This window comes from Muntiacus reevesi, chromosome 1 (genome assembly GCF_963930625.1).
Source record: "Muntiacus reevesi chromosome 1, mMunRee1.1, whole genome shotgun sequence".
Lineage (NCBI taxonomy): Eukaryota > Metazoa > Chordata > Mammalia > Artiodactyla > Cervidae > Muntiacus > Muntiacus reevesi.
In genome coordinates, this window is record NC_089249.1 from 64687422 (window position 1) to 64803122 (window position 115701).

At 42.2% G+C, this 115701-nt stretch overlaps 1 protein-coding gene, 2 non-coding genes and 2 pseudogenes across 3 annotated transcripts; 2 read left to right on the forward strand and 3 right to left on the reverse strand.

Annotated features, from left to right (window-relative positions):
* The first annotated feature begins 5486 nt into the window (after nucleotides 1-5486).
* Nucleotides 5487-5558, forward strand: TRNAP-CGG (transfer RNA proline (anticodon CGG)). Its single transcript has one exon. It is a non-coding gene; the product is annotated as a tRNA-Pro (tRNA).
* Nucleotides 5559-6217: 659 nt separating this feature from the next.
* On the reverse strand, nucleotides 6218-6289 carry TRNAP-AGG (transfer RNA proline (anticodon AGG)). Its single transcript has one exon. It is a non-coding gene; the product is annotated as a tRNA-Pro (tRNA).
* Nucleotides 6290-9430: 3141 nt separating this feature from the next.
* LOC136171132 (induced myeloid leukemia cell differentiation protein Mcl-1 homolog pseudogene) lies at nucleotides 9431-10558 on the reverse strand (annotated as a pseudogene).
* A 150-nt stretch (nucleotides 10559-10708) lies between these two features.
* LOC136160716 (putative ribosomal protein eL39-like 5) lies at nucleotides 10709-10858 on the reverse strand (annotated as a pseudogene).
* Nucleotides 10859-14986: 4128 nt separating this feature from the next.
* MPZL1 (myelin protein zero like 1) lies at nucleotides 14987-94587 on the forward strand. Its single transcript, XM_065946323.1, has 6 exons — nucleotides 14987-15285; nucleotides 67254-67420; nucleotides 74734-74947; nucleotides 75866-75998; nucleotides 78453-78555; nucleotides 92068-94587. Exons 1-6 carry the CDS (start codon nucleotides 15195-15197, stop codon nucleotides 92167-92169), a joined length of 810 nt encoding a protein of 269 aa, XP_065802395.1. The 5' UTR covers nucleotides 14987-15194; the 3' UTR covers nucleotides 92170-94587.
* Nucleotides 94588-115701: the final 21114 nt, after the last annotated feature.

Below are 115701 nucleotides of genomic sequence, written 5' to 3' on the forward strand. Positions count from 1 at the left end.
TTATTGTTTCCTAATAACTGTAGGGAAAATCCTACAAAGGTTTTCTGTAGGCTCCTTGGGCATCACACATCCACGTCATGAACAAGGAGATGCAACGATCAGATCAGCCAGTCCCTGGTCACATGCTCTCTCCTGCAGTTAGGGGCTAGCTGAGTTAGTTCTGTCATCTTCAAGGACTGTGAATGGAAGTAACAGGGTGCCTCGAGGTTAAACCAGAGTGCTGTTACTAAAAGAAATGATGCTGGGTAGGCAAAAACGAAAAACAAAACAGAGTCTGAGCAAAATTTAAGTGTCACTCAAATAAAACAGAATTGGTTTTCAGAAGCCACCAAAGAAAATCAGTCTCACTTTTTATGTGATGTTTGCTGTGTCCAAAGCCAGTCCGGAGTTCCAATGGGTTAAGTCAGTGTCTATGTTGTTCATTGTGCCAGTGCCTCATGTATTATAGGTGCTCAGTAAATACTTATTAAGTAAGGAATGATTGAGCTGATTTCAGACTGGAATAGGATTATCCTCAACATTTATCACTGCCCGACGCCCACGCTGGTACCAGATGCCTGAAATGATTTAATTAGCAACTGATTCCACTGCCGCTAGTCTTCCCAGTCAAAATGCATATCCTGAGAAAGAGAATATTTTAGACCTTTGTCATCACATCTTGAATTGAGTTTGTTCTAGAAAATCTTCTAGAAGGGATTGAAAAAGAACAGCAGAGTACATGAACGTCTAGGAGCAGTTTCCACGCTTTCCTGACTTCCCAGCCCTGCTTAGAGTAAGGCAGGCCCAGTGATGTCATGGTCAGAGTGGCTGTGGAGGCTGAGAAAACCGTTACTCCAGCTCTGCCCTCAGAGTCAAGGAGAGCTGTGGGAATTCTGAAGAAGCCACAACTGCAGTCAAATGGGGCAGGAAACTGTGGTTCTTTGATCCTCCTTAGAGAAAGGGGAGATGATGAATTTGTTAAATGCCTCCCATTATAAAGGGAGCCACCCACTTCAAAAACAGAAACAAAGAGAATTCTTGACTCCTCCTCCTGGAAAGTTCTGGGCTCTCCATGGGATCCGCAACACCCTGGCACAGTCAAGGAGATGCTATGAGGGAAGCAAGATGTAGAAGGAAGAGGTTGAAATGGGCTAGGATTCCTCACGGGGACTCTTGTCAGTAATGACTCTGGCTCTTGATGGTGTAGTTGTATGTGAAGTTTTGAAAAAATTACATGTATTTAGAGAAACCTATAATGTCAGTTGCTTCCCTGCCTGCAAAGCAGGAGACCCGGGTTCAATCATTGGGTTGGGAAGATCTCCTGGAGAAGGGCATGGCAACCCACTCAAGTGTTCTTGGCTGGAGAATTCCATGGCCAGAGGAGCCTCGCAGTCTACATCCATGGCGTCTCAGACTGGGACAGGACTGAGCAACTAACACTTTCACTTTCATAATGTCAGTTGGGTTTCCTTAGTGGCTCAGTCAGTTCAGTTGCTCAGTCGTGTGCCACTCTTTGCAACCCCATGGACTGCAGCATGCCAGGCTTCCCTGCCCATCACCAACTCCTGGAGCTTGCTTAAACTCATGTCCATCGAGTAGATGATGCCATCCAATCATTTCATCCTCTGTTGTTCCCTTCTCTTCCTGCTTTCAATCTTTCTCAGCATCAGGGTCTTTTGCAATGTGTCAGTTCTTCGAATCAGGTGGCCAAAGTATTGGAGTTTCAGCTTCAACATCAGTCCTTCCAATGAATATTCAGGACTGATTTCCTTTAGGATGAACTGGTTGGATCTCCTTGCAGTTCAAGGGACTCTCAAGAGTCTTCAACACCACAGTTCAAAAGCATCAATTCTTCGGTGCTCAGCTTTCTTTATGGTCCAACTCTCACATCCATACATGACTACTGGAAAAACCTAGATGGACCTTTGTTGGCAAAGTAATGTCTCTGTTTTTTAATACCCTATCTAGGTTTGTCATTGCTTTTCTTCCAAGGAGCAAGCATCTTTTAATTTCATGCTGCAGTCACCATCTGCAGTGATTTTGGAGCCCAAGAAAATAAAGTGTCATTGTTTCCCCATCTATTTGCCATGAAGTGATAGGACTGGGTGACATGATCTTTGTTTTTAGAATGCTGAGTTTTAAGTCAGGTTTTTCACTCTCCTCTTTCACTTTCATCAAGAGACTTTTTAGTTCTTCTTCCCTTTCTGCCATAAGGGTGGTATCATCTGCATATCTGAGGCTTTTGATATTTCTCCCTCCAGTCTTGATTCCAGCTTGTGCTTCATCCAGCCCAGCATTTCACATGATATACTCTGCAGATGAGTTAAATAAGCAGGGTGACAATATACAGCCTTGACATACTCCTTTCCCAATTTGGAACCAGTCTGTTGTTCTAACTGTTGCTAGAGTCTGTCTGGTTCTAACTGTTGCTTCTTGACCTGCATACAGGTTTCACAGGAGGCAGGTAGGGTGATCTGGTATTCCCATCTCTTTAAGAATTTTCCACAGTTTGTTGTGATCTACACAGTCAAAGGCTTTAGTGTAGTCAATGAAGCAGAAGTAGATGCTTTTTTGGAATTCTCTTGCTTTTTCTATGATCCAACAGATGTTGGCAATTGGATCTCTGGCTCTTCTGCCTTTTCTAAATCTAGCTTGAACATTTGGAAGTTCTCGGTTCACATACTGTTGAAGTCTAGCTTGAAGGAGTTTGAGTATTACCTTGCTAGTGTGTGAAATGATTGCAATTGTGCAGTAATTTGAACATACTTTGGCATTGCCCTTCTTTGGGATTGGAATGAAAACTGACCTTTTCCAGTCCTGTGGCCACTGATGGGTTTTCCAAATTTGCTGGCATATTGAATGCAGCACTTTCACAGCATCATCTTTCAGGATTTGAAATAGCTCACCTGGAATTCCATCACCTTCACCAGCTCAGTTCGTAGTCATGCTTCCTAAGGTCCACTTGACTTCAGACTCCAGGATGTTTGGCTCTAGGTAAGTGATCACACCATTGTGGTTATCTGGGTCATGAAGATCTTTTTTGTACAGTTCTTCTGTGCATTCTTTCCACTTCTTCTTAATATCTGCTTCCATTAGGTACACACTGTTTCTGTCCTTTATTGTGCCGATCTTTGCATGAAATTTTCCCTTGGTATCTCTAATTTTCTTGAAAAGATTTCTAGTCTTTCCCATTCTATTGTTTTCCTCTATTTTTTCATATTGATCACTGAGGAAGGTTTTCTTATCTCTCCTTGCTATTCTTTGGAAATCTGCTTTCAGATGGGTATATCTTTCCTTTTCTCCTTTGCCTTTTGCTTCTCTTCTTTTCTCAGCTATTTGTAAGGCCTCCTCAGGCAACTATTTTGCCTTTTTGCATTTCTGTTTTCTTGGGGATGGTTTTGATCACTGCATCCTGTACAATGTTACAAGCCTCTGTCCATAGTTCTTCAAGCACTCTACCAGATCTAATCCCTTGAATCTATTTGTCACTTCCACTGCATAATTATAAGGGATTTGATTTAGGTCATACCTGAATGGCTTAGTGGTTTTCCCTATGTTCTTCAAGTCTGAATTTTACAATAAGGAGTTCATGTTCTGAACCACAGTCAGCTCCCAGTCTTATTTTTGCTGACTGTATAGAGCTTCTCCATCTTCATCTGGAAAGAATATAATCAATCTGATCTCAGTATTGACCATCTGGTGATGTCCATGTGTAGAGTCTTCTCTTGTATTGTTGGAAGAGGGTGTTTGCTATGACCAGCACATTCTCTTGGCCAAACTGTTAATCTTTATCCTGCTTCATTTTGCACTCCAAGGCCAAACTTGCCTGTTACTCCAGGTATCGCTTGACTTCCAACTTTTGCATTCCAGTCCCCTATGATGAAAAGAACATCTTTTTTTGGTGTTAGTTCTAGAAGGTCTTTAGGTCTTCCTAGAACCGTTCAACTTCAGATTCTTCGGCATTAGTGGTTGGGGATAGACATGGATTACTATGATATTGAATGGTTTGCCTTGGAAACCAAGATCATTCTGTCATTTTTGAGACTGCATCCAAGTACTGTATTTCAGAGTCTTGTTGGATATGATGGCTACTCCATTTTTTCTAAGGGATTCTTGCCCACAGCAGTAGATAAAATGGCCATCTAAATTAAATTTGCCCATTCCTGCCCAGTTTAGTTCACTGATGCCTAAAATGTTGATGTTCACTCTTGCCATCTCTTGTTTGACCACTTTCCATTTACCTCCATTCATGGACCTAACATTCCAGGTTCCTATGCAATATTGTCTTTTATAGCATCAGACTTTACTTCCACCACTAGACACATCCACACCCCGATGCTGTTTTCACTTTGGTTCAGCCTCTTCATTCCTTCTGGAGCTATTACTCCGCTCTTCCTAGTAGCATATTGGGCACCTACCCAACTGGGAGGTTCATCTCTCAGTGTCATATCTTTTTGCCTTTTCATACTGTTCTCGGGGCTCTCCAGGCAAGAATGCTGAAGTGGTAATTACCTTGTAGGAAAATCAATACAACACACAGGTTAGAGTAAAAAACAAAACAAACAAAAACAGATACAATATGGAATCAGATTTGTTCTTCCCTATTACAGAAGGGGATGAAGGGGAGGTGGTGCTAGGTCAAAGGTTCTGCCCACTGCCACGGCCTTCTCTATTCCTCCAAGCTAAGAAGGCACCAAACCCTGTCTCCCTTCCTGCCCCTTTCATGATCCTCCCCATCCACCACACCTCCTCGCCATGTCGCCTGAAATACCTAACTGCGAAATGAGGTTAGTACGTTAGAGACAGACTGTTACAAATACGCGGTGAGTTCAGTACATGCAAGGTGCGTGATCTCAAAATGAACGTTGGAAAAAAAGTTATCTGTCAATACTCTCCCCTTTGAGAATTCTTTGCCCCAACACTCCCTTGCAGGGATAAGGTGCACCCTTTCCCATTTCTCGCCAGCTCCTCGAGGCTTTTCCCGCTCCACCCACCCAGGAGCGTCGTTTGCAGCCGAGCGTCTTCTGGCGGCCAAGCAGAGGCTGGGAACGCGGGTGAGGCGCGCTGCACACAGCCAAGTGCTCTGAGGCTGGTCTGAGCTGAGAGCGGCGGGACCTATCCGCAAGTAGCGAAACAGGCGTATGGAGACCCTGGGCTGCGAGCGCCTGGCGAAGTCCGCGGGGCCCTGCCTGCGCCCTCCAAACCCGGGCTTCCACCTCCCTGCCGCCCCCGCCTTCCAGGGGCTGTCCTGGCTCGTGGAAGGCGGCTTCCTGGATCTTGTGCTGATGGCCGCAGGCGGCGGCGCAGAGCCCAGGCGCCGGGAGATAAGGCCGACCCCGCTGGGGAAAAATGCACGTCCCTTCCTGGGGCTCCTTGGGGTGGCGAAAAGCGTTTTGACCCGAGACCTGGGGAAGGAGAGGCGATTCTCCAGCTGGGATCAGTCAGGTGGTGCAGCCGCCGGTCGGATAAGGCTGAAGGAAGGCTCTAGGACGACTTTTGCCGAGAGCGGCTCGTTGGTCTAGGGGTATGATTCTCGCTTCGGGTGCGAGAGGTCCCGGGTTCAAATCCCGGACGAGCCCAGGCTTTTTCTTGCATAAGCCGTAAAATTTAAAACTTTTTTCCCCCACATGGCTCGTTTAAAGGCTGAAATGAAACTATTCAAGCTCAAACCTTGAATATGCTCAAACCTTGATCAAGACGATCAAGAAGTAAAAGATCAAATGAGATCAATTCATACAATATGTGGTCATTTTCGTCTGAGGGCAAGATATGCAAATACTTGTACCATTTTGAAACACACGTGCCGGGAAAAGAGACATGCCTCGTGCGGACCCCGGGGCAGCCCCGGAACACTCCGAGCGTGTGTTCACGCTCCGAGCACGGAGGATCGGCGGGCCTGGGTGAGCGGGCGCGCAGTCCGCCTCCCACGGTCGCCGTGCAGGCGGACGAGCGCGGTTGTGAGCAGATTTAGGTCGCACTTGTAGGCACCGGAGATGCCCAACAAACGTGCTCGACTCTGGAACTGGCAGAAAGGGGGATGAGTCTTTTCAGAGCATCACATTGCTCTCAAACTTGCTACGTTTTCATGTTATGTCTTTTAATGGTATTTGACCTTAAAGTGTGCTATAAGTTCAAAAGGTCTCAATTTTGTATTTTTCGCCAACATGTATTTATTACATTTATAGATCTAAAGTTAATTTCTTTAGAAATGGATTTAATTCAAAGGGAAAAAAAAGGAGGGCTCGTCCGGGATTTGAACCCGGGACCTCTCGCACCCTAAGCGAGAATCATACCCCTAGACCAACGAGCCGCCGTTCTTGTACTCTTCCTGCCACCGTAAAGGCAGGGAGAATTGCTGACTTCCGCGTCTCTAAGTGGTTGTTTACTGTTATGTGTTTATATTCTTCAGCTGTTTTGCGCTTCAGTGTAAACGGATTTTCTTTTTCTCTTGATCTTTGAAAATCAATGACACAGAAGAAAACAACGGTGTCACTATCAGTGGAATATTTATAATTTTATTTATATTTATGGCTGATAAATTGCAGTGAGTGTGTGGCAATTTCCCTGTGGCAGGTAGATTCCAGATTCTCTTCCCTACTGAGTTCTGGATGTTGCACTTTCCAATAGTAGTAAAATCGTCAGTTTCTTGCGTACACCTTTTATCCTAGTGTTCAAAGCACCAACTTTCCAGCCTTGAGTATTGCCCTCTATGTGGGTGTTTTGTTTTTTGTGGGTTTTTTTTTTTTGCATTTGAATAAAATATTTACTTTCTTCTTCTCAGGAAAAACAGGAAGTTAGGGAAACACACTACATTTTATAGCCCACATTAGTTTGTTGGTCCTAACTCTTCTTGGCACAGCTGTCAACAGCATTTAGCTGTTTTAACCAGAACCAAGGTGTTCACCCCCAACAGAATGTACATAGACAACACTAAAGGACTGCAGGATTTTCCCTGAGAGAAGCACCAGGCGGAACTTGTTGAGAGCCATCTTTCCAAGCAGCCCCTCCCTTTCCGTGGTGGAGGATTTACCAGCACTAGGGCAGCTGGTCAACACTTACAATATATGCCTCTTCTCCCTCCAGAGGCACTCACCTTGCCCCAAAGCACTTGGGCTCCCTAAACCCTTATCACAAGCTGCTGACCAAAATATCAATTTTAGATCCTCCTTTACATTTCAGCACTCACACCTAGTAAAGTGAAGACGGAGCCCCTAAATTTCATCAATTTACATCTCTGTGCTTATTTCCACACCTGGCTATGGGGAGACAGGCCTTTCAGTCGCCTTAACTAAATCTTAAGATTAATTAACTACATAAGGTGCTTTTAGGTCCTTAGAGATAGGCATGATATAAATAAGTGGTTTCTGATCAACAATGATAAATACCCAGATAAAAAAATAGCTCTAGCTAGATGACCTTAAGGCTTAGAGATGGGCAGGCCGAGCAATTGTTCCCTTATTACATTCTTAGTCATTTTATTCATGTCTATTTTTGTCTGGAGTCCACAAACTAAAGGTCACATTCAGAGGCTGAAGTTTTCAAATGATCCTGGTTCCACTATAGTTTTCTTCGGTTTACTAGTAACTTTTATATAACTTTGAGGTTTAACAGAACGCATCCATTTTAAGTGAGCATATTCAAATGCAAAGGTACCTAGAGAAAAATCACCTAAGAGTTGTCCCCTTCTCTGAAATCCCCTAAGGGGACTTTTGAAAATTTCTCCCCAGAGTTAAGCAACAACCAATAAGATACTAGTACAAGAAGGGACTCTTCTCACCTCATGACTGTTACTGTCAACATCCACTGCACTGCCATCTCCTAAGATAAAATTCAAAAATGAGGAAGGTTGGTGGACTCCATGGGCGGTCACTTAGGTTCCTAAGGCCAAAAAATAAAAGGGCTAGTAAGAGTTCAGGAATGGCAAGGTAAATTTGTAGGGACTAATAATAAATATGTGTAGAGGGAGCAGAATAAGCAGCAAATATTTTAAGGAAGGATAGGAAATAAACAGTAAGTTAGATAAAACATCAAGTCTGAAACCTATAGAGATGCCAATGTAAAAATCTGAACAAAGTTCAAGAATCATTAATAAAAATGAAATAAGTATTTGTTTTATTCACAGGCCAGGCTTAGACCTGTGTTTAACAAGCAAGCCTAATAACAGCACCATGGATAGACTATACCTTGCTTTGCCAAGTCGCTATTGTACAATTTATTAAGCAAATAGGGGTCAAGTGTCTCTCATCCACCTGATGAGATTCTTGAGGCCATGAGCAGAGTCTTGTCTGATAACAAGTCCCATTTGGAACAGCTGAAAATCTTTTAGCAAAAGCTTTGAAGATGAGCTCATGAACTCAGTTTAAATTGCACCAGTTAAATTAGGTCAAATGGAAGGAACTCAAAATAAGTAGTTGCCCAATCAGAGCCCATCATCTGAAAGTCATCAGCCAGTGTGTTTCGCCCCCCAAAATAAATCTTAAAACCTTGACTTAATTATTGAAAACCCAGGTGTAACAAAGTGAAAGGATTAACTTCCATTAATTTCTCAGTCCCAGGTTAAAAAAAAAAAAAAAAAATCCCAAACAGCATTTTAAGAAATACTTACCCAAATCAAGATAGGAAAATTAAAGCCTGCATAGTTATCAGAATTGTACTACACCAGGTTGCATACAATCACATCAGCTGGTTCTGTATACAATCTAGTATTGACTAGAACAAAGATTAGAATAGAAAAGCTGTAAGAAACAGGTTCCTAACTATAGAAGCTGTAAATTTAAGTGTATGAAAAAATGAAATAAAATTTTGTTTTATCTCCTTTTTGATTAATACTACTCTGCAAAAATATAAACAATTTTTATAGACCAATGCAACTTTTTCAAAACTCAACGTTCCAAATTTGTGATTCTATTCCAACTTTCAGTATTCTTGGCCATGACATTAGGCAAATAAGAATCGCTCAAACCCAGCCAAAGCAGAACAGGTATAAACATCCTGAGCATTTGGTCTATTGAAGAATCACACCTGGGAAAGCTAACTACAGAGGAAAAAGCTTCCCTTCACACTCTGCGGTACAATACTGAGGCTTCTTGTCATAGTTCTATTACTTGTGGCTTAAAATCAATTTTACATATGACACTGGCATTGTTAGTGCTTCTATTTTAACACTATAGAGAAGTTTATGAATTCAGTGGGCGTATCTATGACTAGTCTGTCCACTGGCCAATTTCCTGTTCTAGGTAAAGTCTCTCCACTCTAACATCTTCACTAAAACTAAAATGTCCATCTCCATAGCTTCCCAAAGTTTGCCTGTTGCTGAAACGGAACTCAGCTTCTTTCAGAGACTGACTCTTCAAGGGAGATTACTTTGCTCATGTATTTATTCCTGTTAGCCACAATCTTCCTGTCACTTGGTTTTATCCACTGTTAGATGATGGACTGCACAGCGTGACGTCCAACTTCATAGATACCTGTGAGTTCACAGCGGTGATTTTGGTGACTGTTTTGGTGGCTGAAGAGTCAATTATTGCACTTAAAAAGCTATCTTATTAGATATGCCAAACCAGCTCCTACTCCGGCAACACCTGCAAAAGCCAGCAGCACATTTCTGATGCCGCCTTCTAGGTCCTCTACATGGAAGAACTCCACAAACCCATCCCAGCCTCTTTGTTTGACTATCCAGTCTCCTTTTGACCTTAGGAGAACATCTGTGATGCTTTCTGCTAGTGGTTCGATGCAGCTTTCTTGATTTATACTCTTCAAGTGTTTGGCCACAAAGGCACCAAAAGAAATAAGAGTCACAATCCTGCCCCAGTTTGTTACTCCGTCACTGAAAACATGAACCATCACTCGAGACAAAGATCTGACATCGTCTTCGTTTTTGATGTCCAGTTTCCGAAGCATGCCTTGGAAAGTCGTCTTGTGGTTGCACTGCACCCCATCCCCGACTCGTCGCAGGGTCTCCAACGCCCTCCGGCTGGTGGCCCCAGACCCACCCGGGGGCTTCGCGTCCTTGGCTCCGGTTACCTGCTCCCGGAGGTTCTGAGAGAGAATCTCCAGGGGCTGCCGATATAACTCGCCCTCCTCCTTCTCAGCTGGAGCCTGGACTGTTGTTACTGGCTCCTCCGACCAACAAAGGTAAAGGCCGGACGGCAGGCCGCTCTCCGAGAGGGTCTGACTCGCACCCGTCCAGCTCCTCTTCGGCGACAGGACGGCGCGGAGATCGGGGATTCCATCTCTTCAGGCCCATCTATGTGCTTTTACTCGATTTCTTTTCTTTAGCTGGGAAATCTGTTTCTCATTCTCTCCTTTGACCTTCTCAGAAAGAAATCCTTTAATAAATTAAAAACCAATTGTGTGTGGTATATAACTGGGTTGCAGTCTTATCTCTTCTAATCATTACTTGTTAGAGGACATCAACATGAACAGCAATACTGAATTCTACTGTATAACTGGCAAGCAATTGTTATAATTGGTGTCCACTAGTCCCAGTATCTTGAACACATGGATTCTTAACTATATTTTATTTATTTTTATTTTTTTTCCCCAAACAATGTTTCACATATTTATTACTGAGCCACATGGACCTCTCCTGAGTAAACACCAAGAGTCAAACATTCCCTTTCTCCCATGAGCTGTTCAGACAGCAGTGAGTTCTCACTACTGTGATTCAAGCAAGGTGCAAGTGACCTTGGCGTAGCATAAATGAGTGCCAATTGGTATATGAGGCTCCTTAGAGACCCAACTTGGGTCTTCTCCAGTGTCTTTTCTTGGAGTTATACCTGATACCAGTTTTCATTCGAATCCATTGGGGAATGGAACGATTCTACTTTTGTTTCTTGGTCAGAAATTGCTTGATCTTCAAATTCTTATGGAAAGACATGGGGAGGAGTAAATTCAACCACACAGAGGAAAATGGAGAAGAGAAAAGAGCGTCTTTACTATATTTTAAATTCTTAAATACTTAGTGTTCAGGTTTATGCTGGCAAAGCTGGTGCTCAATGACTAATTGTTGAATGAATGCAATATGCTCCAAATCCCTTAAAACTACAAATTTTGGTACTTGGACAATCAGTATTTGTGAATTGCAACTCTAACAAATAACGAACCAGTTAGAAAACTACAAGTAGACAGAGTGACTATCCTAAATAGGCCTATTTATTTTATTTCATGTACCATTCATTCAGTTTATTCATTCGATCGCTCATTCATTCAAACATTTAGAGACACTATGTGTTGTTAACGACACTCTTAAGTTGTTAACTTTCTACTTTTGGTTTGATGTGAGTAAATTATAGTTCTGGGGTTCTAACATTCAGATTCCACCCTTTGTTTTATTTGAAAATGTCCTAACTTGAGTCTTCAGTTCTTCTTAGGTCCCAAGACAAGGAGGATAAGAATACCCTTTAAAAATATTCATTAGTTCTAGATGCCTGCAGAGTTTATTCATTAGAACCTAACTGGAGAAAAAAATATGCCCTGGACACTTAAGAAGTTTCTATTTCTCCTGGGAATGAGGAAACTACAAAATATAACTCATTAGGTAAAATAATGTAATCACTTCCGTTTTCTGGGAACCTCCATCTCCACAGTTACCAAGAGGTCTGTTTTTATGTTCACCTTTCCCACTTGAACTTATTATTAAGTTATTATCATTTTAGGGCTTTTATTTTTCCTATTTCTTCTTCTCTAGTGATTGCAAGGGTTAGTCTTTTATTCTGCAAGTGCCACTAGACTATCACATTTCCCTCCCAACAATGATATAGGAAGACTGACAGTAACAAAACTCAGGATATCAGTTGCCCAACTCACAGTAAGAAATGTTTCTATCCCAGCGAGAGGAATGCCTGTGATATCTCTCCAGAGCACATCTTTCCCTCATAGGTGAAGCACCCTCATAGGTGAAGCCCAGGTTGTACTGGGGTACAGGGAGACAGAGAGTCTTCAGGAACATTTTTCCTGGCCACAGTGAATGAAGAAGCCTGGTGACACATCCCTCTCCTACACAGTAGACCCTAAAGACCCCGTTACCGTGTTTTCCTAACTTGTGCCTCTGTGCCCAGGGGCACCAGGAGCACCAGAGGCACTAGAACTCGGATTTTCAGATTTTCAAACCTTTCCTAGGAAAATGCAAGCCCTTTCCTGGATTGAGACGTCTCTGTAGAAATGTTAATGAAACTGATTTAGCTCCAGATAAATCTTTCTCAGTGTGGCCTGGATTCATCTTTGACTCTATCTGATATCCATCAAATCTCAGTGCTCCTGGAATAGCTTGTTATCACACCCACAGATCACAGCATTCCAATCTTCCTCTGGCAACAGATTTTAAAATACAAGAAGGAAGAGAATACCACTGAGAGTACAGGAATTGGAAGAGAACTCTACTACAATCACAAAGATGTTGGAAATTTTGGTGCCTGACCCTGTCTTTTCTATTTCTCCCATTAATTCCTGCTCTAGAAAATTCTGCCCCTATATATTTGCTAGCACTAGCTGCTCCTGAGTGCCTCTTATCTGATCTCTATTAAGAGAAGACTTAAAGCCCTGAGATGTTTCCAAGGCCAACCCTCCTTATTGCACTTACTATATACTACATGGAGCAGGAAGTCTCAGAGGCCAGTGGATCTGTACATAGATAACTATTATCAGACAAGACTCTGCTCATGGTTTTCCTTCTTATTGACTCTGTAGGCAAAATTCTCTCCAAGAAGTCCATTCCTTTCAGAGGTAACACAGTTCATTAAAAAGACTTTTCTCATCTGATGGAAAGTCTTCAATTGATTCTGACGGTTTGCCTGGACTGCCTGAGCTGAGAAGAGGGGTTTCCAGGAGGAAGAAGCAGGTATCTAAGAAGGAGGGGGTTTGTTAAGTGAGACTCTCAAGTGCACAATAGTGATTGAAAATCCAAAGGTTGGTTTCTTTTCCATTTACTATCTCTACAGAAGGATCCGAAACTAGAATGCAAGGACTATGGCTAAAACAACCTCACATGACTTTTTGTTTGTAACTTCTCTCGATTAATTTAATAAACATTCATTCATCTATTCACTCAGCAAATATTTATAATCTACTTATGATCTGATATTGGTTTTTTTGTGGAAACACTTTGCCACCCTTGCAAGTTCTGATTTCATGGTAGCCTCTCCTGTTGCTTCCTTGGGCTCCAGACCTACATACCTAACTGCCTTCTAATTGACCATCTGGGTTTTCTCAGAAGTTTCCGCTGTGTTTAAAGCCCAGTTTATTAGCTTTCCTCACAGACCAGGTTCTCTATCTGGTTTTTTTTTTTTTTTTTTTTGGTGGGATTTTTTTTTTCCTTTATATATAGTGTGTATATATATATATATATATATTTTTTTTTTTTTTAATTGAGGTATAGTTGACTTCAACTATACTTTGAAATATAATTCTGTCTTTCCCCTCTTTCCCTCACTTCCCTGAAGTTCCAAACCACAAAGGATTAACCCACTGATCCTTGCACTTGCTTTCTTATTTCTGAGTTCGCTTTTCCTGTTTCTTTCTGGTAAAAATTTATCCAGCCTATAAAATCCACTTCAAATGCTATTTCCTCAATGCATCTTTTCTGGACACCTCGTGGGCCAGTGGTTCTCAGAAGAGGAAATTATCTGTATTGAAGTACCTCACGGGCAGCAGAGAAGCTTTTAACATGACATGTATCTTTGAGGATCACTGTCCCTGTTGGCCTTATATTTCTTCTTGATTCGACCTTCTTTTTAAGCACTGAAGAAAAAATTTAGTTCAGTACTTGCTTGCTACACTGACTGGTAAACTGTGCTTCTTGAGAGTAAAGCCTGGGTATTCTACATCTACAGCACACAGCAGGTGCTCACCTAATGCATTGTAGTCTTTCCATCATACGGCATTCCAAAAACACTTCATGAGGATCTTGCTGACAGAGAAATAAGGTGAAATGGTGTTTTCTTGTTTGTTTAGTTTTCTCTCACTGGGACTAAGGTAATTGCTATCAGTCTGCCATTCGACAAGGCTAGCAGGCTAAAACAGCAAAAATATCAGGAAGGCTGTTCATAAGACTGACTTGAGACAAAATCCTGAAATGAGGGGCTGCAGGGGAGTGCTCCTACCCTGCTCTTCTCCCCCTCTCATCCTAATTGTCTAATACTTGTTTCTTTCTCTCACACTACAGGCTTCCCACCTGGATTCTTCCTTTTCTTCCTACACCCTCATTTTTCTTGCGCTCCTGCCCTTCCGTTTTCTCCCTTTTGTAGGGTGTTCTCATAAGGACCCTTCCACTTTCCAGAATTTTGGGGCAACCAGTAAGTGGCAGACACTGCTTTGGACCAAGCTAACCAACTGGAACCGGCTCAGGCATGGCACTTCAGTCAGGAGGGGGAACTTGCCAATTTTTGATAAATCGAGGGACATTTACAAGGGCAAAACCCCATCCACACGTGCTCCAGGTAGTAGGAGAGAATTCCCAGTTCCCAACGCTTCTTAGCCAAAAGTGGGGGAGGGAGGGTTCCTTAGAGGAGAGTCAGACAAGATGGAGACTTCTTTTTAAGTTATTAGATTTCTCAATTTGCACATAAATCATCTGAATCCAGGCAAAATAAACCTGGGATACAGGGCAAGGGGGGAAATGTGTTCTATCTGGACGACTGAATCATAACTCTCTCCCCATCTCATTCCTTTTTTTTTTTTTTAATTGTGTAAACCAACTGCTTCTTTTTCTCTAGGTGAGGCTCAGAGAAACCGAGAAGAGCAGAAACGGAGGCGAAGACAATGAAGAGATCCGCGGGGCTGGGCGCTCAGAGACGCAGGGGAGACGCGCGCTGGCCAGAGAAGACGGGCGAACAGCCACGCAGGCAGGCAGGCACGCACGGGGCTCGGCGGCGGCCGCCTCGGACGGCCAGGGACCTCCACCGCTGGCAGAAGGAGCCCTGGGTGGGACCGCGATGGCGGGGCCCCGCCTGGAGAGAGGGAATGATGGACAGTCGGTGCCTTCCAATCGCGTCCTTCAAAGTGTGCGGGGCAGGCCAATGAGCTGACGGCTGCGGCCGGCGCGGGGCCCAGGCTCTGGCACAGTGCTGGCAGGCTGTGGCTGGGGCCGCGAGCGGGGACCGCGGCGTGGAGGTGCTCGCTGATACCGGCGACGACGAGTCCGGAGCCCTCGGCCAGGAGCCTAGCTAACTGCAGTGGGGACCCGGGCCCAGGGCCGCGGCGGCTGCGGCGGGAGGACGATGGCAGCGCCCGCCGGGGCCGGAGCACTGATTGCATCCCCAGACCGCCGGCGCTGTCTGTGGTCGGTGCTGGCGGCGGCGCTCGGGCTCTGTGAGTGATGCCGGGGCAGAGCGGGGGCGGCGGGACCTGGTGGCCGGCCCGGCGCTTGCGGGGCACAGGGGTGGGGAGGGGGCGCGGCCTGCTTGCCCTGGGGCCCGGAGAACTGAGCTGGCGGGCGGGGAGCGCGGGCCCGCACCCGGCTGGAGAGGCGCGGAGCCTCTTTCTTCTTCCTGGATGCCTGCGTGTAGAGGAGGCGGGGGGAATTCCCTACTTTGATCTTTCTGGGGGCCGTCTGGGCAGCGGGCCCGGCGGGCGGCTGCCTTGTGCCTTCGCTGAGTCGCCCCCCTTCTCCGCTTGGTGACTCTGGGTCGCCCAGGCCTGGTTGGGATTCCGGTTCAGGAACCCGGGCTTCTGGCATTCTCCACCTTTGGGAGCCGGCGGAAGGTTGCAGGGTTTTCTTCTGTGGGGCCTTTGTTGGTTTGTTTCCCTGTTGAACGACTGTTGTTTCGCCTTGTTGGTTCCATTTCCAGTGCTCTCCAACCCATTTTTAAGTCTCGGAGATGAAAGGGCCCCAGAGTTTCGTATGTCTTAATCTCTGTAACCTGCAGAGCACCAAGAAGAAATTAGCATTACTTCTGGGTTAGGGTGCAAGGAGCTGAAATACCACTGGAATGACCTGGCTTAACAGTTTCATGAAATCCATAATAATTCCAGACATAGTCACCATAGTTTGACAAGACATAGGATATTAAAAGGCACATCTGTCTTTATTTAAAAAAAAAATCCACATTTTTTCCTTTGCCAGATATCATAAGTGAGATATAAGGTTAAAAACCTCAGGCTGGATTTACTGAATTGGATGAATTGTTTTATGGACATCTGCAGTGGTGTCTGCCATAGAACGTTTTTGTGTATTGCTGCTCAAAGCAGTGAACTTGTTGCTGTCTCAGAATGTGGTTAAGTTATGGTAATAAAGAGAGGCAGCTCCTAAGAAACTGTGGAGATTTGTTCATTTCTTTGTTTTGCAAAAATATGAGTTGCATCACAGTATCTGAACATGAAAAACTCAATAATAACTTTCACAGAAAAGCCCTGTAATGTAATTTTTGGAGCCAGGAAAAATATTTAATGAATGACTTCAGGAGCTATAAAGTATAAATGTAAAAGTCCCTTCACTCTCCGTGGTTGGTAGGTGAAGATATACTTTGTATATATAAGACAATCCATTCTGTATAAATGTCTCTTCTGAAGGGGGGGGGGAAGGTTAGGAGCATGTGTTTTTTGTTGGTGGTGGTGGTGATGGTAATATTCGTGTTTTAGTGAACAAGTAGAAAATAGCTTAAAACTAATGTGTATCAGAAATCTTGTTTATTCAGACAAAAATTATTATGCGTGAGAGGCTGACCTCTGTCTTTATTGAAGACAAAAACAGTCAGAGAAATCTTATTTAAACTCAGAGTACTAAAATGTAGCTGAACTGAAGAAATAAAAATTAATGGATACTAATACAAAAAGATAATCAGAATTACATCAGTACTACGTTGGACATTACTCTTCAGTAATGGAAGATGAATGCTGATGTCTGAAAGTCAGCAGCTGTTGTTATTGGTTAATTTTAGAAAACTATTGAATGTCTCTTTTCAGGCTACCTTTTCTTGTCATGAATACTATATATAGCAGTTCATGTTTTACAGAAAGCCTTCTTAAGTTTGATCTAGATACAGTTATTCCACAAACATTTACTAATCATTTTTTAAGTACTAAGCACCAAAAATATTCTAGGAAAGATAGTCCCTGGCCTCACATAATTTGCAATTCAGTGGAGGAAACAAAGTGTGATAGGCAATAAAAGTCTTTCATTAATGGTTTGCTGTAAAAACACAGAGGGGAGTCACCATCTCAGACTGAATTTCAGGCTGCTAAAAGAAAAGGATGCTTGAACTAAGTAGGTATTGGGAGAAAACAGTATAGGCAGAGTCATGAATGAACCCATTGGTCAGTCGGCATGGTGAGAGGTTGGCGTGTATAGGAGAGATGGTGGGAGTTGAGGCAGGAAACCCAGCCAGAGGCTCTAACTCCCAGCGGACCTTGTCTGCCGTTCGTAAGGCTGAATCTTATCCTAAGGGTATAGAGGACCCGTGAAGGATTTCCCTGACTGTTGAGATGTGAAGGGTGGGTTTGAATGATGTGAGGCTGAAGAAACCAGAATGTTATGTAAGAAACAAGAGCAGGAGGATTGAAGACCTGAATTAAAATGGTGGGTTATGAAGAGAGGACATATCCACAAACTTGTTAGAAAGTAAATTTGATGGGGCTTGGAAATTGATTTGATGTGGACTTAGAAGAGAGTAAAATGATCCTAAGTTTTGCGCTTAAGAAGCTGGGCATAGTTCTGCAAAGTTATGCTTTTCACAGATGAAGAATATGGGATGAGGGAAAAGGAGTGTTGGAGGAAGAGGATGATGAAGTTACTTTTGGATATGTTGAGTTTAAGATGCTCTTGAAATATCTCAATAGAATTGGGACAGTTGGGTAGATGGTTCAGTTGGGTAGGTGAGGAGGAAGTTCTGGAAGGAGATATTGATCTGGGAGGCTTTATGTGGGTAGTAGTTAAAGCTATGGATTGCTTGGATGAGGTCAGCAAGGGAGAGAGTCCTGGAAGGAAATAGTAGAAGGCCAAGAACAGAGTTCTGGGGTTATGGAACCTGAGAAGGAGACTCATTGAGTAAGAGAAGAACCAGAAGAGTGCTGTCTTGGAAACGGAGAGTGTGAAGTTTTAAGGGAGTTTTAACTGTGTCAGATGAAGAGTGTGAACACTTCAAGGATTCACTGAATTTGGCAATTGGAATGTCTTTAGTAAGCCTTAGATAGGCTTGAATACACAGAACATGAAGAAGAAATCTCAGTAATTTGCACTACCCATTTCAATAAATGGGACGATCATCCATCTAATTGCTCAACCCAGAAATCCACCCTAGTTAACTTCCTATCCTTCAGTCCCCACATGCATTCAGTTCTCCCATCTCCAAAATACCTCTAGGACTCACCCCCTTTTTTTTTCCCTCACCCACTTTTTTCCTATTGGTCTCCTCCTAGATTTTTGGTCGAGATCACTGTCATTTCTTGGCTATGTTACTGTGGTAATAGTAGCTTCCCAGCTGGTCTCCCCATTTCCCCCTTGCGTCTTTTTAGTTCCTTCTTTACAAAACCGCAAGAATGATTTTATAAAAATGCAAATCAGTTCATGTAGCTCTCTTGTTTAAAACTCTTAATGGCTTCCCATTGCATTCTGAATGACATTCCAACTTCTCCCCGTGGCATACAGTTGATCTGGCTTCTGCCTGCCACTCTGACTTCAACTTTTGCCCCTTGCTCACTATATTCAAGCCATGCTGGCTTCTTTCTTGGAGAAGGAAATGGCAGCCCACTTCAGTGTTCTTGCCTGGAGACTCCCGTGGACAGAGGAGCCTGGTGGGCTGCTCTCTCTCCATGGGGTCACAAAGAGTCGGACACGACTGGAGCGACTTAGCATGCATGCATGCATTGGAGAAGGCAATGGCAACCCATTCCAGTGTTCTTGCCTGGAGAATCCCAGGGATGGGGGAGCCTGGTGGGCTGCTGTCTCTGGGGTCGCACAGAGTCGGACACGACTGAAGCGACTTAGCAGCAGCAACCACCTTTCTGCTCTCCGACACTCATTCCCGTCTCAGGCCCTTTGCCCTGGATACCTGATGTGCTCTTTCCTCAGAACTGCCAGAGCTGTCTCATTCTCATCCGTGAGGCCTTAGCCTAAGTGTCACGTCCTCAGAGAGGCCTTTTCCAATCACCCTATCCAGTGGGCTTTCCTGTTTTTATCTCTTGGCCCTTTGTTTATGTCCTTATTGTAATTTCTCACTGTTTGGTGGTTCTCTTTTCTCTTTCACTAGAATCCAGGACAGAGATTGTGTTGATCTTGTTTATAGAAGTATCCCGAGGGCTTAGTGTAGTGTATATGATAGATACTAATAAATATTTATTAACTGGCAAGGAGGCTTAGGCAAGCCTTGATAACAGTTTATTAGTAATTTGCTGCATGTGTTAGGATTTGGCCTGGCACATAGGAGGTATCCAAGAAATGTTTGTTGAAAGAAGGAATATTTTTTCCAAGTTGATTTTTATGCATTATCTGATAGTTTTCCTTCTAAAGAATGTTCTAAAGTACTAGTTCATATTCCTCAGATATATATGGAATAAGTTAACATTCTTCCATCACTTTAAGCACTATAGTTCTGGAATTGCTACTTATTATGTACTATAATTGTTTTATCATGTTTGTTGTAGTATCTAAGTGTTTTATCAATAAAACTTTTCTGTTTTTTGGTGCTTGTTGCTGTCTCAAATGCAGACTTGAGACACTTCTGCTGTAGTTCAAAGGCCACTAATCTCATTACCAATTCCCTCACCCTTTTAGTTCTTATTTACTAGTTGGGATAACAAAATAAAAATTTAGTCTTTTTTTTTTTTTTTTTTAGTGTTCTACCACACATTTTTGTCTGAACTCCAGGGTATTCAGTGGGCTCAAGAAGCTGCCAAAAAAAGAAAGACAGTATTAAATGAAAGATATATGTATAAAGTACATAAAATGCAAATTTGTGTTTTTACAAAGTCTTTATTCACTTATTCAACCAAATAAACACCTTCTGGGTGCCAGGCACTGTTCAGGTACCTTGGATGCAGCAGGGAGCCTAGATTCTGGTGGGAGGTGACAGACTATTCAAAGAAATAATGAATACCAAAGGGCAATTGGTCCTTTGGCGATCACAATTTAAGATATTCACCAATTGTGAAAGTTTGCAGTAAAAAAAAGAGACTTTTCTATTGTGCCTGCAGTGCTCCCGATGAAGGGGGCATGGGTTCCATCCCTGGTCAAGGAACTAAGATCCCACATGCCATGCAGTGTGGCCAAGAAAAAAGAAAAAAAAAGGAGAGAGAGAGAATACTATTGGCATTACAAAATAGATGTTTTCTCAACTTACGAAGGATCCACTGTGGGATTTCATTAATGGTTGCTCTTTCCTACTGAGTTTAAAATGTGATTTAACTGAGGGAAACATGATATAGAGTTTTTCAGAAATATTGCTGCCTCCTCTCTACCTGGTAAATGCTGGCCTACCTACTAAGTATTTCTCACATTCCTTTCTATTGCAACTAAGGCTGATTTAGCGTAGCCTTACTCACATTTCTCCTGGATGAGAATAATCTTCTAATTGGAATCCAGTTGTGTTTTTACTGAAGTTGTATCTTTTACCTGAGAATTTGGATTCTCTGTTGTAGGATATGCATCTCACATGAACCTAAACCTTGCAAAGATTATTTTTAAAAATATTTTTTGACATATACACACTACTATATTTATTATTTATTTTTATTTATTTTTGGCTGCACTGAGTCTTCAATGCTGCATGCAGGCTTTCTCTAGTTGCCAAGAGTGGGAGCTACTCTTTAGTTGCGATGCACAGGCTTCTCATTGCCATAGATCCTTTTGTTGCAGATCACAGGCTCTAGGCACGTGGACTTCAGTAGTTGTGCCTTGCAGGCTCTAGGGCACGCGGGCTTCAGTGGTTGCAGCACAGAGGCTCACTACTTGTGGCTTGTGGGCCCCAAAGTGTAGTTGTGGCGCACGGGCTCTAGAGGGTGGGTTCAGTGGTTGTGGCACCTACCCAGACCAGAGATCAAACTCGTGTCCCCTGCATCAGCAGGCAGAGTCTTACCCGCTGCACCACCAGGGAGGTCCCACAAAGATTTTAATCTTGCTCTCCAAGACTATCGGTGTCATTTTTTGAAAAAGAGAATAAATAGTTTGCTTTGACATGGAATTCATTATAGATTAGTTTGGTCTTTCTAGCTTCCATTTAAGGAAATTTAATTATTAAAAAAACTAGAAGCATTGTCTGAAGTCTCAAGTATCTTGAGGCTCTTGGTCTTGCTCCCTAAGGCTGGTGAGATATGAAGCCTTTGCATATCTTGAATGATAGTCCTTTCTTCCTTTTCTATTTTTATTTTGCCAAATATTTGACATTAGCAATGCCCAAAGTCATTGGAATTTTGGCTGCTTAGAAGGTGGAGGTCAGATGACTTTGTGATCATTCAGTTCAGTTCAGTTGCTCAGTCATGTCCGACTGTATGTGACCCCATGGACTGCAGCATGCCAGGCTTCCCTGTCCATCACCAACTCCCGGAGCTTATTCAAACTCATGTTCATTGAGTCAGCAATGCCATCCAGTCATCTCATCCTCTGCTGTCCTCTTCTCCTCCTGCCCTTAGTCTTCAAATGAATCAGTTCTTCACATCAGGTGACCAAAGTATTGGAGTTTCAGCTTCAGCATCAATCCTTCCTATGAATATTCAGGACTGATTTCCTTTAGGATTGACTGGTTGGATCTCCTTGCAGTCCAAGGGACTCTCAAGAGTCTTCTCCAACACCACAGTTCAAAAGCATCACTTCTTAACCGCTCAGCTTTCTTTATGGTCCAACTCTCACATCCATACCTGACTACTGGAAAAATCATAGCTTTGACTAGACGGACCTTTATTAGCAAAATAATGTCTCTGCTTTTTAATATACTGTCTAGGTTGGTCATAACTTTTCTTCCAAGGAGCAAGTGTCTTTTAATTTCATGGCTGCAGTCACCATCTGCAGTGATTTTGAAGCCCAGGAATGTAAAGTCAGCCACTTTTCCACTGTATCCCCATCTATTTGCCATGAAGTGATTGGACCGGATGCCATGATCTTAGTTTTTGAATGTTGAGTTTTAAGCTAACTTTTCACTCTCCTCTTTCACTTTCATCAAGAGGCTCTTTAGTTCTTCTTTGCTTTCTGCTATAAGGGTGGTGTCATCTGCACATCTGAGGTTATTGATATCTCTCCCAGCAATCTTGATTCCAGCTTGTGCTTCTTCCAGCCCAGCATTTCTCATGATGTACTCTGCATATAAGTTAAATAAGCAGGATGACAATATACAGCCTTGACATACTCCTTTTCCTATTTGGAACCAGTCTGTTGTTCCATGTCCAGTTCTAACTTGCTTTCTGACCTGCATACAGATTTCTCAAGAGGCAGGTCAGGTGGTCTGGTATGCCCATCTCTTTCAGAATTTTCCACTGTTTGTTGTGGTCCACACAGTCAAAGGTTTTGGCATAGTCAATATAGCAGAAGTAGATGTTCTTCTGAAACTCTCTTGCTTTTTTGATGATCCAGCGGATGTTAGCAATTTGATCTCTGGTTTCTCTGCCTTTGTGACCATTTGTAGTGTCTAAATTGAGAAATTGTCATCTTCTCCTGGGACCTTTGTATCTTTGCCATTAAGCCTCTATTTATAATCTTTTTGAATGCATGTGGGCTGCTATATAAGGGCTTCCCTGGTGGCTCAGATGATAACATGTCTGTCTGCAATTCAGGAGACCCAGGTTTGATCCCTGGGTTGGGAAGATCCCCTGGAGAAGGAAATGGCAACCTACTCCAGTATTCTTGCCTGGAGAATTCCATGGGCAGAGAAGCCTGGTAGGCTACTGTCCATGGGGTCACAGAGTTGGACACGACTGAGCGACTTCACTTGACTTGAGCTGCTATAATTTTTTATTCATTTATATCTTTACCTTGGTTCCATTAGGCCTTTATCCAAGAAGAGAAAGATGATTTCACTGATAATTCTCTTTCAGTGAATTCTTTTTTTTTTCTTCCCATCCAAACTCAGAGTCTGCTAAGAAATTAGGATCTTTTGTAATACCTCTGATCTGCTGTCAGAGCCTGTGGCTTCAATAGATTTCCAACAGCTGTGATACATTGTACCTAGTACTTAGGTTTAACTAATTGGGGTTAGAGATACAATATGTCTTTGCTGAGCCTGGGTTATTTTTTTCTTGTAGATGAGATTGACCCATAGAATGAAATCCATGACTTAAGCTTGTTAGTACTATGCTGTAATCAACTGAACAAATGTTGATGAATTTGCAGTGAGCATGGTCTGTACTGAGACTGTGATAGTCTATAATACTTTGGGGTCTGGTGAGTTTGTTATGTGGAATTTAAAGCCATTTTTTAAATGCTTTTTATCAAAGTTAAGAAATGTATTCTTTTCTCTCCAAACATTGAAGGTCACAGTGTGCAGTTATGTAAATTTAACATAACCCTGTGCTTCTTCCAGATAACACTTGAAAAGATAAAGGTGCTTTATTGTAGGCTAAGCTTCAGTGAGAACTTGGATGACCCTATACTGGCCTGTTTCCTACAGTTATTCACATCCAGGTCATAATTGCTATATTACCCTCCTCTGAAGGATATTGCTACAAAATATAAGTAAAGAACTCAGCTTCCTAAGAGAAAACTATGTTAAAATGCAAATATTTGTGATCTCCTAAATGGTTAAGAAGGGTAGAGAGAAAGTGAGTAGTAAGTAGTTAGGAGGAAATTTTGAATTAATTAACCCTATGAATCGCAGCACTCCAGGCCTCCCTGTCCATCACCAACTCCCAGAGTTTACCCAAACCCATGTCCATCCAGTTGGTGATGCCATCCAACCATCTCATTCTCTGTTGTTCCCTTCTCCTCCAGGCCTCAATCCTTCCCAGCATTAGGGTCTTTTCCAATGAGTCAGCTCTCCGCATGAGGTGGCCAAAGTATTGGAGTTTCAGTTTCAACATCAGTCCTTCCAGGACTGATCTCATTTAGGATGGACTGGTTGGATTTTCTTGCAGTCCAAGGGACTCTCAAGAGTCTTCTCCAACACCACAGTTCAAAAGCATCACTTCTTCACCGCTCAGCTTTCTTTATAGTCTAACTCTCACATCCATACCTGACTACTGGAAAAATCATAGCCTTGACTAGACGGACCTTTGTTGGCAAAGTAATGTCTCTGCTTTTAAATATGCTATCTAGATTGGTCATAACTTTCCTTCCAAGGAATAAGCGTCTTGTAATTTCATGGCTGCAGTCACCATCTGCAGTGATTTTGCAGCCCAGAGAAATAAAGTCTGACAGTTTCCACTGTTTCCCCATCTATTTGCCATGAAGTGATGGGACCAAATGCCATGATCTTAGTTTTCTGAATGCTGAGCTTTAAGCCTCCTCCTTCACTTTCATCAAGAGGCTTTTTAGTTTCTCTTCACTTTCTGCCATAAGGGTGGTGTCATCTGCATATCTGAGGTTATTGATATTTCTTCCAGTAATCTTGATTCCAGCTTGTGCTTCTTCCAGCCCAGCGTTTCTCATGATGTACTCTGCATAGAAGTTAAATAAGCAGGGTGACAGTATATAGCCTTGACGTACTGCTTTTCCTACTTGGAACCAGTCTGTTGTTCCATGTCCAGTTCTGAGCGACTGAACTGAACTGATCTTATCTTTCTAGATATAGCTAGAGGTGTATATATCTTTTTCTTTTCAACCAAGTATAACTTAGAAGTTTGAATATAAAACTAGGTTCACGTTATTTCTTTTGTTCTGCTCTCATTTATTGAGTCTGTACCATGTGCCAGGCCTTTACTAACCGATTTATATGCATTATTTTATCTCCTTACAATTCTGTCTGATAATTATTATTTTTATTAATTTTACAGATGAAACTAAGAATCAGGTTGTGTAATGTGCAAAATCACTTAGCTAATATGTAATAGAGCTGGGACTCAGAACTGCAAAGCATGTATTTACAACCACTCTGCATTCTTATGGGTTTCCCTGGTGGCTCAGATGGTAAAGAATCTGCCTGCAGTGCAGGAGACCCAGGCTCAGTTCCTGCATCAGGACGATCCCCTGGAGAAGGGAATGGCAACCAACTCCAGTGTTCTTGCCTGGAGAATTCCATGGACAGAGGAGCCTGGTGGGCTGTAGTCCGTGGGGTCACACAGAGTTGGACATGACTGAATGACTAACAGTTTCACTTTCTGCATTATTATAGAATTTCTCCTTCAAAGTCTCTAACCACTTTTTCAGAGGTTTCCAGGATGTCTTAAATGTTTGCAAAGAACCCTGTATATCCCAGGGCATCCACCAGTGTCCTGTGTCTGTGGTCCCATGCCTTGATGCTGCTGACTCCAACCTAGAGGACCAAGCTGCCATGCTGAAGCCTTCCTCACTGCTGACGCAGAACTGCGCCCTGCTGCTCCCTGGGAATTGTGAATGGTGTGATTCTTGTAGTTTCTCACTCTGGTATTGCTCCCTCTGGCTAGGACACAGCATGAATCCATTTACCCAAGTGTCTGATACCGTATGAGGCTCAGAAATGTTCCTTGCCCCTCATGTGGACCAAGCCACTGAGCTTTCCCTCTTCACTTGGGCTGAGTTTCTCCCTAGAAGCTGTACCGATCCTTCTGCAGTTAGACTCCTGGCAGGCTTGCCTTACAGGATGTCCAAACATCTCAGAATGTTCAAACCAAAAGCTCCTCACTGGCACCTTTCCTGGCCCTTCCACCCCACTGGCAGAGCTTCTGTAGCCCCACTGCCTTTCTGCCTGCCTCGAGCAGGAGTTCCAGCTCTTATCTCTTAACTCATAGGGACTTTTGGCCTGGATCACTTTCATCTGTTTGGAATTTACTCCAAGCCCCCACCCCCAGTGAATGCAAATATAGAAGAACCCTGGTAAGGCTTGATGAACTTTATATACTAGAGAATTTAGAGAATATTTTAATAATAAGCAGAGATGATGCTGATTCGTATATGGATTGCAGAACAGAAAATGCTGAGGGGCAATTTCTCATTTCAAATTATAGGTTCACAGTTTTATCAACAATTCTGAAATTCCCAAAAGCTCTGAAACCTGAAAGTTTTTTCCTAAGTTTGATACATACTCTTTTAGCTGCAAAATTTGACCTGAACTAGTAATAGACTATTTCAATTGTGACCCACTTGGAAAACTAATCATATGTTTCACCACAGAAATACTTACATGTTTGATTGTGGGATGCTGTCTTACACCTGACTGGGGCTATTGTATAATATATAGTATATGCATTGTGTTAATTTTGTGAAATCTGAAAAACTCTACCTCCTGAGACACATCTAATACATAAAGCTAATGGCTTGCTACTTAAAACACCTTCATTCAAACTCGTTTCTTAACTTGTGCTAGTTTGGACCCTGTGGCCTTGTCTTTGTTCAACTGATTTAAGTCTGAGAATTGATGGAGATGTCACTTTCTATTTTTATGATTCAAGTTAGACTTTAATTCATGTGACCTAGAACTTTTCTGCTTATACAGATCAAATAAGAATTTAGTGGGCTGCCCACCTGTATCATTTCCAGGAACACTATGATCACCTAGCCAGTGCTGCCGGTCTATGAGTCAGACTATTCTGCCTACTGCTTGCCCTCTGCTGTTGCTATGGAAACGCACTTGCCTTTGGCAGCTGAGTGCTGCCACTTGGATCCAGTTCCTTCCCTTGCCGTTAGGGAACATCACATCAGTGTTAGCAATTCCCGCTGTAAGTTCTGGCCTACTGAGAGTGGTCCCAGGACTCTCCTCACAAATTCTTTTCTCATAGTTATGCAGAAAGGCATGTCTTTTCGACCTGGGCATGGATGATTTGTCTTAAATGAGAATCCAGATTGGGAGATGGGAATCAATGTATGGGCACTACTGATACTACGTATAAAATAGGTGACTAAGGAGAACCTCCTGCGAAGCACAGGGAACTCTGCTCAGTGCTCTGTGGTGGCCTCAATGGGGAGGAAATCCAGAAAAGTGGGGGGGTGTGTAAACACATAGCTGATTTACTCTGTGCTATAGCAGAAACCAACACAACATTGTAAAGCAACTACAATAAAGTTCATTAAAAAGAAGACAAATTCCCTCTAACTTTCTGGTTTCTCTGGGCCTTTGAACCCCTTCCTCTTCATTAAACCAAGGCAGATCTGGCATTTCAAGCTCATTTTCTGTGGGCCACTTTTGGCCCATGTTTTAGCCAAGGGACCAATAGAAACTGTTAGCACTGTTCTAATGCTCTTGAGTTGCATTGCAACATTAAATGTAGAATATCTGTTTAATGAGCTTTTATCGACCAATTTGGCCTGATTCAGCTTTATGTTCCTACCACCACTGTTCTGCATACTTAGTGTCCATTCTACACATATTCCTTGGATTTCTGTCTGTTGTTATTCAGTCACTCAGCTGTGTCCAAACTCTTTGGGACACCATGGACTGCAGCACACCAGGCCTCCCTGTCCATTACCATCTCTTGGAGCCTGCTCAAAATCGTGTCCATTGAGTTGGTGATGCCATCCAGCCATCTCGTCCTCTGTCATCACCTTCTCCTCCTATCTTCAGTCTTTCCCAGCATCAGGGTCTTTTCCAATGAGTCGGCTCTTTGCATCAGGTGACCACAGTATTGGAGCTTCAGCTTCAGCATCAGTCCTTCCAATGAATATTCAGGACTGATTTTCTTTAAGATTGACTGGTTTGATCTTCTTGCAGTCCAAGGGACTCTCAAGAGTCTTTTCTAACATATCGGTTCGAAAGCATCAATACTTCTATCTGTGTGAATTGGAAAAATCAAGTAGTTCTTTTGGAGTGTAATGCATCTCCTCCTGGGTCATACTCTACCTGTAGGAACCTTCTGTGCCTTGAGGCTAGTGATAAGCCTAGAAACCAAGAGGAGTGGTTGGGCTGGGTCCTGAGGACACTTTTCAGTGTCTTTCAAGGCAGCTGCCTCAGGGGAGTCCATTAATGTTTCTGGGCAAAGCAGGGTTAATCCCAGGCTGCGGTATGCTTATACTGGTAGAGAAAACTCAGTCATAGGGGCTTCACATGCCCAGCTTCATCAGGGTCTTCCTACATGGTGCTCATTACTTCTCAGTGCTATCCCTACTATCCCTTTGATAGTAGGTACCTTGTGAAGTTGGAGATTCAAATTGCTTTGTAGTTCAGCCAGTCTCAGGATGAGATTTTTGGGTTTGGTTTTTGCAGTCTCAGCTCTATGGCTGTGGGAGATAAGTACCCCTTTCAGGGAAGTTTTCTGGTCACATATGAGCTCCTGAGTTGGGAATTTGAATCCCTGAGCTCATCCCATTCTTTCTGACTTTGTCTAGTGACTATAGGAGCAAATTAACCAACATTATTATCCTCATTAGTTTGAAAAAAGATGTTCAAAAGTGTTATATACATGGTCATCCCAAACTCCTCCTTTTATAATTGTTCAATTAGGAGTATTCATTGGTGATGTTTGTATGTCTCTGTTGCCACATTTTGCCAGGGACTATCAGTGCTCTCTTTACTAAATGGTCATTAGTGCTTTAAATCTAATCAGAGTGGAGAGCCAATTCCCAAAATTCCAGAAACAATTGAGAAAATTCATCCTTAAGATTCTGTTCTAGAAAGAACCACTCTTGGTACCAAAACCTGTTTTAGGCAGAATTGTCCAGAGACACAGGACCAGCAGGATAAGTGGATGGGTTCATGGATGTTTTAAGGAAATGAATCACACAGTGGTCTCCACCACTTTGTTCTTGTTGTTCAGTCATTAAGTCATGTCCATTTCCTTGCAACGCCATGGACTGCAGCACGCCAGGCTTCCCTGTCCTTCACTATCTCCCAGAGTTTGCTCAAATTCATGTCCATTGAGTTGGTGGTGCTATGTAACCATCTCATCCTCTGCTGCCCCCTTCTCCTTTTGCCTTCAGTCTTTCCCAATATGAGGATCTTTTCTAGTGAGTTGACTCTATATCTGATGGCCAAAGTATTGGAGCTTCAGCTTCAGCATCAGTCCTTCCAATGAGTATTCAGCATTGATTTCCATTACAATTGACTGGTTTGATCTCCATGCTGTCCAAGGGACTCTCAAGAGTCTTCTCCAGCACCACAGTTCAAAAGCATCAATTCTTTGGTCCAACTCTCGCATCTGTACATGACTAATGGAAAAAACACAGCTTTCACTCTACGGACCTTTGTCCACAAAGTGATGTCTTTGCCTTTTAATACTCTGTCTAGCTTTGTACAAAAAAGGTCTTAATGACCCAGATAACCATGATGGTGTGGTCACTCACCTAGAGCCAGACATCCTGGAGTGTCAAGTGGGTCTTAGGAAGCATTACTAAGAACAAAGCTAGTGTAGATGATGGAATTCCAGCTGAACTATTTCAAATCCTAGAAGATGATGATGTTAAAGTACTGCACTCAATATACCAACAAATTTGGAAAACTCAGCAATGGCCACATGACTGGAAAATGTCAGTTTTCATCCCAATCCCAAAGAAGGGCAATGCTAAAGAATGTTCAAACTACTGTACAATTGCACTCACTTCACATCCTAGCAAGGTAATGCTCAAAATCCTTCAAGCTAGGCTTCAACAGTACATTAACCAAGAACTTCCAAATATATGAACTGGATTTAGAAAAGGCAGAGGAACCAGAGATTAAATTGCCAACATCCGTTGGATCATAGAAAAAGCAAGAGAATTCCAGAAAAAATCTGCTTTTGCTTCATTGACTACGCTAAAGCCTTTGAGTCTCTGGATCACAACAAACTGTGGAAAATTTTTAAAGAGTTGGGAATACCAGACCACCTTACCTGCCTCCTGTGAAACTGTATGCAGGTCAAGAAGAAACAGAACAGGACATGGAACAACAGATTGGTTCAAAATTGGGAAAGGAGTACATCAAGACTATATGTTATCACCCTGCTTATTTAACTTATATGCAGAGTCTGTGCATATGTGCTAAATCGCTTCAGTCATATTCAACTCTTTGCGACCCTGTGAACTGTAGCCCACCAGGCTTCTCTGTGGGATTCTCTAGGGAAGAATATTGGAGTGGGTTGCCATGCCCTCCTCCAGGGGATCCTCCTGATCCAGGGATCGAACCACCATCTCTTATGCATTGGCAGGCAGGTTCTTTACTGCTAGCACCACCTGCGAATCCCATCTGTAGAGTACATCATGTGAAATGCAGATGATACTACCTTGATGGCAGAAAGCAAAGAGGAACTAAAGAGCCTCTTGATGAAGGTTAAAGAGGAGAGTGAAAAGCTAACTTAAAACTCAACATTCAGAAAACAAAGATCATGGCATCTGGTCCCATCACTTCATGGCAAATAGATGGGGAAAAAATGAAAACAGTGACAAACTTTATTTTCTTGGGCTCCAAAATCACTGCATACAGTGACCACAGCCAAGAAATTAAAAGATGCTTGCTCCTTGGAAGAAAAACTATGACAAACCTAGGCAACGTATTAAAAAACAAAGACATCACTTTGCTGACAAAGATCTGTATAGTCAAAGCTATATTTTTTCCAGTAGTCATGTATGGATGTGAGAGTTGGTCCATAAAGAAAACAGCACTGTAGAATTGATGCTTTTGAATTGTGGTGCTGAAGAAGACTCTTGAGAGTCCCTTGGACACCAAGGAGATCAAATCAGTCAATATAAAGAAAATCAACTCTGAATATTCATTGAAAGTACTGATACTAAAACTGAAGCTCCAGTACTTTGGCTACCTGATGCAAAGAGCTGACTCATTGGAAAAGACCCTGATGCTGGGAAATATTTAAGGCAGAGCAGAGAGGGGTGACAGAGGATGAGATGGTTGGGTGGCATCACTGACTCAATGGACATGAGTTTGAGCAAACTCCCAGAGTTAGTAAAGGATGGGGAAGCCTGGCGTGCTGCAGTCCATGGGGTCACACAACTCTTGTGTCGGACACACAAGAGCCTGACACAACTTAGTGACTGAATTCAGCTTTACTTAGACTCTGCCAGTTTCATTGGCAATCTCATCCAAAAACACACCTTTATAAAAACATTCACAATAGTCTTTCAACAAAGATTATTGGCCCAGTTGGTGGCTCAGCCAAGTTGACACATAAAATTAACCACCACATCAGTAATGAATTATAAAAGATAAGCTGTAAGAGGAGATCTTAAATAGTTGATTTCCCTTCACTGTAAACAGTTCTCTTCCTTGCTCTATTTTAGCACTTCTTACATCTCAAGTCAGTGTGATCTGACTTCTGCCTCCTGTTACCTATTTGACACTTTAATAAATGCTCAGACAATAAAGAATCCACCTACAATGCTGGAGACTTGGGTTTGATTCCTGGGTTGGGAAGGTCCCCTGGAGAAGGGCATGGCAACCCACGCCAGTATTCCTGCCTAGAGAATCCCATGGAGAGAGAAGCCTGGTGGGCTACAGTCCACGGGGTTGCAAAGAGTTGGACACGACTGAGTGACTTTCACACACACACACCTGAGGTTGCCAAATTAACTGACCTATTTCATGTCTTTTCTTTCTGAACTTCTTTGCTTCCTTGACATTGTTGACCACTCTAATCTTATTTCCGTTTTCTTTGTGACATTACTTCTGATTCTCATCTCTCTTCACTGTCTGTTCTTAAGTATTCCCCCAGCACCAGCCTATGCCCTAATATTGATTTTTCTTTTGGTAAGGCTCTCAGCCATCTGCTAGTCTCATCATGCTCATCTTTAGTGATCACATCTAGTTTTGTTCTTTTTTTTTTTTATTGCAATTCATATCTGGCAGATAAAGCATTTGATAAAGATTTATTAAATAAATAGTGGCTCCCAAATATATCTCCAGTTCTTTGAACTGCAGACTCTTACCCACTGAATGTCCAGAAGCAAGTTAGACTTCCTATTTTTAAAATTTAACTCCATATGTCTCCTTTCCAAACTGTGCCTCTGCTTCAGTCCACTGGCCATTGTTCTCAGAGTTTTTCACTGTCCCGTTTGCCTTTCTCTCAGACTCCTAAGACTAAAACTTGAACATCATCTTAGAATCCTTCATTCTCCTCACCCCACTTCCGTGGATTTAACTAGAGTCCTCCCAATGTGCACCTTCTTTTTCTGAATCCATCTCTTCTTTCCATTGTATTAGCTGTCAATCTCTTTAAGTCCAGATGACTGCAAGAGCCTGTAATTGATCTCCCTAATGCTAGTCATGTTCCCCTCTGGACTACCCTCCCAGGTGTTGCCAGAGGGATCTCTTGTGGACAGACTTGATTGTTCTGCCCTTCAGCTAAGACCCTCCATCCCTCTCCATTATCTTCAGGATAAGCTTAAGTCCTTAGCTCCTGCTATTAGCTTTCTTGCACTTTGTTTACATTTCTGCATGATTCACTATTTTGTCTCCTTGATTTTCTGTATGGTATATTCACTCTGCCCATTGATTGCCCTTCTCCCTATTTACCTGGCTACCTCTATGTAGCCTTCCCATCTCAAGTGCAAACTCATCTGGCAGACAGTCTGCAGTAAGGCCAAGTGCCCTGCCTCTATCATTTTATCTAACATAATCTTTTTACATGATTGTTTCACTAAATGCAGAATTGTGCCTTATCGTCTTTAGGTTTTCATTGCTTAACACACCACCTGGAATGTAGTGGTGAGTGTTTAGTGGATAGTAGGTTAACTGTTGAACTGAATCCCATGTAGGAACTATAAACATTAGAGCAGAGAGTGAGTAAAAATAGGAAGGTAGGTCCTCCCAGAACTTGGAATCTCAAGATCTAGGGAACAGTCATTTGACAGTGATATGGCTCAGAGGGGAAGCTAATCAAACTCTCAAGAGCATTGTATCCAATAAGGGTATCATGTCAGCTTATTGAGTTTCAGTGAGTATATAAATGCTGGGGTGTTAGAATATTTAAGTGGATTGAGTTGTTAATGTGTTTTTCTGCCTGTCCTAAGACAGATTATCCTCACACGGTTGCCCAGGGATTATAGGATCAACTCAGTGGATGTTTGACCATGATGGCTTTAGTCATTGAGCTGAAACACCCCTCCCTCCATGATTAGGCATATAAGTGACAGACACATTGGATTGGTTGAATCACTCTCTTCACTGGAGAGTGGTGTCACTGCTAACAGTGATACTTTAGACATGAGGGGACAGCCTTGAAACCTTAATTGAAAACCTTGAGAGTTTCCTGCATCTTCAAAGTTTTCCTAGACAGAGAGCCTGTGATATAGAGTGTATATCTCTACAGACGACCAACGTTATTCATTGAGTGTGGATACTTATTCTTTTTTTAAAAAATATATTAGTTTATTTTTATTTTTGACTGCATCGGGTCTTGGTTGAGGCACACATTGAGACTCTGGGGCTTCTCTCTAATTGTGGCGCGGGAACTCCAGAGCGCATGTGGTCTATAATTGTGGCTTGTAGGCTTAGTGGCCCGACCAGGGATGGAAGCCTCATCCCCTGCATTGGAGGGCAGATTCTTGACCACTGAACTACCAGGGAAGTCCTGATACTTTTTCTTTCAAATTCATTGACCTTCCTTTTTCTTTTTTTTTTTTAAATAATCAGTTCTGGGGCTTTCCTGATGGCTCAGTGGTAAAGAATCCACCTGCCAATGTAGGAAACACGGGTTCAGTACCTGATCTGGGAAGATCCCACATGTCTTGGAACAGCTAAACCCATGCACCACAACTACTGACCCTGTGCTGTAAAGCCAGGGTTCTGCAACAAGAGAATCCGTGGCAGTGAGAAGCCGGCACACTGGCAGGTAGAGAGTAGCCCCCACCCACTGCCACTGGAGAAAAGCCTGAGCAGCAGTGAAGACCCAGCACAGCCAAAGATGAAATAATCAGTTCTATACAAGATTTCAAGGTACTTGTATTTTATTTTTATTTTTTGGCTGCACTGTGTGGTATGTGGGTTCTAAGTTCTCCAACCAGGGATCGAACCCACACTCCCTGCATTGGAAGCGTGGAGTCTTAACCACTGAACTGCCAGGAAAGTCCCCCTGAAGGTATTTAGTGTACTAATGTTGAATGGAAAGAATGATGTTCTTAGAAGTCAGAGTACACAAAAATGAACACAAACACAGTGAACGCCCATGTCAACCAACTTTGTAATGGCACAAAATAAAATGAGCATGCAACCACTAACGCCATTATTTTCTGATCTCCATTGCTCTAGTTTTTATTCTCCCTACTGTTTGTAGCTGAAAATATATTATTTCTTCCCTGTATGTTCATTCTTTCCTGGTCCTCCCACTAAAGTATAAATCTTCCCTAAGCTCTAGAAAGCACCTGGAACATAGTGGGAACCCAGTAAGTATTGGTTGAATATACTCATTGAGAGTTGGTAGAATGTTGCTACACTTTGTTAAAGTTCATTAGTTAAAAGTTTTGAAACAAGGGGGCTTTTAAAATTCTTACAATAAAAATGAAAGCTTTCTAAAGCTCTAAGGTATAGTTTACCTAATACAAATGTAGAAATTGAGCTCTGAAATTCTCAGTAGGTGCTGCCTTCCCATAAGCATTGCTGTGACACCCTACGAAGCTCCAGGGAACCCATTAAGTAGCTGTATCCCTGGGGAATGCAGCCAGAGAACTTGTTTGTCCTTTACTCTTGAAGAGTATCTGGATTTACCCTTTCATTCTTCACATCCCTGTTGACCACAGTCACCTTTAGGAGGTCCCTAGGTGCATGCCATCTCTTGAGGAGCTGTTTCTTACTACTCTGAGCATCTCCTACTCTGGCCATTTCTCTTACCCTTTTGTCTTCTCTGAGCCACGTCATCACCAGAAAGTGCACCAACTCCAAACCTCATCCTGTTCTTCAAGATGCCCTCCTCCTGACAGTCTCACTGCGATGCCGTCTGGAACTCATTAAGGTTTCTGATTCTTTCCCACTCTGGTTTACATTAGTCACTTCCTGGCTGTTCCTCTCTTTGTTTCCAGCTTGGACTCCTTGGTCCATTGTAACAATCATTCCCTTTCAAATACTCCTACCTCTCTTGCTCTTCTGTCCCTTTGTTGTAACCAACTGACCAACCTCCAACCCTATCATCTCTTCATCTCTTCAAGGATCTGTTGCTTTAGTCATTGCCTCTTTTTGGATCATTTTTATTACAATATAAACAAGCTCTAGAATTTCTAATCTTTAAAAATTCTTTCGCGGTCCCACAGTCTCTCTAGCTACACTTTGAGACACCAGCTCTCAACAAAGTTTCTGAAAAGTTGTCTGTACTCTCTCCTGTCTTTGTACGGATCTCTGCCCTTCCCACCTGCTCTCCCAGCTGCCTCCCCAACACCGCTGAAGCTTCTCACATCAGGATTACCAGCACACTGCAAGTTGCCAAACTCTCTTGATCCTTTTCATTATCCAAGACCCCCTCTCACTCCTCTTTTCGCTTTCCCGACACCCCATCCTCCAGTTTTCTTCCCTTCTCACAATCTGCTCCCTTTCACCCACTTTTGACACCCACTTTTTCCCCTCTCTGCACAGCTGATCTTATGTGATGGTGTTCCTCAAGACTTAGGCCTGAGCCTCATATTTTACTACATTACTTTATGAGATGATGGCATTTTTCTTCTGTGGTTTTAAATGCCACCTGTATGCTCATAACTTCAGAAATTTATACTCAACCCAGACCTCTGAGTTTCAGACCTGCGTATTCCGTTCCCTACTTGACTCCATTTGGAGGTTTCATAGACTTCACAAACTTAACATTTCCAAAAATGGAGGTTGATTTCTGTTCCTTGTCCCCAGTTAAATCTCTAGCTCTGTAAGCACCTTGATTTATCCAGGTGTTCCAACCAGAAACTCACGCATTACTCTTGGTTTATTCTTTTTCTTCATTCTCATATTCAGTTGTTAGCAAGAAGTTCTGTTGATTGTCCATTTCTCTTTCCATCTTCTCTTCGCCAGTCCAGGTTGCCATTGCTCTATCACAGAACTGTTGCAGTAACTTCTTAACTAATTTACCTGTTTCTGCTTGTATTCCTCTTAGTTCTGTTTTCTACGGAGGCAAGAACTATTTTATTTTATTATTGTTTTTTGGCCACACCATGCACCTTTTGGGATCTTAGTTCCCTGACCAGGGATTGAACTCAGGCTCTTGGCATTGAAAGCAAGGAGTCATAACCACTTGACCACCAGGGAATTTTCAGGAACTATTATAAATCGCATATCATTTTCCTGAAAAGTTTTAAAACCTAGTAGTCTGGGGCTTCCCTGGTTAAAAAATAGGATTTAGGTGGTAAAGAATCTGCCTGCCAATGCAGGAAACATGGGTTCAATTACTGGTCCAGGAAAATCCCACATGCCACGGAGCAACTAAGCCCGTGTACTGCAAATAGCCAGTGATCTAGAGCCCAGGAGCTGCAACTACTGAAACCCAAGTGCATTAGAGCCCGTGCTCTGCAACAGGAAAAGCCATTGCAATGAGAAGCCCATGTGTAGCAACTAGAGAATAGCCCTCAGTCTCTGAAACTAGAGAAAAGCCCGTGCAGCAGTAAAGATCCAGCACAGCTGAAAATAAATAAAATTTTTAAAAACATTTTAGTCTGATCAAATTACTCTTATTTTCCATAATGTCAAAAGCCTAGAATATAAACATAAAGAGTACATTAATTGTTATATTATGGGCTGATAGATTGATGTGTGTTGTGTGTTAATCGCTCAGTCGTGCCCGGCTCTTTGCAACCCCATGGACTGCAGCCCATCAGGCTCCTCTGTCCATGAGATTTTCCAGGCAAGGATACTGGAGTGGGTCACCATTTCCTTCTCCAGGGGATCTTCCCAAGCCAGGAATCAAACTCGGGTCTCCTGAACTGCAGGCAGATTCTTTACCAACTGAGCTACAAGGGAAGCCCAATAGTAGCTTTCAAATGAAAAGGGTACTTTCCAACTTTTAAAATAAATATACATGGATTGCTTAAAGGAATCTTGGTAAGGAGTCCCTATCAGTTATCAGTCTACCACCGTCAGAATAGGAATAATAAGTTTCATTTTGTAATTAGCGCAAAAACTCTAGATATGTCATTTTTTAGGTGGTGCTGGTGGTAACTTTAAACCAGTGTGTACTATGTTTGATATGATAGAGAATTATAAATGTGACCAAGGAATGTCTTTTTTAACTCATTCAGTTGATAGTTTGTTGATAAGGCTTATCATTCAAAATCAGATGCTTCGTGAGAACATTTTGCAGATCTTTTTATGGCTGTTGGAGGCAGCTTCATAGGCAGGGACTCATCGTAGTCACACAGGGCCTTGAACTCAGAAAGACCTTATAATGAACTTGGGGTTTAATGCTCCAAGGTCACTGTCTTGAAAGTCTTAATAATTTTTATCTTTGAATGTATATTTTGTAAGTGAAGTCTGATGAGACAGTGGGTGTACGTGGGCCTCAGAGCCTCAGCTCACACGGAAGCTTGCCTCCTGCTGCCTCCTTGCCTCCCAGGGAGGGTTTTTGGCCCACTGCTCTCCAGCCCCACGTGCCCTAGGGTGTCTTTGGGTGGCACACCCTGTGACCATTCCATTGCCCACCAGGTTGGCAGCACCCTAGAGGGTAGGTGGGCGACTCAGCAGGGCCATCTTACCCTCCTGATCCACGCCCTCTCCCAGTCTTGGGCCCTGCAAATTGTGTAGCTGCTGGCCAGGTAGGGTGACTGTTAGCAAGCCCCGTGGAAAGAGTCTGGCCTAAAATTATAGTGCCTCTGCTTTATGGTCTAGAACTGGCAGTGTGATCAATCACTTGTACTTTAAACTGGAGCTCTCCCAAAGTCATTCTCTAAGAGAAGTGCTGCTGTCGCTTGCAAGGGGCATTCCCATGGATCACCTCCCACCCCTGTGTGAGATAGCCTTGCATGGTGCGATCTTTGATTTGGCACCTGTTTTTATAATCAACCTGCTGTGTTCTTTGATCTGTAAAGAATGTGGATCTACCTTTGATAATCAACACAGACCACACTGGCTAAGAATACAGCCAGAAATGTTTTTCCAAACAACTTCTTTCAGGAGCCAGTTAAGTGAAGTGATACTTGTTAAAGGATTGTTCAAGTGATATGCAGTCTTTTCTGTAGCTGTTCCAGGTTCTATCCTTGGTTTATTATGTACTTGGGACAGTCACACTTTAGCTCCTTACACAGTTGCTTTCTTTGAATCCTATTGTGGTGTGATGTCATCGGCATTTTTTTAGATGGGGTTTCATGAGGCCTCTTTTTAAAACTCACTGTTGGACTGCTCCAAGTTGTTCTTAAAGACATGCCCCCTATAGATGGTGGCCAGGGAAAGCGTTGTTTTAGACGGTATATAGACCATATCTGCTGCGTAGATGTGTTCCATGACCCTACTCCTAATGTTGATCTTTTAATGGATATTTTCCTGGTTTTATTTGTGTTTTATTTAATATTTATGTCTCTTTGTATTTATAGGAAGCCACCTCGGCTCCATTATATAACTAGGCAGAATGTAAATAAATGAAACTAACAATGCCTCTGATTTCTGATTTAAAGTAGTTAAGTCAGAGTGTTTTATTTTCCATTGTTCTGATCTTAGTTAACTTGGCCTCTGTCTCTGGACTCTGCATGAATGATTGTTGAACATTCTTTACTTAGAGACTACTTTAGAAAACTCTGCCTTTCAAAGAAAGTGTATCTCATGGAGGCATTGCTGAGGACACCTGGGAATGTGAAACTGAGAGTGCGTGGCAGCTGCAGTGGGCACTGTGGGATGACCTCTGCCCTAACGGTGCTTAGAGTCCATTTGGAGAGGTTATTGATAATGTGAAGTAAACTGGACCAACACATTTAGACTCCATCATTTCAGTTCAGTCGCAGGGTCGTATCCGACTCTTTGCAACCCGATGGACTGCAGCACGCCAGGTCTCCCTGTTGGTCATCAACTCCCAGACTCTACTCAAACTCTTGTCCATCGAGTCAGTGATGCCATCCAACCACCTCATCCTCTGTCGTCCCCTTCTCCTCCCACCTTCAATCTTTCACAGCATCAGGGTCTTTTCCAATGAGTCAGTTCTGCGCATCAGGTGGCCAAAGTGCTGGAGTTTCAGCTTCAGCATCAGTCCTTCCAATGAATATTCAGGACTGATTTCCTTTAGGATTGACTGGTTGGATCTCCTTGCAGTCCAAGGGACTCTCAAGAGTCTTCTCCAACACCATAGTTCAAAAGCATCAATTCTTTGACGCCCAGCTTTCTTTATAGTCCAACTCTCACATCCATACATGACCACTGGAAAAATCATAGCCTTGACTAGACGGATCTTTGTTGGCAAAGTAATGTCTCTACTTTTTAATATGCTATCTAGGTTGATCATAACCTTTCCTCCAAGGAGTAAGTGTCTTTTAATTTCATGGCTGCAGTCACCATCTGCAGTGATTTTAGAGCCCCCCAAAATAAGGTCTGCCACTATTTCCACTGTTTCCCCATCTATTTGACATGAAGTGATGGGCCCGGATGCCATGATCTTAGTTTTCTGAATGTTAAGCTTTAAGCCAACTTTTTCACTCTCCTCTTTCACTTCCATCAAGAGGCTCTTTAGTTCTTCTTCGCTTTCTGCCATAAGGGTGGTTTCATCTGCATATCTGAGGTTATTGATATTTCTCCCAGCAATCTTGATTCCAGCTTGTGCTTCCTCCAGCCCAGTGTTTCTCATGATGTACTCTGCATATAAGTTAAATAAGCAGGGTGACAATATACAGCCTTGACGTACTCCTTTTCCTATTTAGAACCAGTCTGTTGTTCCATGTCCAGTTCTAACTGTTGCTTCCTGACCTGCATACAGGTTTCTCAAGAGGCAGGTCAGGTGGTCTGGTATGCCCATCCCTTTAAGAATCTTCCAGTGTTTGTTGTGGTCCACACAGTCAGAGGTTTTGGCATAGTCAATAAAGCAGAAGTAGATGTTTTTCTGAAACTCTCTTGCTTTTTCGATGATCCAGCAGATGTTGGCAGTTTGATCTCTGGTTCCTCTGCCTTTTCTAAAACCAGCTTGAACATCTGGAAGTTCATGGTATGGCTTGGAGAATTTTGAGCATTACTTTACTAGTGTGTGAGATGAGTGCAATTGTGTGATGGTCTGAGCATTCTTTGGCATTGCCTTTCTTAGGTATTGGAATGAAAACGGACCTTTTCCAGTCCTGTGGTCACTGCTGAGTTTTCCAAATTTGCTGGCATATTGAGTGCGGCACTTTCACAGCATCATCTTTTCGGGTTTGAAATAGCTCAACTGGAATTCCATCACCTTCACCAGCTTTGTTCATAGTTATGCTTCCTAAGGCCCACTTGACCTCAAATTCCAGGATGTTTGGCTCTAGGTCATACCATTGTGATTATCTGGGTCATGAAGATCTTTTTGCATATTTCTGTGTTTTCTTGCCCCCTCTTCTTAATATCTTCTGCTTCTGTTAGGTCCATACCATTTCTGTCCTTTATTGTGCCCATAGTTGCATGAAATAATCCTTTGGTATCTCTAATTTTGTTGAAGAGATCTCTAAGCTTTCCCTTTCTATTGCTTTCCTCTATTTTTTGCCCTGATTACTGAGGAAGGCTTTCTTATCTCTCCTTGCTATTCTTTGGAACTCTGCACTCAAATGGGTATAACTTTCCTTTTCTCCTTTGCTTTTTGCTTCTCTTCGTTTCACAGCTATTTGTAGGGCCTCCTCAGACAGCCATTTTGCTTATTTTGCATTTCTTTTTTTGGGGATGGTCTTGATCTGTCTCTCCTGTTCAGTGTCATGAACCTCCGTCCATAATTCATCAGGGACTCTGTCTCTCAGATCTAGTCTCATAAATCTATTTCTCACTTCCACTGTGTAATCGTAAGGGATTTGATTTAGGTCATACCTGAATGGTCTAGTGGTTTTTCCTACTTTCTTCAATTTAAGTCTGAATTTGGCAGTAAGAAGACTCCATGCAGTAATTGTAGTAAATGCAGTAACTTTTCAGAGAAAGGAGAGGCTATTGTCTATTTTAATAGATAGTCCAGAAGCATCACACTACACCAATATACCTAAATGTTCTTGCAGCTGCTTATCAAATGGATATATGGAGATTATCATAAGCTAGGCACTCTTCTAAGCCCTTTCTAAATATTAACTCATATCATTTTTTAAATAATTCCATGAGGTAGATAGTATTATTAGAGTATATTTACAGTAGAAGAAGAAATTCCCAGATATTTCAGTGGTAGAGAATCTACCTGTCAATGCAGGAGACATGAGTTCAGTCCCTGAGTTGGGAAGATCCCCTAGAGTAGGAAATGGCAACCCACTCCAGTATTCTTGCCTGAGAAGTTCCATGGACAGAGGAACCTCCTATGCTATAGTTCATGTTGTCACAGAGATCTGGACACGACTGAGCGAACCCACGCATAGTAGAAGAAGCTGAGGCACCTAGAGGTTTTTGCCCAGGGTTACACATCACTCCTTGTTATTTCAGGTAGCCCTCTGGTTGCCAGAGTCGCAGACCACATAGCCACGTGGTGGTTTCCCAGGAAAAATTGTAGATATCTTCTTTAAAAAATTACCTTACTAGGGGGAGAATTTTTGAAGTAGACCCATTGGAAAGTATGTCCAAATGAAGCCCAAGAGCTTTTTCTTTTTTTTCTGGCTGCACCATCTGGCTTACAGAATCTCGGCTCTGATCAGGGATCGAACCTAGACCCAAATCCTAACCACTAGACTGCCAGGGACTTTCCCCCAAGAATTCTGTAAGAACTTACACATCTACAGATGGTTTTACCACTTCATCTGTCTGAAATAAGTTTACATATAGGCCTTATTAAAGTCCTTATTATAAATCCTTTACAATAGTGAATAAATATTTTTATCTACTTGTATCATTAAATTTATTTACTTTAAATTGAGAGTGAATCATAACAATCTGTCGCCATCAATTCAAGAATAAATATTGCTGTGATCAGTCCACAGAGGTGAGATGGACATCCCACCTGAACCCCCCATGTTTGGTTTAGATATAGAAAGTGATGATGCTAAGTGAGAAGGTATGAAAAGATTTGTTAGTCATGCACTGAGGCTTTATGGGAAGAGCGGGGCAGGCTTGTTAAGCTAGTCCAAAAGTGGCTTAAATAACAGGGAAAGAAGGCTGGCTTTGCTTTCATCGTGATTAGATTGTGGGGCTGACTTCAGAGCTCCCAGCTGTTCTGCGGGTCAGTGATAGGTTTTAGCTTCCCATCTGCTCCAAAGCTCCAGGCAAGAATACTAGAGTGGGTAGCCAGTCCCTTCTCCAGGAGATCTTCCCAACCCAGAGACTGAATTCGGGTCTCAGGTCTCCCCCATTGCAGTCAGATTCTTTACCATCTGAGCCACAAGGGAAGCCCTTTTTTTCATTATTCCAGAGGAGGGTTCACTTGTGTTATCAGCTTGCTCTTAGGAACAGTTTGAAAGTTGTCAGTAAACGTCAGATTCTCTTCTCTATTACAAATATATTTTTAAGCTCTTTTTATTGTTTATATTATGGAGCAAAAATGTCTCTGTACTAAGGTGTTAGTCACTCAGTTGTGTCCTACACTTTGCAACCCCGTGGACTGTAGCCCATCAGGCTCCTCTGTCCATGGAATTCTCCAGGCAAGAAAACCGGAGTGGGTAGCCATTCCCTTCTCCAGGGGATCTTACCAACCCAGGGATCGAACCTAGGTCCCTGCATTGCTTCCCTGGTGGCTCAGGTGGTAAAGAGTCTGTCTGCAATGTGGGAGACCTGTGTACTTTTAAAAACACTGAAACATTTAACATCTCCAACGTGTGTGAGTTAACATTGATGTTGAAATGTTGGGTATTGCCTGGGTCACTGTAGGGCAAATAAACTTTTTTTTAAGCTTTATATTTATGATTAATGATTTATAAGTTTTATGACATTCTTTTTGTGCTTTATTAGAGAGATGCTTCATAAGTAGGAGCTGGTTCTTTTTAGTGATTTTTTGAAAAAAAATTTTATCTTTACACAACTTTTAAAGGCCACTTTCCATTTACAGTTATTACAAAATATTGGCTACATCTCCCTGTACGGTATATCCGTGCGTTTATCCTACACCCAGCAGTTTGTGTTTCCCACTCCTGTACCCTGATACTGCCATTCCCTTCCTCCCCAGTGGTAACCACTGTGTCTGAGTCTACTTCTTGTTACATTCACTAGTTTGTTATACTTTTAGATTTCACATATAAATGATATTATACAGTGTTGATCTTTCTCTCTCTGACTTACTGCACTTAGCATAGTGCCTTCCAAGTCCATCCATGTCGATACAAATGGCAAACTTTCATTCATTTTTATGGCCAAGTAGTATTTTATTTTGTATGTGTGTATCTCACGTGTTTTTAATCCATTAATCTGTTGATGGATACTTAGTTTGTTTCCATGTCTTGGGAATGTAAATATGCTCCTGTGAACTGTTGGTGCATGGATCTTTTTGAATTAGTGTTTCTTTTGTTGTAGTTGTTTTTGGATATATACCCAGGAGTGAAATTACTAGGTCATATGGTAGTTCTCTTTTTAGGTTTTTTAGAAATCTTCATACTTTTCCCCACAATGGCTGCAGCAATTTACATTCCCACCAACAGTGTTAGAAGGGTTCCCTCTTCTCCACATCCTTGCCAATATTTTTTATTTGTAGACTTTTTGATATTGGCCTTTCTAACAGGTGTGAGGTGATGTCTCATTGTGGTTTTGATTTGGATTTCCCTGATGGTTAGTCATGTTGAGCATCTTTTCATCTGCCTGTTGCATTTCTTCTTTTGAAAAATGTCAGGAACTCTTGTTTTTAAATGTAAGTAAGTTGGGCTCTTATTTTACACTGAGCATCTTGGGTTTTAGGTTCTGAACTGATTACTGGGAAGAATCAAATGTGAGTAAAATCTAAAATCTTACATGCCGATGGGAAACAGTTATCAAGAGATGTGTTACAGGTAAACAGATAGATGGAAAACAGTATCTTTACCTTTCAGATTTATGGGTTTTACTATATTTTTAAAATTTTAATGTACTCAGTTTTAGGCATTCTAATATCTCTAACATTAGGATGTGCCATAGAGTCACTTGTGAGCCAGAGACAGCATTTTTATTTCCTGGTGACACATAAAATAATGTGTCTTGTCATCAGTGGTATCTTAGAATTTACAAAATATCCTAATTTTTGTCACTTTGTAAGTCTTTTTAAAACAAATTCATTGAAACTTCAGAGAAAATATCCATGATTAGACCCCAAGTTTAGGGAGACTTTACAGAGATGATCACCTTGGAGTTGCCTTGAAGGAAGCATGAGTGTTGGCCCAGTTTGAGAGAGTGAGCTGGTGGAGACGGCATTTCAGACAAGAAGAGTCGTAGCATATACAAAGCACACTGCTGTTAAAGAGTGTGCTGTGTTGGGGAAAGGGCTACAAGTTTTATGTGGCAGAAATGAGGATCTGGGGTGAGATGGGAAGAGTGGTAAACTGGCCAGAATGGTAACCTGGAGCCATGCTTTGAAAGGCTTGTGTGCCCTGCTACGGAATTGAGTTATACTGACACAGCCATGCAGTCTTGTAAAGCAGCCCTCCTCCTCTCTGCATCATCAAGGGGGTATATAGCATTGACATAACAGAGGAGTCTGGATAAAGCAGTGTGTCAGATAAGATTAGCAGTACTGAACTCTTCAAAATGGAAGGAACTACGCTGATTCCAGCTGGACAGTATGGAATGAAGTGGAAGGGAGAACTTCTTCACCAAGTGGGACCATTTCCTTCTGCCCCAGTTGCAAGCAGAGTTAGGGTTCAGTTACCTGTTTTGGAACCTTGTTTCTGGATTAGCTCTATGACAGGGTTGATGGAAAAACAGAGAGTGGTTTCAGAGGACAATTTGAATCCATTTGGATGGAGATTTAGGAGTTGAGCATGTAGGAATTAGTATTTCTAAGCAGTATTTGGTTTTTTCCTAATGGTCATTTATTCTTAAATTTATTCCTAAATTAAGTATCATTTATGACTTTTAATTTCCTCTAAAATATAATCAGAGAAGGCAGTGGCACCCCACTCCAGTACTTTTGCCTGGAAAATCCCATGGACGGAGGAGCCTGGTGGGCTGCGGTCCATGGGGTCACTAAGAGTCGGACACGACTGAGCAACTTCACTTTCACTTTTCACTTTCATGCTTTGGAGAAGGAAATGGCAACCCACTCCAGTGTTCTTGCCTGGAGAATCCCAGGGACAGCGGAGCCTGGTGGGCTGCCGTCTATGGGATCACACAGAGTCAGACATGACTGAAGTGACTTAGCAGCAGCTAAAGTATAATGTCTGATAGAGGGAGGTTTTATAATAAAGTAAATATATATATATATATGTCGCTTCTGGTTCAAGATGGTGTAGTAGAAGGGTGTGTGCTCATTTCTTCCTATAAGAGCACCAGAATCACAACTAGCTGTTCAACAGCCACCGACAGGAGAATACTGGAACCCACCAAAAAAAGAAACCCCACATCCAAAGACAAAGAAGAGACGTCAGCGGGTAGGGAAGATGGTAGGAGGGGCACAGTCACAATAAAATCAAATCCCGTATCTGCCAGGTGGGTGACCCACAGACTGGAGAACAATACCAAAGAAGTTCTCCCTCTATTGTAAAGGTTCTGAACCGCACGTCAGGCTTCCCAGCCTGGGGATCTGACAGAGGGACTAGGAATCCCTGGTGAATCTGACCTTGAAGGCCAAAGGAGTTTGACTATAGGACTTCCACAGGACTGGGGGAAACAGACTCCTGTCTTGGAGGGCACAAACAAAATCTTGGGTGTACCAAGACCCAGAGGAAAGGAGCAGTGACCACACAGGAGACTGAACCAAAACTACTTGCTAGTGTTGGAGGGTCTCCTGTGGGGGCATGAGTTAGCAGGGGCCCACCACAGGGATGGGGGCGCTGGCAGCAGCAATCCTGGAAAGTCCCCTTGGTGTGAGCCCTCTTGAAGTTTGCCATTAACCCTACCTTAGAGCCCATAGACCCCAAGACTTGGTCGCCTCAGGCCAAACTACTAACTGGGAAGGGGCACAACCCCACCTATCAGCAGATATTTGGATTTAAAGCTTTACTGAGCAGGGCCCTGTCCATCAGAGCAAGACCCAATTTTTCCCACTGCCAGTCCCTCTCATCAGGAAGCTTACACAAACCTCTTAATCTCCTCCATCAGCGGGCAGACAAGAGAAGCAAGAAGAACAACAATCCCACAACAGCTATAACAGAAACCCATTACAGAAAGTGAATCACAATGAAAAAGCAGAAAGTTGTGTCCCAGATGAAGGGACAAGATAAAACCCCAGAAAAACAACTAAATGAAGTGGAAGTAGACAACCTTACAGAAAATGAATTCTAAATAATGATAGTGATGATGATCCAGGACCTTGGGAAAACAATGGTGAAGATACACAAGTATTTACCAAAGACCTACAAGAACTAAGTCAGCAGGCTTCCCAGGTCTTGCTAGTGGTAAAGAACCCACCTGCCAATGCAAGAAATGTAAGAGACTCGGGTTTGATCCCTGGGTTGGGAAGATACCCTGGAGTAGGAAATGGCAATGCACTTCAGTATTCTTGCCTGGAAAATTCCATGGACAGAGGAGCCTGGGAGGCTGCAGTCCATGGGTCACAAGAGTCAGACACGGCTGACGACTTTCACTTTACAAGAACTAAAGAACAAACAAACAGGTGAACAATACACTAGAAGGAATCAATAGCAGAATAATTGAGGCAGAAGAACAGATAAATGACCTGGAGGACAGAATGGTGGAAATCACTGCCACAGAACAGAATATAGTAAAAAGAATGAAAAAAAATTGAAGACAACTTAAGAGACCTGTGGGACATTAAACACACTAGCACTTGCATTACAGAGATCCCAGAAGAAGAGAGAGAGAAAGGACCTGAGAAAATATTTGAAGAGATAATTGCTGAAAACTGACTCATTGGAAAAGCCCCTGATGCTGGGAAAGATTGAATGTGGGAGGAGAAGGGGATGACAGAGGATGAGATGGTTGGATGGCATCACCGACTCGATGGACTTGAGTTTGAGTAAACTCCGGGACTTGGGGATGGACAGAGAGGCCTGGCATGCTGCAGTCCATGGGGTTGCAAAGAGTTGGACATGACCGAGCGACCAAACTGAACTGAACCATTATCTTCATTACCTCCACCATAGTTTGGCCTTAGGTCAAATAACAGGGAGGGAACACATAAAATTGGACTAAAGATTTACCTCATCAGAACAAGACCCAATTTTCCCCTCAGTCAGTCTCTCCCATCAGGAAACTTCCATAAGCCTCTTATCCTTCTCCATCAGGGGGCAGACAGAATGAAAACCACAGTCACAGAAAACTAACCAATCTGATCACATGGACCACAGCCTTGTCTAACTCAATGAAACTATGAGCCATGCAGTGTAGGGCCACCCAAGATAGACAGGTCATGGTGGAGATTTCTGACAAATCGTGGTCCACTGGAGAAGGGAATAGCAAACCACTTCAGTATTCTTGCCTTGAGAACCCAAGAACAGTATCAGAAGGCAAAAAAATAGGACACTGAAAGAACTCCCCAGGTTGGTAGGTGCCCAATATGCCACTGGAGGTCAGTGGAGTAATAACTCCAGAAAGAATGAAGAGACAGCGCCAAAGCAAAAACTTACTTTAATTTTCTGGGCTCCAAAATCACTGCAGATGGTGATTGCAGTCATGAAATTAAAAGATGCTTACTCCTTGGAAGGAAAGTTATGACCAACCTAGATAGCATATTAAAAAGCAGAGACATTGTCAACAAAGGTCCGTCTAGTCAAGGCTATGGTTTTTCCGGTGGTCATGTATGGATGTGAGAGTTGGACAATAAAGAAAGCTGAGCACAGAAGAATTGATGCTTGTGAATTGTGGTGTTGGAGAAGACTCTTGAGAGTCCCTTGGACTGCAAGGAGATCAAACCAGTCCATCCTAAAGGAAATCAGTCCTGGGTGTCCATTAGAAGGACTGATGCTGAAGCAGAAACTCCAATACTTTGGCCTCCTCATGTGAAGAACTGACTCATTTGAAAAGACCCTGATGCTGGGAAAGATTGAGGGCAGGAGGAGAAGGGGACGACAGCATGAGATGGTTGGATGGCATCACTGACTCGATGGACATGGGTTTGGATGGACTCTGGGAGTTGGTGATGGGCAGGGAGGCCTGGTGTGCTTAGGTTCATGGGGTTGCAAAGAGTCGGACACAACTGAGTGAGTGAACTGAACTGTGGATGTGACTGGTGATGGAAGTAAAGTCCAATACTGTAAAGAGCAATATCGCATAGGAACCTGGAATGTTAAGTCCATGAGTCAAGGCAAATTAGAAGTGGTCAAACAGGAGATGGCAAGAGTGGACATTGACATTTTAGGAATCAGCGAACTAACATGGACTGGAATGGGTGAATTTAACTCAGATGACTATTATATCTACTACTGTGGGCAAGAATCCCTTGGAAGAAATGGAGTAGCCATCATAGTCAACAAAAGAATCTGAAATGCAGTACTTGGATGCAATCTCAAAAATGACAGAATGATCCCTGTTCATTTCCAAGACAAACCATTCAATATCACTGTAATCCAAGTCTATGCCCTGACCAGTAATGCTGAAGAAGCTGAAGTTGAACGGTTCTAAGAAGACCTACAAGACCTTCTAGATCCCAAAAAAGAAAATAGCTACCTTAAATGTAAACAGATAAAAGGCACCTACCAAAAAACATAGACTGGTTGGGCAGATGAAAACATGTGCATGCATGCATTTCCACTTAATCACATCACTCTCCTTGACCCCTCAAACTGTATGTAATTATTTTATATTGTTAGGTTAATCATGTTTCCATTTTGGCTTACATATGTAATTATCTTTTATTTTTTGTCTGGCTATTGATTGTGAAAACTGGTAAATATCTTTTACCGTTGTAATTATGTGATTATAATTAACTATTACTCACTCAATACCATTGAATCATGATTGGTTAACAGAAAAATAATGGAAATCTATTGTTGATCCTTTAATGGACCGGAACCTGGTGGTCCGGAGTCGACGATAAGAAAGTAAGAGAGAAAGAGGCTGATAGCGCTTGTTTACTCGGAAAGCCAGTAGAGTCCTGTTCTTAGGGCTCGCGCTGCTGCACGTAGGTACCAGGCGCCCTCTCGAGTGGGTGAAGGCACAGTCACCTTCTTGAGAGGGGCTTAGAAGCCCGGGCAGGAAAGTGAGCTCAGCGGGCCTCCGTGCTCCAAGGAATTAGCCAGAAATAGAAAAAGAGAGAAAGACAGAAAGAAGGAATAGAAAGAAAGAAAGACAGACAGACACGGGGACCAAAGCTCTGATGGAGCAAAGGTGTTTTAATCAACATGGCATGGGCCATGTCTTACAAGGTGGTTATTCTCAGCAAAGATAAAGATTAAAATTCCAGACTTACAAAACATAAGACTATCCCCATCAAAGAGAGAGAGTTGCAAACAATCATCTTTTACTGTATGGCTCATAAAAAAGAAGAGGGTACTTATCACTGTAATGAGAAATCCCTGGATTCCTCAGCCCCGGGAAAGGCGTGCCTCTCTTCTTAATTCCTGAATATTCAGGAATCAATAAGGGCCAGAGGGTTCCTGACAGATCCAAAACAGCACACAGGAAGCCTCTTGTTAAATGCTTCCTGACAATCTGTATCATAAAAACTACCATTTAATAGAAAAAACCTGTAATCACTTTTTAAAATCCAGATGCACATCAGAATTATCCTGGAATTTTTTGAAAAACACAGATGCCCAGATCCTGCTTTTTTTCTCCAGTGCTCCAACTGTGTTGCTCGTGAGCAGCTGTATTGAAGAACAACTGCACCATCTGGTTTGTTTCACTTTTTCTATATCACGGTCACTGCTCCCATTTCACTTCGATTATGTTTTCCAGTTTCTCCATCTCTTCTTTTTTTGATGTTCTTTCTCAAGCCTTTATCAAGTGTAGTAGAAAAGCTTTTCTATACATATATATAAATAGTATGTGTAATATATGTATATCATCAGAAAACTTATGATTTGTTGCCTAACTAAAAACTTTATGACATTTTGACTCTACTTGTTTGGCTTGGTATGAATAGAATGTTAGATTTCTAATTAAAAAAAAAATAGATATGCAACAGGCAACAGAGATTTACTGGATAGCACAGAGAACTATAGTTGATACCTTGTAATAACTTATAATGGAAAATAATCTGAAAAATAATATATGTGCGTATGTGTAACTAAATCACCTTGCTGAGCACCTGAAACACTGTGAGTCAACTTTACTTCGATAAAATATATGTATTAAAAAAAATATGTATCTTGCTTTTTTTTTTTTTTTTAACAAGTTCTGGAATTTGATCTGAAGTTGGAGAAATTTAAGTTTGGGTTTCTTTTCGAGTAAGAGAGGTACAGAAAATTACTTCGTCAAAGAGCCACTGAGATACAAAGCAGTAGAATACCAAAAGGGAGAGATTAATGGACCCAGAATTAAACAGTATAGAAAAGGAAACTACTGATTTTTCTGTTACTTAAGGCTAATTTTAGTAACTTATCACCAACTATAGCACCTGAGAGTGTTGTTTTGCACACAGCTTTGTATTGTCAAGCCAAAGGAAGGAGCCAGTCTATTAAAAACATTCTCCAATTCTATTTTATTTCTAATCAAAAATTTTGAATAGCACTATATTGACATAGTTCAGAAGTTTAAAAAGAATGCATAATGGAAAATATTCCTACATCATCTTCCTATATCTCCAGTTCCCTTGCTGAGGAGGCCAATGTTAGTTTTCTAACATTGTATCTTTCCAGCGATGTATTATGGAAATGTGAGTAAATCTGTAAGCAGTAGCATTCCATACACATTGTTCAACAACTTCTTTTTTTTTTTTAAACAACTTCACTGAGATAATGTTTGCCTGCTATGAAATTCACCCTTTAAGAGCATAGAATTCAGTGTTTTGTTTTGTTTTTTTTTAATGATTCACAGAATAGGACAGCCGTCACTACTATCCAGTTTTACAGTACTCATTACCCCCATAATAAAACGCTGTATTCATTAGTGGTCCCTCCCCATTCCCCTCTGTTCCCCAGCCCCCACCGGTCTGCTTCCTGTCTCTATGGGTTTGCGTATTTTGGAAATTTTGTGTAAGTGAGTCACATACTGTGGGGCCTTCTGTATTCAGCTTTCACTTAGCTGTTTTCAAGGTGCATCCATGATACAGCATATATCAATATTTTGTTTCTTTTTATGGCTGAAAAATATCCCATTGTATGGATGTGCCACACTGTCCATTCATCAGTTGATGGGCCTGGTAACCCCATGTTTAACCATCTGAGGAACTGCCAGGCTTGTTTTCCAAAGGGCTGCACTACTTTGCATTCCCACTCTCTGCATTCCCAGCAATGTAGAGTTCTAGTTTCTCCACATTCCCTATCAATACTTGTTATAGTGTTTTTGAATAGCCACAGTAATCAACAGTATGTGAACTGAGAACTTCCAGATATACAGGCTGGATTTAGAAAAGGCAGAGGAACCACAGATCAAATTGCCAGCATCCGTTGGATCACAGAAAAAGCGAGGGAATTCCAGAAAAACATCGACATCTGCTTCATTGGTTACGCTAAAGCCTTTGACAGTGTGGATCACAACAAACTGTGGAAAACTCTTGAAGAGATGGGAATACCATCTCTCACCTTACCTGCCTCCTGAGAAGCAGGTCAAAAAGCAACAGTTAGAACCTGACATGGAAGAACGAACTGGTTCCAAATTGGGAAAGGAGTTCGTCAAGGCTGTGTATTGTCACTGCTTATTTAACTTATTTGCATAGTACATCATGCAAAATGCCAGACTGGATGAAGCTCAAGCTGAAGTGAAGATTGCTGGGAGAAATATCAATATCCTCAGATATGCAGATAACACCACCCTAATGGCGAAAGTGAAGAAGAACTAAAGAGCCTCTTGATGAAGGTGAAGGAGGAGAGTGAAAAAGCTGGCTTAAAACTCAACATTCAAAAATCGAAGATCGTCACATTGTGTATCACATTGTGGTTTCATTTGCCTTTCCCTAATTATTAGTAATGTTTGAGAATCTTTTCATTTGCTTACTGGTCATGTGTATTATGTCTTCTTTTGGAGAAATACCTATTCAAGTTCTTTGCTCATCTTTTAATTAGTTTGTCTTTTTCTTACTGAATTGTAAGGATTACTTGTATATTTTAAATATAAGTCCCTCAACAAATAATTGATTTGAAAATATTTTCTCCCATCCTGTGGGTTCACTTTCTTGATACCTTTGAGGCACAAAGATTTTTAATTATAAGTCCAATTTACCTATTTTTCTTTTGTCACTCATACTTTTATCATACTTAAAAACTATGTTGTCTTATAGTTTTAGTTCTTACATTCAAGTGAGTGATACAATGTGAGTTAATTTTTGTATATGGTGTGTCCACCTTTTGCTTTTTTCTCTTAATATGTCTTGGAGATCATTTCATATCAGCTGTAAAGAACTTCCTCATTCTTATGATATCAGGGTATTTTCCTATATAGATTTATTAAATTTATTTAAACAATCCCCCCATTGATGGACATTTATATAAACATTTGGGTTTGGAAATTATTTCAAAATGTCTTGTGGCTTGAAACATTTCATACTAGCTTCCTCGTATTTGACAGACTTTGTTGTTCTAAGCAGTTCTTACCATTCAGAAGCCTTTGAGTAAATGCCAGTCCTCTGAGGGGAATGATCCCAAGAAATTATTTCAAGAGCTTTCACTCCATTCGATGTTTACAGTGAGTCAGGAGGCAGAAGATTCTCTCAGTTATCAGAAAATATCTGTAAAAATACTTTTGGAGGAACAAAGTGTTCTAACATTTTGTTACACATGTTAAACTGTATTTGTTTACAGATGACTTAGCAGCAAGTGTCCTCCTTTGGCTGTTCTGTGGCATTGTTATCTCTTGTGTATATGAATATAGGTGGGTAATAATCTAAGCTTTGGGCGATTCAGCCAGCCACTCAGTAAGCAATAGGATATCTGGAGATTTTGAAACATGTGGGTCTCTTTTTTAAATAAAGAAGAAGTTTGGGGGAAATCTTGAAATGCTCTCAACACTCTGATAATCTGCAAAGGCTTATCTGGCCATTTGAAGGTAAGCAAAAAGACCAAGAGACAGCTAATATGATAAAGCCCACTCCTTATAGTTCCTGAGCCTTGCTTGTAACACAGTTCCTTTTATTTTTTTTAATTAAAAAAATTGTTATTGAAGAAAAGTTGACTTACAATGTTGTGCTGATCTCTGCTGTACAACAGTGACTCAGTTTTACACATATATGCATTCTTTTTTTATCCCATGAGATTGTATATAGTTTCCTCTGCTATACAGTAGGACCTTGTTTATCCATTCTAAATGTAATAATTTGCATCTGCCAACCTGAAATTCCCAGTCCATCCCTCTCTTTCCCGCTTCCCGCTTGGCAACCATAAGTCTGATCTCAGTATAACACAGTGCTTTATTAAGAGACAATTTCCTCTTATTTTATGCTCCAATCAAATTAGCATGATGTGACAAAAAGTATTTTGGAATTGTTCAAATCCTTTTTCTGTTCTTGATGATAATGGATACCTTCAGTAAGTTACTTACCCTTTCTGGACTAGAGTCTTTTCATCTGTAAAATAAATAGGAATTAGATGAATTTCCAAGCCTGTAATAGATTAGGGCAGTTAATTGGGAGGTGGAATAGGGTATACTGAAGGCAAACTGCAGTCAGCAATACTGACAAGTGATTACTTGATTGGAATGATAATTGTAAGAACATTTTTTAATTTTAATGCACAAAAGTTCAAAAATAATCATGACTGGAGGCAACTGGATAGAGGCAAATAGTCCTACATATCTGAGTGGTCCCAGAGGGTAACACTAAATTATAGTGTTCTTGATGTCCACACAAGTCCTGAGTTACCAAAGAGTTAGCCAAAATTTCATTAAAATAATATATTTATTTTTCATCTTTATTTTGATTTAATTTTAGACTTACAGAAAAGTAGTGAAAGAATGCAAAGAATACCATCTACTGTTCAACCAGACTTCTCAAATGTTAACATTTTATTACATTTTCTTAATCCTTGTATGTGTATCTTTCAACTATGTAGAAACAGCAGAAATGTTGGCACTTTATCCTTTAATACTGTGGAGGGTGGGGGTGCCACCTTTATCCTTAAATACTTTAATGTGTATTTTGTAAAGACTAAGGACCCTGAGGAGTGCATGGCAACCCACTCCAGAATTCCTGCCTGGAGAAGCCCGCAGACAGAGGAGCCTGGGGGGCTACAGTCCTTAGGGTCACGGCACAACTGAAGTGCCTTACTTAGCAGGCATGCACGAAGTCCAGTGGTTAGGACTAGGCACGTTCACTGCATTTTCACAGTGCCTGCCCTATTTCTCCACTGTAAAGGAGCTACTTTTTCCCTCTGATTAATAACTATCTTGTGGAGGAATGCTTCACAACTATGTAAATATTGTTTTTTTGCAAATCTTCACTCACTGTGTTATCTTTTTATGAAGACAGAAGAAAAATAATGCATTTTAGCAAGATTTTCATCAAAATGGTTATGGTGTTAAAAAATAACTTCAAGAAACTGAAACTGGCAACCATATGACAAATATGACTACGTAGCTGCTGCTGCTAAGTCGCTTCAGTCGTGTCCGACTCTGTGCGACCCCATAGACGGCAGCCCACCAGGCTCCCCCATCCCTGGGATTCTCCAGGCAAGAACACTGGAGTGGGTTGCCATTTCCTTCTTCAATGCATGAAAGTGAAAAGTGAAAGTGAAGTCACTCAGTTGTGTCCGACTCTTCGTGACCCCATGAACTGCAGCCCACCAGGCTCCTCTGTCCACAGAATTTTCCAGGCAACAGTACTGGAGTGGGTTGCCATTTCCTTCTCCAATGATTATGTAGAATTCCTTACTATTAATAATTTTTTCAATTAATTTAATTTTTATTTTATTAATATTAATAACTTCAAAGAAATTATATATGTACAATTCTTAGTTTTTAAAAATATCCTTTACATATCTAAATCAATTTGTAGGTTAATAAATATAAAAATAATTTGGTTTCTTAGTAGTATTGTTGCTTTTGAAAGATTTAGAGGAGTCATTCCCAGAAGTTTTTCTACTTTGTCCAGTGTTGGGGGCAGAATGAACAAAACAAAAATTGTTTGAGAAAATATTCTAAGTGCCTTTCCTTTCCTTTTTTTCTGTGTTTCTTCACATCTCTGCCAAGAAGCCCACTTTTACCTTATTGCCCAACGTAAAAATATGCATTGTTGCCCATTTGCTCACAGGATGAGGTTCCAGCTTCTCAGCTTACCCTTCCAACTTTATGATTTTTTTTTTTAATAATTCTCTTTATTTCTGGTCTTGCCTGATGGTCCAGTGGCTGAGACTCTGTGCTCCCAATGCAGGAGGACAGGGTTCAATCCCTGATCGGGGAAGTATATCCCACATGCCACAACTAAGGATTCTACATGCCGCAAATAAGATCTGGTGCAGCCAAATAAATAAACATATATTAAAAGTAAATAAATAAATAAATAATTCTCTCTATTTCTGGTTGCACTGGACCTCCGTTGCTGTGCAAGGGCTTTCTCTGGGTGTGGTGAGTGGAGGCTCCTCTCTGGCTGTTGTGCTCAGGCCTCGTTGCTGTGGCTTGTTGCAGAGTTCAGGCTCTGAAGTGCGGGCTCAGCAGTCGTGGCACCCAGTCTTAGTTGCTCCAAGGCATGTGGCATCTTCCCAGACCAGGAATCGAACCTGTGTCCCCTGCGTTGGCAGGCAGGTTCTTTTCCACTGTGCTTCCAGGAAGTCCCCCCTTTCAGCTATAACATTTTCTTCTACCCTAGCCAAACTAATCTACACAATCCGTTTGGAAACGGTGTCCCGTGCTTTTCTGTCTCTGCAAAGTGCTTTTCCTATCTGTTTTGATTCTTCTCAACATTCCAGATAAAATTCTAATATATTTTCTCTAAAATACTCCCTGACCTCTTCATTTCTTAAACTTCAACTTTAATTAACTACATGTAGTCTATTTGCTACCTTAGGGAGATGCTTTATAGGAACTTTTCTAGGGACAATAAGGTGGTATAAACAGGAAATAAAATACAGATTGGGTAGCCCGTAAGCCTTATTTGGAGGGTTCTTTGTGTCCTCCCTCGTGCTCTGACCCTGCATGCTGTATGCATCTCATATTTGCTGTGTACATTCTTGCGTGTTTGTATATGTGCATAGTATTTAATGAGACTGCATCCCCACAGAACCTAGCACTTATTTGCTATAATAACTCATTTAATTGATGTTATTGTCTTTGTTTTATTTTAACAAAGCCTGCATCTCAACAGGAAAGAGGGCACATATTTTCATTCTTGTCTTGTATTTTACTTCTGTCCAAGGGTAAGCATTTATATTTGAACTCTTTTGGGAGTTGTAAATTGGTACAAATTAATCTGGACTGTTTTGCCAGATTTTTCTAAGAGCCAGAGAGTTTGAGTGGAATTAGATTTCCATTTTAGGGCAACTTGGTTTCTTTCTTTCTTTGTTCAAAGGTACTTATACATTTCATTAACCAAAGCTTCACATTATAGGAATCCTAAAAATGCAACTGTTACCAGTAAACTGTTAAGTTTACTCCTTAAATGTTCCTTGAGAACTTTGTGACCACCAGGAATTGTCTCTGGTGTTGGGCACACACAGGCCAAATAAGATGAGGTTCCTTCTTTCAGAGTCTTGAGTCATAGTGAAGTTCAAGACAATTGCAGGACTCAGTATCAGAAAGCTTTGGCTTCTCACTTGAAAGTGCAGCTTCAGTAGACCGCAGTTGCAGAGGGACATGCAAGAAATATTGAGTAGTGGGGGCAAGAGGTAGTCAGATCAGGGAGATTTTTCCTGAAGTCCTGTTTAGGTGGAGTCAGGATTCTGTAGGATTTCAGAGGTGGCCTCATCCCCAATGGTGCCCAGAAATGTGCCCGCTGCTGGGCATGCTGAAGGAAGCAAGAGCAGGCTGACACAGCTCACCAGCAATCGCCCTCACCAAATACAAAGCAGGAGAAGGAGGAAGCAAGTAAGGGAGCTTTTAAACTGGGTTTTACCAGATCTGAAAGAGACACGTGCACCCCAATGTTCATCGCAGCACTGTTTATAATAGCCAGGACATGGAAGCAACCTAGATGCCCATCAGCAGATGAATGGATAAGGAAGCTGTGGTACATATACACCATGGAATATTACTCAGCCATTAAAAAGAATTCATTTGAATCAGTTCTAATGAGATGGTTGAAACTGGAGCCCATTATACAGAGTGAAGTAAGCCAGAAAAATAAAGAACATTACAGTATACTAACACATATATATGGAATTTAGAAAGATGGTAGTGATAACCCTATATGCAAAACAGAAAAAGAGACACAGAAGTACAGAACAGACTTTTGGACTCTGTGGGAGAAGGCGAGGGTGGGATGTTTTGAAAGAACAGCATGTATATTATCTATGGTGAAACAGATCACCAGCCCAGGTGGGATGCATGAGACAAGTGCTCGGGCCTGGTGGGCTGGGAAGACCCAGAGGAATCGGGTGGAGAGGGAGGTGGGAGGGGGGATCGGGATGGGGAACACATGTAACGCCTGGCTGATTCATGTCAATGTATGACAAAACCCACTGCAATGTTGTGAAGTAATTAGCCTCCAACTAATAAAAATAAATGGAAAAAAAAAGTAAAACAAAATAAATAAATAAACTGGGTTTTAAATTAAAAATTAGCATGGACAAATTTGCATTTAATTCAGAACCTGCCCAAAGAATCACCAGGTAGAAGATCAGTTCTTTCAATACATACCTGTGGTCCTATAAAGGTTAATATTTCCTCCCTCATTTAATTCATTTCCCCCTGTGTGGTTAAAATGTGGTTGGTCTGCTTAGAAAATGAACTTATAGTTGCCGGGGAAGGGATAGTTAGGGAGTTTGGGAAGGTCATGTACACACTGCTATATTCAAAATGGATTGCCAACAAGGACCGATTGTATAGCGCATGGGACTCTGCTCAATGTTATGTGCCAGCCTGAATAGGAGGGGAGTTTCAGGGAGAATGGATACATGTATATGTATGGGTGCATCCCTTCTCTGTTCACCTGAAATTATTGTTAATTTGTTAACAATTGTTAAACATTGTTAATCAGGTGTGCCCCAATACAAAATAAAAAGCTTAAAGTTTACAAAACAAACAAACAAAAATGTGGCTAGTCTGCTTGTCCAGCTTCAGGTTGCTATGGCAGTCAGTAGACCCTGGTTTTATACACGTAAACCTCAATTTCTCAAAAAACAAGCAGATAAGTGTTGTTTCAAGCTCTCATCAACAGACTTCTAGGGGATTTCAGGAACAGTACTTTAGAATTTCCAAATGTTTGATGTACATTTCGTTTGTTTCTGAAGTGTGTATGTGTATGTATGTGTGTGTATATATATATGTATATGAGCTTCCCCGGTGGCGCTAGGGCTTCCTAGAAGGCACTAGTGATAAAGAACCTGCCTGCCAATAGAGGAGACATAAGAGATGTGGGTTCAATCCCTGGTTCAGGAAGATCCCCTGGAGGAGGGTGTGGCAACCCACTTCAGCATTCTTGACTGGAGAACCCCATGGACAGAGGAGCCTGACTGTCTACAATCCATAGGGTCGCAGAGTCAGATATGACTGAAGCAGCTTAGCACACAACATATACACACACACACACATATATATGTGTGCATATATAAATATTATAAAATAATTCTTTTGTTTATTTATTTGGCTGTTCTGAGTCTTAGTTGCAGCATGTGGGGTCTAGTTCCCTGACCAGGGATCAACCCTGGCCCCCTGCATTGGGAGTGCAAAATCTTAGCCATTGAACCACCAGGAAAGTCCTCTAAAGTATGTTCTTAACAATTAAAATAATAATAAGGAATAGCATGCCAGAGATTAAATTACATACATAGTTTGGGGACTTTGGATACTGCCATGCATTCTTCAGAATAAGGCAGGTTTTTGTAATTTCTCTGTATACATTTAAACTTGTGAGTGTACGTTTAGCAGCGCAGTAGAGCATCGCCACATCTTTTGAAAGCTTCAAATCCACGCATGTACATTTATGTGCTTCTGCCTACATTCAATTAAATGCCAGGCTAGGCTTGGCTCATCTGCTTCAGGCATAGTCTTTTTTATTATAGTATCGTAAGCAGAGTCCAACATCTCATTGGTGTGTTGGATAGTGGTTACAAGTTTAGAATCCCCTGTGTGTGTGTTAGTTGCTAAGCCGTGTCTGACTCTCTGTGACCCCATGGACTGTAGCCCCGCAGGCTCCTGTGTCCATGGGATTCTCCAGGCGAGTGTACTGAGGTGGGTTGTCATCTCCTTCTCCAGGGGATCTGCCCTCCCCATGGGGTGAACCTGGGTCTCCTGCACTGCAGGCAGCTTCTTCACCATCTGAGCCGCAGCCACCAGGGAAGCCCCTGAGGGCATTTTAGAAATCATGATGCCTCGGCCACAAATGTACTAATTAAATCAAAATCCCTGGGAGCAGGGGCAGGACATGGGCATCAGCATTTTTCAAATAGACTTTATTTTTCACAGAAAAACTGAGAGGTTGTATCGCCATATACTGGCTTCCCTGGGGGTGCAATGGTAAATAACCCACCAGGGCAGGAGGCGTGGGTTTGATCCCCGAGTTGGCAAGATCCCTGGAGGAGGAAATGACAACCCAATCCAGTATTCTTGCCTGGAAAATTCCACAGACAGAAGAGCCTGGCAGGCCACAGCACATGGGGTCGCAAAGAGTCGGACACAGCTGAGCACATAGCCGTGTACCCATATTCCTTCTGCTTTCCACACGTGCGTAGCCTTCCTCATTATCAACACCCCCACCAGGCTGGTACATTTATTACAGTGGGTGAATCTGCATCGACACGCCATAATCAGTCCACGTCCATCATTTACATTCTTGGTGTTCTACACTTTTGGTATTGTACATTCTGTGGGTTTGGATAAATGTATATAGTAAGTTTTGAGTACTTCTTGTCTGACTTGTATATGAAAACTACCTCTATCTTCACTGTGTATGGGGTTCCCCATGTTTGTTTGTTTGAATAATGTTTGTTGAAAAATGTTTGTTTGAATAATATGAAGACTTTGTTAAAGGTTGATAAACAGCGTAGTGAACAGAGCTAGGCTTTGGATCGGAGGGTTTCACAGTTGCTGAATAAGTCACTTGGGCAAGTTTTTTGCCTCTCTGAGCTTCCATCCAACAGATAACACTCAACAGTGATGTTGGAAAATAATAAATGTACCATAGTTTGGTAATGTTTAACCCATAGTAAGCACTTAAGTGGTGGTTTGCTATTGCTCTTTTTCTTTTTGTCCTATTTTGGAGACAAGGAGTATCCTTCTTGTAATCAACTATAGGCACATACTTTACCATCTTTTGTTTTGCTGTCCTTATAATATTTTGTATTAGGCTTTTCTGGCTTAGATTACATTTTGGCTCAAATATCTTCTAATATACTGTAAGCCTTCTAATAATATGAATTTGAGAGCTTGGAAATATAGATTTACAGAACAGTGGCCTTTTGCTTGGTCTTTTGCCATTTCAGCAGTTGGGAAATGCAAAGCATGTGAGAGTGTTCCTCTGTTATCCATGGATGTGCCTCCAGAGCTTACAACATGTTTTTTATGCTGAGCATTTAGTCCACTATACTCTGTCAGAAGTAAAATGATCTGATTTCTTCCCCAAAGTATCTTATTTTCATTTTCTTGCGAAAAACTGAGAAATGTTTTGACAATTTTGGACACATGTTTGGACACAGATGACACAATTCAGGTTGACTACAAGTGTGGCATTTGTGTTGACTGCTTGATTGGAGACTTTGGACTTTAGTGGAAACCGCTCTGTCTCTAAGCCATTCTGGGTACATCCCCACAGCCAGGCCTGGTGCCTCTGCCACTGTATTATAGATGTTTGTTCATTTGTCTCCACACAACTGTCAGTCCACTAAGGGCAGAAGCCAAGTCCTAGCATGGTTGAAAGAATAATGGTTGATTGAAAGAAGGAAAGCTGTAGCAGGAAAGAAAGATGAACAGTGCATACATAGTGGAGGGCAAGCAAGAAATGCCAGGGCTTTAAGGAGTCAAATGATCAGTGCAATGACTGGTCTGATTCAGGACCTTTTGAATCTCTCATTTGAGAAACAGAAAGGTCTTTGTTGGTGTAAAAAGGTTAAGGGTAGAGATGTGGCCAGTTAGCCATCAATCATGAGTGGAAGGAATCAACTCAGAGGAATCTGGTAATCCGGTGTGTTAGTAATAGTACATAACCTTTTTTTTTTTTTTAATTGAACATTTCAAAAGATGAGTTGCCTTTGGGATTTTCTCATCTAAGTAGGAAGGTGACTCTTGTAGGAAACCTGTCTGTCTACACTTCCTCTAAGATGATGTCAGCCTCCAAACTTGACCCTGAGGAATCTCTGGAGTTTTGTGTTGGGCATTATGCTGAAGCCATTGTTTGTGAAGCAAGTATAATTTTTTATGGCTGAGCTCAAATGAGTTGAGTTTGGTCTCTTTGATTCATTTCTTTCTTTCATTCATTCATTCTCCCCCTCACCGTTCAGACAGACAGTGGAGCGCACAAAGGTGGCCCTGCCCTGGTTCCCGGCAGCTGGCCCCTCCTGTGGAGGGTGGGGGCGCCTTGCTGGGAAAGGCAGGATGTAAAGGGGCGCATGGTGAGTGAGGCCTGGGGGGCAGACATGGGAGGAAGTCACTTTTGTTTAGATTGTGGCCTGAGGTATAATTTCATGTTCCTAACAAAGAGCTCAACTTATTAATACTTATGGCTCCTTGAATGGAGTATATTTTTGTAGCCTCTCCTCACTCTGTGCCATCAAGCTGAGGCAGACCCAGAATAGCTGTGATGCGTGGCAGAAAGCCACCCCCGTTGGCCGCAGAGGCCTTTAACTTGGCACCGGCCTTGTTTCTGCCGACACACAAGGTCCATTGACTTCCCTTCATCCACCCTGGGAGTCACCACCACACTGGGAGAGCGCCATGAGCTGGATGCTTTCACTGGAGCCTAAAAAATACCTATGTAATATCTTATTCAGACTGGGAGTCTGCAGTGACATGGGATGATGTGGATTAGAACAATAGTTTCTCTACATCTCCGTGTTCTTTATATTTGCATTCTTTAACCATTTTAACTAGCCCCTTAAAACTCTCTTCTATGAATAATTTTACTATGTACTTCCATAATACTCCTAGTCACTTAAAAAAAAAAAAAAAGGCTGGACAAAGCAAACCATTTCCAATTGTTTAAGAATCCAGTGCATTCTTCCCTGGCTTGGGCTTCATGGAATGTAGTCTGAGAAAGAGATCTATGTTTTCCTTTCTCTTTCCCCACACAGGAGAAACTTTCTAACAGGTTCATCAGAGCTGATCAGAAACTGCTGTAAGCACTCTGGGATTCTTTGATGTGCATGTAACCACACGCAGTGTAAATCTCTGCTGAAACTTCTCCCTGAGATCAGCTGTGCAGCATACCTTATTCATAGCAGTTCTTTTGGCTGATTGCCCTTCTTCATTTTCATGCATCATGACTTCCTGTCTCCTCGTCCGTAATATTCTCTGTCCTGGGGGCTCATCGCTGGCAGAGGCATGGCCAGGCTATGGGGTGACTGCTCAGCATGTTTGGGGGGAAGTGCAGGAGATGAGATGAAGTCTGAGAGGTGGCCGGGGTTAGCTTACACTGGGCTCTATGAGCCACTGTGAGTGCTCAGACCTGATCCTGGCTGATGTGGGGAGTCCTTGGGGCGTGTTGTGTAGAGTGATAAGATCAGAGAGGTCAAGATCTCTCTCACCCTCCATGTATTGACTGTAGTTAAGTGGCTGAGGGTGGAAGAGAGAACCAGCTTAGGAAGTCACAGAAATAACCCAAGTGAAAGATGATGGTGGAATGGACCGAGATGGTAGCACTGGAAGAGCATGCAGAGATCCATTTCTAGATATATTTTTAGTGGAGACACATTTTGTGATGGCTTAGAGGTAAATTGTGAGAAAGAAAGGTGTCCAGAGTTTTGACCTCAGCCACTGGAAGGCTGGAGTTGTCACTTACTAAAGTGGAGGGCAGATTTAGAGGTGGGAATCATCTTTACATTGTTAAATTTAAGACGCCAGTTAGATTCAAGTGATATTGTTGGGTTAACACTTGCATATGTATGTTTGTGTGTGTGTGTGTTTGTGTACACGGGAGTCATCGGCATTTAAGAGATATTTAAAGCCCTGAAACTGGATGAGGTCACCAAGAGAATGACTGGACAAGAGGTCAGAGGGGTGAGGGACTTCCCTGGTGGTCCAGTGATTAAGAACCCGCCTTTCAGCGCAGGGGACATGGGGTCGAGCCCTGGACGGGAACTGCAGATCCACATGTCACAGGGCAACTAAGCCTGCGTGCTGCAACTGCTGAGCTCTCCAGCCCAAGCTCTGCAATAACAGAAGCCCCCTTGCACTACAACAAAGACCCAGTGCAGCCAAAATAAAACAATTTTTAAAAGTTCAGAGGGATGATCTGGGAGTGTCTAGCATATAGAGGTCAGGGGACTAGAAAAGGAGGAGCTAATGAGATGAGAGAATCAAAAGGGATGAGATACTGATACCAAATTGGGGGGAAAAATTGTTCCAAGGAGGGAGTGATCAACTGTATCTAATGTAGTTCAGTCAATAAGATGAGATTTGAAAATTAACTGTCAATTTAGCCACATGGAAGTCACTGGATTTCTTAACAAGAACCGTTTTAGTGGAGTGCTGGGGATGAAAGCCTGAACAGAGTTTATTCAAGAAATTGGGAGGAGGGAGACTGGGCACAGTGACTGTGGACAATTATTTTAAGATTTGTAGGTTAAAGGAGGGCAAAAAGATCTTACCTGGGGGGCAATGCAGGGTCAAGATTTTTTTTCACTAAAGTATATAGTGTATATAGAATAATAAATTTATATAAATGTATATAGTTCTATGACTGATGACAGTAACTCTAGAGAATGAAAAATTCAGGAGAAAAAGTGAGGGTTGCTAGACTAGTGTCTCTAGGTGGCTGAGAGAAGAGGAGGCACAGTGGAGACGGGTACACACATTTCCTGCGAGGAAGGACAGGCCACAAATGCAGAGGGAGGGTAGGATATGGCTGGGGACACAGCGAAGTTCTCTTCCGACTATTTTCTCACGGAAACAGGAAGCACGGTCATTAGCCGAGCAGAAGCAGGGGGAGTCCACAGTTGAGGTTAAAGAGAAGGTGTAAAGTAGTCATTTAGGAAAGTGGGTCCTTGACGGAGAGGGGGATGTGGGAGGATTGCTTGGCACCATCAAGTGTCCTGTTTGAAGTTAGTGGTCAGGGATTTAAGGGGAAGCCCAGTCAGTGGGATCGTGTGCTTTTCCGTCTATGATCAGCTGCTCTGGTAGAGATGCAGAATGGATGAGACTGTAAAACAGTTGCAGGACTGATGGATTCTGGGTTTTAATGTGGCTGAAGGATCCAATAAAAGCAGGGTTTTGGAGGAAATGTTCTGGAAAGATCAGAGGTGGTCAGTCAGAGGGCAGAGAGCCTCAAATACGATTGTGGAGGGGGCATCGGTATTGATGATAGGATCTGGGGCAGCAGTTCTCAACCAGGAGCAATTTACCCCTGAGTAGGGGAAATCTGTGGTTGTCTGAAGACATTGTTGGTTGTCACAACTGGAAGGGGAGAAGACACTTCAGACACCTCGTAGAGGTCAGGGGTGCTGCTAAACATCCATGAGCAGGAGAGCCTCCATCCACAGCAAAGACTAATGTGGCCTGATTGTCAGTAGTGGCACGGCGGAGAAGCCCCATCCAGGCTGATTATGGGAACTAGTAGCTGAGATAAGTCTGAGGACAAGATTATTGGAAAAAAGAAGATAAGGAGTAAGCCCATGGCGGATTCATATCAGTGTATGGCAAGACCACTATAATATTGTAAAGTAATTAGACTCCAACTAAAATAAATAAATTTTTAAAAAAGAAGAAGATAAGAAGACCAGGGTTTTGGAAATTTCTTCCTATGACTAATGGAATCTCAAAGAATTACAAAAGGAGAAGAGAAAGAGAGTCAGGGATAAGAGGAGGCTAACTAGCTATGTATGAAGTTATTTTATTTTTCTGCAACTAGCTGATTGGTTGGAGTTGGAATTGATTTTCCTGACTCTAAAAACTACATGTCCAAATTAGCCAGAGTGATGATATGTTGTTTTTAAAAGTCACTTGTTTTTTAACCAGTTTTGGCATAATTGTCTGTCTTAAATAGATTGTCTAAAAACCCATTTAGGGATTTGGTTGGTCATTTTGGTCTTACATGACTGTAAACTTGGGCACTTGGCCTAGTTCCATCTTTAAATAACTTCTCAGGGTGACAGTTCTTGCAACTAGACCTTGTAGCAGGGATCTTGTTTGGGAAAATCATTGAGAAACTTATTTATTGATTTTAAAGACTGTGACTTTCCTTGCAGTGCTTCTCACAGTGGAGAAAACTATCCAAAGTCACTCAGAGTAAACCAGGGCCATGAACCAGCGCTGCTTCCTGGGGGCAGTCACAGCGCCCAGCCTCGGGCTCTGCTTCGCTTTGAGCTCCCGCGCCCGGGGCCGCTCCTCTGCTGCCCACGGAAGCAAGGGGTGCCTTTTGTTTGCTTCTTGCTTAAAAGAAGTTCTTGTTTTGAGGTTTGGACCACGAATAATAATCTGTTGTTCTCTATAATAATAATCCACCCTCTTTAGCAGAAAAAAATCTACTTGATTCAGTGTGGCTATCGGTTTATTTAGAAGAATGGCCAAAAGTGCCCATTGTGTCCTGAGAATAAACATTTGGAAGATAGTTTGGGGGATTGGGGGAGTACTCTGGCTCTTCTTGGCCTGGAGTCATAAAGACCTCAGGAAGAAAAAATTCTGAAAATGACCATCAGTCCTGTGTGACAATACCCTTCCTTATTCTACTCATCTGTTACATTCTAAGAATAATTGGAACACTGTAGATAGGGATTCTCTCCCAAGTATTTCTTCAAAAAATATCTTATTTTGAAAATGTGTGTTTTTACTTTTTTCTGCATTAGCTCTGTTTCCACTTTTAGACCAAATTAGTTTCTTTCTTATCTTCATTTAGTCCATGAAAGAGTTTCTTTTTGGGTGAAGATTATTTTATCTTAGCAACAGTCCTTAATAATTCCCGCAGTTGCCTCTGATTGTCGATCTTGAAATGATAGACATTTTGATGACTACTTCCTGGGCTTAGGCTAACTGAAGAATTCAGTGAGTCAAGGAATATGTGACCCGGTGTGGTTATTATTTCTTGAGTACACATGTTCTCTGGGTAAGATTTCATTAATGAACACAAGATATGGTATTCGTTTTTTCCCCCTTAAATATAGGAAAAGAGTGTGTTAAATAATGAACATGGCTTTAAAATATAGTGATCTCTTACCTAGAACAGTTTAAATTGGTTTAAATATGGAAGATGAGAAAAGATCAACCTGATATAAATTGAAATGTATGAGGTGACTATAAGAACCATTTAAAGAATTAAAAATATGGCCTCCACATCATTAAAAACAGAGCATCAGAGAAGCGTGATGAGATGTCCTTCAGTAGATGGACTGATAAACTGAAGCACAAAGGATATTGTTCAGCAATAAAATGAAGTCATGTCATGAAATGATATGAAGGAAGCTTAAATGAGAGAAGCCAATCTGAAAAGGCTACATTAACGATATGATTCCAGCTATAGAATATTCTGGATGTTAGTGATGCACTAATGCAACGTGTTAACAATAGAGAAAACTGGAACTTGGGGGAAGCAAGGGGGAATATATGGGAGCTCGCTGTTTTGTTTTTTTTTTTTGCCTGAAGCTCAGAGTCTTAACCTCTGGACCGCCAGGGAAGTCCCAGGAACTACCACTCTCTGCAAACCTCAAACTGCTCTGAAAATTAAAGTCTGTTAATTCAAAAGAAAACATACATACTAGGTAGAACTGAGCTAGTAAAAATGTCTTCTTACTAAAAAACAAAAATCCAAGACTCTAATATACAGTGGTGGTGTATTACTGTATACAGTTTACAATGTTCTTTTATCTTTTCTTTGTCCTCAGAAAAATATGCACAGTGGTATTCATGCTAAATCCTACTCCTAAACTTTCCTTGTTCCTCTCTCTCCAGTGACATATGGTGTATCAGCCTTGGAGGTGTATACACCAAAAGAAATCTTCGTGGCAAATGGGACACAAGGGAAGCTGACATGCAAGTTCAAGTCTACTAACACAACTGGCACGCTGACCTCAGTCTCCTGGAGTTTCCAGCCAGAGGGGACTGACACCACAGTGTCGGTAGGAATGCTTATTTGATCTCTACTGGTCCTATCTCATGGTGTTCTTTTTATTTTTTTAATTAGACGATAGTTAGAGGATATTATGGATATATAAAGGATATATACATTATCCTCTAATTAAATGATAATTAGAGGATATTATTTTTGAGTAAACTCTGGGAGTTGGTGATGGACAAAGAGGCCTGGGGTGCTGTGATTCATGGGGTTGCAAAGAGTTGGACACGACTGAGCGACTGAGCTGAACTGAATGATGGTTTTTGCCATACATCAACATGAATCCATATGAGGTATACATATGGCCCCTCCCTTTTGAAAGCCCCCACCTCCCTCCCCTTCCCACCCCATTAGGTTGTCACAGAGCACTGGTTTTGGGTTCTCTGCGTCATACATCAAATTACCAGGGGCTATCTACTTTACTTATGGTAATGTATATGATTCAGTGCTATTCTCTCAAATCATCCTGCTTTCTTCTCCCACTGTGTCCAAAAGTCTGTTCTTTATGTTTGTGTCTCCTTTGCTGCCCTGCATATTGGATCATCAGTACTATCCTTTTAGATTCCATATATATGTGTTAATATACAATATTTGTCTTTCTCTTTCTGACTTATTTCACTCTGTATAATAGGCTCTAGGTTCATCCACCTCATTAGAACTGACTCAAATGCATTCTTTTTTTAGCTGAGTAATATTCCATTATGTATATGTACCACAATTTCCTAATCCATTCATCTTTCAATGGATATCTAGTTTGCTTCCATGTCCTAGCTATTGTAAATAGTGCTGCAATGAACACTGCGGTGCATGTATCTTTTTCAATTCTGGTTTCCTTAGGGCATACACCCAGTAGTGGGATTGCTGGGTCGTATGATAATTTCATTCTTAGTTTTTAAGGAATCTCCATACTGCTTTCCATAGTAGCTGTATCAATTTGCATTCCTACCAACAGTGTTAAGAGGATTCCCTTTTATCCACATCCTCTCCAGCATTTATTGTTTGTAGACTTTTTGACGATGGCCATACTGACTCATATCACGATGGCCTCATGAGATTCTTTACTTCTCTAGTGTGATTAATGCTGCATTCTTCTGATTGGGCACTTGCAAAATAAGTCGGTGAGACTTCAAGGCCCTTTTCTTGCCTCAGACTCTCCAGGAAAAAAAAAAGTAAGTTCAGCATCTCTTAAATGCAACTTTTTATCTATATTGTTACCAATATTAATATCTCTATCATCTATCTCTATCATCTATCTAATGGGTTGGGATATATGCCTGATTTCCAAATCTTTGAGTGGACTTGTGTCCCTCAGGATGTATAAAAAGGGAGACCCTTGGGTCCTGTGCCTTAGAAGGAAGGAAAGATGAGGTAAAGTCAGAGATTACAGATTTAGTTAACTTCCTCCTAGGGTCCAGTTAGGTATGATTCTTGGTAAAACAGAGTCCTAGAGTGAGTGAGAGCAGGAATCCATACAAATATAACATGGGAAAACAAAGCCAGAGGCATTCTGTTGCTTCCCGTAAACATGTTATTAATGTGGAAAATGTATCCTATAGGTGCAAAATTAAACACACAGATCTACCCAGCAGAGTTCAAAGAATTGTTTAAATTTGTGATCATTTCCCACTGATATCTTTTGCCAGACTAGAAGTGAGGGACATAATCTATAGAAAGTAAAGCATCAAAAAAAAAAAAAAAAAAAGTAAAGCATCATCAGGAAGACACCCAGATGCTCTTTCCTTTGAAGAGCAGCTCTACTTATGCTCAAAACATCCTTGTCATATGGATCATGCATGTTTACATACCCTAAGCCTTAATATTAAAAGCATGCTGGGAACTTTCCCAGTGGTCCAGTGGTTAAGAATCTGCCTTCCAATGCAGGGGATGAGGGTTGGGTCCCTGGTTGAAGAACTAAGATCCTACATGCCTCGGGACAACTAAACCTGCGTGCTGCCACTATATACACCACATGTAGTTGGCACCAGAGTCCATGTGCCACAACAAAGACCCAGTGCAGCCAAAAAAATAGAAGGAGATTCTGTATTTCTGGTCAATACTATATTTTAGCTAGTTTATACTTACATACCAATCTGATTATAGTTAATTCCAGAATGTTCAGTTACTGATACAGGATACTTTAACCCCCAGATTTTGGTGCACAGTTAATAAGATGAGTAGGATGCTCTTCATTTTTATAGATTTTCAAGAGAAGTAAAATCAAGCTCAAAATACCAAAGATGGCTTTTCTGGTTCATGGAATTAGGGTCCCTCTGTCTAAAACTGAGCTTATCTTTTCCAAGCTATATTCCCTTCTCTGCTAGTTATTTTTGGATATTTATTTTCTTCTAGGGACCTGATTTTTTGTTTTTTTTTAATTTTGTGTTTTGTTGGTGGGGTTTTGGTCCTTCCCTCCCCCATCCACAGCTTCTTCCCTTCCACTGCTCACACTCAACCAAGAAATAAGAACATGTGCTGGATCTTCCTACTCTGTATCTGGTATCTAGATTTTTGTTAACCTTCCTGCTTCTCTGCTCCCCATTGCATGATAGAAACTCTGCCAGGGCTAGTTCAGTAACACCCTTGGTTATTCCTCCACTTTACATCATCTATCTTTCAAGCCACTCCTGCAGTCCACCAGGTGCCTCATCTTAAAACAGTTCTTTCACCTCATCACTGCCCTCTTCAGAATCCTCATGTTTCCCATTGCGAACAGCTCTTGTCTGGAATTCAAAACTCCTCACAGCTGTGTTCCAGCCCCACTTATGCTCTCCTATGTGATCTTCAGTCTAGCAAAAAGAACTTTATGCTTTGTTTTCCACTTCTGAGCTCTTACCATTTAGGTTCTGTCCCATCTTCACATTCTAATCCCTCTAAATACCTTTTTTGACCTTTTAGCTGTTTTTTTGGGGGGGCCATGCCCCAAGGCATTTGGGATCTTAGTTCCCTGACCAGGGATTAAAACCGTGCCCTCTGCAATGGAAGCGTTGAGTCTTAACCACTGGACAACCAGGGAAGCCCTCCCTTTTTAGCTGTTCTTAAAACTCCCTGCCCACGTTATCTTGGCCACTCCTGTGAAAGAGTGTGTCTTACTAGAACACTTTTACTCTTCATTATCTTGAATGGAAGCATTTCAAAGGTAGAGACCTATCTTACACTTTTGATGTCCCTCACGATGTTATCACTGGCTTTTGCTTGATAAACGTTGGTTGATAAGGAGATCTGATTTCCCTGGTAACTCAGTTGGTAAAGAGTCTACCTGCAATGCTGGAGACCTGGGTTCGAACCCTGGATTGGAAAGATCCCCTGGAGAAGGAAATGGCAACCCACTCCAGTATTCTTGTCTGGAGAATTACATGGACAGAGGAGCCTGGTGAACTACAGTCCATGGGGTCACAAAGTCGGATACGACTAAGTGACTTTCACTTTCAAGGAGATCTAGTCTCTTTTTTGTGTGAATTTCTTTTTTTTTTTTTTACACCATTTTGTTACTCTTTCTTACTGATTTGATCAAATCACTATCAATCAGCTCAGTGCAGCAAACATATACAGTTCCGGTAATGTGCCAAGTGCAGAGAAGCTCAGAGACAAATACAGTTTCAGAGGCATCAGGTCTAATGAGGCAGGGGTTGCAGACACCCAGCAGTGGGAAAGGGTGTAGTATAGGTTTTCATTACTGTTTCAGAAATACAGGGCAGGGAATGTCTATAGATGAGGTAGAAAGGAAAGCAGAGACCAGATGACAGAAGGACTTGCTTGCTAAGCTAAGAGCTTGTGGTTTATTTCCTGGTAAAGAAGAGAGGGTGAAGGGCTTGGGCCAGGCAAGATAAGACATGAGAGGCATTAAAATGACAGAAATAGCTTAAGCTTTGAAATCAAAGCTGGGTTTGAATTTTGTCTCTTAAGACCTGTGACCTTAAAAAAAAAAAAAAAGACCTGTGACCTTGAGTAAGTCACTAAGCTTCTGAGCCTCACTTTCCTCACTTGCAAAATATCTGGCAGGTGAATCTTACTTGTAGAGTGGCTATGAGTGTCAGAATGTTATTTTTCATGGTATTTCGCATTTCTGTCCATCTTGCAAGCCGAGGCCTTGGCTGCCTTTGTTGTACAGTGACTAGTCTTAGCAGGCAGAGAGGGTGTCTCCTTCTGGAGCAGAAGACAGGCTTGCTTATTGTCCACGATAGTAATATGTCTTCCTTTGGGGCAAAGATCAGATGGGCTTACTGCCCATTATAGAAGATTGGGGTTTTCCCAAGCTTGGGGCTCTTCAGCTGTGATGCAGAGCCTCTGTGTGCACAGCGTCCACCCTAGTCCCTCCATGCTGTCCTTGTGAATTTTGAGGGGCAGGGGCCACAGATAAAAGCATGCTGCTGGCTGTAAGTAGTAGGGTTCTTTGTGTCCAAGTCTTCTCACAGGAGAACAAAGACTTCCCATGAGTCTTGTGTTTCTGCCAGCATCTGTAAACCTATGGCTGACTTGCAGAGAGGGTAAAATCTCAGAGCCTTCATAGTTCCTGGTAAGCATGAGTTTATTTTAAACACTGGGTATATATTTGATAAATGTTTTTTTTCCCAGTAATCATTTAAGCATTATGAAGGATGGATTACAGTAACTTGAGACCAGTTTAAAGGTCATATAGTCCAAGATAATGAGGACATAAAATCAGGTAGTATTGGTGGGAATCAAATAGAAGAGAGAAACTTAGGAGATAGAATTGACAGGATTGGGAGGAGACTAATTGAGTGAGAAGCAAGACGAATCAATGATAATTCCACAATGTATGGTTTGGGAGACTGGCATGCTGCGGTCAGTCAAGATGTCACAGGTAGAAGATGGAGTTTGTAGGATAAGGTGGCAAATGGGAGGGTGGGGACAGCTGAGCTAAAGTAAGTAGGCAGTTGGATTAGGAGTCTAGAGCTCCAGAGAGTACTATGGATGAGAGAGAGATTAAGAAGTTAACAAAATATAGATGGCTGTTAAATCATAGGAATGGATGAGATTGCACAATGGGTGAGATTTTAGCTTCTATAAAAGATTCTGAAAATGTGTTTGGATTGCTAGTACAGCTCAGTGGTTGACTAATGCTGGTTGCCACCCCCAACCCTACTATTTCCCCATCGGTGAATAAGAACAGAGACATCAGGCCTCCAGCAGAACTGCATAGATTGGAGCCACATATGAAAATAGATCCCCACCCTCCAGGCCTGACCTTATTTTCAGGGGACTGGGTTTGAGAAAGTTACTTTGAGAAATGAGTTCCTTTGCTGAAAACAGGTCTGCAGAGAGAATGAGACTGCAAAGAGAAAGGCCTAAAGGCTGAACCTGCAAAGGCAGATGAGACTTTTGGGTTGTCTGGGCTGTGCTCCTTTCATATATCCATGACTTTTCTGTAGGAAACAAATAAGTAAAATGGGGTAACTGTCGGAGCCATTATGGGAGGTCCCACCTGTGACGAGGTCATGAAGAAAATACTGGGCAGGCAAGGCTGTCCGGGACCCCATCCATGACGAGGTCATGAGGAAAATACCTGACAGGCAAGGCCGTCTAGGATAAGGGACCCTCCAGGTTGGCCTCGGCCTCTACCCTACCCTATATCCTCCCCCTTTTCTGCTGTTGTTCTTATTGGCCCTGCTGCAGATTCTTGTGTTGCCTGCCGAGAGCTCTCCTGCTCCTCTTTCACCGAATAAAAACCAACTTAAAAGCTAATTAATAAATCTCCTGGATGCTGGTACCCTATGAAAGAGCCAGGGATGAAGGAAATGCTTCAATTCAAACCCTTTTGCTGGCAGTCTGGCTTGTTTGATAAATGTGTGCTCTCATTGCACAAAATGCTCATGATTGTTCTAAACATCCTAAGAGCCTGTTTTGTGCCATATCTGCTGTTTTTGCAATCCTTTGCATTTCTGTTCTGTAAAAAATGTAATCCTATCTAGTTCCCATGGAGATGACACCTAATAGAAAGAAAATAGGTTAACCACAAAAAAGACAGGGTCGGCTACTGAAGTTGCTTAAAGTTGCACCAGGTGCAAGCCATAAATTGTCAACAGGCCTGAAGGCCAAAAGATATTATACATAGAGATTAACCTTAAAAAAGGCCCTAATAGGCACAGAGCCCTTTGGAGAGTGAGGAAGCCCTATTAGAGAATACAAAAAAAAATATTGTTTTAAAAGTGGTTATTAGATCAATGTTTGATTGATGTTAATGTGCTGAGGTTGTGCAGTGGAAACTATTGTTAATATAGTTGGAGATCTAGTAAAATAAGAGTTTAGCCCTAGTGTAAAAACAATAAGATAATTGTTAATTTTAACCAGGAGTGCTAAACAGAGCCACAGAGTCTTTGTGTGTTAAACTTTTTAGATAAATTTAGCTGAGAACTTCTGCAAAAAGACTGACTTTTATGTCAACAGGATTGTATTTCTATTATGTTGCAACTTGCTGTACCATGAGACTGCCAATTTTCTGTTTTCTGCTAACCTCAAGGCCAGAAGCTAATGTACAAAAAAATCTATGGGAAAAGACTCTTGTAAACAAAAAATATACAGAGCACACCTGGTCTTGTGAAGGACAAGCTGATGTAATGTTAAACTAAGTCTGTATGCTTATCTGCCCCTTAGAAATGTGCCAACTTAGGGTATAAAGGCGATGGTGAAAAATAAAGCAACTGCCAGACTCTGCTGCATATCCTGGTCTGGTCTCTCTCTCTCTCTCTCTCTCTCTCTCTCTCTCTCTTTCTCTCTGGTAACCCACCAGATTAACTGATCTGTGATATTTTGGCTTCTTTTTCTTGATGCCTTCATGTATCTTAATGGTAAGCTTTGTGAATGAAGGCTGAAACTTTTGGATTCGCTGCGGTCAATCATGGTGTCCGTCAGACCATTGGCTTTGAAGAATCAGGTGGTTCTGACTTTGAATATACCACCTGTTATCATTGTGACCTTGGGCAAATGGCTTTGAGTCTCAATCTCCTTATTTACAAAAATATGGCTGATAATTGCTATATCACAGGAGTATTGAGAGGATTAGAGACAACGGACAAGTTTATTTCTTCAACTGAAAAAAGGTTGGGCTCCATGATTTCTAAACCCCTGTCTGACTTGGGTTCCATTGCTTGAGATTTGGCATTTCTTTTTTCATCACATCTTGATGATGTGGCATTTCTTTCTGGATACTGTCTTTTTTCCATGTCCTTCCTCCACAATCTTGATTGGAGCTCCTCAAATGAAGTCTTTTTTAAAAAGAACCCTTCACAGTATGCCTATGCTAGAGTTTAGTACTTCTGCCTTTGAGAATAGCTCATGTGTTCTTTTTTCTAATTGCAGTTTTTCCACTACTCCCAAGGGCAAGTGTATGCTGGGAATTATCCACCATTTAAGGACAGAATCAGCTGGGCTGGAGACCTTGACAAGAAAGATGCATCAATCAACATAGAGAATATGCAGTTTATACACAATGGCACCTACATCTGTGATGTCAAAAACCCTCCTGACATTGTTGTCCAGCCAGGACACATTAGGCTCTATGTTGTAGAGAAAGGTACTTCCTTGAATATTTTTGCAGTAGTGATACAGTCCCCTTAAGAGTTATGTTTCGGATGTGTTTGAAAGGGGTATTTCTGCCATACAGTTATGATCCCTGTTTCCATGGACTGTGGCTCTATTAAACATCCGTGGGGGTCAGGGAACTCATTCCAACTGGAGTGTTCAATTTCTGCATTTATATACCTGCTGTCTGGAGCATATGGATCACATTCCATGAGTATGAGTTTTTCATTGTTAGTTAGAAGTAAGGCCAGATTCATTATAGTTACATGTGGTGGGTAGTGGGAAAGGAGATTAGTATTGTTTTAATATTCTGACTTCCCTGGTGGCTCAGATGGTAAAGCATCTGCCTACAATGCGGGAGACCTGGGTTTGATCCCTGGGTGGGGAAGATCCCCTGGAGAAGGAAATGGCAACCCACTCTAGTACTCTTGCCTGGAAAATCCCATGGACGGAGGAGCCTGGTAGGCTGCAGTCCATGGGGTCGCAAAGAGTCGGACACGACTGAGCGACTTCACACACACAATATTCTCCAGGAGAAAGCTTTAACATTGCCAGAAACAGTATAGCTATTTCTTCACCTTTTTTTGGAGAATAAGCCAGGAAATGCAGGTTCTGGATCTCATTTTGAGACAAAGTCTGCTTCGTTGGAGAATAGATTGAGGTAAATTCACATACCCAACTTTGAGAGGGATTATATATATGTATATAAATTTGTTTAGTTCTAAAGCTCATCCTTTGTCAGTTAATGTTCATATGTCACCAGTTACGTATTAGGATATCATCATTTGGATAATAAAAGAGTGTGTTGTAATTGCTAAAGGAAGACACTTGTTTATTAACTTAATACAATTTCATTTGTTCTCTCCATAGTGATGTACCTTAAACCTGTTTTGTTGTTCTTTCTCTCTAGAGATTTTGCCTGCATTTCCAGTTTGGGTAGTGGTGGGTATAGTTACTGCCGTGGTCCTAGGTCTCACTCTGCTTATCACCATGATTCTGGCTGTCCTCTATAGAAGGAGAAACTCTAAACGGGATTACTCTGGGTAAGAAGCTCTGCTTTGGAGGGAAAAGTTGGAGGGAAGAAGTCAAAATATGTGAAAACTTCTATATGTTGTATGGAAAAAGAATGGTGAAGAATTAGCTACTGTTAACATTCATGTCAGAACTGAGCTGTCTCCCTAGAAGGTGTTTTGGTGTGGGCAAGCAGAGATCACTGGACTGCCGTTAAACATGGGATATGATGCTAGCATCTGCTTCAGTTTCTTTCTTAGGTTTGGTGAAGTGGACTGCTGTCCGAGTACCTTCCACTCTGAAATTAGTATTATTAAGCCACAGATATCTTTCTCCATTATGAGTTTAATTTGATCTCTTGGTAATAATCTTACAAGGCTCTTCTTTTCAATTAGGTAAATGTAATAATCATAATAATACCTGGGAAGAGTGTGCTGGTAAATGACTCCTACCTGATGTGATGATGCAGGACTTTTCCTGTTTGTAGTTTTATAAGTAGTTTATGACTTTGATTGTTCTTGAATGCATGGCTAGACTCATCCAAGGGGGGGTAGTAAGAGTTGAACACCAAAATATACCAGCAGTAAAGAAACGTATACTTTCTTTTTGTTTGTGGCTTCTCAAAGAGAAGACATTTGAGCAGAGGATGCGTGTCTAATTGAAGGACCCTCTCTTCTTGCCACTCCAGCTGGACAGCTAGCCCATATAAGCTCTGTAGAACTTGTGTGGTAAGACTGAGAGTGAGGCTGGGTTTCAGCTGATGGAGCACAAGCTGCGTCCCAAGTGCACGAAGGGACTGTGATCTGAGAGGGTTGCATGCCCTGAACTCCTTGGGTGGTGGATGGTAGAGACCTCTCTCTCTGGGCTCTGCTACTTTACTTTTTAGGAGTGCTGTGTTTTAAGGAGTTTGAGTGTTCAAATTCAGATACCACTTGCTTGGAATGTTTCTGTTTTGCTGACTATACTCGCTCCCTTGCATGGGGAGTAATTTATAATGAAATATAACTGGAACATTGGCTTTCAACATGACACTAATCCAGGTGGTGACATGCCAATCTGTAGTTCATGCCTTTGGGTTAATGAAAGCACAGAAAAGTGTGCCTTAGAATCTTGCATGGCATCATGAATGCTGCTGTTCTTCTTACTTGTTTTTTTTTCCTCCTCCCCTGCCTTTTCTACCTTGGTGTGCCAAGATCAGATCCTGCTTACCTTCCACTTCTTAAGAAAAGCTGGCATAGACGACACATTGGGACTATAACAGGGCGGGGTCTCCTCTCCCACTCCCACTAGACACATGGTAACCGATCACCCTGGCTGTTGCTGTTAATATTCCTGTGTGTGTGTTCAGCCCATCTCCCTTGTTGACAACTAACCATCTATCTCTGAGCTAACCCCACAGCTATCATAGTTTGTCCACAAATATGTCCTGTGTCTGTATTAGAAACATGTTGAGTGTGCCATCCCAATTAAATTGGGTTGTCAGGTTTTATGGGTCATCTGAACATATATGTTCTTCATGTAAGATGCCTGTGTGTGTGTGTTAGTTTGTTTTTAATACTTTAATTGTATTATTACTGAGTTAGACTCTCTTTGTGTTAGAATACGCAAACCATTTTGGTTTGGGGTATATAGCCTCCCAGTTCAGAGAAAGCACGGTTTGCAGAATGCTTTGTATGATTTGCTCTTAATAACGACACTTTAGGTGATTCTCTCCACACTTCTAAGATTTTTTTAAAAGTACATCATAAAGGATTTAAGCTCTGCTGAAAACACATCCCATCAAGGAATCTGTAATGAGTTACCTCTTGACATCAATTCTCCCTGGTTTATTTATGAGATAGGCCTTGCTGTTGAAAACCCCCTGTGCCCCTGAAAAAGTTCAGCCCATGTGATGTGGCATTCCATAGTTTCTTATCATCCACGACTTCCTGGATTTTCTTTGGTTTGGTTGCGGAATTTGGTGGGAAAACAAACAATGGGGGACCCAAGGAATCGAACGTATGAGATGAGCCAAGACTACAAGCCTGGATCTGTATCTGTCATTTTGGAAGCACATTCAGAAGAGGTTTGCCTTTGATGATCACAAAAACAAATTGCTATCAAGAAGGTATAGCTTGCTCCTTTAAACCTGTGTGCCAAAGGAGGATTGATAGCAGGGGAAAAAGCCAAAGCAGACAAAGGATAAATGTATATTACCGCCAGAATCCCATTCAGCAGGTGTCATTGTTGTAAACTGGGGCAAAGTGGTCATCTCACATTGGTTTCTGTACCTCCCCTGGAGTAACATCACTGACTTGGAAGAATTAGTGTCAGGGATAAAAATTAGTTTCAAGAAATGTGATTGTTTTGATACTCATTGTTTTGTTGAGTTTTGTTTTTGTATATCTGCTACTTCATCTTGTCATCATTTGCATTTCTATATTTTATGTTTCCATTTTAATTTTTTTCTTTTTTTACATTTGTTCTCCAAATTGCCAACTTATCAGCTGCAATACATCAGAGAATGTGTCACCAGTTAAGCAGGTTTCACGGAAGTCTCCCCCTGACACAGAGGGTCTAGTAAAGAGCCCGCCTTCTGGATCTCACCAGGTAACAGCTGATTGCGGTTCTGTGCCCTGTACCATGCTCTGCAGTTTGGCGTTGTGTCGTGTTCTGGGATGCGGAAAAGAATGATCCTAAGCTGTGAGAGAGTGAAACAGAAAGAGCAAGAGAAGCAGAGAAGAATGTAGGGGTTGGTTTAGGAGGAACACAAGGAAGAATGTGGAAAAGAATCTGACTTGAGTAAAGGTTTCCACCAAACCACCACTAACAGATTGGCTCAAGCAAAATTAGATGACTGTCAGATGTAAACACTTCTTCCCTAATTGCTCAAAGAATTCAAGCTAGTGAACTAGATTCTATATTGAGGTGTACCTTAAGCCATGGAATTCACAGGAGTAAGTTGATTTTGGTATTGATAATAAAACAGAAAAGTTATTTTGTATGAATTCTTTAGAAGAAATAGAAAGCAAACAGTTACTTAAATAATTAGTAGTCTTAATGAACAAGGAAAGTCTGGTTTCTACTTTTTGTAGAAAGTACAGAGAAGAAATAACTTATTTGGAACTTAGCATGGAATCTAGCATTGTGGTTAATACTGTGTTTTGTCCATGCTGATACAACTATAATTGTGGCATGGCAGAAACTGTGGCAGAGCTTAGTACTGATTCTGTTCTTCTGGGATAGAAAGTGTTAGAAGGAATGCGGCCAGTTATAACTTTGCTCTGAGGAGGAGGGATTAGGGGTGTAGTGGGGTGGATGGATTTAAGAGGAAGTAAAGAAAAGAATAACAGTGTTTTGTGGAAGAATTACCCCACAGTCTTCATCTACAGTTGTCATATGTGGTGAGGACACTGAGGCGTTGTGATGTTAAATTATTAAAAGCACAGAGAAGTTGGCGACAATTGGGGCTCGAACATTAGATTTCTAGGCAGCATATATTCTTTCACAGCATCAGGACCTTACTTAAGCCTAGTCTGTCTGTTCATCTCTCTCATTCTTTTTATCTGTGTGTCTTTCTGTCTCTCTCTGTTTACACAGGATGCCTTGGATACCTGATTCACTCATTTGGATTGTGAATGGGAATAAGGTTGTGAATAAAGGCATAAATAAATAAAGTTACAGGTAGACATTATACCTAGAGAAGCCCTGGAAACTTTTTCTTCTGCCCTTGAAATGCTGTAGAAGTTGTTCTCCTATTGAAAACAAACTGGGGGTAGGGGGAAGAAAGAATGAATTCTATATACTGGAAAATAGGTTGTTCGGTACCATGATTCCTGAGAGAAGGGAGTAAAGGGCAGCCCTGTGATCGTCCCGGCTTACTCCTCAAGGCGTTTTCCAGACTGCAGTACTGAGGGGAAACAGAAATGGCTCAGTTGTCTCACTGAGCCGAGGAGACAGAAATCAGAGTTAGGGGAGGCCAAGGTGGCTAGGATTCATGAGGCACCGTACCAGAGAAGGAGAAACAGTGCAGAGAGAAGCAGCGTCAGGATCTGGGGTGGGTCCCCTTGAGCCTTTGCTAAATACAGATTTGTGGATGCATGGGTGAGACATCCTAGTGGCCAGAGGAAGAACTGCAGTATGTTGTACAGTGCCCTGAAACTTATCCAGGTCTGGAAATAGTTGTGTTCTCAGAAGCCAGAATGGAGAGAACCCATTATGTACAGGGTATTGGTTGGAGTTCCCAGAATGGTCATACGTTAGTTGGATAAAGTTGCATCCAACTCTTTGTGATGCCATGGACTATAGCCCTCTAGGCTTCTCTGTCCATGGGATTTCCAAGGCAAGAATACTGGAGTAGGGGAAGAAAAAAAATACTGGAGCGGGTTGTCACTTCCTTCTCCAGGGAATCTTCCTGAACCAGGGATTGAACCCATGTCTCTTGCATTGGCAGAAGATTCTTTACCACTGAGCCATGGGGGTAATGGGACTAAATCAGCACCAGATTATGGATGCTATGGACCCACCATAAAAATGAAGCATTTAAAGAATCAAACTAATCTAAAAGTAATTTAGGTGCATGCCAGCACAAAATCCAGTCTTAACAACAATATAGCAAAATCCAAGAATCTAAAAAGTGTGTGTGTGTGTGTATGTGTATATATATATATATATATATGTGTGTGTATATATAGGAAAAAGTGTATGTGTACATATATGTGTGTGTGTTTGTGTGTAGCTGGATCATTTTGCTGTACTCTTGAAATTAACACAGTATTGTAAATTAACTATGCTTCAAGCTTTTAAAAAGAGAAACACCAAAAATCAAAATCCAACACCTGCCATCGAATAACTCACAATGTCTGATTGGCTGTGTGTGCTCCATCCCTTCAGTCATGTCTGACTCTTTGCAGCCCTACAGACTGTGGCCCATCAGGTTGCTCTGTCCATGGGATTCTCTGGGACGAATACTGGAGTGGGTTTAGATGCCCTCCTCCAGGGCATCTTCCCAATCCAGGGACCAGACCTGCATCTCTTCTGTCTCCTGCCTTGGCAGGTGGGTTCTTTGCCACTGGCACCACCTGAGAAGCCCACCCCAATACAAAAGGTTTTGGTGTTAAAAAAAAAAAATTAAGTTAAAAGAAAATTCACAATGTCTGATATCAGTCAAAAATTACCAAACATACGAAGAAGGAGGAATATAAAACATATAGTCAAGGGAAAAGTCAACCAATAGAAGCAAACCCAGAAGTGACATAGGTGATAGAATTCATAGACAAGGACCTTAAAATAAATATGATAAATCTTAAAAATAAACTTAAGGTTGTAAGGGAAACCTTAACATAATATAGAGAGAAATAGAAATATAAAAAAGACCAAAATGGAAGAAACTTCTAGAAATGAAAAAAACACTGGATGGCATAAATGACAGATTAGACACTATGGAAGAAAAATTCAGTAAACTTGAAGAAGCAATTGAAACTAACCAAAACAAAGCATGAAAGAAAAACTGGGAGACGTGAACAAAACTACAGTAGTAAGCTAGCAAACAATATTAAGCAACCTGATTGGAGGCTGAGAAGGAAAGGGAAGTAAAAAAAAAAAAAAAACATTTAAGAAGTAGTAGCCAAACACTTTCCATTCTTGTAGTGTATTTCCTCACTTACTTTTCGTTTGCTGGATCTTTGTTGCTGCACGTGGGCTTTCTCTGGCCGTGGCTGTTGTAAGCAGGGCTGCTCTTTGCTGTGGTGCCTGGGCTGCTCATTTGGTGGCCTCTCTTGTTGCAGAGCACAGGCTGGGCATTGAACGCTCAGTCGTTGGGCTCAGTTGCTCTGTGGCATGTGAATCTACCCTGACCCGGGCTCGAACTCGTGTTCTCTACATTGGCAGGGGGATTTGTGTCCACTGTACCACCAGGGAAGTTTCTCTTTTTGCCATTTTCCCAGTGATATTTATCTTCATATTTCTGAGCAACTTTATTACTGAATTTAGCCCCTCCCTGCAAGACCTTCTTCCCAGCATACACTTTCAAGTATGTACACAGCCACATGCTTCTTCCCAGTATGGATATGTGGTTAGGTGTTGTTTCTCACTGTTACATATGCCTGTTTTTGTCCACTGTTGTACTGCATACATTTGGTCTTTTGTCCATTTTTGTTGTTGTTGTTTATCATAGAGCTCATCTTTACTTTGGTTTATCTTTGCTTAGTTTTCTAAGTGCTTATCTATTAATGCACTCCATCTCAAAACTCTCCAGGCAAAAAACTCTGAGCACATTCAGACACATCAGATATTCTGTTGGTTTCATTTTATTCATGGAGACACACCTGTTGGGATATTCTGGCTTTGTTGTGCTTTAGGCTGCTGTGTACGAATCATCCTGGGCCTCCCCTCCCAAGAAACGTTCTTTCTCTCGCTCTGTTGGACCTCAGATCCTCACCTTTTTACTTTATTCCCATAGTGTGGTAGAGCATATCCCCCATAACTTCTTGAGAAAGGATGCACAGCAGATACGGATGTTGAGGTTTTATATGGTAAACAGAATAATGACCTCCAAAAGATGTCCACAGCCCAATCCCTGGAACCTGTGGGATATGTTACATTACATGTCCAGATCCTTACCTTACAGATCTCGAGATGGGGGGATTTTCCTGGGTTATCCATGTGGGCCAAATGTAATCAGAAGGGTCCTTACCAAAGGGAAGCAGGAGGGTCTAAGCCAGAGATTTGAAGACTATTCTACTGGCTTTGAAGATGAAGGGAGGGGTCACAAGCCAAGGAATGCAAGCAGCTCCCATAAGCTGGGGAAAGCAAGGAAGCAGATTTCTCCCTGGAGCCCCTAGGAGAATGCAGCTCTACTGATGCCTTGATTCACCCCAGTGAAACCCATCTCAAACTTTCAACCTCCAAAACTGTAAAATAATATGTTTGTCTTCAGCAGGTCTGAAATTGTTTTTATTCTCCTCCCTCAAGCTTGACTGAGAATCTGGTTGGGTAGGATTCCAGATTGGAAATCATTTTCCTTCAGCATTTTGAGGCATTGCTGATTTTTCTAGCTTCCAGTGCCAAGAAGTCGATACTGTTCTGATGCCTCCTCCTTTGTGTAGGGCCAGTTTTATTCCCCTTCTCTGAGAGTCTTTTTCTATCCCTTGTGTTCTGAAATTTTATAAAATTGTGGGATTTTTTTCATACATTATACTGGCTACTCAGTGGGCTCTTTCAACCTGGAAGCTATGTCCTTCAGTTAGGATACTGTCTTCCATCATTCTTTGGAAAATTTCCTCCTCCATTTTCCTATTCTCTGTTTTGGAAATTCTTGTTAAGAATTGGATCATTTCCTAGAGCCGTTCTTTCTTATTTTTTCTGCTTTGCAATTTTCTTCTAGAAAATTTCTACAACTTTATCTTCCAGCTTTTATTAAATATTTAATTTGTTATCTTCCTCTTAATTTTCAAGAACTATTACTTATTCTCAGATTCTAATAGCCCCTACTTGTTTTCATGAATACATTGTCTTTTCTCTCTGTATAATTTTTTCTTGTTTTATGTAATTTTTTTAAAAATGTTTTCTTCTGTTGTTCAAATTCCCTGTTTTCTCACACAAATTTTGTCTTCATGTTAGAAGCGTTCCTCAAATGCCCAATGATCCTTGGCTGTCTGTTCATAGTGAAGGCACTCAGGAAGTGGACTTAAAAATGAAAGTGTTAGTCGCTCAGTTGTGTCCGACTCTGCAAGACCATAGACTACATAGCCCAGCAGCCTCCTCTGTCCCTGGGATTCTCCAGGCAAGAATACTGGAGTGGGCTGCCATTTCTTGCCTGCCCTGCTTTCAGCATCAAGACCCCACCCTGCTGTGCCTGCTGTCCTGAATCAGAGCCAGGCTCAGCTCTTCTGTCAGTAAGCTCCCAGGGTTCTGCCCAGTCCTGACTCTGTGGCATTTTCTGGAGGCTAGTGGGAAGCAGTTCGAGCACTGTGTCAATCTGTACTATCATTGTTCAGTGTTTGCAGTAGGACCTCGGGTCAGTTTTGAGAGGAGAGCCTCAGTGTTCCCCACAGTTTGATTCCCAGGTGATTTTCTTTGTGCTCAATGCAGGTCCCTGAAGGCCTCTTCTCTCTCATTGTTGCTGGTGCTCAGCTGCCCAGTCGTGTCTAACTCTTTGTGACCCCGTGGACTGCAGCACGTCAGGCCTCCCTGTCCATCACCATATCCCAGAGTTTGCCCAAATTCATGTTCATTACACTGGTGATGCCATCCAGCCATCTCATCCTCTGATGCCCTCTTCTCCTTCTGCCCTCAATCTTTCCCAGCATCAGGGTCTTTTCCAATGAGTCATCTATGTGCATCAGATGACCAAACTACTGGAGCTTCAGCTTTAGCATTAGTCCTTCCAGTGAATATTCAGGGTTGATCTCCCTTAAGATTGACTGGTTTGATCTCCTTGCTGTCCAGGAGTCTTCTCCAGCACCACAGTTTGAAGGCATCAATTCTTTGGTGCTCTGCCTCTTTTATGGTACAACTCTCACAACCATACATGACCACTGGGAAGACCATAGCCTTGACTATACAGACCTTTGTCAACAGAGTAATATCTGCTTTTCAGCACACTATCTAGGTTTGTTATCGCTTTCCTGCCAAAAAGCAATCATTTTCTGAATTCATGGCTGCAGTCAGCATCTGCAGTGATTTTGGAGCCCAAGAAGAGGAAATCTGTCACTGCTTCTACTTTTTCCCCTTCTGTTTGCCATGCAGTAATGGGGCTGGATGTGATGATCTTAGTGTTTTTAATATTTAGTCTTCAGCCGATTCTTTCCCTCTTCTCCTTCACCCTCATCAAGAGGCTCTCTAGTTCCTCTTCCCTTTCTGCCATTAGGGTGGTATTATCCGCATATCTGAGATTGTTGGTGTTTCTCCCACCTATCTTGATTCCAGCTTGTAACTCACCCAGCCCAGCATTTCTCATGATGTGCTCCGTGTTTAGGTTAAACAGACAGGGTGACAGCAAACAGCCCTGTCGACTCCTTTCTCAATCTTGAGCGAATCAGTTGTTTCATTCAGGGTTCTAACTGTTGCTTCTTGACCTGCATGCAGGTTTCTCAGGAGATATGTAAGATGGTCTGGGACTCCCATCTCTCTGAGAGCTTTCCACAGTTTGTCATGATCCACACAGTCAAAGGCTTTAGTGTAGTTGATGAAACAGAGATAGTTGTTTTCTGAAATTCCCTTGCTTTCTCTATAATCCAGTGAATGTTGGCAATTTGATCTCTAGTTTCTCTTCCTTTTCTAAACCCAGCCTGGACATCTGGAAGTTCTTGGTTCGCATAATGCTGAACATGTTGCAAATCAGGGTTTCTGTTCAGTGACATTACCTGGAGTACCCTTTGTCTTACTTGGTCATTTTTAATCAAGTCATAATATATCTTTTATTTTACAGTTGTACAACTTATTAAAGATATTTTCTGCCTTAACCTGATTCTGGAACTTATAAAGCCTTTGCCAAGTCAACATGAGACTTGGAACTGTGATTTCCTTGCAGATTTATCTTCCAATTTTTGTTTTATTTAGGTTCTCATTCAGTGGTCACCTTAAAACAAGGGCTGCTATCCTGGGGTTAAAACATTTGCTTCAAATACTCCACAAAATTCCTAAATACCAGAGGTGATACTGGTGTGTGCTCTTACTCACCAGCACATGACACCCTCGGTATGTGCGACAGAAATACTTCTCTGTCTGAGCACCAGAGGATTTTATGAAAGTTGTTCTCACTAGAATCCTTTTGATATTCTATCTTCCACTTGTTCAGACTGGAGCAGGAAAGGTTTCTGTTTGGAGAAAACTGGCTTGACCTAATATGTTCGTCTTATTAGGGAACTTATGAGATTAAATACTTTTTATAAATTGAGCATAACCAAATGTAGCAGTTGTTTTGACAACCTGATCTTTGCATTGTATGTATCACTTCCACACACATCTTAAGTGCTCAGCATATATGCAGTGTTAGCTGAATATGAGAAACACAGGGATGATTATCATCCAACCCCTGCCCTACAGAACCTCAGAGGCTCCTGGGTTGTTGAGATCATCTTCAAGCTTTCCCATGATATGGAGAATTTATTTATGTGTACATCCTAACAAACAACCTTGAGAAAATCTTCATATCTATTAGATAGACATCTTAGTGTTTTAAGGGTTAGTCATGTGTTACAAGCTAGTATTGACTCTTGGGTCCAGCGAATGGTGTAAACTTGCAGGGAATTATTTAACTTCAGCATTTGTTCCCTTAATCTTTGAAATAATGGGTCAGGGCAAGTTGATGTCTAAATACCTTCTCATTAAATAATGGGTCAGGGCAAGTTGACATCTAAAGACCTTTTCATTTTTCCTTTGCTAATTATAAAGGTTCACGGTACACTGTGGACTTCCATGACGGCTCAGACAGTAGAGAATCCACCTGCAACACAGGAGACCTGGGTTCAGTCGCTGGGTCGGAAGATCCCCTGAGAAGGGAAAGGCTGCCCACTCCGGTATTCTTGCCTGGAGAATTCCATGGACAGAGGAGCCTGGGAGGCTTCAGTCCATGGGGTTGCAAAGAGTCAGACACGACTGAGCGACTTACACACACACACATACAAGCAACATGGTGCACTGTGCCTTACAAGGACAGGTTTAGGCAGCCACTGCCCACGCACTGCAGTCAGATGTGGGAAGTGGACACACGGCAGGAATGTTTGCAAACTATCCCTTAGTACTTTCTTCCAGTGGTTCTATCAAGACATGTTCCTTGATCCATTTTCTACCTGCAGGCATCATCTGAGAATCTAATAGCATTAGTCATTACTATTTGAGTGAATAAATAATTCCATGTTATTTTATCAAAAGAGAAACAATACTAGTGCTCTAGGAAGGAAATTTACAAAAGATGAAAACATGATAGCCAGGCAGGGCATTAATTGTGCTATATTACTCATCTGTCTTTGGCCACTATTTTTTGTTATAATTGGAACATTAGTAACAGAAGACCTGACTAAAAATACCTTTGACAGTAAGAGATTTGTTAACTCACAAGAGACGCCAAAGCAGGGTGCCTCTGTGTTCATGAGTTTAGTGGTCCAGTAGTGTCCTTAAGACTCACGTTCTTTCCATCTTATTCTTTCATCCTCTGGGCATATTGTCTTTGTTCTCAGGCTCCTTCCCTCAACCTCAGAATGACTGCCATGCTTTGAGGCAGCTCATAAAAAAAGGCACCTGTAGGAAGAACTGAATCTCCTCCCAGGTGGTTTTTATTATGGAGGAAAATTACCAGAAGCCCCCCAGCAAACTTCTCCTAGTTCCCTTGGCCAGAGCGGGTCACATGCTGATGCCTCTTGCCAGTCTTCTGCAAGGGGGCAGCAGTTTTAACTGACTTTACCCCTGGGGGCAGGAGAGGTGAAAGTGAAAGTCGCTCAATCCTGTCTGACTCTTTGCGACTATACAGTCCATGGAATTCTCCAGGCAAGAATACTGGAGTGGGTAGCCGTTCCCTTCTCCAGAGGATCTTCCCAACCCAGGCATTGAACCCAGAGATTGAACCTAGGGCTCCCGCATTGCAGGCTGATTCTTTACCAGCTGAGGCACGAGGGAAGCCCCAGGGGCAGGAGAGGGTGGAGTCAAATTGCCTGAGTGAAGGGAGTGAACACCAGAGCCAGATTAGGGCTGTTGGCCTTCCCTGGCGGTCCCGTGGTTAAGAGACCGCTTTCCGATACAGGGGACGCAGGTTCAGTCCCTGGTCCGAGAAGATCCCACATGCCACAGTCACTAGCCCTTGTGCCACGACTGAGCCTGCACTCTGGGGCCCGCCAGCCGTGACCACTGGGACCCACGCCCCTGGAGAAGCCCCCACAGAGAGAATCCCCTCACCGCAGCTATCAAACAGCCCCTGCTCACTGCAGCTGGAAAAAGCCTGCTCCTAGCCATGAAGACTCAGCACAGCCAAAAATACAGTTGGTTTCCAAATTAATTAAAAAAAATAAAAGGCAGAGGGGACTCCTCCCACAAACAAAGTAGGCAATTGGGTTGGGAAGGGTGTCAGGCGGGCACTGCTTAAGAGTTTGGAGTATCGTTCTTTGTAAAGCGTAGTTTTGAATGACAGTGATTTCAAATGATCTTTGTGTGTACATCTTTGGGACAGTTGGTTTTTTAGATCCTTTTCTGGAAACAATTAATGCTTTGTATACAAAAGGCAAGTGGGAATTCCCTAGCAGTCCAGTGGTTAGGATTTCAAGCTTCTACTGCAGAGGTCACAGGTTTGATCCCTGGTTGGGGAACTAAGATCCTGCATACCACATGGCACAACCAAAAAAAAGGCAAGGGGGCAAGTAGTTTTGGAGGACAGTGAGTGAAACAGTTATGTTTTTGTCAACTTTAGTCCATAGATATGTAATGTCTCCAGAAGTACAACACATGTATTGTCTCATTTAGTTCTCACACCGGTCCCATGAGGTAAGTTCCTTCACTATCCCTATTTCACTTGTGAGGAAACCAAGGCTGAGCTAGGTTTAGTCACTTGCTCAAGGTCAGTAGCTACGGCCAGAACTGGTATTAGACCCAGTTCTGTGTGGCTCTTAAGACATATACTTATTCTGTCCTGCCTATATTCAGTTCTTTTCAACTTTGTTTTGATAACTAGTTTCATTTATCTCAAAGAATGTCACAACACACACTGTTTCACATCTGTATTTGGTGATATGAAATAAATACTGAAAATGTGTTTTGTGAACAGTCAGTGAGCATGTGGTTAAAGCAAATCTTGATATCTGTGTTAGGGTGTCAAGGTTGATTCCTCTAATGCCTGAAGGACCAGATTCAGATTCTAAAGGGCTACAGAGGCTATGGAGAGTGTAATTCAGGACATAATAACTTCTAAGAAATTAATATGTGTTTAGAGATAGGTCTCCTTGCTCTTCCATAACCCTTTCTTCCCGGAGGTTCTCCCTACTCTGTCATCAGTGTATTTTTATATTAAAATAAATTTCATGCATATAGTGTCCAGGGATAATTTCATTTCTAACTGGAACTAAAATTTAAAAAAATGTTTTTGAAGCATTTTTAATAGTAAGGATTATTAGTATGATAATAATAAATAGTTGAGGAAAATATATACGTATGGAGTGATTTTTCACTTGGTTGTTGTAATTCTTTGTGGCAGCACCAAAAAAAAAAAAGTAGAGGATGAGGAAGGATGAGTGTCAGGATGTATGGTACAGTAAAAAGAGCTAGGTTAGCATAGGTGTTATTGTTGATATTATTCTAACTCTTAAACACTCCAAAGTGAATGTTTTAGCGATATAGCAGGTACATTTCCAAATTCTTGGTTCACTGGCCCCTCCTGAAGTCCTCAATGGTCTTGGCCGAAGAAGACCGTTGACTTCTTGTCAAAGTCCTGAGTCGTGTTCCACAGAGACTCGGGGTACCATCAGCTTCCAAATCTCCCTCAGACCAGACTTTAGAGAGCTATTCAAAATTGAGCTACATTCATCGGCACATTCCCAATCCCAATTCTGCTGAGAATTCCTCTAGATTCATTATTTCATCTCCTTTCATCCAACACCTGCAGTCTGCCAGGGACTGTTCTGGCATTTAACAAAGCCACTGGCCTGAAGGGGGAAAGAATGAGGACATCAGGAAGCAATTTGAAGAAACTAAACCCGTCAGTGGTAAGGGGTTCCTCTTATCCTTCAGTGTTTTCCCAGTTCCTTTTGACAAACTGTCATGTTCTCGTGCCGCGAAAGACTATACTGTCTCACATGAAAGACCTTCCTAGTTTCTTAATATTTACTGACTGATTCAGAGATTATTCTGTTACTTTCCTTTGCTGCTTTCTCTGTTTTCTCTCTTTCCCACTCACACAGTGTACTGGTTACCTATTGCTATGTAATAAACCACCTTAAGTAATGACTTGAACAACACTTGTTTGTTTGTTTGAACTTTTTATTTTTTAGAATCACATTTAACTTGCAGCTTTCTGAGATGAGTATAGAGGGTTTCACTTTGATTCAGTGTTAACAGCATGATCCGTTGCATTACCCATGACCGCCATGAAAGTATCACACACTGACCAAAAACAAAGTGACTTTGCTTGATTTACTTGACTGGTAATGTTGGTGTACTTTTAAGTCTATTTGTATAGCAGTATGTTCATGATAAAAATGATTAATGTATTTTGAATGCTGTCAGACATTGCTTAAGTTTTACTTGTAGATATCATCTAATTCTTACAACAGTCTTAAGAAATATAATATTATTGCTAGTGCCATGTTAGAGATGAAGACACTAATGGTTGGGGGGTTAAAAATATGTCTGTTTCGTCCATCTCATTAGAACTGATTCAAATGCATTCTTTTTAACGGCTGAGTAATATTCCATGGTGTATATGTACCACAGCTTCCTTATCCATTCATCTGCTGATGGGCATCTAGGCTGCTTCCATGTCCTGGCTCCCACTGAAATGTTGTGAAGTAATTGGCCTCCAACTAATAAAAAAAAAAAAAAAAATATGTCTGGCCTGAGGTCACAAGGCTACTGCTCACCAGTGCTACTACCATGCTCAAGAAGTTCAGAAGGCAGATCTGCCAGAGTTCAAATGGGTCTAGCCCTTGGGTGTTATTTTGTAACTCTTCTTTAAGTGCACCGTTGCACAGCTCAGTTTATCCCTTCTCTAGAAGGGAGTGAGGACGTTTATTTTATTTTATTCAGTTTTTTCTTATAAAGTAGACTTTATTTCTTAGAGCAGTGTTAAGTCTACAGAAAAATCTAGCAGAAAGTAAAGCGGTCCTATGTACCCCTTCCTCTCCAAAGTTTCCCTGATTATGAACAGCTTGGATTGTTGTGGTACATTTGTTACAGTTGATGGATTAGTATAGAAAACTTTATAATTAACTGAAGTCCATGGTTTATATTAAGGTTCACTCTTTGTGTTGTACATTTCTGTGCATTTCGCCAAATGCATATGTCATGTATCTACCATTCTAGATTCATATAGCAGTTTCAGGAGTGTTTATTTTATTTTATTTTTTTTCTCATTAAACTTTTTTTTAATGGGTCTGTGTTTATTTTAAACCACATGCTTTTGGTTACTGATCTTATGACTTCAAAATTGAAAACTTAAGCACAGTAGTAGACTATTCAAGGAGAAATTCCCTGGATTGGGACAATTACCTTTGGGTTACATTAAACTTCTTTTTACCCCTAAAGAAGGCTATTTTGTAGTAGTTGTTGTTGTTTACAGTTTTAGAATCTCTGCGTTGGAAGGGACTCTAAGGGTTGTGAAATAAAGCCAACTGTCTGATACTTGAACCCTTGGTCCTCCCGAGAGTCAGGACTCGCTCTGCCCCAGGCAATCTTGCTGTCCTGGGGGGACCCTGCCAGCCCTCTTCCTTACTGCCGAGGGTGAGAGGAGGACCTCTTCTAGTCCATCTAGGGCGTTTCCTTGTAAGTCTGTAGATGTGGCTTTGGGGTTATTTTAAATTTTAAAACAGTAAAAATGCTTACCTGATCTTAGATATCAAAGAAGCAATGTTTTTATTGGTTATAATTAGACTAAAAGAGTCACACTATAAGTAGGTATGTGGAAGAATATAGGAAGTTTTTTTTTTAAGTATGTATTTGTATAAAATGATCAGTTCAAATTGATTGTATTTTCGAGTGGCAGTGCATATGTTGACTTCTTGTATCATTCTTAAAGTCATGATTTCAGTGGGTCTTGGGTTGGCAGAAGTGCCCATATTTGTCCTTGAGACTCTGATCCCAGGTACAAGAGTTGAGGAATTCTGTGACAGGTATTTGAGAGTAACTCTTGAGAAGGAATATTATATTGTTATAGATGTTTTAAAACAAATACAAAAGTAGACAGAAGAGTGTAACAAATCTCTGTGTACCATCTTGAACAGTTACTGAGTATACCCAGTCTTATTTTAAAGTCAGTCCTGGACATTCTATTCCTAAGAAAGAACATATGTTCCTGAAGACATTCAAAAGGGAGGACTCATTGCTCTGAAACCCTAACAAGATCACTTTAATCATCGCTTCTGTCCCTGCACCTCAGAAGGCCACCGGTTTTTCCATACCTCTAATTCTGCTTCTCTTCTCCAGGGCCCAGTCATATATGCGCAGCTAGACCACTCTGGCGGACATCACAGTGACAGGATTAACAAGTCAGAGTCCGTGGTGTACGCAGACATTCGGAAAAATTGAGAAGACCGTGATCATATCCTAAGCAATAAACAAATCCAAACTGGACTCTTGTGCAGAAAATGTAGCCCATAACTGTGTGTGGCCTTGGAAACCGGAAAACGGAGAAGCACATGTTTAGTCATAGAGGGAGAAAAAGATGTGTATAAAGGATGTGTATAAATGTTCTATTTAATCTTCCTGATGCAAGGAGCCAGTGTTGCATGATGAAGAGACGGTATAAGTCTATGTATGTATAAATTGTCTTGCTGTTTTTGTACTTCTCTTCAGGGTCATTTACAATTGAGAAAATTCAGACACATTCCTATCACCATCATTTAGATGTGGTTTGCCTTAATGGGGAAAGTAGCAGATCTTTTAGTATTCTAATAGACATGGCCTTTTAATATAAGGGCTTAACCCACTTTTGTGTGTATCGTAGTTGCAGAGTGGAGATGCTATGATGGAAGCATGTTCAGGATGGCCCAGGAAATATCGCCAATTTGGCAGTTGTTTTTAGAAAGCATTCATTTGCTATGCCACTTGTGATTTTTGTTGCTATTTTTCTCTCTGAAATACAGGGCAGTTTTCTGCTTTCAGTGTTGTATAGACTATAAAAGTACACCCTGTAGCATATCATCTCAATTTGTGGATTCATCATAGCAAGATTAGCAGAGGATCAATGCCAGAAGTCATTTCTTTCCAGGTACTTCTAGATCCATACCATAATCAATACATAATTGAAATAGAGAATCAGGAGGAGTACTGTACTATTGGGAGAGCAAAAGGTATGGTATATTCTTTGCTGAAGTCCTTTGTGCTTGTAACAAGTCCCCATGTAGCTGAAGGAGCAGAATTTCACTTCCTTCTAAGTAGGCAGGAATGGAATAATTAGATTGCCAGTCTTTAGTATGGCAGACCTCTCTCTAGAGAATCTTTATAAAGCTTCAGTCATGCTTCCAGCAGCCTGGCTCCTATAATAATAGCTTCAAGACAGTTAGATTTATAAAGAATTTTTTCCATTTAAAATTGAAAGCTCACAGTTCCAGGAGGAATACTGTCCCAGAACACGTTGGGGTAAGTGGGTGTGACCGGTAATGTTAGTTTTCATCTCATTCAGTTTGAGGTCGCCTAAGAGCTGCTTCCTTTTTTTCTTCCTGTCTTGTTCTCTTTGAGCGACTGAACTGAACTGAACTGTTCCCTTTCTAAGAGACTTTGAAGGCCAAGTTCTAAGGAAATAAAGAATAATTTAGATTTAAAGATGTCTAGGAGGTGGTTACACAGAGAAAAAGTGTATGATATATTACAATCTTGTATTTTCCGAGAGACTATCTGTTGTTAATTCCATGGTGCTCCAACTTGCATTCTGTTGATACACACGTCAGCAGGACTGAGTTCTGCCATCACACACACCTGCCGTCTCTGAACCTGGTTTGTCTGTCTGTGCTGCACGTGGGAGGAAAACCTTTTGACTGGGCTGCGTGTCCCTCTCTTGTGCCCACAGGCCCCATGCAGAAGAGGAATGATGAACACTCCCCCTGAGCAGTTCTGCAGAGTGTACCCTGGGGCTTCTCTGCCTCCACAGAGAAAACTCCAGAACCTTTAGGAGACCTTTTTGTGTAGTGGGGAGCAGGGGCGGCGGGGGAGGGATGCAGGCGTTCAGATATCAGCATTCTTCAGGCTGCCAGGATGAGGACACTCTTGGTGAGCGCCCCCACTGTGAGAATTCCAGAGCCACCCAAGATTTCAAGGAAGAAGAAAATACGTTGTGGAGAGACCAAGTGTATGCATTGATGTGTGTAACTTTCTTAGTCACTTTTTTTTTTTTTTAACAGAGAAAAGGGGATTCTCCTTTTCCTCCTTTCTCAGCAGGTCCAATGAATCTACTATGTATAGAACATTCCTAACACCTCCTGAGAGCAAGAGCCCTGTTTTTCTGCGTGTTTGTGACGCTCCCACCCAGAGCAGCAGCTGCTGACACAGCTGTGGGCCTCCTCTCCCCACCTCCACCAGCAAGGGTCCCGGCCTCCTGCTCTGGGTCTGTGACTGACCGGTCTGCGGGGAGCTGCTCACCCTGGGCTGGGGCACTTCAGGGTTGGGGCTTCTTCTGAAACTCCTCATACCACCTCCTATGAATCTTTCGGCCCTTTCTCCTGTGTCCCAACATCCTCATTCCTGGACACAGGCGACAGCAGTGGGGCTGCATCCAGATGGCAGGACTGTCCTTTTCATTTCTGATTCTTGGCAGAATGAGGCCTCTCGAGATTGCACATGGTTTTTCTAAGGGGGTGCCTACAAGGGATTACTTGACATTTACATTTCAAGCTCTGTAGTTTTTCAGTGGGACTGTATTCAGCCAGGTAAAAAACCCATTCTGTTCATTAATTTCTCTTTTTCAATTGTTGTACTTTTGTGAATATTTTAATACATCTTTTTCAATTACTGGATTGTGTTGTGTGCTCAGTTTAGATCAAGTGAAGAAGAGATCAAAGCCCTTTCCTCAATTTAATCTCTCTCCAGCCACACAGGCTTCTCCTACTTCAGAAATACCACCCATATGCCTATTTCAGGCCCTTTGCACCTTCAGCCTAGAATACACGTTCTGCACATTTGTGTGGTTTGCTCCTTCACTTCCTTTAAGAGTCTGCTCACATACCACCTTCTCAGAGAGACCTTCTGTGATATGTAAAAAAGCAACATCACCCACCCTTGGCTCTCTCTAAGCCCCTTAACCCTGCTGTTTTTCTCTCTGTCAAACCACACATGTGCTGATCTGTTTTCCCTACCAGAACATAAGCACTGCGAACCCAGAATTGAGCCCAGAATTTTGTTCACGGTTCCATCTTTAGTGTGTAGCACATTATCTGGCAATTAGCAGCTGCTCAATAAATGTTGATGGATGATGGATAGATGGATTTACCTATTCAACAGATGTATATCCTGTCATATGCCAGGCACTGTGCTAAGCATAAGGAACACACAGCTTCTCAAGGATCTTGCCACAGTAGAAGTGGGAGAAGGTGACATGGTGGTAACAATAGCTATTAGTAATACTTTCTGTATGCCAAGAATTTCTTGCTCTGTTTAGCACTATGAGTCAGTGCTAGTTGCAATCTCAAACTCACTTTTAGAAAGATAAAGTCAGTATTTTACAGCAGTATTTTTTTGGATACATCTCCAAGAATAATACAATCAAAAGCAAAAATAAACTAATTGGACCTAACCAAACTTACGAGCTTTTGCACAACAAAGGTTACTATAAACAAAACAAAAAGACAACCTATGGAGTAGGAGGAAACATTTGCAAAGATGCGACTGACAGGGCTTAATTTCTAATATAGATAAACACCTCACATAGATAAATATATTAAAAAAAGAAAAACTAATCCAAAAATGGGCACAACTTAAGTAGACTTTTCTCCGAATAAGACATACTGATCGCCAACAAGCACGTGAAAAGATGTTCAACATTGTTAATTATTAGAGAATGAAAATCAAAACTGCAATGAGGTATCACCTCACACCAGTCAGAATGGCCATCATCAAAAAGTCTACAAGTAATAAATGCTGGAGCAGGCCTGGAGAAAAGGGAACCCTTCTACACTGTTATGGGAACATAAATTGGTGCAGCCACTATGGTGAACTGTGTGGGGGTTCCTTAAAAATCTAAAATCATATCCATGATCCAGCAACTCTGCTCCTGGCCATATATCTGCAAAAGGTGAAAACTAATTAAAAACGGTACATGCACCCTAATGTTCATTGCAGTGTTAGTCCCAAGAGCCAGTTCACGGAAGTGGCCTAAATGTCTCCTGACAGATGAATGGATGAAGATGTGGTACAAATATACAACGGAATACTAGCCAGCCATAAAAATGAATGATAAAATGCCATTTGCAGTAACATGGATGGACATAGAGATTATCATTACTAAGTGAAGTAAGTCAGGTAAAACTATAATACCACTTATATATGGAATCTTAAAAAATGATGCAAATGAACTTATTTATAAAGCAGAAGCAGACATAGAAAGCAAACTTATGGTTCCCAAAGAAAGGTGGAGCGAAGGGTAAATTAGTTTTGAATAACAGTACTTCTCTGGTGGTCCAGCAGTTAAGACTTAGTGCTTCAACTGCCAGGTTGGGAGTTTCACCCCTAGTCAGGGGACTAAGATCCTACATGCTGTGCAGCAAGGCCACACATGACATAAGGAAGACAAATGCAATCTCTATCAAATTACCCATGACATTTTTCACAGAACTAGGGCAAAAAATCCTAAACTTTTTATGGAGCCATGAAAGACCCAGAATTGCCAAAGCAATCCTGAGGAAAAAGAACAAAGCAGCAGGAGGCGTAACCCTCCCGGATTTCAGACAATACTACAAAGCTACAGTAATCAAAACAGCATGGTTTTGGCACAAAAATAGACATATGAATAAATGGAACAGAATATGAATCCCAGAAATAAACCCACACATCTACAGTCAATTAATCTTTGACAAAGGAGACAAGAATATACAATGGGAAAAGGACAGTCTTTTTAGCAAGTGGTGTTGGGAAAATTGGACAGTTGCATGTAAATAAATGAAGTTAGAATACTCTCACACCATACACAAAAATGAACTCAAAATGGCTTAAAGACTTAAAAACAGGACACCATAAAACTCTTAGAACATAACCAAATCATTCTGACACAAATCATACCAAGTTTTTTTAAGTCAGTCTCCCAAGGCAAAAGAAATAAAAACAAATGGGACCTGATCAAACTAACAAGCTTTTGCACAACAAAGGAAACCATAAATAAAACTAAAAGACAACCTACAGAATGGGAGAAAATATTTGCAAACTATGTGACCAACAAGGGTTTAATTTCCAAAATATACAAAGAACTCACACAACTCAACAGCAAAAAACAACCCATTTGAAAAATGGACAGAAGACCTAAATAGACATTTCTCCCAAGAAGACATACTCTGCTCAGTTGCTAAGGCATGTCTGACTCTAAAACTGCCTGGACTGTAGCCTGCCAGGCTTCTCTGTCCATGGGATTCTCCAGGCAAGAATACTGGAGTGGGTAGCCATTCCCTTTTCCAGGGGATATTCCAGACCCAGAGGTCAAACCCACATTTCCTGCACTGGAAGGAAATAATTAAAGAGTGAACCATAGTAAAATGAAGCAATGTTTATTCAGGGAGATACACACTCCACAGACACAGTATGGGCCATCTCAGAAGAGGAGAAACCCCAGGGTACAGGGTTGTCAGTTTTTATAGGATTGGGTATTTTCATAGGCTAATGAGTGGGAGGATTATTCCAACTATTTTGGGGAAAGGGTAGGGATTCCCAGGAACTAGACCACTGTCCACTTTTTGGCCTTTTTTGGTTCTTGTTCAGTCACTGAGTTGTGTTCAACTCTTTGCGACCTCATGGACTGCAGCATGCCAGGCTTCCCTGTCCTTCACTATCTTCCACAGTTTGCTCAAACTTATGTCCATTGAGTCGGTGATGCCAAAGAAGACATATAGATGGCCAATAGGTACATGAAAAAATACTCAATATTGCTAATTGTTGTTCAGTTGCTAAGTTGTATCTAAATCTTTGCAGCATGCCAGGCTTCCCTGTCCTTCACTGTTTCCCAGAGTTTGCTCAAACTCATGTCCGTTGTGTCGATGATGCCATCCAGCCATCTCATCCTCTGTCACCCCCTTCTCCTGCCCTCAATCTTTCCCAGCATCAGAGTCTTTTCCAGTGAGTCAACTCTTCATAGAGAAGTACAGATCAAAACTACGAGATACCACCTCACATCAGTCAGAATGGCCTTCATTAAAAAGACTACAGATAAAAAATTCTGGAGAGAGTGTGGAGAAAAGGGAACCCTCTCACACTGTTGGTGGCAACATAAATCTGTGCAGCCACTATGGAAAACAATATGGAGGTTCCTCAAATAACTAAAAACAGAGTTGCCATATGATCCAGCAATCTCACTCCTGGGCATATACCCAGATGAAACTATAATTTTAAAAGATGCATTCATCCTTATGTTCATAATAGCCAAACATGGAAACAACCTGAATGTCCCTTGACAGATGAACGGATAAAGATGTGGTACAAATACACAATGGAATACTACTCAGCCATAAAAATGAATGAAATAACTCCATTTACAGCAACATGAATGAACCTAGATATTATCATACTACGTGAAGTCAGAAAAAGACAAATACCATATGATATCACTTACATATGGAATCTAAAATATGACACAAGTGAGCGTATGTACAAAACACAAACAGACTTGCAGAGAGCAGACATGTCGTTGCAAGGAGGAGGAGGAGTCAGGGAGAGATGGAGGGAGGTTCGGGGTTAGCTCACTAGTTTATACAGAATGGATAAATAACAAGATCCTACTGAGTAGCACAGGGGACTATACTCAATATCCTGTGATAAGCCATAAAATGGGAAAGAATATTAAAATATAAAACTGAATCATTTTGCTGTATGGTAGAATTTAGCATTGTAAATCAACTATACTACAATTTAAAAAAAAAGACAATATCAGGTTTAGGGTATGTAACTTTCCCAAGGTCACTCAGCTAATAACTCCAGAGAGAAAGGGCTGGGGCTGGCACAATTTGATCCAAAGACTTGTTTCTTTATCACTCTGCCCTGAGGCTTTTCTCACCAAAAGCAATCTAACCTCCTTATTCAGATAAAGGCATTATGTCCCTGAAATAAGGGAGGTGGTTGTATAAGTGGTAGAAAAATGCCCAGGGGCCTTAACTTCAGTTTGGAAGACAATATGGCAGACCACCTGACCTGCCTCTTGAGAAACCTGTATGCAGGTCAGGAAGCAATAGTTAGAACTGGACATGGAAAAACAGACTGGTTCCAAATAGGGAAAGAAGTACGTCAAAGCTGTATATTGTCACCCTGCTTACTTAACTTATATGCAGAGTACATCATGAGAAATGCTGGGCTGGATGAAGCACAAGATGGAATCAAGATTGCTGGGAGAAATATCAATAACCTCAGATATGCAGATGACACCACCCTTATGGCAGAAAGTGAAGAAGAACTAAAGAGCCTCTTGATGAAAGTGAAAAGGGAGAGTGAAAAAGTTGGCTTAAAGCTCAACATTAAGAAAACTAAGATCATGGCATCTGGTCCCATCACCTCATATCAAATAGATGGGGAGACAGTGGAAACAGTGTCAGACTTTATTTTGGGGGGCTCCAAAATCACTGCAGATGGTGACTGCAGCCATGAAATTAAAAGACGCTTACTCCTTGGAAGGAAAGTTATGACCAACCTAGACAGCATATTAAAAAGCAGAGACATTACTTTGCCAACAAAGATCCATCTGGTCAAGGCTATGGTTTTTCCAGTGGTCATGTATGGATGTGAGAGTTGGACTGTGAAGAAAGCTGAGTGCCAAAAAATTGATGCTTTTGAAATGTGGTGTTGGAGAAGACTCTTGAGAATCCCTTGGACTGCAAGGAGATCCAACCAGTCCATCCTGAAGGAGATAAGTCCTGGGTGTTCATTGGAAGGACTGTTGCTGAAGCTGAAGCTCCAATATTTTGGCCACCTCATGCAAAGAGTTGACTCACTGGAAAAGACTCTGATGCTGGGAGGGATTGGGGGCAGGAGGAGAAGGGGACGACAGAGGATGAGATGGCTGGATGGCATCACCGACTCAATGGGCATGAGTCTGAGTAAACTCCGGGAGTTTGTGATGGACAGGGAGGCCTGGCGTGCTGCAATTCATGGGGTTGCAAAGAGTCGGACACGACTGAGCGACTGAACTGAACTGAACTGATGGTGACTTTATCTGTTGAGATCTGTGTCACAAATAACACCTTACTAATAAAGCACTGACATTTTCTAGTGACTTAAAAATTAACATGGATTTGCAACAAGCTCCTGGCTTGTATAACTTGATGCTTTTTTGAACAGACAAGATCACCTGTAAGGGTGAATCTCCTGTGAACTGCATCATGTGTGATGTGGCAAAAAAAGAACAGATGCTTCCCAAGCGTGCAAGGGCAGCAGTAATAAAATCAGGTTCTCTTGGTTCCTCCCAAAGTAGAATTAGGTACTGCAGAGTTTCCTCCTTCTTCTGGGTCCCTGACTTCCAAGCTGCACAAGAACATACCAACCAAACACATATATGCTATTCCTGAGGGTGATGACAGCCCTGGGGGAGCTGGCTCAGTGTTAGAAAGGGAACCCCACCTACTCTCTTGCCCCCTTCCAGGCTTAGGCCCCCTTCTGGCTCCTCTGGCTGATCACATCAATAACCGCATTTAGGAACAAATGGCAGGGCAGCAGCCGTGGCTACCAGGGGGAAAGGGAGGGAACTTTATAGAAGGGAGGGTGCTTATATAACACAATGGAATATTACTCAGCCATTAAAAAGAAAGCATTTGAATCAGTTCTAATGAGGTGGATGAAACTGGAGCTTATTATACAGAGTGAAGTAAGTCAGAAAGAAAAACACCAATATCATATATTAATGCATATATATGGAATTTAGAAAGATGGTAACGATGACCCTATATGTGAGACAGCAGAAGAGACACAGATGTAAAGAACAGACTTTTGGACTCTGTGGAAGAAGGCGAGGGTGGGATGATCTGAGAGAATAGGATTGAAACATGCATATTATCAGATGTGAAATAGATCGCCAGTCCAGGTTGATGCATGAGATAAGGCAATCGGGGCTGGTGCACTGGGATGACCCTGAGGGATGGGATGGGGAGGGAGGTGGGAGGGGGGTTCAGGATGGGGGACACATGTACACCCATGGCTGAGTCATGTGAATGTATGGCAAAATCCACCACAATGTTGTAAAGTAATTAGCCTCCAATTAAATAAATTAATAAAGAAAAAATAACCTTTACAGGTTATAGGGGAAATTGACTTCAGGTTTGCTCACTGGTTACCAGGAAAACCAGCAGAGAAGCAGGTCCCTCCTAGCCCCTCAGGTTGACTGTCACAGACAGGTGTTTCCCTTTGATAACTAGCAGGGTGGAACTGTACTAACCTAAGGATTAGAACAATCACTAGCTAGTGGCAGGAGTCGGGGAGCGGGGTGGAGGTGGAGGGGGAGCCAAGCATGTGGGCAGTTCTATTTAGGATCTACAATGAAGGAGTAGTCAGGGGAATTATTTGGTAGTCCGGTGGTTAAGACTCCACCTTCCAATGCAGGGGACGTGAGTTCAGCCCCTGGTTGGGGAATTAAGTTCCCACATGCTGCAAGGGATGACCAAAAAGACTCCCTCTTTTTAAAAAGAGTTAGGGTGAGTTAATGGTGAGTTAGGGTGTAGGTGAGGCAGGGACTGGTTCAACAGGGAGTGCACAGAGAGCAAGAGAACAGTCATCTCCAGTGGTCTGAGGGGATTATACTCTCCACCTCTATGTACTCTGCTAGGCACTCACAATCTTGGCCCACCCATCATCCGCGACATCCCTGGAGCTGGGTGTTAGAGGTGCACGGCAACTAGATACCACGAATACAATACAGACAATAGAAGCTAAAGCAGATTAACAGTAAAACACCCGACATGCTAAAGATAATAGCTCTCCAGGAAGCGGGCACAGTATGGAGCTAAGTGCTCTTATGGTCACTGCAGAGGAAGTCCAGGGCAGTGACATCCTATCTAGTTATAAAGGAAGACCGCTTCTGGCTTCCACAAACCCAGAGTCGCCCGCATGGAGTAGGGGAGGAGGGCCTTGGCTTTAAGGGAAACATTCTGGTGGCCTAGCCAGGCGTCAGCAGTCACAGTACAGGTCTGCCACCCCGCCTTAGGTTGGGTGCCATTAGTAGTGGACTGGTTAGTTGTTTCCAAACAAAAAGCAGTTAATCCCACTAGTTGGATTTGTGTGGCCGGGAGCCAGGCGACTCCACTCCACACAACATAACCTGAGGGACCTTCACGAGCAGTAATCTGGCAATGTGTAAAATTGTTATACAGTAATGTTTACTGACGGGGGCACTTCTGACAAATTGGCACGCTCCGGGACAGGAAGATGGTGAGCTGTCCCCACATGGTTGCATTGCTTAGGTCCATTTTCCATGGAAGTCCAGAGGAGGACACCAAGGGCAGCTTGCTGTAGACCCAGCAATTAGACTCATTTTGCAGCGAGGCCATTGTTGCTGCCCACTCCATGAACGGATTTTCTCTGCTCAAGCTAAGGATGAAATGTAAGACCTCTGACAGGCATAGCACAGGGGAGAACATGACTGTCAAGCAAATTACAAGTAGAAACCATATTCTGAAATGATACCCCTCCTGCCTGTGGTTTTTTTCTGTCCTATAATACAGTTCAGATATATCAAGTTTTCAGTTATACAGAAATGTCTAAAATCACATCTATAGAGCCATCCAGTTCTATTTTGGATGCCTGAACTGTAGTTAATTTTGATTTTTTTTTTTCTTACAATAGTTTTAATTATTAAAAAGGAAGGATAGAAAAAAATAAGGGAGGGAGGAAAAGTCAGGAAATTTGGATACAATCTGAACTTTAAAAATACAATGTTGGCTTTAGTTTGTGATTTTGTCATTTTGCCGATGCAACACTATTAGCTACAGATGACACAAAAACACCTTGACCTGAGCAGAGAAACTTCAGAATGCTCCACAATGGCTGTATCTGAAGGAGACAGATGTTTGCCCCACATAAATGTTGTATGACCTAATGGATACATCCCTTGCCAAATAATTATATTCAAAGATTTTTATAGCATAATTTTGAATTTTGAGTGTACTTTTGTTTAATGGTTAAAGCAGATGTACAATGAATGTTTAACAGGCCACAAACTGGCTATTTTGGTTAGCCTAAAGTTTAGTTATGTAAAGATCAGAATGACTTCTCTTAATATGTGAACATTTCTTCTATCATTTTCCCCTTTGGATTGCAAATCTTTTGATGGAAAGCATTGATGATCAAAATACTTGTCCCTTGATGGTTGCTGCCTGCCCTGGGTCCACCATGGCCCTCGGTGCTAGGCCTCCTTTGTGTATTACACACACACATAAACACCTAGTTACCCATGTTGGTGTAAAACCAATCAGACAGGCTCAGAGATGTGTCAGTGGAGAAACATTTTAGAGGCTTAGAGACATTTTATTAATTACGCTGAACCGTTACATGTTGTACAGGTTTAGCAGCAGACTTAAGGCAAGCAGGCTACCCAGTAGATGTACACTGGGACAACTCCACTCTCTATCCTGAACACTGAGGGCAGCAGTATAGCTAGAAATAAACACTAACTTTCCGTGTTGATAGGGAGAAGAACACTTGTTAAAAAGTTCAGTTAAATTAGTAGGATGGGTCTTAATAGGCTGGGTCTGGATTTCTGGGTCAGTTGCCTGTCACTGTTGTCGTCTTTTTCTTGTGCTAGTGTGGGTGTCATTTGGGGGTAGCAGGCTTTTCTATAGGTCAGTCCAATGGAGAGGCCCTTCTCAAGTGGGAGCATGATTTCAAGAGTTAATTTCCTTCAGTTGTATTGTATACTTAGGAATATCTGATAAGGGTCCTTTTGACAAAGTTTCTGTTAATCTGTTTTATCATTTGCAATCATAGGAAATACTCCCCCACTCTAGTTTGTAAGGTGAGACCTGCTATCACATCCATCCCAAGTATATTCTGGGATTGGGACTATGAACACTTCATATTAGGGGTGGGGGCAACTTAGTTTGTGGCATTAATGATATTCTTTTTGCTCTACCATTCCACCCACAAACCCATCAACATCAGAGAGGGGCCACAGAGCCAGTGGACATTTCTATGTTAATGTCCATTCAACCCTGGTGCTTACCATGGCTAAACAATTCTTCTATTCTTTAGGGGCCAATAAATGCTTAATTCTACTTGAGGCGTCTGATTCCCTGAAACCCGCATTACCAGGACCTTCCCCTGAAGCCTGCGTTACTGTGACCTGGGCTTTTCCGGGACCTTGACCATACCCCCTGGTCTAGTAGCCTTGGGGCCGCACACTCCTCCCGCACTGATGACAGGGCCTCTTCCCCTGGAGGAGTGGAAGGAGCGCCTTGTTGTTCCAGAGCTCAGTTGTGTAGGACTCTCGGGTTTCTCTTATTTGGTATTTGTTCAGGTTTTAGCTTCTGCCATAGCTCTGCTAATGTAGCACTAGGTTGCTTATCTATCTTGGTTATGGGGTCCCCACCACCTCCAGGTCCTCCCACATCTGTTTTCTAGTTACTCAGGTGAGTCCCCAGAAAGAGCAAGGAGGAGCCTTGCTTCCTTCTCCCTTTTAGGGATTAGTGGTTCTGATCCTCTGGTGCTATATCTTTTTCATTTCTCCCAACTCTACTATTGTTTGCACTGCCTAGCAACTGGGTGCTCTACTAAGGGACTAAGGATGAAAACTAGAGCCCCAGACCGCTGCCCCGCAGCAGACTGGAGGACCATGTTTTTCATGCTTGATGTAAATAACTCATTACCTAGGCCCTAATAGTGCTGGCCATATATGGCATATTTCATGCCTGGTTCTCTTAATGAATCCTATAGTTTTTTCCATGATTTACCAACAGAGAGGAGTAGGAGGTACGTCCCCTTCATTGGGCCAGGCGGCCTGGCAATCAGTCACTACCCAAGAAAGCAGGAAAATTACTTTGCCCTCATTGATGGCTCAGTATAAGTGCTGCTAGAAGGCCGAATGCTTAGCCACTGAGGTCATCGTTAACATATGCTGTTCAGTTAACGTAACGCCTTCCCCACTGACATCCCAGATACACAGCAACCAAGCAATGACTGGCCTAAATTTGTCACCCAGTTCAACTAACTCAGTCCAAGTGCAGGCTCTGAGGGTGGCCAGTTTGCCCCACTCTAGGGCTGGGAGCAAATCATTCCTATACTCTGTGGTCTAAGTTGATCTGGTGTCTATTCCGTTGTCACCACAGGGCTACCTACTGGCCTCACTGAGACAGAGATATCTATGGCCTCACCCAGTCTTCTTCCTCACCGGTGCTCTCAGTGGAGTCCCACAGTTTGAGGTCCCAAACTGGACGGACCATGACCATCTCAACTGAGGAAGCTGTCTCCTCTTAGCTGGGCCATATGGCGGACTAATGTCTCTAACTCCCCATCTTGTCCCCTCAATCTACTCATGTGTCTATAGTTGCGGTTTGGGCCAGTCTAGCATTTCTCCTGTGTTTTAATTTCTCCTCTAGATGCCCAACTTCAGCCTTGGCTGCTACTTCAGCATCTGTGGGCTTTCTTGCCACAATGAGGAAGAGTCAGTACACAGCTGCAGCCACCGCCCTATTATCTAACTTCTTTCCTCCCACTGTAATGGAGGCCAATAGCTCTGCAATACGATTAAGAGTGTCTGTGAGTTCTGGTACTCTCTTGGAAGCCCCCATTCATCAAGGACAACCACCACAGGGCCCCATATGCAAGTGCACGACCACCCCAGGATTTTCCTGGCAACTGTCCACTCCCTGTCCTTATTTCCTGACATCTCAGCACTCATGGGAGTTTCCTTGGCCTCCTGGTTGGCTTGACAGTTGTTGGGTGCACCTCGCAGGCCTGCAAGATTTGTAGTTACCCAGCCTCGAGACCAAAGAAACAGCCTGGAGCCACCGACAGAGCTGTCAGTGGTTTATGGGAGAGGGGAACAAGATAGGAAATTAGACACATCTAAAGCAAGGTCCTGGAGCCAACCCGCAGGCAAGATGAGGCAGCAGTATCCTACCAGGGGTGGGGAAGGCTACACAGGGTAATAGGGGAATTGACATCAAGCTGGCTCATTGGGTACTGGGGAAAACAGGGGAGGAGCAAGTCCCTCATAGCCTCCTGGGGCAGATATTTCCCAGCTGGATGGAGCCATTCTGGCCGAAGGATTAAAACAATCACAAGCTGGGGGTGGGGGAGAGGAAGAATGAGTGGGAGCCAAGTACTCAGGCAATTCCACTTGGGCTCTGTGATTAAGAGGCAACGTCAGAGTAGGGCATAGATGAGGCAGAGGCTGGAGGCCGAGGATGTGAGGAAAGCAAGAGAGCAGCAATCTTGCATGGACTGATCACACAGCAGATTCCGCAACACATGTTTTTCCTGTATATTCAAGATTTTTTATTAAGAAGAATTTCAAATGTTACAGGAAAGAGAACGGGGTGCTCTGGATGGTCACATCCCAGGTCTCAGCGAGTCCCTGGGACAGCAGTCATGTGTGGGTTCTTGACTTTGTGCAAGAAATAATCCAAGAGCAGGTCATAGTAAAATGAAAGGTTTATTCAGGGAGATACACACTCCACAGACACAGTATGGGCCATCTCAGAAGACAAGAGAATCCAGGGTACAGGGTTGTCAGTTTTTATAGGGCTGGGTATTTTTATAGGCTGATGAGTGGGAGAATTATTCTATTTGGGGGAAGGGGTGGGGATTTCCAGGAATTGGACCACTGTCCACTTTTTGGCCTTTTGTGATTGTTGTTGTTCAGTCACTGAGTTGTGTTCAACTCTTTGCGACCCCATGGACTGCAGCATGCCAGGCTTCCCTGTCCTCCACTATTTTCTGCAGTTTGCTTAAAATCATGTCTGTTAAGTCGGTGATGCTATCCAACCATCTCATCCCCTGTCATCCCCTTCTTCTCCTGCCCTCAATCTTTCCCAGCATCAGGGTCTTTTCCCATGAGTAGGCTCTTTTCATCAGGTGGCCAAAGTATTGGAGCTTCAACTTCAGCATCAGTCCTTCCAATGAATATTCAGGATGATGTCCTTTAGGACTGACTTGTTTGATCTTGCAGTCCAAGGGACTCTTGAGAATCTTCTCCAGCACTACAGTTCAAAAGCATCAATTCTTTGGTGCTCAGACTTCTTCATGGTCCAACTCTCACGTCCATACATGACTATTGGAAAAATCATAGCTTTGACTATACAGATCTTTGTTGGCAAAGTGATGTCTCTGCTTTTTAATATGCTGTCTAGGTTTGTCATAGCTCTTCTTCCAAGGAGTTATGGAAGGTCTTTTAATTTCATGGCTGCAGTCACCATGTACAGTGGTTTTAGAGCCCAAGAATTATGGTTGGCCTAAGAACTGTCTTGGTGCCTGTGAGTGTCATTTATTATCATGGTTGTAGTTGTGCTCAGATGTGTCTGAATCTCTGCGGCCTCATGAACTGTAGACCACCAGGCTCCTCTGCCCATGAAAAAATTTCCCAGGCAAGAATACTGGAGGGGGTTGCCATTTCCTTCTCCGTGGGAATCTTTGCAGATCAGGGATTGAACCAGCATCTCTCACAGAGGGGGTAGATTCTTCACTGTTGAGCCACCAGGGGAGGTCTGGTTCTTCCTCCTGCATAACACTATACCTTTGAGTTCTGCAGAAGTAAGGTCCCCACTCAGGTGTAGGATGTCGACCCTCCTGACTTCAATCAGCTAAAGCTTGGACTTTGTCAACCTCCTTGCCTGAATTCTACGCTGAACTCTCCTCTGCTCAAGCCCCTTCATACATATGTATATACTCTTCACTTAAAACTTCCCCAGTTTTGCTAGTGGGGAAATGCTACTTTGGGAAATATTCTCAATGTTCTCCTTACTTGCTGCAAGTAATAATAAATCTTTCTTCCTCTTGGTCTTTGGCTTGAGTGTAACTGTTGATCTGACATCCAACAAGAGGCATGCCCAGTTTGGGGTAACAGTTGTGCCACAAAGTTGTGAACTGTTTCTGGATATTCAAGTTGTTTCCAGTTGTCTTGTTTTGAAACTTCCCTTGTGGTTCTGTGATTAAGACTCTGTGCTTCTACTTCAGGAGACATGGTTTCAATTAAGATTCTGCTTGCTGTGAGGCCAAAAAAAAAAAAAAATAGTTGTACAACCAGTTGTCTTGTTTTGCCTATCACATGTGGTAACATAATTGTTGTTTGTTCATATGGACTCTTTAAAAAAAAAAATGCCAAAAGAGGTGATCATCTCCCCTCCCCTCCTCACATCCTGGCAGAAGGCTGCTATCAAGTCAGATTGAGTCAGGTTATAAGAAAAACAACTGGGGCAGAAGGCAGGAAGGAGCTCTAGAACCTCCAGGAGACCTGGCTGCATTTGCAAGAAGGAAGTACAAATCTTTCAAGTTCTGAGAGTCCTAGGAGAGCAGCTGCTTCCAGCATCTGTTTCCTTCTGAAAATAGGATGTTAAACTATTGTCCCTTCTGGGCTCAGGATTTGGATTTAATAATCCATCCATTCCTTCACTGTGGCTTTATGGATCTGGCCTTTCTTATTCCAGAATGTAAGAAAGGGATTTTTTTTCTTTTAATCTCCCAACATCTGGGAAGAGGAAGTTGGACAGGTTTCATATTCTCAGGTTTGTTTTCAATTCCTGCCCTCCAGTGCTATATGGCTGATACATTTGTGGTTACTTTTCCCTTTGAGGCATTAAGTAATTTCAGGCATGTGTACCTGAATCACTGCTCTGCTGTGGGCACGGGGTGGGGGGAGGGGAAGGGGGTAAGGGAGGACTAGCATAGCTAAGGTTAACTTGCTGAAGACCCTCCCCTTCCCCTGATAAGGACTCCATGGAGACTGAGTTTTGAATCTAGATTCAGTCTAGGTTCTTTCTCTTGCTTTGAATAGACTTGGTTGTGGGAAGGGGAGGACGTTGTTTTTTGCATAAGCTTTTTATTTTTTGGCCACATCACATGGCATGTGGGATCTCAGTTCCCTGACCAGAGATGAAACCCGAACCCCCTGCAGTGGAAGTGCAGAATCTCAATCACTGGACTGCCAGGGAAGTCCTTTGGTTTGGTTTTGTTTTTTAATTACAGTTTCTTTCAATTAGATAAATGCAATATAAACTCTAAACTTATTTTGTAGAGACTCTTAGAATGTACAATAGGCTCAGAGGAATATGGATCATTTTGCAGAGCGATGTCCTTGCTCTTGCTGGCCCAGAAGAACCCCAGAGACTTTATTTATAACATGTCTGGGTGTTCCTATCCGGTTAAAAGCCCTGATCTTTTTTACATGTAAGTCATTGCTGAAGGAAGTGGGTCTGGCAGGGGGGGAAATGGCTCTGAAAAGTGTGTTCAAGGATCTTGGTCCCAAAGAATGTGAAACATCTGTGGAGCATAGGGCTGCTGGCAGACAGCAAGTGCCACGGTTTGTATCCTTCAGCAGTTGAAGCAACTAAACCAAGGTCCCGTGTGAAAGGACATGAGCCAGCCCTGCGTCATCAGGAAAGCATACACACCGCAGAGGGCACAGCATGGCTCCTCGGGCGCAGGACACCTCAGGACATGCCAGGCTCAGACAGGAGGCTCAGCTCATGACTGAATGCTGGCTAAATGAGGTTGAGCAAGAGAGAAAACAGCCCAAGGGAGAAAAGTGAAGTAAACTTAGGAGAAGAGCTAGCACTTGGCTGGAAATAACTGGCCTCCTTTCATGTCCTCCCTCAAAAATACCATGAGAGAAAGTGAAAGATTTAGGTTCATTATAAGTTTTATATTTCAATTAATTTCAAGCTTATAGACTGTGACTCTCCAAGGGCCACCCTTCAGGCCTCCTCCTCCCTGTGGGCCAGCATGCATTAAAGTCACTGCAAAATGCAATCCCTTCCTGCAGAGGCAAAGGCCCAGTAAAGCAACCTCACTACTATATGACTTGGGCATTAGACTAACATGTGATCTCTTATTAAGCATTAGTTTGGCATCCTGGAATCACATTAAATGGAGGAATATTGGGTTGGCCAAAAAGTTTGTTCAAGGTTTTCCATAAGATATTACAAAAACCTGAACAAAATTCTTTGGCCAACCCAATACATATTGATAAAAGGTTTAGCTTAACTGGCGTGATACATTTTCTCTTATGTAGTAATAATTATCCTCTGATCCAAGCTGGTGTTATTCTCTGTCATAGAAATGTCCCAGTTCAACCTCCAGTGGTTCTGTTTTAGCATTTTAAGGTTAATGCTCTTATAGCACTGTCCTAGATAATAGCTCCAGGCCACATGAGAACATTAATTTAAATTAATTAAAATTAAATTTAAAATTCAGATCTTCAGTCTCAAGTACTCACTAGCTACATGTGGCAAAGGACAGTGCAGAGAGAGAACATTTCCTTCATCACAGAAAATTCTGTTGGACGGTGATAGTGCAGACCATGCAGGACTTATCAAACTTTTGAATAGTTGTGCCAGATTATACACACACACACATGCTCACATCATCTCCCCACACCCCTTTTTTCTCCTGCTATGTGAAAGTAAAGTGAAAGTGAAAGTCACTCAGTCGAGCCCAGCTCTGCAACCTCATGGGCTATACAGTTCATAGAATTCTCCAGGCCAGAATACTGGAGTGGGTAGCCTCTCCCTTCTCCAGGTGATCTTCCCAACCCAGGGGTCAAACCCAGGCCTCCTGCATTGCAGGTGGCTTCTTTACCAGCTGTGGTGGGTGAGAATATGCGTATACCTCGCAGTGGGGGTCCTGGTGGAGGCCACTCCGCAGTGGATAGATGGAGTTAACTATTGCCGCTGTGTCCCACACACTGAGGGCACGTAGGAGGCAACTGTGAAGATGGAGTATGCGGACAGCCTTCTAATGTTTGACCCTACACCAAGTGTATCCCCAAGGGGATGAAAGATGAGGGAGACAGAATCCCTGCCCTTGACAAGCTCAGAGGAGACAGCCCCACAGTCACAGTGAGCTCTAGGCAGTCACATGCGAGCAGCTCAAAGGAGAAAGATAAATGTCTGGGCAATAAGGATGAACTGATAAACCCAACTCAGGGCCAGAAACGTTAGAAAGCAAGCTGGGAGAAACCCGAGAGACTTGGGTAAAGACCATTCCAGTTGGAGGGACCAACCCAAAGTTTCAGGGTGGGAGTGAGGCTCCTGTGATTGCAGCATCAGATTTGGTGAAGAACCAGGTGTTGAACAGAACCGCTTTAGGCTACTGAAATAACAATGTTAAGGAAAACTCTTGAGTCAGTCATGCGTAAATGTTCAGTGATTCCCCAGTGGCTCAGCAGTAAAGAATCTGCCTGCAAAAAAAAAAAAAGAGAGAGAGAGAGAATCTGCCTGCAATGCAGGAGACTCAGGAGATGCAGGTTCGAAGGTTCAATCCCTGAGTCAGGAAGACTCCCTGAAGGAGGAAGTGGCAACCCACCCCAGTATTCTTGCCAGGAAAATCCCATGGACAGAGGAACCTGGCGGGCTATAGTCCATGGGGTCACAAAGAGTCGAATGTCTAAGCACAGGTCTTGAAAACCCCACATTCTAGGCTAAGAAATTGGAAGGTTGTCCTGAAGGCGAATAGGATTTTAAGTAGACGAGTAACAAATGAGGATTTTCTTTTTAGCAAGCTTATGCTCCCAGTTGGTGGAGGCTAGAAATCTGAAATTAAGAGGCCAGTTAATTATGTGGCTATTACAGAGCTTCATCAGAGATGACAGAACCAGATTTTCAGCAGTGGTGGGAATGTAACTGGGAAAGGTTAATTTTGAATTTATGCTGGATCTACTTCTGTGACTTTAACCCTCATCTTGCCTTTTTTCTTATTGTAGGCATACATAATGTGAAGGACTGTAAGGAAGTAAAACTAACACATTCCCCAGCCTGAGGTTTGTCATTCTAGAGAACATTTGCAAGGATTAAATAGTCTTTTTACTTTGTTTCCGCACTTCCCCTCATCTCTGATACATAAAAGAAACTGGCAATCAGGCCCTGACAAGATGGTTATTTTGAGGTTCTAGCCTGCCATCTTCTCTGTCAGGCGGCTCCCCAATAAAGTCCCTTCTTCATCCCAATACCTCATCTCAGATTTATTGGCCTATCATACAGTGAGCTCAAACTTGGTAATAGAGATAGAGATGAGAAGGAGGGATCTGAGAAGTATTAGGCAGAACATTAAAGGACATTGGTAGAATATGATGAGCTGGTGAATTAAAGAGAGAAGAGTCATGATGAGCAGTGACTGGGACCATCAACAGGGATGACAAATTGTATCATAGGTGATCTTAGGTGGGGTTGAAAAGCTGGAGTTGAAAGGGTGGGGTTGGGTGGGAGGGAACGGGGAGTGAATATAATACTCTTTCAGTAAGTAACGGGAAACAGGCAAGTGTATGAAACTTTTCAGTCCTTAGTTTATGCAACCTCTATGTATTTGTTCATTTTGAATGTTCTCCTTGAAAAGCCAGTCTCTGATTTCAGTACCTACTATTCTAGTATCTTTCAAGTCAGAGTCCTTATTTCTGTCTCCACTGTCCTTTCACTACTACAGGACATCGTACCCCAGGCTTGCAATAGCAACCATGTCCCAGCCTACGTGTTGGCCTAACTTGCTTCCAATCGATTCTCCACCAAGAGGGAGGTCTTTCTAAAACAGAAACGTGGTCCATGCACATCTTCAATAAAGCCATTCAGTGACATATAGCTGGCAGGGTCAAGTCTCAACCTCTAAACTGCCTGGCCCACAAGGCCTTAAGTGATCCAGATCCTGCCTGCCTCCTACGGCTCACTCACACATCTCCCCTGCTGCAGACTGAGTGGAAGTACCCAGACTCTCCATGGCCTCCAGGCTTCTCCAGCACCAGTTCCTGATGTGAAATGTCTTTACCTGGCTAAGTCCAATTTCCTCTTGCAGGAAGCTTCCTAGAACCTTCTAAAGAAATGTTAACATGTGTGCCTCTATTTTTACTCTCCAGCAAACTCTGTGCAGTGTTCTTCATTCCTCTGAATTTAACCGACTATTTGTTCTCTCAACAGAATTGGGGCTTCTCTGGTGGCTCAGATGATACAGAAGACTTGGGTTCAATCCCTGGATCAGGAAGATCCCCTGGAGAAGGCAAAGGCAACCCACTCCAGTATTGTTGCCTGGAGAATTCCATGGACGCAGGAGCCTGGTGGGCTACAATCCATGAGGTTGTAGAGTCAGACATGATTGAGCAACTAACACAATAACAACATGTTGGGTGCATATATCTGAATTAACTCATATCAACCCTATAAGGTGCATACTAACATCACCCTCAACTTATAAACAAGGGAACTGAGACACAAAGAGATTAAATAAACTGCCCATGGACACAAAGCTAGCAACTGGTAGTATGGAGAACCAATCCAGTGAGGCCCCAGGTCCACATTTGTGGGGAAAAAAAATATTGCCTGCCATTCCAGTTCTACAAGGATCAAACCACTAGACACTGTAGTTCCCCTTTGGGGAATTCAGGCTGCAGGAAAGCAGGAAGCATTCTGTGCTTTGGATATCAGCCCCTAGAGAGTTAAGAAACTTATCTATGGAAAATTTTCAGAGACCCCAGATTCTTGCATCTTCCCATACGTAAAAAACACTAAAATCATTAATCTAAGATGTCTGCTCTTTGTGATTAGCAGTAATATTTTTTATGTCCAGCTACATATTTTTTCCCCAGCAGAAAAATTCATATATATCTTGGCTCCTCTCCTACCTTTTGGGAACAATTTCTCAGATCTATGTGAGGTACTAGGACACTGAATAAACACAGCTCTTATGCTGTGCATGTTTTTTTTAAAAAATTGATATCTATAACCACTATTCAGACTATTTCTTACCCATTGTTGTAACCTGAGTGCAGAGCCTAGCCAGTAGAGTTGATGATAAGTAATTTTTGTTGATCTCCCTGATAGTCCATATTGCTTACTCATTCAATAAATATTAGGTTCCTCTTTCTAAGAGTGCCTGCAAGAATTAATTCAAGATGATCAAATGAAAATATTGTTTAGTTCACTAATTCACGCTTCCTGAGCACTGACTGTATGTCCAGGCCCTGAGAATAGTGCTGGAGACAGGGAATGAGGACAGAGCCTCCGCCCTGTGAGAAGGTATAGACTTGGGGAGAAGAGTTCACAAGCTCAGGAGAAGGAAGCGAAGAGGAAGAGAGAAAGGTCGATCTTCACTTATTCGTTACTCTGTTCCTGGAAGCTTCATGAAATTATCTGCCTTCTCCTAAAAAGAATTCTAGCCAGAATCTACTTTCTCAAGCGATGTTTCTGAGAACCATATGCTGGAAACTTCTTACAGATACTGAAGAGAGCTACCATGGAAGCCGACATGGTTCTAAGTGTTCAGGACTGAGGCTGTGGGTTGGAAGACAAAAGCTTGGCTCTTGACCAGAAAACAGTTCCCTGGGCCTCCTCCAGAGCAAAGAGCTCACGTTGCCATCTGCTGGCTACGGAGAAGATGGACTTGTGGTCCAGCCTGTTTATAGGAGCTGGGAATGGCAGACTGGGAGGGGTGGGAACTTGTCACAGCTTGTTTAGTTTAGAGGTGAGGAAACCAACAAAAAGGCCACACAGTCAGTCTGTGTTGTAGTCTGGGGCCAGAAAGCAAGTTCAAGATTCCTGTAGAGCCTAATGCCTGCTCCTCTGGATTCAGATACATGAAATGTAAAATCCCTCATTTGCACTCTGGTCTTTTCGTAGTTCTTCCTCTTCCTCTTCTGATCAGTCCTTGGGGAAGTCGTTATACTTCCAGTAACAGACTACCCTCCCCCTGTCTACCTCCTCCAGTCTTGCTTTGGCTTGGTGGCAAGCCAGTAAAATAAAGTAAAAGACGTTTTTGAAGTTTTGGAGGATGAAAGATTGTGGGTGAACCCAGCACCCAGCTTTTCACTGGAGGGCTTCACCTGGGAGGTGCTGGTAAAGTTAATGGAAAGGAGGAGGCATGTACTGGGGGTTGGGAGGACAACACTTCACTTCTAGTCCAACACATCTGCAGAGCAGACCCCCAGCTGCTGGGCTTACCTCTCCAATAAGCTCCATGTCAAATATCTCTCTGCTATAGGCCAGCATTGCTCACGCTTGTCGCTGTGTGCACCTGCTGTCTCTAACACACTCACCTATCTTCACCAACATTTGCCCTCTGCCCTCCTCTGGAAGGGACAGGGTAATCAAAATGACTTTGTGTCAGAGGCAGTTGAGCTAAGTCTTCAGAGACATCTGGATTTTGTGTGTGCTACTCTCTTCACAACAAATTGTGGAAAATTCTTCAAGAGATGGGACCATCACATCTGCCTCCTGAGAGATCTGTATGCAGGTCAAGAAACAACAGCTAGAACTGGGCATGGAACAACAGACTGGTTCCAAATAGGAAAAGGAGTATGTCAAGGCTGTATATTGTCACCCTGCTTATTTAACTTATATGCAGAGTACATCATGAGAAACGCTGGGCTGGAAGAATCACTAGCTGGAATCAAGGTTGCCAGGAGAAATACAAACAACCTCAGATATGCAGATGATACCACCCTTATGGCAGAAAGCAAAGAGGAACTTAAGAGCCTCTTGATGGTGAAAGAGGAAAGTGAAAAAGCTGGCTTAAAATTCAGCATTCAAAAAATGAAGATCATGGAATCCAGTCCCATCACTTCATGGCAAATAGATGGGGAAAAAATAGAAACAGTGAGAGATTTTATTTTTTTGGGTTCCAAAATCACTGCAGATGGTGACTGTAGCCATGAAATTGCTTGTTCCTTGGAAGAAAAGCTATGACAGGCCTAAAAAGTGAAAGTGAAGTGCAAGTCGCTCAGTCATGTCCAACTCTTTGCAACCCCATGGACTACACAATCCA

Coding starts and splice junctions, on each gene's coding strand:
- MPZL1 (XM_065946323.1), top strand. CDS start 15,195: ATGGCAGCGCCCGCCGGGGCCGGAGCACTGATTGCATCCCCAGACCGC. Junction 15,286..67,253: donor GGCGGCGGCGCTCGGGCTCT/GTGAGTGATGCC, acceptor CTCTCTCTCCAG/TGACATATGGTGTATCAGCC. Junction 75,999..78,452: donor TCTAAACGGGATTACTCTGG/GTAAGAAGCTCT, acceptor CCAACTTATCAG/CTGCAATACATCAGAGAATG.